This window comes from Vigna unguiculata, chromosome 4 (assembly GCF_037176805.1).
Source record: "Vigna unguiculata cultivar grain cowpea cultivar isolate G323 ecotype 2 chromosome 4, ASM3717680v1, whole genome shotgun sequence".
Taxonomy (NCBI): domain Eukaryota; kingdom Viridiplantae; phylum Streptophyta; class Magnoliopsida; order Fabales; family Fabaceae; genus Vigna; species Vigna unguiculata.
Genome location: NC_140795.1, coordinates 48,774,721 through 48,918,899, shown reverse-complemented (window position 1 = coordinate 48,918,899; position 144,179 = coordinate 48,774,721). Strand labels below are relative to the sequence as shown.

At 31.1% G+C, this 144,179-nt stretch overlaps 12 protein-coding genes and 3 pseudogenes across 21 annotated transcripts; 7 read left to right on the top strand and 8 right to left on the bottom strand.

Annotated features, from left to right (window-relative positions):
• Positions 1 to 486: 486 nt before the first annotated feature.
• LOC146887365 (protein neprosin-like) lies at positions 487 to 2,508 on the bottom strand. The gene is made up of 7 exons (XM_085671779.1): positions 2,357 to 2,508; positions 2,165 to 2,251; positions 1,875 to 2,063; positions 1,597 to 1,764; positions 1,450 to 1,503; positions 1,070 to 1,216; positions 487 to 888 (listed from the first exon to the last, which is right to left on the bottom strand). The coding sequence occupies exons 1-7, from the start codon at positions 2,504 to 2,506 to the stop codon at positions 523 to 525; spliced, it is 1,161 nt and encodes a 386-aa protein (XP_085527905.1). The 5' UTR covers positions 2,507 to 2,508; the 3' UTR covers positions 487 to 522.
• A 7,872-nt stretch (positions 2,509 to 10,380) lies between these two features.
• LOC114181184 (alkane hydroxylase MAH1 pseudogene) lies at positions 10,381 to 12,240 on the top strand (annotated as a pseudogene).
• A 5,914-nt stretch (positions 12,241 to 18,154) lies between these two features.
• On the bottom strand, positions 18,155 to 20,031 carry LOC114180947 (alkane hydroxylase MAH1 pseudogene; annotated as a pseudogene).
• A 10,284-nt stretch (positions 20,032 to 30,315) lies between these two features.
• On the bottom strand, positions 30,316 to 32,128 carry LOC114180946 (alkane hydroxylase MAH1 pseudogene; annotated as a pseudogene).
• A 4,504-nt stretch (positions 32,129 to 36,632) lies between these two features.
• LOC114182164 (ARM repeat superfamily protein) lies at positions 36,633 to 38,749 on the top strand. Its single transcript, XM_028068954.2, has 2 exons — positions 36,633 to 37,375; positions 37,840 to 38,749. The coding sequence occupies exons 1-2, from the start codon at positions 37,161 to 37,163 to the stop codon at positions 38,612 to 38,614; spliced, it is 990 nt and encodes a 329-aa protein (XP_027924755.1). The 5' UTR covers positions 36,633 to 37,160; the 3' UTR covers positions 38,615 to 38,749.
• A 751-nt stretch (positions 38,750 to 39,500) lies between these two features.
• LOC114182163 (Sucrase/ferredoxin-like family protein) lies at positions 39,501 to 43,375 on the bottom strand. Its single transcript, XM_028068953.2, has 5 exons — positions 43,028 to 43,375; positions 42,815 to 42,900; positions 41,287 to 41,595; positions 40,563 to 40,646; positions 39,501 to 40,038 (listed from the first exon to the last, which is right to left on the bottom strand). The coding sequence occupies exons 1-5, from the start codon at positions 43,334 to 43,336 to the stop codon at positions 39,717 to 39,719; spliced, it is 1,110 nt and encodes a 369-aa protein (XP_027924754.2). The 5' UTR covers positions 43,337 to 43,375; the 3' UTR covers positions 39,501 to 39,716.
• A 614-nt stretch (positions 43,376 to 43,989) lies between these two features.
• On the bottom strand, positions 43,990 to 47,998 carry LOC114182161 (protein kinase PVPK-1). Of its 2 annotated transcripts, none has more exons than XM_028068951.2 (3): positions 47,790 to 47,998; positions 46,053 to 47,179; positions 43,990 to 45,053 (listed from the first exon to the last, which is right to left on the bottom strand). In XM_028068951.2, the coding sequence occupies exons 2-3, from the start codon at positions 47,075 to 47,077 to the stop codon at positions 44,213 to 44,215; spliced, it is 1,866 nt and encodes a 621-aa protein (XP_027924752.1). In that variant the 5' UTR covers positions 47,078 to 47,179; positions 47,790 to 47,998; the 3' UTR covers positions 43,990 to 44,212. The 2 variants fall into 2 exon arrangements, with proteins under 2 accessions (XP_027924752.1, XP_027924753.1); XM_028068952.2 differs by having other exon boundaries at positions 46,053 to 47,086.
• Positions 47,999 to 55,010: 7,012 nt separating this feature from the next.
• LOC146887364 (RNA-binding (RRM/RBD/RNP motifs) family protein) lies at positions 55,011 to 58,836 on the bottom strand. Of its 2 annotated transcripts, XM_085672690.1 has the most exons (6): positions 58,586 to 58,836; positions 58,332 to 58,372; positions 58,022 to 58,185; positions 57,798 to 57,897; positions 57,102 to 57,271; positions 55,011 to 55,796 (listed from the first exon to the last, which is right to left on the bottom strand). In XM_085672690.1, the coding sequence occupies exons 1-6, from the start codon at positions 58,708 to 58,710 to the stop codon at positions 55,275 to 55,277; spliced, it is 1,122 nt and encodes a 373-aa protein (XP_085528816.1). In that variant the 5' UTR covers positions 58,711 to 58,836; the 3' UTR covers positions 55,011 to 55,274. The 2 variants fall into 2 exon arrangements, with proteins under 2 accessions (XP_085528816.1, XP_085528817.1); XM_085672691.1 differs by lacking the exon at positions 58,332 to 58,372 and having other exon boundaries at positions 58,586 to 58,802.
• A 6,647-nt stretch (positions 58,837 to 65,483) lies between these two features.
• On the bottom strand, positions 65,484 to 94,739 carry EMB3012 (embryo defective 3012). 5 transcript variants are annotated; one of them, XR_014994597.1, is made up of 37 exons: positions 94,354 to 94,739; positions 92,730 to 92,995; positions 92,138 to 92,304; positions 91,833 to 92,049; positions 89,759 to 90,105; positions 86,927 to 87,109; positions 86,585 to 86,714; positions 86,349 to 86,497; positions 84,520 to 84,631; positions 83,851 to 84,434; positions 83,634 to 83,757; positions 83,280 to 83,554; positions 81,821 to 81,928; positions 81,564 to 81,626; positions 80,985 to 81,176; positions 80,148 to 80,207; positions 79,825 to 79,893; positions 79,436 to 79,582; positions 79,214 to 79,333; positions 78,565 to 78,684; positions 76,164 to 76,319; positions 76,017 to 76,079; positions 75,084 to 75,211; positions 74,280 to 74,691; positions 72,642 to 72,744; positions 72,438 to 72,550; positions 71,583 to 71,654; positions 68,848 to 68,923; positions 68,464 to 68,571; positions 68,221 to 68,362; positions 68,068 to 68,151; positions 67,767 to 67,980; positions 67,463 to 67,529; positions 67,248 to 67,390; positions 67,123 to 67,159; positions 66,795 to 66,855; positions 66,180 to 66,197 (listed from the first exon to the last, which is right to left on the bottom strand). XR_014994597.1 is itself a non-coding variant. In XM_028068275.2 (36 exons), exons 1-36 carry the CDS (start codon positions 94,524 to 94,526, stop codon positions 65,836 to 65,838), a joined length of 5,859 nt encoding a protein of 1,952 aa, XP_027924076.2. In that variant the 5' UTR covers positions 94,527 to 94,737; the 3' UTR covers positions 65,484 to 65,835. The 5 variants fall into 5 exon arrangements, 2 of the variants coding, with proteins under 2 accessions (XP_027924076.2, XP_027924074.2); XR_014994599.1 differs by having other exon boundaries at positions 67,248 to 67,387; XM_028068275.2 differs by lacking the exon at positions 67,248 to 67,390 and having other exon boundaries at positions 65,484 to 66,197; positions 67,123 to 67,214; positions 94,354 to 94,737.
• Positions 94,740 to 96,720: 1,981 nt separating this feature from the next.
• LOC114182055 (GPI transamidase component family protein / Gaa1-like family protein) lies at positions 96,721 to 103,714 on the top strand. 4 transcript variants are annotated; one of them, XM_028068800.2, is made up of 9 exons: positions 96,721 to 96,735; positions 96,832 to 96,978; positions 97,355 to 97,428; positions 100,393 to 100,499; positions 100,774 to 100,865; positions 101,066 to 101,165; positions 101,258 to 102,116; positions 102,206 to 102,339; positions 102,808 to 103,714. In XM_028068800.2, the coding sequence occupies exons 4-9, from the start codon at positions 100,408 to 100,410 to the stop codon at positions 103,655 to 103,657; spliced, it is 2,127 nt and encodes a 708-aa protein (XP_027924601.1). In that variant the 5' UTR covers positions 96,721 to 96,735; positions 96,832 to 96,978; positions 97,355 to 97,428; positions 100,393 to 100,407; the 3' UTR covers positions 103,658 to 103,714. The 4 variants fall into 4 exon arrangements, with proteins under 4 accessions (XP_027924601.1, XP_027924599.1, XP_027924600.1 ...); XM_028068798.2 differs by having other exon boundaries at positions 97,352 to 97,428; XM_028068799.2 differs by lacking the exon at positions 96,721 to 96,735 and having other exon boundaries at positions 96,784 to 96,978.
• Positions 103,715 to 105,052: 1,338 nt separating this feature from the next.
• On the top strand, positions 105,053 to 110,730 carry LOC114182541 (Core-2/I-branching beta-1,6-N-acetylglucosaminyltransferase family protein). The gene is made up of 11 exons (XM_028069432.2): positions 105,053 to 105,804; positions 106,812 to 106,925; positions 107,401 to 107,501; positions 107,707 to 107,778; positions 108,061 to 108,142; positions 108,221 to 108,301; positions 108,482 to 108,520; positions 108,748 to 108,813; positions 109,492 to 109,641; positions 110,237 to 110,365; positions 110,473 to 110,730. The coding sequence occupies exons 1-11, from the start codon at positions 105,568 to 105,570 to the stop codon at positions 110,494 to 110,496; spliced, it is 1,095 nt and encodes a 364-aa protein (XP_027925233.1). The 5' UTR covers positions 105,053 to 105,567; the 3' UTR covers positions 110,497 to 110,730.
• A 5,342-nt stretch (positions 110,731 to 116,072) lies between these two features.
• Positions 116,073 to 119,529, top strand: LOC114182427 (Raffinose synthase family protein). Its single transcript, XM_028069295.2, has 5 exons — positions 116,073 to 116,637; positions 116,801 to 117,538; positions 117,899 to 118,076; positions 118,209 to 118,576; positions 118,787 to 119,529. Exons 1-5 carry the CDS (start codon positions 116,188 to 116,190, stop codon positions 119,345 to 119,347), a joined length of 2,295 nt encoding a protein of 764 aa, XP_027925096.1. The 5' UTR covers positions 116,073 to 116,187; the 3' UTR covers positions 119,348 to 119,529.
• A 1,014-nt stretch (positions 119,530 to 120,543) lies between these two features.
• Positions 120,544 to 122,971, bottom strand: LOC114182534 (methyl-CpG-binding domain-containing protein 7-like). Its single transcript, XM_028069424.2, has 6 exons — positions 122,741 to 122,971; positions 121,902 to 122,039; positions 121,405 to 121,467; positions 121,182 to 121,319; positions 120,878 to 121,103; positions 120,544 to 120,806 (listed from the first exon to the last, which is right to left on the bottom strand). Exons 1-5 carry the CDS (start codon positions 122,891 to 122,893, stop codon positions 120,879 to 120,881), a joined length of 717 nt encoding a protein of 238 aa, XP_027925225.1. The 5' UTR covers positions 122,894 to 122,971; the 3' UTR covers positions 120,544 to 120,806; position 120,878.
• A 2,126-nt stretch (positions 122,972 to 125,097) lies between these two features.
• LOC114181995 (basic salivary proline-rich-like protein (DUF1421)) lies at positions 125,098 to 129,464 on the top strand. Its single transcript, XM_028068731.2, has 3 exons — positions 125,098 to 125,560; positions 126,926 to 127,204; positions 128,097 to 129,464. Exons 1-3 carry the CDS (start codon positions 125,246 to 125,248, stop codon positions 129,216 to 129,218), a joined length of 1,716 nt encoding a protein of 571 aa, XP_027924532.2. The 5' UTR covers positions 125,098 to 125,245; the 3' UTR covers positions 129,219 to 129,464.
• Positions 129,465 to 132,665: 3,201 nt separating this feature from the next.
• On the top strand, positions 132,666 to 141,274 carry LOC114181887 (zinc finger (CCCH-type) family protein / RNA recognition motif (RRM)-containing protein). The gene is made up of 5 exons (XM_028068528.2): positions 132,666 to 132,835; positions 134,043 to 134,933; positions 136,918 to 138,087; positions 138,420 to 138,755; positions 140,473 to 141,274. The coding sequence occupies exons 2-5, from the start codon at positions 134,148 to 134,150 to the stop codon at positions 140,917 to 140,919; spliced, it is 2,739 nt and encodes a 912-aa protein (XP_027924329.1). The 5' UTR covers positions 132,666 to 132,835; positions 134,043 to 134,147; the 3' UTR covers positions 140,920 to 141,274.
• Positions 141,275 to 144,179: the final 2,905 nt, after the last annotated feature.

The window sequence follows — 144,179 nt, the reverse complement described above, 5'->3', positions numbered from 1 at the left end:
GTGGAAGCAATTTCAACACCTAAATTATTAAAGAAGAAAAGTTTTCTTTGGACTGCGCAGGATGCATTTGATATGTTAAAGTTTGCTATTAATTAATGCAAAAACAGTTAGCATATGCAAGGGAAATGTATGCCATAAGTGAAGCATTAACCAAATGTATTGATATATAATACAATATAATACTCGATCACATTGCTCCATGGAATTAAAATAAATAAATGTTAAAATTTAAGGAAAATAAAATTATAAATTTGTTATGATTGCAAAGTATTGAAATTATTAATGTGTAACTGAAAATATAATTGAAAAAAACTAATGAAATGTAAAATTGATTGAATTAAAATAACTACATTTAAACAACAAAATTTGTATAATCTTTTAATTAAGTTTTCCGACTTATCTTAGGAATAAATTAAAGATGAAAAATAATTGTTAAATTTATCGGCACCAAAGAAAATATTATCAAAGTAATACATTAATGATAGCTATGTTTATTTCATATAAAGTTTAATTGAAACTAAATTAATTGCCACAATTACCACCGGGTCCTCCAAACAGGAGCATGTAATCAAAGTAGTTTTTTGGAGATCTAACATCATAACAATTGGGTTTGTCAATAAAGGAATGAGTTTCATCTGGTTGAATTTCATGAATTTTTCTTGATGAATCTTTAATCAACACTGCTTTGAAGTAACAAGCATGAGTAGCATTATTATCATTAGGAAAATATCCAGACCCCATTTGAGGACTATGAGTATTAACACGAGTTCTTGTTCTTCCACCCCACCCTACTTGATCAGCTGAGCTCATGTTCGAGAATAATTTTGCTGGAAAATATCCAATAAAATTATTTTCTACACCTAACCACCAATTTTTGGTCTTTGGATCCTGAAAACATACACACTTTTATGAAATATGTATATCATGCCTAGTTTTTATCATGTCTATCATACAATATTAATATTTTTATCATTATATTTGCTTAAATTAAAATATATAATTATCCCATACGAGTGAAATTTAGCTCTATCTTTTTACTACAGTGAACATTTTATAAAATGATTATGACCTGAGAAATAGAAAGGGAAGACGCCAAAATTCGTCCTCCATAAAAAGATGTGTTGGTTATGCGTACACCAAGATAATGGTCTTTGCTAGTTTGAAAAAAACCTGCACATCGAATATTGTAGCATCCTGTCTTCTTGTAGTTATCTGACTGTCAAGTTTTAACGCCACATCAAATTTTCAATAATGATATTAATATGATAAATTAATTAATTAAAACTTATTTAAGATCACACAATGACTTAATTATATCCTTATACATGAAATCTGAAAGAGAAAAAAAAAATATCCTTCACTCGTACCAAAGACTTGTTAGGGAGTGCATCCTATCTTTCATTTCTACAAACAAAGTAATCATAAAGAAAATGTAATGATATGCCTTACCGTCCACGAGGAATAAAGATGGGTTCCATAATCACCATATAGTGTTGGAATCACCTGATAGTAGTGTATTGGATTAATTAGAATATTTTCCATCACACACACACACACACACACATTTTGATGTAATTAAATATTTTTGCAACTTACATGCCATCCTAAGGAGATTTTGTTAGTTGATTTAATTGGTCCATTTTGAACCCATAAATGAGACATAGAGATTTGAAACTTTGCATCAAGTCGTGGATTATAAACACTATTTGTTCCTTTGACTCCATAATAAGGACCAAAATGTGGTTTAGGAGAAACTTCTGCAAGCTAAAAAATTCAATATATACAAATAAATAGTGAGATTGAAAAAAATAGATGGAATACAATTTATAAAAGTGAAGTACAACATTTTAAACAATTTTTATAAAAGATCTTACATGAACACCAGGAAGGTCTTGAACCAATATATGATTGTTTAACATTGATTTGTCTCGAATAAGGTCATCTTTTGTTGTTCTGAGTATAGGAACAGTCCCCTTTGGACATTTATCCTTACTCAATCCAAACATGGATCTAGTTCTTAAATTTTTTTGACCTTTAATCATGTTATGTAAGTTGGGTTTTCTCTAAAATTAAAAAAACAAACAAAGAAACAAATATCAAAGCATGGAAAACATTATAAAAGAGTGATGGAAATTAATCCTAAATAAAGGATTTGGTTATATACCTGCAACTTATGGTCCTTTAGTAAAGGATGATCAAATGATGGTTGTTTGTAAATGTCAATGCAATCAACAATGTCTCCAAACTCCATCTATCAAATCCAAAATAAAACACATAGAAATAAAATAATTAAACCATGTAGTGTGATATCAACTAAAGATAGTGTATGATAAAACATAACAAAGTTGAGACATACATGAATACTCTTTGTAGGAGGTTTATTAACAAGCTCAAGTTGTCTCTCCAAATCCAAATCTTCCTTTAGTGTAGTTTGAATTCCGTCAACTTTAAGACTAACATGACTACTCAACAAATACACTACAAAAGATAATATATGGATCATCATTTTCTCAAATACTATTCCATACAATTTCTCTCACAATATATATATATATATATATATATATATATATATATATATATAAAATTAAAATATCATATAATAAATCTCTCTCACACACAACACAACACACATATATTTATTGTATAGTAATTATTGTACGTTACTTATTATATGATAATTAATGCACAACATTTAAATCAAACATATAATAACAACTTATTAGAATATCAACTTTTTTTTTCTTTAAAAAAAAATATATATTTCCAATTTAATTATCAAAGTCCAATTAAATCAAACCTATAATAATATTAATTTCAATAATTATAATTAAGAATCGATAAAAATATAATTAATAAGTATCAAAGTACAAACATTTTTATTTATAACAAAATAATTAAATTGAAAAATCAATTTTTTTTAGTTAAGTTGGTAACAAACAAAATAATTAAATTGAAAAACATATTGGAATTCACTTATCTAAAATATTAGGGGTCAGGCAAAATTAACTTAACTACACTTAACTGCTCTATGTTAAACTAAAAATAATTAAACTATTATCTTTGCGAGGATGGCTTGGGAGATGTTAGTCATTTTCATCTTTATTGTAACATCATCAAAGTGTGCATTCAGTATAGAGTGTGCATCAAAGGTGTTAGGATTTCTGAAATACAAATGCTCATGTTGGGTAGAATAATTTTTCTAAGCACTTTAAAGTATTATTTTCTAAGCACTTTCAAATTATAAAAGTTAGATTATTATTGCATAGAACTATCATATACAATAAAATTAGTGCAGTTTAGTTCAAAAATACAGTTCAATTAAAAAATTGTGTTGTTCGGTTCAAAATTAGTGCAATTCAGTTCAAAAATAATACAGTTTGATTCAAAAATAGTATAATTCAATTAAAAAATAGTGAAGTTCAGTTCAAAAATAGTGCAATTTAGCTAAAAGATAGTGTACATTGATTAAAAAATGGTGCAATTTGGAAAATAGTTCAGTTTAATTCATATTGTAATGTAGTTTAGTTCAATACAATTCAGTTCAATTTTTTAGAATAAAAAAAGTCTAGTTCAGTTTGCCTGAACTAATTTGTAGTTTAGTTCAATTCAAGTGAACAATTTTTAGTTTACTGTAGTTTTTAACAATTTAATGCAGTTCAATTCATTTTGGTCAGCCCTAAAAATGATAAGTTGTGGTGATCGAAATACAACGAGACCATGAACCTAAAAATAATAATAAAAGTAGTGTTTGAAGTCATCTAGTCTTTTTCAAAAAAACTATGAAAAAACTATAAAGATAAAAACATAGTCTATGCAATCGGATTTGGGTTTAGGTGTTTATGGTTAGAAAGAAATTATAATTGTATACATTTCTAATTAGAGTACCAAATAAAATTCAATGAGATCAAAACATTTATTAAATTTGCAAAGTTAATGAAACAAAGTTGATAAAATTAAAAAATATTTTTAAAATATTACAAAAAGAAAACATATAATCAAATTTAAAAATATTTTAAACGTCTCTTTGCTCTCATTCTTTAAATTGTAACAAAATATCTATTTTTATACAATAATAAAAATTGTAATACGCCACTTGAATAAAATCACACAAGAAACAAAATTAAACTAATAATAATTAAAATTTAGCATAGATCTTTCATCTTTTAAACTTCGATATTTGTTGGATGGTAATAAAAATATTCATGACAATGACATTAAATTATTATATTATAGTAAATGAAATTTTTGTATACAATTGTAGTCATAGAATTACACTTGCGATAATGAATTAGAAAATTAAAAATTTATGCTAAAAACATCAAAATAATATTTAAAATGATAAACATAAACAACAAATTAGAAAGAAGTCAATGTGTGTATTAGAAAAAATTTGATACATCATTGTATGAAATTGCGCACATGAAAACAAATGCATAATTAAAAGTATGATAAAATAAAAAGTATCTTAAAAATATAAGAAAACTCTTCATCACGGCTTCTCGCGTGCAGTAATTGCTCTCATACTATACTTGCTCCTTTCATGAATAGTTGGGCTCTTCGCTTTCTTTATGACCAACTTCTCACTTTGGTCGACTTGTTCTTTGTTCTTTTTCTTTCAATAGCTCACTTGGTCTTAGCTGATTTTTGTCAATAGGCTGACCTCCATTGGAAAGATCAAACCATTTGGATGTATTGTTGCGCTCAATCACATTGATCTCCTCATCCATTTCAAGTTGTCACTTCTCATCTTGCATTACTAGTGCATCTTTGAGATCCTTCTTGACTTGCAATGTTTATTGCAATTTTGAAACATCTTGTTCAAGTTCCAAGTGTAACATCCTTACTTTTAATAAACTGTATTATTTACTTTATCCTAGGGAAGTTAAAAAAATCCGTACCCGCAGGTATCCGTGGATAAAACCTGCAATGGGTAGAAAATGGATATCTGCAGGTAACGGGAAATTTTATACCCGCATATTAACGGGGTGAATACGAGTATCGTAGTATCCATACTCATTGATACTCGTATCTGCTATACTTTAATTTAAATTAAAAAAATTTAAAAAATGATTAAAACATTAACACATTGATTTTGAATGAGTTATTTTTTATCAATTGGTTTTAAAAAATCTCCATTTATTTGTAGATTGTTCTTCAAAACTATTTAACTGGGTTATTTGCACTTTGTTTGAAATTTATAAATGTTATGCATTGTATTTTTATTTGAATTTATAGTTAAAATTTGTTGTTAAATATTAATTTTTTTTTGTAAATACCCGCGGATATCCGTGAATTTTTAAAAAATATGCGGTTACCCGCATAATAGATACCTGCATGAATATGAGTACGAGTATGAAATAGATATTTATCAAGCGGGTAGGGTACGGGGGAGCTAGTATCCGTACCCTACCCGCCATGTTGACATCCCTACTTTATCCTTACTTTAAATGTAAGAATTAGAAAATTGTACTTTTACTAATGTTTTGTACTATATATAGAGGCAGCTCAAGAGTTTGGGAGGTCTAAAGTAAATTTAAAAAATAAGGTATGTTATTTTAAATTTTTTCCAAGTTTTTTTATGCAAAATTATTTATTAGATTGTAATAATTATTTTCATTTAACATTTATTTTTCAATAGATAATATGTGTAATCCGTTTAATCTTTCTTGAAACATTGTTGATGTTAAATAATTTTTTATTATCTTTAGTTTTAAGAAACTTCTTTCAACTAAAGCAACTGGCAATGAAATTGTTAATGTTACTCTATAAGCTATATATGCATTTAGAGAATAATCTATTATTTTTATATAATTAAGAATTTCAATCAGTTTATCATTTTCCAAACCTATAATTTCCCTTAAGATATTTAATTTTGAAAATAAATCAAATTTATCAATATCCAACAAATGATCACATGTTAAAGATTTTTTAAGGTTTATGCATTTTTCTAATTCATTTTTCTTATCTATTTTTATAAATTTATTCATAGCTCCTTTTTGTGATACAATTAAAGCATCAATTCTTCTATTCTTTTAGATTTTTGAATAGTTTGGTTCAAATATTCTAATTGGCATATCTATATACTTTTATATGAAATAAAAAAATTATAATATATAAAATACTACTAAAGATAAATATATAAAACGAATGAATTAAAACAATAAAACCTAGTTTTGGTTGTAAAGAAAGTAAACTTGATAGTAGACTTGTAGTATCTTGAAGTCTCAAGTATCTTTCTCCTTGTCAAGTCTCAAGTATCTTTCTCCTTGTCAAGTCTCAACTTTTTCATAGAGTTTATTTTAATATTAATCATTAATAAAAATAATTCAAAAAAATTATTGTTCTTCTCAACTTGATAATAAATGGACAAGATATATACGCAAAAAATAAAAACTAAAACTCTCGAAATCTGTAAATCGAAAAGTATCGAAAAATAAAACTGGACAAAAGAAACACATTTCTAATTCTAATACAAATACAAAACTAAATAAAAATAACAGCAACACAAATAGAAACAAAAAGCATAATAACCGGTAATGAGGATGAAAAAATTGGTACATACAGACAATATGAGATTCAAGAAATGTAATTTGCCAAAATCCTCAAAAAGTGACTATTAGAAGAGAAGAAAGTAAAAAAAGATAAGAAATAATAGAAGAAAATAAAATACAGATTAATTATAAGAGAATAAATGTATCTAATAATTCTATTTTTCGTAAACAAATCATAATTTACCAAAAAAATATTTTAAATCATTAATTATCATTTTTAATACCAATAAAAATTAACAAACAATAATAAGAACTTAACTCAATTTTAATTTTATTCTGAAACATAAACTTATAATTAATTTATAGAGGTATATTAATAATAAAATACTTTTTTGAGGTTTTTTTTCTTAAACATAATTTTATAATTAATTTAATAGAGCTATATTAGTACTAAAAAAATTTTGAGTCTTTTTTTCTTAAACATAATTTTATAATTAATTTAATAGAGAAATATTAGTTGTAAAGAAATATTTTTGAGGCCTTCTTTTGCTCGAGGTCTAAAGCGAGTGCTTTGCTTGATCTTTGAGCCGACCCTAATTATATGTAAATATATAGTGTGACGGTTGAAAAATAAATCAAATAGTTTTAAAAAATATTATTACTAAGTAAAATGAAAAAGTAATAATAAAAGTAAATAATAAGAAAAAAACAAAAGTAATATTATATATATATATATATATATATATATATATAACTTAAATCTGTGTATACATTTTTTAAATATATATTATATTATATTAGTAGATAATGATATTATAATTTTATTTTATATATATATATATATATATATATATACATATATATATACACATATATATATATATACATATGTATATATATATACATATATATATATATATATACATATGTATATATATGTATATATATATATATATATGTATATATATATATATATATATATACTGTTGTCAAAATGAATAGAATGAATAAATAACATTAAAATAATTGACAGAGATCTGGTATGAATGTCATTGTTGTCAAGAAGCTGCAATGTTTCAATCTTGTCCAATCCTTTGAGCAAAAACATTGCCTTTCTCATCCTTGTCAACTTCCAACTGCCAATAATATTAATGTTCATCACAGTAGTCAAAATTATTAGAACAAAGATTTTGCAGCACCAAAAACAGCAGAATCAAGATTTCAAAGGGAATGTCAGATATTGTCTTTATACCTGACAGTCATGAGATCCCTTAGAAGTCACATTGCAGAACGAAGGAGGTTTCTACTGTATCATAGCTTCATATCCCATAACCTTACTAAAAATTTTTATATTATACAAGAACTTTTTTGCAAATTTATTAAAAAAATTACAAAAACTTTTTTTTTCTATTAATTTTTTAAGAATTTTAATTGACGGGTAAATTTTTCATGGATAATTGTTTCTTACAAAAATATAAAATTCGTAAGTATTTTCTACAAAATTTGTTGTAAAAAGTATTTTATACAAAATATTTTACAAAAAAATTAGTAGCAATTTTCTGCAATTTTTTTTTCATAACAAAATTTATAAATATTTTTTTAAAAGAAATTCAAAATAAAATTGATAGAAAATATAAATTTTTTTAGTAGTGAAAAAGAGAAAAATCTACATATATTTTTTGAATATTTGAGTAAAAAAATAAGATTAAGTTAGATTACACACTATGATAGGGGTATTTATAGGTTTTTGTGGATATGTTAGTGTCGAAAGATAATAACAAACATGATGAAATGTATAACAACAAGTATCGTAGCATGATTCTGTTTATCTTCTCATATATTCCAAATTTTTTTATTCAAGGATATTACTATTTCATGTGATGTCGTAATCGGATTCTAATAGTTATTCTAACTGCTTTGGATTTGATATAAATAATATATTTTGGACGGATAGTTTTCTTTATCAGCAATAAACAAAAAATATAACAGGATATTTGAAATGTCTTAACTCTTTCACAAAATACACAAACTTTATATAATTAGTTAATATTATGTTGTAACTTCGTAATAGTTCAGAAGACTAAAAATATTAATGAGTAGCAAATTGCATTGAGACGAGCACCACCATGAAAATTTGGATCGGATAGGTATAAAATTTTGTATGTGCACATATTATGACACTATTAAAATTTTTTATATTATATAAGATTTTTCTTGTAAATTTGTTAAAAAAAGTTGTAATAAAAAGACTTTTTTCTACTATTTTTTTTTAAAATCTTAATTAACAGGTAATTTCTTTGTGGATAATTATTTTTTACAAAATTATAAAATTCGTAATTATTTCCTACAAAATTTGTTGTGAAAAGTGTTTTATACATAATAACCGACGATTTTTGCGAAGGAACAGTCCGTCGGTAAATACCGACAGATCTCAAACATCCGTCGATAAATATTTACTGACAATGCATTTTCTGACGGATTTTTGACCGTCGGTAGTCCATCGATAATACTAGTTTACCGACGGATTTGTGTCGTTGCGGACGAATTTCTGTCGTTGGTAATACCAGTTTTTCTTATAGTATACAAAATATTTTGAAAAAAGTTGTCCGTAGTTTCCTGCAAATTTTTTATAACAAAATTTATAAATATTTCCTACAAAAAAATTCAAAATAATTGACATGAAATATGAGTTTTTTTAGTAGTGTGTTTAAAGTCCAAAAGTGTATATTAAAGTTTATGGTATTCCATGAATGCAGAAGAAAGAAAAACACAAGTTTTGGTATGACTATATGAGAAAAAGGAATAAAGAGATAGTACATAAGTACTCTATGCTACGATGTACCGATACTTCAATTTGGGTTACATATCTGTGTCTAATATTTTAGGATATTTTATCGATATTTATCAAAGAAGTATCTAATTTATGAAGTTATATTAGATTGTAAAAAAATATTTGAATAATGACAAATTTTAGTGACAAAAAACAAATAGTCACTATAGTGACCAATTTATAAATTAAACATCATTGACAACTAAAATAGTTCAAAAAATTATAATTGGTTTCTGAATTAGTAACTAAAATATTTTCTATCATCAAATACATTTCAAACACATTTCATTAAAGCAAAAATATGTCAAATCATAAAAATAATTATACTATCATCAAATACATTTGAAATATAAAAAAATTCAACGTAATTAAATTAAAAAAATTATATAATTTTATTTTTAAATTTAAAAGTCAAAATATATCAAAATTTTAAATAAAAATAAATTTGAATTTACTTTAAAATTGAATAAGTTAAAAGATACGTAGCCCATATAATAATACCTTCACATCAAACATCATGACTTATATATTTTGTTTTTTGTTTCGTGTGTATGTGTTTTTGTATATTTTTGGGGTCACGTCTTTCCGTACTAAAGCCAACTGTTCAATGTTACCTTTCGTGCTATTGACACGAACACGTAGCAAGATCCAACAGACATGTGATTAATTAGAACGGTCCTTTTTATTTTCGAAAATGATTTTTTAACTATTAAATTATAATATTTTTTTCTTATAATTTTATGTAATATATTTTAAGTAATTTTTTATTTTTTTATTTTTAATATTCTAAAATTATTTAAAAAATATTAATTTATTTTATAAAAAAAAAATTATCAAAAATTTAGTAATCAAAACGTTATAATCCATATAATTTTTTCCTTAAACCCAAAGTCGGTGTTTGGTTTTTAGTTAGATATATTATCTCATTTATTCATCTTCACGACTTAATTGTATTTTATAAAAAGAAATTAAACGAATCCACTTTTACATATTTAAGTTGAAATGTACCCAAAATAAAAAAAGCCGAACTTACGACGTGCATCTTTATCTACTTTGTCTCTTCAGAAATCATTCAAACAATTTCTTAAATAAGTGCCTAACCAGTCAACATCGTCAATTTCCAACCTCTTACGATGTTCATCATTTCTTCATATACCTCCCCAGAAAAATTAATGTCACAATAAACCAACATATCTAACATTTCCTTCTATTTGTAAGCGACAAAAGAGATAGATCCTCATCAACAACATAAGAAAAAAAAAAAAAAACAAAGGTTGTTGTTGAGAGTTGTTCATCAATTCACTATGGCACTATTTCTTCCCTATGCAGCTGCAACAATCGTAGCACTCTTCTTCATCACACTCTTCTTCCATCGAAGACTCTGTTGCAGACACCCCCTCTTCACAGATTACCCCCTCCTCGGCATGCTACCACAGCTACTCATCAACTTGAACCGTTGCCATGATTTCTTCACCGAGGTCTTGAAAAACCACGGCGGAACCGGCGAGTTCACCGGACCGTGGTTCACCAACATGAACTACTTGGTCACCGGCGACCCTCTCAACGTGCACCACGTCATGAGCAAGAGTTTCCATAACTACGTCAAGGGACCCGTGTTTCGTGAGATTTTTCAAGCCTTCGGAGACGGGATTTTCACCGCTGATTCAGAGACGTGGAAGTTCAACAGGGATCTTTTTCACTCTCTCTTCAGGCAGAAAAGCTTCGAGCTTTTTCTGGAGAAAACCATTCACAAGAAGGTTCAGAATAGCCTAGTTCCCGTGTTGGATCATGTAGAAGGGAGTGTGGTGGATCTTCAAGATGTCTTCAACCGCTTCACTTTCGACAACATATGTTCCATAGTTCTTGGCAAAGACCCGAATTGTCTTTCCCTTGATTTCCCCGAAGTTGAGATCGAGAAGGCTTTTAACCAAGCGGAAGAGTCCATTTTCCACAGACATGCAGTGCCGAGGTGTGTTTGGAAGCTGCAGAAATGGCTTCAGATTGGTCAAGAGAAGAAGATGAGAGAAGCATGCAACACACTTGACGAGTTCATATATTCATGCATCGCGTCCAAGAGAGAAGATCTAAGCAGGTACGAGGAAAATGAAACTGGAGAAAGTTTTCATGTTGACTTGTTAACAAGTTTGATGAGAGAAGGTAAGGAAGAACATGAAGATAAATTTCTAAGAGATGCTGTGTTCAATCTGTTTGTGGCTGGGAGAGATACCTTAACTTCAGCTCTCACCTGGTTCTTCTGGCTTGTTGCTACAAACCCTTTGGTGGAAGCCAAGATTCTTGAAGAGATTAATCAAAACTTTGGAAGTAATGAAGAAAATGCAGTTTTGAGTGCAGAGGAGGTGAAGAAACTGGTTTATCTGCATGGTGCTATATGTGAAACATTGAGGCTGTTTCCACCTATACCTTTCGAACGCAAGGAAGCACTTAAATCTGATGTACTTCCAAGTGGTCATTGTGTGAATCCCAGCACTGTTATATTGTTTTGTCTGTATTCAATGGGAAGATTTGAGGAGATATGGGGAGAAGATTGCATGGAGTTCAAGCCAGAGAGATGGATCTCACAGAAAGGGAGTAATGTTTATGTACCATCTTACAAATTCATTGCTTTCAATGCAGGACCTAGAACCTGCTTGGGAAAAGACTCGTCCTTTGTTCAACTGAAGATGGTGGTAACTGCAATTTTGCAGAAGTACCGTGTTGAAGTGGTGGAAGGTTTTGTTCCTAAGCCAACACTTTCGATCGTTCTTCTAATGAAGGATGGTTTAAAGGTTAAGTTAAGAAAGAGAGAAACTTAATCTGATTATAATTTCAGAAATTGTAAAAGATGTATAATAAACCTAACGATGGTGTATACGATGTCTTTGATTGATGAAATAAATGGGAAATAATTTGAATGCATTTGGCTTGTTGAATTGAGTTATGAAAGAGGGGATTATTCTTTTCCGGTTTATGTGTGTATTACAGAACTTTAAAACGAGGTTTAATTTATCCTATAATACTCATTTTATTTAAATGGGTTAGTTTGAAATTTGTTTTTAAAAATATATTAATTGAGTATTAATTTTTAAAAAATGTTTTAATTAGATTATTTTTAGAAAAAAATATTAATATAGTTAATAATATTGATATTTAAAATGATTTAAAAAATTAAGTATTGATATTTATATTAAAATTTAGTAATAAAAATTATAAATTAAATTAATGGTTTTAGTAATTTTTGTTTGAAAAAAACCTGATTAAGACACTTTTTTAAAATTACCACGTTTTTAAAAGTGGATATCAAACTGATGCATCTCAACTGATTCATCTCAACAAAATATACGTATCAACAAAATAAATCCGACTAATTAAATTTTAAATAAAACATGTAGATAATTTAAATCGGAAAATGACAAAAGTTAAATAAAAAAAGAAAAAAAAGTTATCACTGATTGCTCTTGTTTTCGAAAGGTATGTGTGTGGAAAAATGATAATGAGACAAAAACAATTTTGTCGGGAAGAGTATATGATAAGATTTACTGACTAATAAGGATTCTTTGTCGGAGAAGTATTGAAAAGTATAATATTATTTTCACTTCGATCACTGTAGTTTGAAATTAAACACAGTTATCATCCGCGATAAAAAGGAAAAAAAATTATGTTTCTTTTGTATTTATAGAAAAAAGAGTGAAAACAAATTAAAAAATATCGAATGAAAATAAAATTTAAAAAAATAGTTGTCAAAAAACTTTTTGTCATGATTAAAATTAGTTATAACTTCTTTTTCATAATCACAAGAAATAAAAATGGGAAAACATGTAAGTGAAATTTTCCGTCAAATAAAATTAGATTCATACTGGAAAGTGATATTTGAAACTCATTCATATCCAATATTAAGAAATTCAGTTAAATTTAAATTTGTTATTTTTATTTTTTATATGATCGTTTTTTCGTGAATAAAATTGAATTCACATAGGAAAATGTAATTTAGATAGATTTTTAAAGTTCACTCGAATCCGATTTAAATATAGTCATCTTAGAAAATTTTATTCAAATTAAGTTAAAATATGTTTGTATTTTATATTTTATATTTTTATATATGTAATTATTGTTGATATTCAGTAATAAAGTTTACAAAATCATGGTCCACAAAAAAATACTTATTAAAAGCATGCATATGTTTATTTGTACTAACAATTTAAATAAGTTTTTGTTTATTTAAAACTTTTTTTTAAGTACGGTTTGATATAAATGAAATCCAAAAATAATGTATTCACATTAACCTACAATCCCAATAATCCATATTCAATTAATCTAATGAATCAAATGCTAAGATATAGATTCTAAAATGTTAAATTTAGGTTAAGCTGGATTAATAAGGTACGTAGTATTCGAAGTCCATCTATTTAAAATTACATATTAATTAATAAAGGAACAAAGTATTTTGTAATAAGAAAACATACTCAAATATAGATATATAATAACAAATTATTTTAGATTTCCTAAAATCTATTACAAGATTAATGAGGGTTTTAGTGTTTTATCATGAAGACATAAATCAACCTCTTTTTTTTAGATTCAATGAGTTAGCGAGTTAGTTTCAGGCCCTACAATGATTATTGAAGAAATTTTAGCCTATATCATCGTTGGTTACGGTTCGTTTAATAAATACTATTTTAATTAAATTAAATACTATTTTATAAATTAAATACTATAAAATGGTTTGAATCATGATAATAGTTGAAAATTAATAGACACACTTTAAGCTCCAAGTCAACTATTTTTGAAATGCCAAGTCAATTTTTCTTTATAGGTTTATCATTAAAAAAGTTAAAATATATATATATATATATATATATATATATATATATATATATATATATATATATATATATATATATATATATATTTGATACATGTTGGTCATAACAAATATTTGCCGAATTTTATTCTCGATGTCCTTCAATCACTTTTCTCGCTCTTCCCTGACCGCATCCACAAAATTTTTGCGGAACCAATTTTAAAATAAGAAAATTGTGTTTAAAAATAATCAAATCAATACAAATCGTGACTCAAATGTAATTTTTTTTGTTTATTTTGTTTTTTATTATAGTTATGTTTTTAAAACATAAATTTTATCTATTTTTAGAAATGCAGACTAACCTGCTTGACTTTTTATGTTTTTTTATTGTTTTTTTTTTGTATTATTTTTTAAATTTGTATGTGTTTCCTTGAATTTCAAAAAGGTCTATTTAATTCAACCATTAAATTATTTGTATCGTGCTTTAAAGTATAGGTAAATAAATAGAATTTGTTTTTATTTTATGATATCTTTTCTTTCATCATTTTAAAAAAATAATTTATTCTTTTATTTTTTATCTATACATCTATTTATAAAAAAATTAAAGAATAAAAATATTTATTAAAATATAATAAAAAATATGGAGAGACATAATTATTAAAAAACAATTATGAAAATTAAGTCACGTATAAAGAAATAGTCATGAAAAAACATATAGTATATAGCATTTCTTTCTATATTAAAAAAATAATGAATATAAAAAAAAATTATGGGATAAAAAATACTATTTATTAAACTAACATTTCAATAATAAAACAAAATAGAGTTATCCTTTTATTTTCAGTAATGGAATAGGATACATGAGTAAGAAATAGATAAAAAATGAGTTTGTGTCTAATTTTCTATTTTTTCCGTAAATAAAAAATATGTAAGATCTCTTAACATAAAATATCATAACAAATTTGTTTATTTTTATTATATTTAATTTTATATTTTATTATTTATTAACATTAAATATTACACTTTATTAAAGAAATATATAATACATGAGAAATATAGTAAGAATAAGTTTATATCTAACTGTCGTCATCTATAAAGAATATGTTATATTTAGTTTTATTTTTATTATTTATTAATATTAAATATTATTCTTTATTAAAGAAATAAAAAATTTTAATTTACTTTTTACTAATATAATATACTAATACAATTTTAAGATTTTTAAAAAAATTTAGGGAAACCATGTCCTGTAGAGAACACTAAGATCCGCCTATCTTAATGTGATATCTCGTTACTATAAACCAGAGTATAAAGAGTTAAGATTTTTTTGTTTAAAGTTTTGCATTTATAATGATGAATAAAAGAAACTATGATTCTTGATTCTTGCCCATTCCATTCAAATAAGATGTAAAGGTATAAAATAAGATTGCAAGTGAATAAAAAAAGTTATCACATGTAGTTAAAATTTTAGGAAATTTTAACTTAATTGCTTAATTAAATGAAACATTATTAGCTCATCTAATAAAAAAAATACAGATATTTTACATAAAATTTTATCAAATGTTATCATTATTATTCAATATTAGAGATGTCAAAATAAGTTTTAATTCGTGAACTAATCTGATTTATCATGAGTTCGAGTTGAGTTGTGTCGATAAAAATTCGATTTAAGACAAGTATTGAACTATATTTTTAATTGAATTGAATTAAAATTATGAAAGTATGAAAAGGGGTAATATATTAAAATTATGAAAGTATGAAAAGGGGTAATATATACCCATACCCTATCGTTTTCAAACCCTATTTTCAAGGAACGTCTTGGTTTGTCAAATAGTGATGATGATGGGTTTGTGTATGTCCCCTAATCTTCTCCAATCTAAAAACTTTAAATTTAGGGTTTATTAGTGGCCCCATAATCTGTTATATCATTAATTAAAAATGTTATGGATGCCCATAAAAACCCTAATTCCTCACCGACATATAAGGTTACATTACCATCATACACAAGCAAAGGACTATGCTCTTTGAACAATCCCATGTGCTACAACTAGCACACCCCCACAAACTTTATAGTTTATATGAAAACTTTTTACAACTTAAAGTCAATTTATATAAATTTTCTCGGGTAGTTTATAAATTTTATAATTTTAATACAAGTATAAATTTCAATAAAACAAAATAAAGAGTATGAGTGTTATTTCATTAATAAAAAAATGAATATTGATTTTATTTTCAGAGTGTGAATGTATTTGATCAAACTTAATACAGTGTAATTTCCTCACAACTAAATCATTTAATAATTTCTTTAATTTCAAAACTTTTTAATTTTTAATATTTACAATTTTATTTAAGTTGTAGTGTTACTCTCTTAGAAAATGAAAGAGGTGCGGTCAAACACTGCTGTTTTTTCCCACTACCAGACGTCAAACAATGTTGTTTATTGACATTATTCAGCGCGAAAATTAACGTATGTTACCTTCCGACGTTGAATAATATCGGACCTCTAGTTCCCTGATGTTAAGTGACGTCTGTTTTAGTTTTCGACGTTATTTTAATGTCACCTAGTATGACGTCAGTGTTTGGACAGCCATCAAAAGATCTAAAATATCGGACATTAAAAATCTTTTTTATGTTAGTGGTGAGCGACTATTTCAAAAGGAGTGTAAATATTATTTAACATGACGCAAAAATAAATAAATTTCTTTATAAATTAATTAAGATGAAAAGATATAGAGAGAAGAAAATAAAAAATAAAAATAAAAAATAACAAACTTATAGAAAATAGTGAATAATTATATTTATTTACTCAAAATCTTTTGCAAAAGACAGGTTGGCAGTTGGAGAAAATGGCTGTTCATAAAGTGCCTAGTGCCTACCCATTCCTTCACAAACTTTCTTAGACCTACCATTCCTTTCTTATCAACACACTACAATATAAAGATAAGAACACAAGATAAATACGTAATTATAGAACAATTTTTTTCATATTTTATATATTACTTTACGTGATTTTTATAAGGTAATGATTTTTATTACGTGTAATAATATGTTAGTGAATAATAAATTAAAAAATTAAATGTATTGTTAATTTTTAATCGTATAAATTATGCCTTTTTCTTTACTTTTTGTTTCTATAACTTTTAAATGTTATGTTTCTTTGCCTGTCTCGTCACACTTTATAAAAATGTTAATGTAATTAACAGTGTCAACGTCTTTATATAATCACATCATTACAAACTTAAAAACAAAATTGATATATTTTTATCAGTTAAAAAATAAAAAAATTCAAAAAATAACATATTTCAATGGATGGAAAACAAAATTTAATAAGAAATGTAATTTCTAAAACAAAAAAAGAAGTTAAACAAAAAATTAAAATAAAATCAATATTTAAGTATTAATATATTTTTCATCCTCATTTCTATTTTCTCCTCTTTCAACAATGGTGGCTGGTTGTTTAAGATACTCTTTCTAGATACTCCTTCATAATTATTCTTAAAATCCTATGTTTTAAACATTGATTAAGATATTCCAAGTGCTATTTTATATTTAGTTTCAAAAAAAGTTGTTGATAATGGTTTGTGATTTTGTAGACATATATCTTGTTGAAACTTACATGGTGTGAGTTTGAGAAATGGAAGCATCAAAGAGAAATTTGAATTCTCTACCATATTTTTTTATATTATTTTTTTACAGTATTTTGATAATACACTAATTATTACTAATTTTAAAATTTTAAAATATATTAAAAAGATATTTAAAATACCAACCTAATATATTTTTAATACTAAAAAATAATACCAACAAAATCAATACAAAATTTAGACTCTATTAAGAGTATCGAAAAGAGAGACACACGAGTGCCAATTTTAAATGTACATGGGAGTTGAACGTGAGAACATAAAAGTTTTAGCTTGATTGATAATAAAACATTATTCTAAAGAAACGTTATCGGAATTGTTTCATTCATTCCTTGGAACCATACATAACATCATGAATATGATCAAATAAAAAATTATTTTTGAGACAATATTTTCTCACACCAGTAAACACATTTAACTGTAAAATTATTTAATACATAATTAAACATCCTTACATTTGTATCCAAAACAAGCACACTTTCACTGTATATATAACATACTTCTATACCATCAATCGACATGAACATGCACTAAAAAAATGGAAAACAAACAACCCGACAAGTTCATCAGAGATTTTTCTGCATCAAACTATTCTCTTTTCGTTATCCTAGCCTCCAAACCGTTCTTCATGAGAAGAACAATCGAATGTGTTGGAGTTGCAACATGACCCTCCACCACTTTGAAACAGTACTTGTTCAAAATAGCAGCAGCTACCATTTTCATCTGAACAAAGGCCAGGTCTTTTCCCAAACAGATTCTTGGTCCTGCATTGAAAGCAATGAATTTGTAAGCTGGTGCATAAGCAATTTCTCCTCTCTCAGATATCCACCTCTCAGGTTTGAACTCCAAACAATCTTTTCCCCATATCTCTTCACTCCTTCCCATTGCATACAGAGAAAACATTATCATTGTATCCGCATTCACTCCATGCCCACTTGGAAGAACATCAGCTTTCACTGCTTGCTTCCGTTCAATAGGAACCGGAGGGAAAAGTCTCAGAGCTTCACACAACGCACCATGCAGATAAACCAGCTTTTTCACTTCCTCCATGCCTAAAACTTCCCCCGATAGATATTGCTTCAGATCATCTTCTTGGTCATGATTTTGACGAACAACATGTTGCTCGTCAAAACCATGACCATAATGGACCGTGTCATAGTTTTTCTTTTCATTTCTCTTAAAATGATCTCTGATTTCTTCAAGAATCTTGGCTTCCACCAAAGGGTGTTTGGAAACAAGCCAAAAGAACCATGTAAGAGCTGAAGTCATGGTTTCTCTCCCCGCCACAAAGAAGTTAAACGCAGCATCTCTCAGAAACTTGTCATCATGAACACGTCCTCTCTCTTCTGTGATCAAAGCTGTTAGAAGATCAAATGGAGCTTCATTCGTTTCTTCTTCTGTGCACTTGCTTAACTCTTCTCGCTTGGACGCTATGCATGAATATATGAACTCATCAAACGTTCTGCATGCTTCTGTCATCTTCTTCTCCTGACCAATCTGGAGCCATTTTTGGAACTTCCAAACACTCCCCGGCACCACGTGTCTGTAGAATATCGATTCTTCAGACTCGTTGAAAGCCTTTTCGATTGCAACCTCGGGAAAGTCGAAGGAAAGACACTTAGGATCGTGTCCTACGATTGTGGAGCATATGTTGTCGAACGTGAACCGGTTGAAGATGTCTTGAAGATCCACCACTCTTTTTTCTTGTTGTGCATGATCCAGTATCGGGATCAGGGTTGTGTACACCTTCTTCTGAACGGTTTGATCAACAAACACCTCGAACCTTCTCTGTTTGATCAAGGAATGGAGAACGGTTCTGAAGTACTTCCATGTATCTGAATCCGCAGTGACAACGCCATCTCCGAAGGGTTCGAAAATCTCACGAAACTCGGGTCCCTTGATGTAGTTGTCGAATCGCTTGCACAGCATGTGCTGCACGTTGAGCGAGTCGCAAGTGATCAAATAGTTCATTTTGGTGAACCATGGCCCTTTGAACTCCCCAGTGCCGCCACGAAGCTTCAGAACCTCGGTGATGAAATCATGGATCCTCCACAGGTTGAAGATCACCGGTGGAAGCATGCCGAGGATGAAGTAATCTTTCAAAAGGGGGTGTGTGCAATGTTTTCTGCGATGGAACAGGTATAGGGAGCAGAGGAATGATGCTAATATGGGTGCGTAGAGAAGAAACATGGCCATAATCGAAAACTAGAAAGTGTTTGTGCATGCACGAATGAGAGAGATGGTTTGGTTTGGACTATGAGTGTGCGATATTGTGCTATATATAGAGACTCGAAAGTGAGACATGCTTGTCTTTTTTGTTCATCAATTAATGTTCATGTATTTGCTTTTGTCAAGGATACATTGCTCTTAGATGTTCCAAGTTGGCAAAAACAGTTGTGATGTTTAATGAATTTGTGTTAGTCAAAATTAATAATGGTGAGGGCCATGCCAGAGATAGAGCATGATCAAAGTCAAAACATGATGATAGGTTATACCTTTATATATGTTTTGCCGACTAATGTTTTGAATGTGGTACAGTTGCATGAACTCAAATTGTGAAGTTCTAGGTAGCTAGTTTCTTAGACAAAATGGAAAAAAAAAAAGTCTCTATAGTATATATTTCTCATATTTTAAACAGATACATTTTTCCAGATAAATTATTCCGCGTTAGAAATCCCAAATCATCTAGGAATAAGAACAATTTATGATATATAAATAAATATAAATATCATATTTTGTGAGATTGAGTTAGATTTAAAATTTATTTTTTAATATGATATCATAGTCAGATTTTAAGTCTATCTTAACTAGATTTGTTGTTTGTTAAGTCTACTGTTCTGTTTATATCGATTGTTATGGAACTGTCTATTAATGTCTAAGGTTTATAGAAATTTTCTAATAATCATGTTTGAAGATAGATGGAGTGATCGAGTTGACTATATTATCTTTGCATAATTAAATTGTTTGACATCTAACAAATTTTACATATACTTTGCATCTATTGTTTTACTCTTTAATCTCTCATTTTTTTTTCTTTACATATACACAAAGTTATAATATTTTTAATGATCAAAATACTTCTAAAAATAAAAATAGATTGTCAAAAAAATAATTTCCTTAAGGTAAACACAGTGATGGAATAATGAGGTGATGATCCTCTCTCTCTCACACTCGTACTCTTCCATAAATAGCCCATAAGAGAGTTAATTAGGTTCATAGATGATAGATAAGAATTTCTTTTCGGTGTTGAGACCATGCTCAGTAGGATTTTTTCTCACTTTCCAAGAAAATAAATACAGGAATAAATTGAAAAAAAATAATAATACATTGACTACTCCCAACAAAAAAAAAAAAAACATTTTGTTAAGTAGAGTAGTGGTGTCCATACAAATATCATGGATTGTGATAATGATCGAGGATGGTTTTTAGAATAAATTAATTAGGTTGATTATAGATAATGTTTTGTATAGCTTATCTTATTATGATATTACTTCATTTTTTTTAAATTACAGTATTAGAAAAGTCTCCATTAACAATTAATTTTAGTGACAAAAATTGTTAATCACTATGATAATCAATTTATATACCAATCTACAAAATAAAAAAATATTTGTTACTAAAATCGTCACTATTATAAAATATATATATATATATATATATATATTTGGTCTCTAAAATTATATAATTTATAAATTGGTCACTAAACATTAATTACTAAGATTTTTGTTATCAAAGAAATTGGTTTTTAAATTAGTTTCTAATTAATTAGTGACCAATTTAGTGACTAATTATAATTTGTTATTCATAATAGTGACTATTTTAGTAATCAACAATTTTATATTTTGTAAATCGGTAAATAAATTAATCATTATAGTGACTAACAATTTTTTATCACTAAAATTGATTATTATTTTAAAGTTTTTTTATAGTGTAGGGACTCAATTAAATAAAAATAATAATATTGGACTACATACTCTCGTAAAATTTTTTTGACAAATTTTAATAAAGATTTCTTTTTAACCTTCACAAATATTTCTCTTCTCTTTTTCAAATCATACCAAAACTTTTTTTATCCAATGAAATGCTATCACGTAAACATGGTTAAGAATTTGTCAAAAAAAAATTATCAAAAGATAATTTTTCTTCTCTCAAATTATTATTATTAGAATATTGTATTTTCTTCTATTAAATAAAAACATTTATTTGATCATAACTGTAAATTTTTCTTTTTCTCTCTTATCCATTTAGAATTTTCACGTTAAAGTATTGTGTATCCCTTTCTATCTTCTCAACTTTATATTCCTGGTGTGGATGACTAACTAATCCTTTTCTTATGACACTACATACAGGGAATAATGACAGCAAGATATTTATGTTTTTCTCATCAATATATATTTTATTATCGTAAAAGTTTTTGTTTTCAATATTTTTCAACTTGGAACAAATACTTGATCAGTTTCTGTTCGTATATATATAACAGGTTATTTTTTAGATTTTGCGTTTATATGTTATGTAAATAAAAGGTTTAATTAGTCGAATGATATCTATTTTCGTTCAGATGTGTCAATTTAGTACTCGTTTTTAAATATGTGTCAATTTAATCCTAATTTTTGAAAAATTGTCTTAATCAGGTTTTTTTCAGACAAAAATTACTGAAACTGTTAACTTAATTCATGACTTTTATTACTAAATTTTAATATAAATATAAATATTTAATTTTGTAAGTCATTTTAAATATTAATATCGTTAACGATGTTAATAATTTTTAGCGAAAAAAAACCTAATTAAGATATATTTTCAAAAATTTAAACTTAATTGACACATATTTAAAAATGGATACCAAACTGACACATCTAAAAAAAGTGGATATTATCAAATAAATCTAAATAGAAATAGATAGGATTGAAAATGTTTTGTTGATGAGAAAATATGAAAGAAAAAACTGTTATATTACTGGATGAGTACAGTATGCTCCGAGTGAAAAACGAGATACGTCACTTTCAAAAGATAAAGAAGAAAATGGTACATCAACTTTAATAGAAGATAACATTGTCGCCATGCGGGATTTATGAAAGTGGTCCTCAAGTATTATAAGCCATAAAATCTCCTTTACACTCTCACACGTTTTAATCATTAATTTTACCATATAACAATTATCATTTTAAGGCCTAAATATATTTTTGTATCATTATAATTTTACATTAATATATGTTATTTATTGCTGTAGAAACAATGATCTGTTGTTGTCAAAGGTCCCATAATCTCGAAATAAAGTTATAAGTGGAGTAGTTACAAATTTTATGATAAAAAAATATGTTTAGAGTTAATTTATTAGAAGTCAAATTTTTAATTATAAAATATTTTAGAGACTAATTTTTTTGTGAGTCAAAATTTAAGTAGCTAATGTTAGTGACCAATTTAAAGATCAATTCATAATAAAAACGATTTTAGTTACAAATTTAGAAACAAATTATAATTTTTTGAAACTATTTTGGTTACCAATAATTTTTAATGTATAAATTAGTCACTATAGTGACTACTTATTTTTAGTAAAATTTGTTTTTTTTTAAAATTCTTGTGTTGTAAATTGTATGAAGGTTTTGTAGTTTGAAATTTAATATATATATATATATATATATATATATATATATATATATGCATTATTTTTTAAAAAGTATTTTTAGTTTTTAAACTTAGACGTGAAATTAAAATTCATTCATATTTTTAGTACAGTTTGGTCCCAAATTTCAAAAAATAAATTGATATAGTTATTTTAAGATTTTAATTGTTTTTTTTTACATATCAATATTTGAGTTATAATGTATCAAATGATTTAAACAATTCAAATATCATCCTGAAAAACGTTTAACACAAAAAAAAACTAAAGTAAATTAGGAGGGCTATATTATTAATATGTAACAACATTGTAGGTACATAAAAAACAAAATAAATATAATTATTGTTTGAGTATGTAGAAAAACTTCTAATAATTTATATAATCATTTGAATTCGAATGGTCTTGTTGCATAGGGTCTTTTTCTTGTTGTTGGGACTGTGGGTCTTGGGTTGGACTGGGTTGTTATTGCTGAGTCTGAGTCTTGCGTTGAGTTGAGTTGTTACAGTTGAATTTGGGTTTCGGAAATGGTTTTGATGACAGTTGCATACAATCATCGTCATACATGCAACCACATCAACTTTTTAACAATGGTTCATAGAGGAATGTTGTCGTTTATTCAAAACTAGGTTTTTCACTATGACTCTTTTGGTAATCATTGTTGTTTTGCACATAATAAACTTTTAACGACAATTTTTTAGATAACTGTTGTTAAAAAATTTCCTTTAATTGCAAATTACCATCACTTCTACAATGACTTAATTTCTTGTGAAACATCGTTGGCTAGTGATGTGGAAAACTATTTTTACAATAATGTTACTAAAAAAATTGAATTAAGTATACATTCAAATGTTTTAAAATCTCTTTCATTAAATAAGTTTAAGAAAAAATCAATTTACAGAATGAAAGTCTAAGTATATATAGTTTTTGCTGAGATAGTATGAACTAAGAATATATGAAAAAGATTTTTTTGACAAAAAAAAACATCTAACAACACTTAGAGGGGTAAAATGTAATAAAAGAAAATGAACTTTTGTATTTGCACTCTCATAACCACTAAATGGTTTTAGAATGTCCTTATTAATATTCACAATCTCATCTTATTAATGACAAGATGGAGTGTCTGAGAATGCTCTTTTGTTTAACTTTGTGTAGTTTATAAAGGATCACAACCATCACAGTTACAGCAATTAACATAGACTTATCATATACCATGTGTTTCAACAATTAAAGCACTTAAATGGAAACACTCTACGCATGATAACTTTTTAAGTCTAGGGTTTTGAGTTTGAGTTTTGCAAATGAAACACAATAATGAAAATGAGTGCAGTCTCTCTGTTGAATTTTTTTGTACGGTCTTCTGTTGAATATTAAAAATATATTATTTTGGTAGTTTAAAAATAATTTTAATATATTTTAAAACTTTAAAATGGGTTAAATATGTTTTTGGTCCTTAACTTTTAGTGAATTTTGAAATTAGTCTATTTTGAAACTTTGCACCAATTTAGTCCTTCATTTTTATGTGGATTTAGTCTTTTTAATCAAATTGTGTTAGGTTTATTTGACGTTTCGTATGCATTTCAGGATTGTATTTGAGTTGTTTATACTATTTGACACATTTTTACAATGTTATCAAATACTATTATGAAATGCGTTTGAAATATCAAATAAACTTAACAAAATTTGATTAAAATGATTAAATCCACGTACTTTGAAAGGTGAAGGACTAAATTAATTCAAAGTTTCGAAATGAACTAATTCCAAAATTTACTGAAAGATCAGAAACCAAAAATATATTTAACGCTTTTAAAATTAATGATTATCGATGTATTTTGAACACATAACAAAAATTTAATATAAAAAATCAATACAGAATCTAAACTCGACAAAAAGTGCTTTTGTATTGAAAAAAGAGAAGAAATTAGCTGTCATATTTACCATTTCAGTGCACAGAATGTGATGCAAGTAGAAAAATGAGATGCATCAGCTTCAGTGAACTACATAATTAGCGTCATGTGCAATTTAAGAAAGTGGTCCTAATGAACTTCCGTAAGTGATTTGGCATGTTTTAACTATTAATTTTACCTAAAATCCACAATTCATATTTATTTTAATTGTATTTTTTGAAAAGAAAGTCTCTCTGGAAACCATTTTCTGTGTATCTAAGAATTCAAATTCTTGTCACAATACGAACTTTTCATATTTGTTCGGTGCAATATAATTTTAATCGAAGAAGGAAGAACTTGTCAAATATCATCAAATATAAAAGAATGAGATCATATATATATATATATATATATATATATTTATATATTTGAATAGATATTTTTATCATATAATTAATTCCTTAATCTTGACTCTATAAGAGTTCTTTTAATAAAAATATAAAACTTCTCTCAATAAGAAAAACTCTGAACAATTCTTATTTTGATATCTCCTTTCAATTTTCTATTAGGATTTTTCTCTTGTTTGTATTTTTTATTTATATTCAAGCATATTTCTTTTATGTAATATAACTCAGTTATCATATTTTCAATAAAATATTTCTATAAGTTTTCTCTAATTTTATCAAACTCGGTTCTCATATTCAATAAATAACTAGATTCTCATACTTTGAATAAAAGATTTTTCTCCAAACTTAGCTAGTGCTTGCGTATGCATGAAATTAGAGTGTTTAAAATGCAGATAGTTTGACATCTTTGTGTGTGATTTTGTGACTGTATATAGAGAACAGATAGAGTCGGGTGCAATTATGAAAATGTTATAAATATCCACCGTCGTGATAAAAATGCAGTGCATGCGTGGTATGATACGGATACAGACACGAAGATACGGCTAAATTGAAAAAATATAGGACACGTGACATGACGTGTAGATACATATTAAGTTTAAAACTGTCAATTAAAACATTGTCAACTAACATAAAAATGAATCTAATCTATTTATCTAATATCCAATATGCGAAAACTAGTGATAATATAAAATTTGTTCCTTATTTTAATTGTCAAAAAATCATATGAAAGATAAAAAAAAATATATTTCAAATTGGACATAGTGTGTCCTACAAGTATTGTAAGAGTGTCGGTGTCTGATGCGTATCGGATACGAGACACGTAATTTATGAAGCGTGTCAGAGTATCATAGGATATCATGAATCACCATTGGGGTGGCATAGCCTTACTCTTCCCAGGTTCTCCCTTAATTTATGAGGTGGATAATGATATTTTGACTAACTTTTTTTATTCTCTTTTAACCCATCACTCCATTCACTTTTTAGTTATCTATTTTAATTTTTTTAGTAATGTGTTGTGATGATTTGAATAATGGGTTAAAATAAAATAAAAAAAAGTGGATCAAAATATCATTATCTACGAATAAAATCAAAATTTTTGCTTAAAATCAAAGTTTTGCATGTAGCTCAATGAAAAAACTATTATATTATAACATAAAAAAATGATTCCACACAATGTTACTTGTCATCTTTTGCTGAAAAATAATGTTACTTGTCATTGATAAGTCATAATACATATACTACTAGATTTTTTTATTAATTTATTACATATATTTTAAGATAAAAGAACTTTAAATTATTTTATTTTAGTAAGAAAAACAATTTAAAAACTAATGATGCGTTATTTTCGACTTAGGCTCGATCTTAAAGGTTAACACTAAGAAATTAACATTCGTGGTTTTATATGTACATCCAAAGCAACGCTAAGACTATTCAACGTTAGCATCAACATCAATGTTTAATACTTATTTTTTATATAATAGTGATATAAATAAATATATATATATATATATATATATATATATATATATATATAATCTTTTCTTTTTGAGGAAATTTATTGTCTAGTTCTTATTAATGAATTAAAGGTTTTTTATAATTAATTAAAGAAATTATCTATAACTATATATAAAGAGAATTTTCTCTTTTGTGTCCACATTTCATAATTTCAACTTTACCTTTTATGATATAGTTATTTGTTAAATTTTTAAAAATTAACTGTTAGTTTTAAAAGTTTTTATAAAACTATTTATTTATCTTTTTTTTTCTCCTATTCATCAACAGTTATTTTTTCATATTTTCTCCGTACATTTCACTTTATTTTTTATAAATATAATTTTATTTTGTTTACTAACTTAATAACATTACAATATCATCAACTATTAATATAATATCATACATATTTAACAAATACATATACACATGCACGACAATGTATGTGTTTACGCTAGTTTTACATAATTTCGGTAGAAGTGAAATCATTTGACCATAAATTGTAACAAAGGAATAGCCAGAGACAATATGTTGCTGTGCCTCATCTCGTAACTTAAATGGAAAGTGTTTTTGGGTAACAAATATATGTTTAGCAGTTTTGTCTTTTGAGTACAAAATCAAGAGTTAACTGTGATATTAATGATAAAAAATGATAATTAGTGTGTCATGTTTTTGTTTTCATTTGGCAGTTAATAAGTATTAGAGACGAAAAGCTTTTATAAATTATATTCTTAATTATATGAATAAGACAACAGAGACAGTTTATTCCGAGAAAAGAAGTAGAGGATGGCCTGATGGATGTAAACACACATATAATCACTTATTAAATATGTTTACAAGACACAACAAACTACCACCATCGGATGAAAGGTCTCTTTTCAATGAAAAATTATATTATATAGACCAAATTTCGATAATTTTATCTTACGACATGAGTTGTCGTATTTTAAAGGGTTTTTCATGTTTTTATATTTCAAACCCAATTAAAATATGTTAACTAAAGTCGTAAAATAAAGTTATTAAAAAAAATAGAAAGTCATTTAAAAAATATTATATTTTAGATTGTAAGAAAAAGTTGTTAAGATTTAGTCGTTAAAAAATTATTTTTTTAAAATACTCTTTTATAAAAAGCAAGAAAAATTGTAGGAGGATAGCATTGCTCTTTGTTTTATCATACAAAAGGAAAAATTGTGTATAGAAGAAATACATAATGTATGTGGGTTTAAAGGTCAAGCATTTAATTGTGCTTCTTATGGCAAATGGTTTAAAGGTCAAGCATTTTAATTAACAAAAAAAGAGGAAACTTTTTTTATATAGAATAATTTCGTACTTGATTTCTAGAAGCTTTTTGCATGCACGTAATGTTTATAAGAGTATTTTGGAAAAGTATTTTTGAACCCAAATAGATAAATAAACCGAAAAAAGATGTGTTGACACCAATGTTTTGTTCTAACATCCTTTAATTACAGGAAATATTGAATTAAACTACTTAGTGAAAATATAAATTAAATTATTGAATACAAAAGTAATAAAATAGATTGGAAATAGAAGTGAAAAATTTATGGAGTGTCAATAAATCAGGATCTTATGTAAATATTATTCATGTAAAAACTGAATTTTCGTTTCGTTTTGTAAATCATAATGTCACCTTATATTGTGATTCAAGCACTTTAGGTATCATTAATTTTTTTTTATGTTAATTATTTTCAAAAAGTCACGTGAAAAGAAATGTCCTTTTGTTTATTTTAACCGTAAAAAATATTTCCAATATTCAAAAAATATTAAACCTGAAACATGTTTGCATGAAAAAAGTGAACGAAAACAAAAGTCAGTTAAAAAAAAAAGTGTCCATAGAAAGATTGAAAAAATTACAAATGCACTTGAACAAAATAAATTTTAAGGAAATAAATACAAGATAAGCTGAATAAAAGTTAAAGAAAAGTTGTCGAAAGTATATATACAGTGTTGTTGATTATATGTATTATAAAATTAAATATCATATATGTAGATTAGTAAAAATTATAATTAGACCACTTAATAATATATTCTCATTATAAACGAAAAATTATGCTTCCCCAAAATTAATATTGTACTAAAAAATATTCATAATTTTTATGGTTTTAAGATAAATACTTTTCAACAACTTCCTAATTATCTTGGAAACCAAGAAGAGCTTTCGTCTGAAGATTCCAATTATCATAGTTGATTATTTTTGTCAATTTGGGTAGATACACACTATTTGTAAGATTGATCGTCTCACTCAAACTTCTAAAACATTTTGACACTCAATCTTTGAAGCTAATTTTGTTGACAACAAAGTTTCTTCGTGAATAAGCTGATTTATCTTTGTTATCCTATTCATACAACAAACAATACAATTGATACTCACATTTGGCTTTTCATCCTCAAGCCTTACTAACTACTAATTAAAAGCAAAAACATGAAACAATAATTATTATTAACATTACAATTAACTCCTGACCTTTATGCCAAAAAATAGACAACACTACTAGACATATTTATTATCTAAGAACTACCGAAAAACATGCATATGACCGAAAAAGCACATTCAGGAATGTATATTTCATGTGCAACACGACGTTCAATTTGCTTTCAAAGAAGAAATTCATATAGTAACATTGTCAACGTGTGAAGTCGAGTATGTTGCAATATTATGTGTATGTCATGCAATATGACTTAGAAATCCTATAAGCAAATTGGAGCTAAAATAGGAAGAAGGGAGTGATTCAAGTGGATAAAAAGTCGGCCATTGAGTTAACAAAAAACCCGATCAACGATGAAAAGAGCAACCATATTGATATTCATATATTTCATCTGAGAACATGTGAAGGAAGGCAATGTGAAACTCATGTAGGTGAAAAGTAAAGAACACGGTACAAAGCCACTACCTATTGTATCATTCATTAAGGATAAGAAGTTAACTGGGACGAAGGATGGAAGATACATTTAATATTATAGAAATTTTTGAAAATAAACTTTAAGGTTCCCTCCTCGGGAATAAACTTAAAGGACAGTTCTTGGATAACAAATATGTTTAACAAGTTTTCTCTTTTGAGTGCAAAGGTAAAGATAATGAATGTGTCATTTTTTTGTTTTTAATTAGCACTTAAGTATTGGATATGAAAATTCAAAGTGAGTTCATAAATTGTATTGTTAATTATATAAATAAAAGACAATTCACACAGCGAAACTTTGTTGTTTGCACACATCCTTCAACACTATCACTCTATCATAGGGAACAGAAGTATAGGATAGGAAGTTCTAATGGCTTGTAAACACACATACAATGCCTTATTAAATATGTTTATAAGAGACAAAAAACTACCACTATCAAAGTGAGTTTTTGCATCAAAGGTCTCTTTTCATTATCCTAACCTTCAACCCATTCTTCATGGAAAGCCCAAATGAATGGCTTGGACTTGCAACATGACCTTCAGCCATTTGGAAACGATAACTCCACAACATAGAAGCTGCCACCATCTTCATTTGAAGCAAAGCCAAGTCCTTTCCCAAGCAACTTCTTGGTCCTGCATTAAAAGCAATGAATTTGTATGATGCTACTTTAACAATCTCTCCTTTCTCAGATATCCACCTCTCTGGCTTGAACTCCAAACAATCTTTTCCCCATGTCTCTTCACACCTCCCCATTGCATACAAAGAAAACATTATCATTGTATTGCCATTTACTCTATGCCCACTTGGAAGAATATCAACTTTAACTGCTTGCTTCCGTTCAATAGGAATCGGAGGGAAAAGTCTCAGAGCTTCACACAGAGCACCATGCAGATAAACCAGCTTCTTCACCTCCTCCATACCTAAAACTTCCCCAGATACAGATTGCTTCAGATCATCAAAACCATGACCATATTCATCATTTTTCTTTTCATTAGTCTTAAAATGATCTTTGATCTCTTCAAGAATCTTAGCTTCCACTAAAGGGTGTTTGATAACAAGCCAAAAGAACCAGGTAAGAGTCGAAGCCATGGATCCCCTCCCCGCTACAATAAAGTTAAATGCAAAATCCCTTATGAACTTATCATTATGCTCACATCCTCCCTCTTCTGTCATCCAAAGACTTAGCAAGTCCAATGGAACTTCCTTCATTTCTTCCTTTGTGCACTTCCTTAACTCTTTTCGCTTGGACGTTATGAATGAATATATGAACTCATCAATTGTTTTGGATGCTTCTGTCATCTTCTTCTCTTGACCAATTTGGAGCCACTTTTGGAGCTTCCATACAGAGTTTGGCACCGTGTGTCTATAGAATATCGACTTGTCAGACATTCTAAAAGCCTTCTCAACTGCAACTACGGGGAAGTCAATAGAAAGACACTTAGGATCGTGTCCTACAGTTGTTAAGCATATGTTATCGAAGGTGAATCGCAAGAAAACATCTTGAAGATTCACCATCCTCCCTAGTTGTTGTGCATGATCAAACATTGGAAGCAGGCTTGTGAGTATCTTCTTCTGAACGGTTTGATCAATAAATGCTTTGAATCTTGGTTGATTCATCAGAGAATGGAGAAGGGTTCTGATGTACTTCCATGTCTCATAATCGGCAGCGATAAACCCATCTCCGAATGGTTCGAAAATCTCACGAAAGTCATGTCCCTTGACATAGTTGTCGAAGTTCTTGCACAACATGTGTTGCACGTTGCGGGAGTCACAAGTGACAAAATAGTTCATGTTGGTGAACCATGGTCCTTTCAAGTCACCAGAGCCTCCATGTTTTATGAGCCCTTCAGTGAAAAAATCATGAAGGCGCCACAAGTTGAAGAGCACGGTTGGTAACATGCCAAGAATGGGGTAATCCCTCAAGAGGGGGTGTTTGCAACATCTTCTGCGGTGGAACATGTATAGGGAGCACAACACTGGTACTATTATGGCTGCATATAGAACCATGGCTACCATAGATTTGCAAAAGTGTTTGTTCTTAATTTTAGAATGAGATGGTTTTCACTTTTTATAATGTGTATGACCTACATTTTTGTTTGTTACACTTTCACTGTACAGAAAATGATTGAGAAACATTGTTTTGTTTTTGGAAAAAGGTTTTTGACACTATTTAAACATTTGATAATTTTTTATAGTCTTTACAAAAGTTAACTTTTATATTTTTAAAATAAAGAGAAAATAAATAACAGTGAAAGATAGTGTCAAATGGTAGTAAAAAAAAGAATAATGTCAAAATACCAATGTCTTTTATTTTTTTCTTCTTTCTATGATTTCTTAAGGAAAAAAAATAGCTCTAAAAATACTAGAAATAGCTTTTAAATATTCTCTTTATAAGGAAGGAAGATAATTTGTAGGAGGATATAACATTACTCTTTGTTTTATCATACAAAAGGAAAAATTGTGTATATAAGAAATAAATAATGTGTGTTGGTGGAAGGTCAGGCATTTAATTGCCCTTCTTATGACAAATGGATTAAAGGTTTGCATAATTAACAAAAGAACAAGAAATTGTTTATATATAGAATAATTTTATATTTAGAAGCTTTTTTGCGTGCACGTAATTAAAGTGTTTATTAGAGAACTTAAGGTAAGAAAATCACTGAGTTAGGGAGGAAGTAATATATCCTTTTATGTTGAATTAATGGCATACAATAGTGTGTTGTCGTTTTGGAAAAATATATTTCAAAACGTTAGTAGTTTATGCTTCTAAGTGTTTGTAGCTTAATTGTAATAATGGAAATGTTTAACATATTTTGAACACTTTAAATTGATTAATGAACTTATGTAACGGAAAAAGATGCGTTGATACCGATGTTTGTTCCTACATCCTTATAACAAAATATTGAATTAAATTATTGAATGCAAAAGTAATAAAATTGATTGCAATTTTTTAATAAAGTGTAACACTTTCTATACCGGTTATCACAAGAACTTCCATGATGAGTGAGATCGGTGATAATTTTGTAATAAAATACAAATTTATTATATTATTTTAAATTTAAAATATATGTCGATTCTTCACTATAACCAGTATAATATCTTTAATTTCCTTCTTCCGTTCTAGCCTTCTCATGTTACACTTCACACTCCCAACTCTCCTCCTCTATACACCCTTGTCTCCTCCTCGCCTCCTCAATGCACTACACCCTCATTCCTTTGGTGGGTGTCAGTGTTGCTCTCGCTCTGGCTTGGTCGCTTTCACTCTTTCTTTCTCTCAATGGATTGCTCTTGCTCTCATAGCTCTCTCATTTTTGGCAAGTCGATGTTTTTCTCTCATTTAGGATTTTCTTCATTCCTTTTATCTCTTTCTCTCTCTTAATCAATATTTTAGGTTTCCACTGTCATCCGTACCAACATGTCGGCGGTCAACTTTCAAATACTCTTTCAATGCCTTAACATTTATTGTAAACGTTGACGTTGTTAAGAAATACTATGCTTAGAAAAATAAATTAAAAAAGGAAAGTAGCTCGCTATGCTCAAAACCTTGTAAGGTAGCTTAGGTAAAAGTTAGACAACCTGGTAGGTTGAAAACTTGAAAAGAATGTGATAAGGATGACTCTAAGAGCACATCTAGTTATGTTTCTTATTCAGTTCAGGAGCAATGTCATGGATGTCAAAGAAGCAACCAATTGTTACTCTTTCAAGCAAAGAGGCAGAATTTGTGGCTACTGCTAGATGTGCATGTCAAGTCATATGGATGAAAAGGGTTTTGAGGTTTTTAATTAATTCTCATAGCAGCACTAGAATTATATGTGGTAATAGTTCAACTATTAAACTTTCAAAACTCCAGTTATGCATGGAAGAAGAAAACATATTAGAGTGTGCTTTCATTTCTTACCGGATCTTGTAAAAGACAAAGAAGTTAATAAATTTGAGGCTTTCCATAAACATAGGAAGAATATCGAAATGGTTGATCTTGGTAAAATAAATTTGGATAACGTCGGACCATTAATGCACCGACGTCAATTGACGTCTGCTAATTTTCTGACGTTATTTTGACGTCACCCAATACGACATCAATATTTGGACAGACGTCAAAGATCAGAAATATCAGACGTTAAAAGACTTTTTTGTGTTAGTATAACTGCATACTACAATCAATTTAAGAGAGAATGAAACAAACTTTATTATTTTTAAATATGTCAAATAGTAATTACCTGTGTTCAGAAACTTTTTCACAAGAAGGGACATTAAGTTTCCATAAGAAAATTTTGGTTTGACATCACTTTTATCTCTCACATCCAACACTAGATTTTAACAGTAAAATATTACATTAATATAATAAAATTAAATATAAATAAAATTTTATTATAAAATAATTTATTTAAAAGTGTAAGTTGGGAGTAAAGAAAATTACACTGTCAAAAATAACATTGCCCTTTACATTATAATACCAAATGAATATATGAATATTTATGAATTAGGTTGATATATAATATATAAATTTATATAACTTGTGGTTTTAGTATTATAAATAGATATGTAAATTTAATTATAGATAAAGAATTGTATTAAAAAGACATTTAAAATGTCTCAACGCATATAAGAAAGAAAAAACTAAGAAAAATAAGGAAAACATGTGTTTTTAATATAAATATCCATAAAGTTCTAATTTGTTTATCTGAACCTCATAATTCATCTATAACAATATATAAAGGGAATTTCCCTTTTTGTGTCCACATTTCAACATATCAATTTTACCCTTTAATTATAATAATTTATTAAATTTTTAAAAATTGACTGTTACTTTTACAAGCTTTTTATAAAATTGATTATCTTTGCTCCTTCTCTTCTACTTTATTTATCAATGGTTATTTTTTCATCTGTTCTGATATATTTCACTTTATTTTTAATAAATATAATTTTAGTTTATATATTAACTTAATAACATTATAATATTATCACTTACTAATATAATATCACGCATATTTAAAAAATACATACATCACGCATATTTAAAAAATACATACATCACACATATTTAAAAAATACATACACACAGGCACGATAGCGTCTTTTTACGCTAGTCCATTATAAAGAAGAATACAATGATCAATGTCTTAAGATATAATCACTTAAATTGCATATATAAGATAACTTTAATTTTTTGTGTTTTTCTTCATCAAAAGAAAAAAGTAAACTGAAAAATTGATAATATACTAGAATTCATTATTTATAATTACTAAATAGCTCTTACCTAAGCCATATTATTTTGAATGAAGAGTGGCGAGAAGATATTCTTTGAATGTGTTTTCTCGTTATACATGAATATATGTTTCTCTTATTTATTTGTGTCATTTTTTTATACTAATTCTAATTATTATATTTTTTACTTTTCTATTTATGTATATTAGTTTATGACTACTATTATTATCTTACGATAATTACTTCCTTCATTCTTTTTAAGCGTGGTTTAAGGTTCTTCTGAATAAATCGAGAAAATGTAATAAATTTTCTTATCTTTAATAAAATATTTTATTTTACTATTTCCATTTTCACATCACAATAAATGTATATATATATATATAATAATTAATATTAAGTGAAAAAAAATAAAGATATTAATGAAAAAAGTAAATGAAATTGCCTTAAATTTTGAAAATGATAATTTAATCAAAAAATCATTAAAATGTGACACTGAAAAGGAACACACGAAATAGTTTCTAAGGGAATTGACAAATTCAGAGAAGAAAAAAAAGAAATAAATAACAAATTTTGTCAAACATTTGTTTGTTTCTTTGATGGCTTACAAAAATATTAACATTACCTCTACTAAAATGTACTTTTATTTTTTATGTAATTTATGTCGCTTTGTGTAATAATAGGTTGAGATGCATTTTACTTTATAAGGTAAATATAAAATAGATACTTATGATTTCTTTTTGAATGCATGAAATCCTTTTAACTATTGTATATCCATAAAATAATTTCAAATCTTATAATTTCATATTTTGAAAATTCTATAAAATAAAAAGTATAAAAGTCTTCTAAAAAATCATTAAAAAAACAATTACATTGTAATAAAATATTTTAAAAACCACATACCTTCTTTTACGGGAAAAATTCTTTTGAAATCCGAATGCAATACATTCCATTAAATATTCTTAACAAATTACTCATTTAATGTTATTAAAATAGTTATTTTTCTGATCAATTATTTCTTATGTAATCTCATTGATTACTAGAATTAAAATGACTTTTCTAATTTAAAAAATATTCTCTCACATAATATTGTTAAACATAGATAATATGAAATTGCAGCAGAATCAAACAATAATTTATTTCCATTAGAAATATTCATCTTAAAATAGAAAAGTACGGATTCTAAGAACATGAATGCATGTAATCAAGCCTAATAATCAAATTTGATTATAAAAAACATTTTTTTAATGTTTTCTTAATAAAGTATGGTATCTTTTCATTTAATTGTTGTGATTCGAAAATCATTTTTTAATTTTTCCTTTTTTCTGTTTTGTACTTTGCTTCTGATGTTATCATTCTTTTTTCAGGTATTGGTGGCTTAGCAGCAACAATGGTCAAAAGGAGTTTGGTGCCATGATTGAAGAAAAGAATAAGAAGAAGCAATGTTGTGAATGTGATTCACAAGAGTTATTGATTTCACATAGTTTATGTTCTTTCCAGAGTCCTAGTCTCAGCTATAAGCAAACCTACCCCATTAAAGCAGAAGCACAAAATCAGCAGAAAATTGACCAAAAATATTGAACAAAACCAAAAGTTCACTGCGTTTGCTTCCATATAAGGAAAGTTAAAGATTCATTCTTAGGAATCAATGTTGTTTTTTATCAGTACCCAACAACAAAACACACACCAAGAGAAAAGAAAAATGCAAAAGCTGACCAAAAGAATTGTATGTTGCTTCTTGCTGAAACAACGGATTGGAATACCCTCAAAAGCTTAACATTGCCTCTTCAAGCAACCAATCTTGTTGCTACAATTACCACAGAGCATTGAGACACAGCAGAGGAAGAAACTGAACCAGGTATCTATCTGCAGAGAGCTCCAATGGAAAAAGAGATTTTGGAAAGTCTTTGGAATGGTGATGGAGAATCTCAAGTTCAAGCAGCTTTGGAACTCTGCAGATTAAGCAGAAAGCAGAGGCACAAGTTGGAAGAAAGTAGAGTCATGGTTCCTCTTATTTCCATGCTTCATTCTGAAAACTATGAAGCAGTAGAAGCTGCTCTCTGTGCTTTGCTCAGTCTTTCCTTTGGCTCTGAGAGGTTAGTTCATCGTTTCATTGTAAACTTCTCCCAGTTCTTCTTATAATATATCAGTAATTTTTAAGTAATGGGAAAAATTGGAATGGAGGGTGAGAAAGATCATGTATTCAACTCTTACAGATAAAAAAAATGGTTACTTTTTGAACTTTGATTTCTGTTATAACCCTGATGAAATTTTAAACACTCTGAGTTGAGAGTGTTCAAGAGGACAAAGGGTTACCAAGAATAATTTGTGTCCATTTTTATTGGAGTAAATAAAAAGTCTGAACTTTTTAGTTTTCTGGTAGTGGGGCTAAGGAATATGTTCTTGGTAACAAAGAAAACTTGCCATTGGTTAATGATAAACTGTGTCATCAAGTTTCTTTACCTAAAAGTAATGTATAAAACACAAATTCCTTGTGTTGTACGAATTCCTTCAAAAGTTTCCTTAATGGTACAGAAAACTTTTTCCAAAATTTTTACAGAAACAAGATTCGGATCATCAAATATGGAGCTTTGGCAGTTCTGGTGAGTCTCCTCCACTGTGATAGCCAGAGAGCAACACACTTGACTTTGGCAGCAATGCTAACTCTCTCTTCTTGCAAAGCAAACAAGGTAGCAATTGCTTCTTCTGGGGCTGTTCAGCTCTTGGTTGGGTTTGTAAACAATAGCAATTGCAGCATTCAGTCTCAGCTTGATGCTATTGCTACTCTGCAGAATCTTACAACCTGCAAAGAGATTGTTCCATTGATTGTGTCTTCTGGGGTTATGATGTCCTTGCTTGAACTGATCCACACCTCAGTAAAATCATCTCCATTGGTTGAGAAAGCAATTGGGTTGCTAGAAAACATTGTGTCTTCATCAGAGAGTGCATTGTGTGAGGCTGGTAGTACTATTGGAGCAATCAGGATACTGGTTGAGACTGTTGAAGATGGATCTTCAGTGAGCAAAGAGCATGCAGTGTGTGTACTTCTCCTTGTGTGCCAGAGCTGCAGAGAGAAGTATAGAGAGTTGATTTTGACAGAGGGAGTGATGCCAGGGTTGCTTCAGTTGAGTGTGGATGGAACATGGAGAGCCAAATCCATGGCTCGAGAACTTTTGTTGCTTCTGAGGGACTGCTCCAATTATAGCTCAAGATGTAAACAGATTGATCATGAGCTTGTAGAGAGGATAATGGATGAAATTGAAGCAGAAGGAGAGGAATTGGCAGATACTACTTTGAGATTGGTGGAGGAGATGATTGCAAAGCTTCACGCTTAATCTTTGCTTGCATCAGTTTTTTCTTTTTCTTCTTTCTAACTTATTGGCGTTAATTATGTTTTTGACAAGACTTCATTGCTGAAAAGATATTAGTAAACTAATGTAGAATTGACAGCATTGTTGTGTACATAAAATTGGTTCGGGTTTTCTGGTATGTTTTGCTTGGCTTCTAAGTTTACTTGTTCCGAATTACAAACCTTAGAAATTTGAATTCGATTAGTTTGGGATAAGATATGATTGTCTCTCACTTTGGAAAAAGTGAAACAAATAAACATGTATACGTGATCCCTAGAATCATGTGGGGTCTTCACTCTTGGGTCAAGACTTAAATCCCCCCAATGAACTAAAGAGGTGAGGGAGTGCTTTAAAGGTAGTGGTTTAAACTTTTAATGTAGGGGTACTGAGTTTTAATCAATATTATTAGTCACACTAGTTAGTAAGTAATGGTTTCGAATTAGAGTGTAAACCCTCTTATACTATTGCAACACTCTATTGCATATTTAAGGATGAAAGAGACAAAATCCAGGAGAACATTTGCCTAGGTAATTCACAATTCATTGCCACCAAGATGAAGATAACGCGAATAAAACTAGAGGATTATAGAAAAAAAAATGTGAGATGTTTAAATTATGTTACTTTTATACTTTAAAAACTATATTATCCTGGCGGCTTAGAAGATTAATTTACTTTGACGTAAACGAGTCTATTAGTGATAATGAACAAATAATTCCTTTTTTCAATTTTGATCCCGCTTGACAATGTTCTAGTTAATTCTTGATGAAAACAATCATTGAAATATTAGTGAATAACATCCATACACCAAAATATTATAACGTATATGATAAGCCAAGAGACATAATTTAAAAAAAAAAAAGACAAAATAAACTGACCTTAAGAAGCTAATTTACATTAAAAGAAGAATGTAATTGAAATTTACTGAACCAAAATTCTATAAATAGTTGTGAAATTGTAAATAATGAAGGGAGTGGAACAAAAATTTTGATGAAGCAAGTGCAAGAGTGTTTGATTTGGTGTAATGAAGATAAGAAAAACAATGAAGCAGAAAGTAGTAATTTAGTAGAGAAGGTGAAGTGTTGATGATTCAGGTTGACCTTCTGTAAAATTTGTAAGCTATAGCAACAGCTGCCAAAGCTCCAAGAATACCACTGACTGTAAGAATATCACGCTTCTCTAGTGAAGGCCAATTACAACTTAGAGTGCTCCCCTGCCTCTTATATGCCCCTGTCTCTTTCTTTTGCTCAACACTTGCACTTCGGCAGCAAGAAACACCATTAGAACCTTGACAGCATCCTCCCACATTTTCCTTCTTGCTCACACTGCCCTTTCCATTATCATCTCTATTACCAACTTTCTGCTCATCTGCTGCTACCTTCACTTCGGCAACACCTGCTCCCATTTGGCCCCTGAAACAATCATCCTCCGTTATAACCAAGTCTCGTGCTTAACATCAACAACCAAAGCTAATCAAGACTGTTTTAACATGAATATAGTACATCAAGACCGAGAGAGAAAATAACATCTCATAATTGAATTTTGGGGTTTATTTATTAATCATGATTTACCTGCCTGTGGACTTATTTATATGCGGGACTGGAAACGAGAGATTCAATTTATACTTGTGTTCAATTTGCGTAGAACAAACAAATTGGAGACTCGGTTTCATTAATAGCATACAACTATGATATATTTAACCTAATCACTGCATTAAATCAATCAGCCATGTATATCCATGTAATCAAATTAACACTGATAACTTGAAAATTCCACAATCCCTACTCCCTAGTCCAATAACCAATGGAAGGGTAGTTTATGAATCTTAAGAATATATTTTTATTTTATTTTATACTTGTCTTTAAAAACAATATGTCACTTATTCAATTACCAATTTCATAGAAGATAGATAGAGAATGAAACAAAAAGTACTAACCTCCAAAGTTTTTGGATGACCTCTCCTTTGGCAATTTGTCGGTCCAACAAGGCAGCCACGTCATCCGGAGTAACATAGCCGTACCTGAAATTCATAAAGCGCATCCATCAAACTTGCAACATTAAAAAGCATCCATTTGTCTATGTTTTTTCATAAACATGTTAATTTCAGCCAATTCTTTTTTATTTTTTTATCTGTAGTGTAATATAATAAAGAAGAAGATTTACAATAACTCTCCAGTTATATTAAACCAATTGAATTAGACTCGTCATATTCAACAAACTGAACTATACTTCCTTAACAATTTCAGTTGTCTAAAAAGTATACCTATATATTTTAAATAAAAAAATCTCTTGAAAATATATAACGATGATTTTAAATGATGAAAACAATTATCGTTTCCCGAACATTTACTTATAATAAGTTTATTCAAAAGACCTTTTTCCACTAAAATTAGAAAATATCATCTCCATTCTATATATTTACAGATACATTAAGTTAATGTGCAATAATTTATAGTAAGTACGAGAACTGGTAGGAGGATAAACTAAAGAGAATCTAGAGTACATTATTAAACTAAAATACTGTCATTTAATATCTCATTACGTATTATAAATCATTATCATTATTATTTTTATAGCAATATTGGTGGAAAAAATAAATTATTGGAACTTTAAAATAAAATTGATATATATGAAACATATAGAAGTGTGAAAAAACTGACCAATGACCCGTGATCTTTCCATCTGGTCCTGGGCAGAATATGATGACATTCCCAGCATACTTATGACCCCCAACATGAGAACAAGCCACAACAGATATCTGATCCTTCAATCCCCTCAGCTCAATTTCCTCGTTGAGCTTATCCATCAGAACTGGCCCACAAACACCGCACCGAACATCACGACTTGCATGAGCACACACAAAAATATGCGAACCGCTCAACACACTCTGCTCTCCACCACTGCTCCACTCTTTACCACTCACTATCACATCATCGAAAAACCCATCCACATTTGATTCCTCCAAACCCCTTTCAATCAAACAACAATAAAACTTTCTCAACTTAAAAAACTAGTATTAAAGATAAACACGTTTTGGTATGAGTATAATACTCCATATGCAAACAATAACTTTAAGCACCAAAATATTTACCTGCGCTATTCTTAAGAGATTGAAACTAGTTTCGCTTTATAATCCCTTGTTATATTTATTGTAAACTTAATACACTGTTTAGTTTCATAATTATTATTATTATTATTACCTAATGTGATGTCAAATAAATTTTTAGCTGTTTAGTTTTAGATTATAATAGATTATTCTAGATTCAGAAATAAATTTGAATTGAAACAATTATAGAAAAAAAAAATTATACTAAATAAAATATACCTAGTTTTATCATTGACTAGTTTTGAAAATAAAAAAGAAATTAGAACTAATTACATTTACTCTCCCTCACACTATGCAAAATATGAAAGTGTTTTGTTCAGTTTAACTTATTATATTTAAATGTGATTTTACTATAATATAAATATGCTGTAAAAATATACAAGTATAAATATAAATAACTATAATTATTATTTTATTTCGATATGAAGATATTCTATTTAAAACCAGAAAAAGTATGAATTTCTTTCAAAAGAATTTCAAGAAAAATAGATGCAATTTTGTCATAAATAAATTATTTAATTTTTAACCAGTATATTATTTTCAAATAAAAAATGGAGAATCATTGAACCAAAAACTTAAAGGAAGTAGATACTGTTTTATTAAAAACATGAGATTTTTTTAAAAAACTAAAAAGTGTATGATTATTCTTTCATTAAAAATAAAAAATAAATAACTATTTTAAAATTTAACGGGTTCTATATCATTTATTGTTTTAAATTAATTTCACAAAAAACACTTACTAAATCGATCTTACTGTGATAATATATTCTAATCTTTAGCCTAAACTTTCATAGGTGTATTATGAGAATAAAATTCCAATTGTAATGCAAAAATTATGAAATTACATCAAAGTTTTGTTCCAACTTTAATCTCCCTCGATAGAAATATCGTATATATTTTTAAAATTTCATTCAAAAATATCTTTATCAACCAATTTAGTAATGTTTTCCACTCTTAACCGGTGTTTATAATTGAACAAGTAAAACAGCCATTAACAATTTAAAAATAAAAGTTAAGAAAAACATAACGAATCACCAATTCAAAAGAAAAACGAAATCAAGCGGTGGTAGATTTTAGCATACTTGTATTTAATCATGTCCGGAAAAATCAACACGTCACCATCGGCGAAACCGGCCTCCTCACGCGCCTCGCACACCGTGATTTTCGTCTGCCGCACACGCAACAAACAATTTCAAAATCAAAATCCAAATCACAATCTCAAATAATTCACGATCCGATTCCGAATTGATCAAACTTCAAATCGATCGCAGCAAATTAAAAATCAGAAACCAAACCTTGACGGCGACGTCGTTTTTGCGAGCTTTCCAGACACTGGCGACGCGATTGGGAAGAGGATCGGCCTCGGAGGCCTCGATGCGAGGCGGCCAGACACTGTGGTTCTTGTAGCAGAGGAACACATGGCGGTCGTACGCGTCGACGGTGCCGGCAAGGTTCTCCTTGTACATCTCCGGGCGAGAGAAGCCGTGCTTGGCATCGTCGACGACGGCATCGGAAGAAGCCATAAGAGAGAAGCGTCGGTTACAGCGAGAGAAAATGGGAGCGTAACAGATTCTGGTTCCGAGTAATATATAAGCTAACGGCATGGGTGCGCAATGCGCATGCGGAACGTTCACTCTTAAAGACGTACGCAATGAAGAAAATGACTCAAAGCGTGCTTTCTTCAATCTGCACCACCCACGCGCTTAGCTTCAAAAAAGTCAAAATTTTATTTTTAAATTAATTTTTAAAAATTCCAAAATTATTTTTTTCAATTAACCCTTTAAAAAAAAAACTTTTTGCTGAAGGCGCGCGTGGGGGTGATGGATTTAGAAACTACAGAGGCCCGAGAATGGTAGTTAGATGAAGACCTAAATTTCACAATTTTAGCTCAACTTGCCAGTCAAAGTTAAAAACTTTCAGATTTCTTCATACATAATGATAAAACCCTGAATTTGACATTTCTATCATCAAAGTTTTTTCTTTTTAATCATCAAGAGAATTGAACAACGCTTTCAATTCAATAAACAACAATCATGCGTTTACTTGACCTATTCCTTTGTAGAACTAATTAATTCACAGCTGATGAAATCCAAAGAATAAAAAACTAAAATGATGACGCGTGTTCTTGTGGGAATGCGAGTTAACATGGCAAAATTCTATCGGCGTTTGATCAAAGTCTAAATTTTTAAAGCTTTATTAGTGAGTAGGCGTAATTGGGTAGCTATTATTCGATTCTGTTCACATATTGGTAAGTCAATTGACAAGAGAAGAGAAAGTTGTTACTGAATATAAGGCATTTTGAAAATTCTTACAACAGTTAAAAGTGCTGATCAACAACAATGTAGTTGAAAACATTGGATCATCCTTTTATGGAAAGGACAGAGAAACATGAAACACCAGAAATGAGAGATGGAAAATGGAAACTGGAAACTGGTCCAAAGAAGAAACAGAAACAGTGACGAGATGACATGACATGAGTATCAGAAGAAATCAATGTCTAAATAATTATTACCAGAAGGCTTCACACCAAGGTCCTTTTCCGTTTGAGGAAGATTCATAACCTGTTTTGGAACCTCTGGAGGATTTGCACAACGGATGAGTGCCCAGTTAACATTCTGAAAGAATGGATGCTGTTTGATCTCTGTGGCGCCGCGTCTATAAGCAAGACGATGCTGAGGCTCCTTCACAAGCAACCCTCTGATCAAATCCCTTGCAGCAAAGCTAACAGTTGGAGATTCTGGAAACCTTAGAGGCTGACCAATGACATTGAACAGAGTTGCACGGTTTGCAGAACCTTTGAATGGTGTTCTACCAAAGAGAAGCTCATAGAGGAATATCCCAAATGTCCACCAGTCCACAGCACTTCCATGCCCTTCACCTTTGATGATCTCTGGGGCCAAGTACTCGTGTGTTCCAACGAAGGACATTGATCTTGCATTTGTTGGCTCGGCAATTAGCTCAGGAAGAGGGGTCACCTGGTTGTGCATGTCGTTCTTTGGTTTGGACTTTTTGTCTTTCTTGGATTTTCCGGAGAAGAAGCGAGGTGTGAAGCACGACGGCGGCCGGATGCAGTCCGGCTGCATCACGCAGGTCGGCTCGATGCAGGAGGGCTGAACGCAGTATCCTGAGCTTTTGGTCTCCAAGGTGTTTGATGACTTCACTAGAGTTGGACTCACAGTGCACCTTAGAGAGAGATCAAAATCTGAAAGCATTATGTGACCATCTTCTCTCACCAACACATTCTCAGGTTTCAGGTCTCTGTAGATGATCCCTAGCATGTGCAAGTACTCCAAAGCAAGGAGAACTTCTGCCACATAAAACCTAAAATTCAAGAAAGTGAGTTGAACAAGTGACTGAACTATTCAGACAAACAAATCAAGATGCATCATACATCATTGTCAAAGTTCAAGCCTCCTAGGCATAACTAGAAGATAATATACCAGAAATCTTAATCTATCTGTCAGAAATTGGGTTAGAGTAACAAGGAGTTGTTTCCACCAAACAAGATATAAAAAAAAAGGTCAAATTGATACCAAAAACTGGTATTTTGAACAATATATGGCATAGATAAAACACTAGTTAAGAAAGTGTTGAGGGTGAAAGAGAAGCTATTCATAGCATTCACCAGGGTTGGGTAGAAAATGAGCAAAGAAATGGCTCTTTGTAAGATCACTGAGCATAACATTGATTATAGAAAGAATATAATTTCTATCTGCTGCTAATATAAACTTTTTTGCACTAGTCTAATCATGTATTGCCACTTTATTACAAGAGCTTCAAATGATCCCCTTTTAAGTTTTTCTAATGTAGTAACACGTGATTTGAAAGATAATGTAGGGACTCTCAGTGATTAAAAAAAAACAGTGGATTAAAATCAAACTCAAAGAGAATCAGAATGTCACAATGATGGAAAAAGAATAAGCAGAGAACTAAGGTATATTGACCAATCATTAAGGCAGAAAAAGAAAAGGTAGAGAATGTGCAAGTGGTATGTTTTACAATTAGAATCTGACATGGTCACACAGGGTAGAAAAGCCATGAAATTTTTCACACAATGCTGGGGGTTAGCAATTACAATCTGGTAGTTTTTCTTGTCATTTATAGAATGAAAACCTCAAACGGTGAAAGAAGAGAGTTTTCCTTCAAGACCAACACCAGTTTCACTCCTGGCTCATGATGAAATGAAATACTAGAGTTCATAAATCCAAGGAATATGTAACTAGCTAACATCAAGTGCACTTGATCCTAACTTGTTGTACATGTCTCTTCCTGTTATATATGATACAATTGCAAGAGTCAAATTGAAAAGGAATTGCTAACCTGACAGCATGCTCTGAAAAATACTTCCCTGGTTGTCTTTGCCTTAGTGCATGCAGGTCCCCACCGGGGCAAAACTCCATTACCAAGCAGGAAAATGTTTCTGTCTCAAAGTGTGTATACAATGTGGGTAGAAAAGGATGATCCAGGGACTGTAATATCTCTCTCTCTGTCTGAGCCCTCAGGAGCTTCTTGCGGTTCGCCAGCTCGGTCTTGTTCATGACCTTCATGGCAAAAGAAGTTCTTGTGCCACTCAGTTCCGCCAGATACACACTCCCTATGTCTCCACACCCCAGTTTCTTCAACAATCTGAAATGCCTCATTTCCAACACCCCATCTCTGATTCGAACAGCTTGAATAGCCTCCCATCTTATGTCATTTGCCTTGTGAGGCTTATACAAAACACTGCTCAAACTACTGGTGCTGCTCTCATCACTGGCATCACTGCCAGTACTTGCTCTACATATGCTTGTCTTTCTGCTCTCATTAAAATCACTGGAATTCGCCACTTCTTCACTTTCACATGACTTGTCAACACTGGCACACTCACTGAGTTCAGTGTTGGTGAAACTTCCTTTGGCTTCTGAATAGACAGTGGCTGCATAGAAACTGTTCTGAGGACTTGGGCAGAATGTAGCCACTGGCTGAGAGTGGCTCTTTGCATGATTATGATTATGATTATCAACCGTTCCTTTCCTCTCAGATTCTGACACTACTAACACACCATTTGACTCACAACCCTTGGAATCATCAAGTGGTGGCTTCTTGGTGGACAATTTTGCTGGCAACCCTTCTTTGTTCAAGTTATTGCCCTCTTCATGGGAATGCTTTTGATTAATTACATGGCTGTTTTGATGGTGGATGATCTTAGTTTGATGACCACCATCACAGGTTCTAGATGCTCTCAGGGGTGGCCGAGAAGGTAGGGGAGACCCAGATGAAAGAGGGTCATGATTTACCTGATTTACCTCAGAAACTGAATTCTGAATCTCTGGCAAGGAATCAACTCCATTAACAGGAGACTCCATGAAGGGTATCTGAACAGGCTTAAAAATCCAACTCAGCACACTGAATTACCAACATGTACTCATTCAAAGAGCTCTTAATAACAGAATCTCCTACAAAATTGTCTATGAAATGGACATTTAAGAAAAGAATCAGCAAATAACTATGATAAAGGACAAAGGACATCAATCAACATACATGACTCATGCAATGAAATTAGAAAAGAAAAACCTTCAGAGAATCTGCGAGAGACCCATTTCAGACGCAATGAATCAACAGAAAACCGTAGAATCAATTTAGAAAAAACCCCAAAGGAAAAAATAAACTTCAAAAATTCATACACCTTACTAGTAACCCAAAAGAAAGAATCAGAAACTGCAAACTTTTACATGACTCCTCATTAAGCCTCAAGAAAATTCAGTTCCTTTTGTTTCGAGTTTCCCAAAAACCCCACATGCTCCTTTTGTTTATTTTTGGCAACAAACAAGACCAAAACATGATGTAGGAAGGAACCTCATCAAAGTCACCAATAATGCATTAGACTAAAACACCCCAGGTTGAAAAGTTTGATTCTTTAGAAACCCCTTGAGCTTTCTTTGATTCTACTGCATACAGTGATAAAAAAAAACCCTCCCATAAAGAAAAAAAAAAAAAAACAAAGCTTGGGAAACAGTGATTAAAGTGATCACCGAAAACAAAACAAGAAAAAGACAGAGAGAGAAAGAGAAGGAAAACCTGATCAGGCAATGTGAATGAAGAGAAAAAGAGGTTTTTTTCATTCGTTCATGGAAGAACAAAGCATGTTGTTGAAGAAAGGGAAGAAGAAGAAGAAGAAGAAAATGAAACAGAGAGTGAAGTAACTTTGGGGAGTCTTTGAACACACCACTGACAATAGTGAAACACCCTGTGTCTCAGATCCGATCCAAAAGGAAGGAACTAAAAACAATTAACACTAACAATAACAAACAATTCTAAATAATTTCTATACACATTATTATTATAAAAGTTAATAAAGTATACAATACAAAGAAGTTCATATAATCCATATAATTTAATTACTATTTTTCTGGGTAACAATGTTGGTATAGTTCATGCTATTTTTATTTTTTTTATAAAATGGGAATGTGTGAATTATTCTAAAATAAAGGCATTCTTATCTTAATGTAGTTTCCCTCTAATAAAAGCCAAATTTTTCTTGTTTCTTGTTATTGCTTTTGCAAGAAAATTATGGTTTTTAAGAACACTTCATTTTCTTCCATGAACCATGATGCGTGAAGCACTCCTTACCACTTTTTTAAACAATAATGGTGTCACTTGTATACTTATAATATATATATATATATATATATATATATATATATATATATATATATATAATGTTTCTTATATTATTCATACTTATTTTAATTTTATTTCAACCAACAATGTCATTTGTATAGTTAATTTTCAATTCAGTTTTTAAATGTTTTATTTTTGTGTAATTTTTCAATGGTCATTTTAGGTTATTTTCTCTCTCTCTTTTTTTTTTTTGTTTCTGTGGTTGTAAATAATATATAACTTTGCTATTTGTGGTATGTGAATTATATATATGGTGTGAAATTAGAGTAAATTAACATAAACTTGTCTTTAAAGAAATTAAATAAAATATATTTATAATTAATTTCATTTATGGTATATAATGATCTATACTTTTAAACATGAATGGATTATTAAACTTAATGAAGTAGTGATTCAATTTAATTGTTCAATTATGAACTATGATCGAATCGATAATAATAATTTACAAAATAATACTAAAAAGATATAACATCATAACTTTCTAACACTAAAAAGTAAAATGAAACATTTTCACATCCAAAATATACATAAATTTTCACATTAAAATATGTCATAATATTTAAGCTTAAAAATAAATAAGTACAAGAATAAGGAACTTAGATCTATAATAAATATATATATATATATATATATATATATATATATATATATATATATATATATATATATATATATATATATATATACTACAACATAACATAAATGACATTTTATTACGAATAATTTATACTTATTTATAATCTAAATTAAATATATATTTTTATTGATCATTAAAGATTTGAAGACAAATCTTAAATATTTTAAAAATTCAAAAATACTCGTTAAACCCAATTTACAGAATTTATTTTACTATTCTTATTAATTTTGAAAGAAAAAATAGATTTTGAAGCCATTATTAAATAAACACTCATTTGACAATCTTATAGCCATTTTGAAATCATTTGGCTTTCATGAATTATTGGATTAATGTTTTAAGAAATAAATTTAGCTGATAGGTCTAACATTTCAAGAATTTTGATTATTAGTCAATTTATTAAAAATGAGAGTAAGAAATTTTTTATTTTTTTTACTCAAAAAAAAAAAAACTTGTTAAGATAAAACAATAACTTCAAAATAAAATTATGATCGAATAAATTCAATAGTCAATATATTTTTAAAATTGGATATGCATGGTATATACTATATACTTTAATCAAAGGTGTCCACTTTAGCTTTTTTGTTTAATGGACAAAGGTTAAAGATACTTGTATTAATTATTGAATATGGAAATTAGTATTAAAATATCTAAGTATACAAGCTTCATTTCCTTTGGAATCAAGTGTTTGATTTTTTGTGGTTAACATTATCTATTAGACTAAATCTTAATGTCAATTATGGAAATAAATTTATTATGAATATCAATTATTTGATACTAATAAATTTATAAAATCTAATTAATAACCAAAATTGGTTTAGAGAAGAAGAAAAAAGTTGAGAAGATGTGGTGGCACACACTAGTTGGCTAGTTTCTAAGTAATGATTATGACCACTTTCATGGTTTTCTCATATGATGACCCTCACTTACCCTTTAACCTCAAAATAATATCTTTCAAAACTCATTTATGAAATATATGCAAATCAAACCCTAATTAAGAGATACTCTCTTTTCTATTCAATTTATTTATTCATTTATTTATATCAACTACTCCTTCAATTCTTATCTATCATTTTTTTTTTTTAATTTAAAGATGACATTTTTTTTTAATTATACTCTTAAACTAATTAACACGAAAAGAGAAAACTTAATTATAGTAATATATATATATATATATATATATATATATATATATATATATATATATATATAATAATTGGTCTGTTTTAAATTTAACTAAAGCTAAATTGAATTGTTAAATAGCAATATTATTAAAATTTGAGTTAAATATGTTTTTGTCCCTTAACTTTTAGTAAATGTTAGAATTAGTCTATTTCGAAATTTTGGATAAATTTAGTATTTGATTTTTCGAAATACGTGAATTTAGTTCTTTTAGTCAAATTTTGGTAAGTTTATTTGATGTTTTGTACGCATTTCAGGATTGTATTTAAGTTGTTTATACTATTTGACACATTTTTGTTTAAATGTTAAGTCAAATACTATTATGAAACGTGCTTGAAATGTCAAATAAACTTAACAAAATTTGATTAAAAAGACTAAATTGACGCATTTTAAAAGATAAATGACTAAATTGGTCAAAATTTTCGAAAAATGGACTAATTCTAAAATTTACCAAAAATTAAAGGACCAAAATATATTTAACTTTTAAAATTTATATGTAATTTGGAAGAAGTAGTGACCAATAGAAGATTGACATCTGTAATAATTCATGTGGGACCAACATTATGGAATAGACAGTGTGGAACTTGTGGGACCGGGAATGAGGCAAACATGTTTGGAACAATCATTTTCAGATAACAGTGTAAGCAATCATATTCTTTATCAATCACTTTGATTCATCCACACAAGAAAAACTCACTATTCATTCATAGCATCATCTCATACTAGGATTCTGCATGACATGATCAGATGCAGAATGAGTATTTTCTCTTCAACAGGTTTTAGATACACTTTTTATCACTAATCAAAATTCTTAAAATTGTAATCTTTTGTGAGATTTGCATTTTAAAAAGTTGTAACTCTAAGAACAATTTATCTTAGCCAAGTTAAATGTTCTAAGAATTGGGTTTTAGAGTGTGGTTGAAATCACTATCTAATAAAAATCCAAACATTCAATATTTAGATTTATATATATATATATATATATATATATATATATATATATTAAATAAAAAAATAAATATATTTTTAATTTATAAACGTAAAATTCGTTTTTATTTTAAATTGATATATTTTATTTTTTTATACATGAAAAGTAATATATACTTTCGTAATTCAATAATATTGTTAAATAATATTTCAGATTAGTATTGAGGGTTAAATAAATTTTTGGTCCCTCAAGTTTTAGTAAAATTTGAAATTAGTCCCTTTTCAACACTACTTTCGACCAATTTAGTCCTTCATTTTTTAAAATATGTGAATTTAATCCTTTTAACCAAATTTTATTAAGTTTATACGTTTCAAGCGTATTTCATTATAGTATTTGAATTGTTTACATTGTTTGACATATTTTCGTTTTAATATTAACTCAAATATTATCATAAATGTGTTTAAAATGTCAAATAAACTTAACAAAATTTGATAAGAATGACTAAATTCACACATTTCTAGAGATGAATGACTAAATTTGTATAAAGTCTTGAAAAAAGACTAATTCCAAAATTTACTGAAACTTGAGGGAACAAAAACATATTTAACCATAATGTTTAATAAAACACTATTTTAATAAATTACTGAAATATCGGTATAAAACATTTTTTAATATTTAAAAAAAAAATTAAAATAATTGGACTAAACTATCTACATCTATTTTTTAAAATTTAAAATTTAAAGACTAAACTATATTAAAATTTAAGATATAGTCGAGTGATGCAATCTTATTTGTGGAAAGAAAGATTGGATTTGCTAATAATTATTGGAAACACAGAAGACAGCATTATGAATGAAACAGAGCTAATAGGTTTCACAGGCTGTTTATGTTGTCACAGAAGAGCACAACACAGCTTGCAACATATCTTATATCATATGTAGTTTTTGTTACTCTGCTTCTTCATATGATATGATAAGAATGTTTGGGATTATATGTGAAAAAAAGTTCTGTCCTCTTGCACGTGATTAACTCTGCACACTCAACATTGCACACTGTGGAGTGGAAAGCTACAACCTCTGTTTCATCACACGTCCATCACATAAGTCTCTGCTAAAAAATCACACCATCCACTGTGTATAAACAGACATAACAAGTTTCTATGGACTACCACCATTTTTGGTTGCATCATGTTGTTGATGTGATTTTTCAGGTTTAGCTTAGAGTTAAGAGTTACATTTTTCATTTTCATGTTTTTCTGACCAAATTGATGTCATTCTTATCTTCTAACGAGTTCCTAAACATGTACTGTTTCTGCTATCATCATGCAGAGTTGGATGTGGTTCTGATTTATACTCAAGATTTTGTTCCATATTAGATAGAAATATTAGATAAAAATAACATGATTAAACTCTGAAGAAGAAAAGCCTATCGCTGGAGTGCAATGAAGTTTGGATATGGAGACGGACACGGTTACGACATGGACATTATTATGGAGATATGGCTTAATTGAAAAATATAGAAGATGGGAGACGACATATATATACATATTATTTTCAAACTTTCAACTAATACATTGTTAACTAACATAGAAATGAATCTAATTTATTTATCTAATATAAAAAAAGTGAAAAATAGTGATTATATAATACTTTTTCTTTATTTTTATAATCATAATAAAAACTTATGTGATAAATTTACAAGTTTATGATTTTTTTAGAAAATCATTGAATTTGTGGTTATTAATATTGTGTTGGAGTCATGTCAAAATCATGTTAAACAAAAAAAAAATGTTTTTCAAATTGGACACTTTACTGATACGTGTCATACGAGTGTCGGTGTCCAATACGTGTCCGAGCTTCATAGTTGGAGTGACATGCTAATCACCATGCATATAAAAGCATCATTGTTTCGATTCCAATACATGGTAAAGGTCAATCATCCTTTGAAATATTGTCCGCCTTGGAATGTCGATGCTGTCAAAATATTTAAATTACCTTAAATCTCGACCTTTAAATGATGTGTGACTATTCAGTTTATCTTAAGACCTATAAATTTAATGTTTCGTGGTTTTGAGTTTTGAGTTATCCTGATTAACCAAACATCTTTCTGAAACTCCTCATCTCAGAGATGGACCCATTGGCCATCTCTTCATAATTTTGGCAATGGCAATGAGAAACAATAGATCCAAAGGAAGCAATATAAAAACCATGTTCATCAACTTATAAAACTGATATAAACTTTTCCTGTGTGTAATTTGAGCTCAAACATGTGCATTGTCTCCAATTATAAGCCTATTTGCCTCTTCTGTGATTGCATCTCTGATCACCCTTTTATGTGTTCTCATGTAGCCAAATAGTTTGCAACTGTGTTCAATTTTTGTCGTGTACTTGATGTCATGGTGTTCTCATCAACTTCCATCACATTATTTTCTTCCTATATTGTACCTTGTCACTTTTCTGAGATGCAAAAGCTGTTCCACTGAGCCAAAGCTTTTCTTTCTAAGGAAAGCCAAAGCATCAAAGAACTTTCCAATTCTATTCATACTCAAACCGTATATAAGAACTTAGATCTCATTTAAAGATCAAGTTTTGTGGATAAAAGAACTTGTCTAGAAGAAAATATTTCAATAACATTCAACTTGGTAAGTGAAAAGATATCCCTAATGATTTCTTGATGAGCATTGATGGAAGAAGAATTAGAGCATGAAAAGACATAACATAACCATGGGAAAGTGCAACACAAAGTATATGGGTGAAAAAGCAGCTAAGATCCTTTGCCATCATTTGTTTTCGGTCCAGCATGTTTATCACAAATGCAAAGAAGAATTTGAGATGTTTGTATGGTGGGACTGGAACACCAAAATAGTCTCACTTTTCTAAAAGCAATTCATTCATTCACTCTTGCCTAAATACGAATTGGAAAATATTGTTTGACTACTAAATTTTAACTACTTTCTCTTACAATATGATGTGACATCTTCTGAATGGTTTTAAAATATTGAGAATAAGAAAATGAAAAAATGGAGAACCACTCAAAATATGTCACCTAAAGTTATAAGAAAAAGTTGTCAAAATTTAGTAGTCAAAATATCATTGTCCATAAGAAAAATACAAGAGAATTATAATTTCTACAAAAAATTCACTAACCAAAGTAAATCTCTAACTTTTTTTCTTCTTTAAATGCTATTTTTGAGAGTGCAAAGCACAGTTTGGAAGTGTAGAGTCTAAAGGGATAAAGAAGTAATAAAGAAAGGATAGGTTCCTTCATATAATAAGTGTTTTAGATTGAAAAATGGAGACAATAGCTAAAAATAAAAGATAGAAGGACAAAATAGAAAGCGTTGTGGAGGCTCTTGTACTAAAAGATAGAGGGACCATATTAAATTAAATAAAGAGATAAAAAAGACATCAAAAGAATAAAAAAAAAAATATGGTACCACAGAAGATAAAAGGACAAAAGGCAAGAAACCAAAAACAAGTATAGCAATAAGCTATATTAATTTTTTTTATCATGATACTAGTATGAAACACCTACCTATTATGCTACGGTCGAAATTTTGATTCATTACTTATGATAAAATTCATTTATTTTTAATTACATTCCATCCAATGTTTTCCTTTTGTTAACAAAACCTTTTTGACAAATTAATAAATGAAATGACTTTAAATACATGATTAAGATAGAAGAAACAAAGCAAGGCATCTACTAAAATCTATATCTTAATAAAATATGAAAACCCAAATAGATTTGTAATGTTGAACAATAAAATCAACTAACAGAATGTGTTCAAGAGTGTGTACTTCCCAAAATTTTAATGCATAAAATAACAGAGACCAGCATGGTATAATCAAGCCGAAAACATAAAAAAATAAGATGGTACAAAGCAATAATAACATTGAGAATACAAGCATCTGCACAATTTGCAGCTTACATGAACAAGAAAAGACTTCAAAGGGGGATCAAATGAAAAATTTGTTTAGACTTCCAAGAAATGGGTGTGCTGATAAATGAAAGCATACTTGCCAATTCTCTTTTGAAAAGAAAACATGTAATCTAACTGATGAACCAAACACAAACTACAAACTTGCTTTGATGCTAGACATATTAGTCCTAGACTACAAATGCTTGGTGTCCAATCTTATCTTCCATAAGGATGGTATCGGCCAGCACCATAACCACCTCTACTGCTCCCATAGAAGGGACCTCCACTAGACCCTCCATATCCACCTCCTAGGCTGCCATCATAGCCACTTTGATAGGCACCGGCACCGGCACCACCAGAAGAACCACCACCACCACCACCATATGCCCCATAATTCTCACTAGGTCCACCATACCCACCAAGATCATACCCTCTACTAAAGCTTCCACCGTATCGACCGGCATAACTGAGGGAGGGATCTCCTCTGTATGGCCCCATCGCACCGGCATATCCTCCATAACCACCAAATTCACTTCCATAGGCACCATAAGCACCACCCCTGCCGCCAGCATAAGCTCCACCTGACCTATAACCACCCCCAACTCCAAAACTGCCACCAAATCCATCATAGGCATCTCCATATCCAGCACCACTGTATGAAGACCTTGAGTCGTTGTAGCGCTTGGATGATGGAGGTGCAGAGTTTGGTTTCTTCGGTTCAGCCTTCTTGATTTCCACCTACATAAGAAAAATGGCAAGGTTATTACTTTATTGATGAAAAAGACTCTAAATAGATAAAATGGTTCACTAAGGTTCTTGATCTGTTAAATGGAAATAATTATGTCTAATGTAAAAAAAAAACGTTTGTGATTAATCAAATAACCTCAGTTGTATTGTTGTACTAAAAACTCATTTTGTTCCTTGTTCTATTCCCTACTATGTTGGTACGGGATTAGTGTACAGATAGTAATAAAGGATAATATCAGTTCTATCATCAAGGTTGACATAAGGCTAATATACTACTCAAGGGAACACACTCTTGAAGATGGCCTCATGTATCAGTAAAACTATACATTAATCACCAAAAAATAGTAGATTTTTCTAATTAATACGCTTGAACTATCTTTCCATATAGTTTACTCTACTGCAGCTTTTGCTTACTATTCAAAGCAAAGTAAACCCATCCTGAAGAAGAATAACATAAGTTAACTAAGTTTATCTAAAAAACCAATACAAACCCTCTCGGACCTCAGGAGGCACTGGAAGAAATTGCCACACAAACGGATATTGCCTCGTATAAATTAGAACACAATTGCATGAATACAAACTAAAATGCACGCGAAAATATCTTAATTCCCAGAAATAAAAGCCCCGAGCCTAAATACCCCAACTACCCAAGGAATAACAGATCCCTTGCCCTTTCTTCTAACTGGTTCTTTCACTCCTCTCCTTTTCCTTTTCAATAAGCACTGTTTTCTTTCTAGAGTATTATTCCAAGGTATCGGCAAATAACTGATTTGGCCAACCGGTTGACCCATATTAATTTCCAATGTGGATTCTTGTTAGAATATTTATTTTAATACTCGAAGCAATAACTTTTACTAAACACAGATAAGTATGATGATATGGAACTATGGATCCGATAATTTGGGTTCAGAACAATGCAACCGGTACGTTGAACTTAATAAAAAGATGAGAAATCATTGCTACTTGATTATTTTCATTAAATTAACAGTTAAAGTTACTGATAACTCCTGAGTTACATTCTTTGAACGAATCAGAGCCATTAATGAGTCTCCACCTTGAAGCTTAAAACCTTTACAAGATATTTTTTGAAAAAGCAAATTCTAAAATATACATTTCACGGTGCAAACAAAATCAAGTTGCTAATATTTTACTATTTCAATCCCGTTCAATATAAACTTTCAGCCAAGAAATTTAAAAATTTTATACACTCAACCCTCAGGATCTGGATGTCAGTTAAACAAGTTAAGAGTAAAACAACGTAATGCATGTACTAGTTTTTAGTAAAAGATTCTTCACCTGAGCTCCAGCAAATTCAATTTTGTTCCCCATGGATAGAAGATCATCAACTGCTTCTTCAGAGTCAAATGTGATAAACCCAAAGCCACGAGATCTGTTGGTGGAGTGGTCCCGCATTATTTGGTGATCTTTTACTTCACCATAGCGAGTAAAGAAGTCTCTGAATTCGTCTGCACAAGTGCATCTTTGATTAAAAACAATACCACCAAATGAATTGTCGTTCACTGAAACTATTCAATGATTAAAGAGTTAATTTGAAAATAAAAAAAATGTTTTGATAAAAGTAAACTGTAACACGGATTTAAAGGGACAAAAGGGAATATGAAAATAGTCAATTTACTTACACACCATCAAACAAACAAAAGCACGTCATTCACATCAGGACAGATGTAAATTACATGTGGCCAAGTGATTCATAAGAAGAATTTCTAGGAGAAGAAAGCTTGAACATACAAGGTACAACACAACAAGGGAGTTCTGTCTGTCTATAATATCAGAGTAAACCTCTGCAGATCCTAAACAGTACTCTCAAATATAAAAACAGTATTTAATTCTAGGATCTGAAACTTAGATAATTTTTTATGCCCATACTGTCCTCAGTTCGGAGTTTGCTCTCTCAAGGTGTTGCAATGTGTCCCCCTTGTTGACACCTCAGTCAAGCAGCAAAGAATTTAGCTAACTAAAGAGGCAACCTACCTTCAGTCACATTTGAAGGAATTCCACCTACAAAAATTTTCTTTGTCCTAAAATCCTTAGAGCCAACAGCTCCCCTTGGTATCGTCCGCTTAATCTCAACCTATATATGATGATCCCAAAACCATAAGAGCCAGCAAAGTATCCATTCACTAATGACTATAATCAAAACAAAAAACAGGTAACATGACATCCTTAGCCAAGACATCATCAGATTCAAGTCATACTTGTTTTCCATTGATGACGTGAGGATCCTCAATGACTTTATCAACCACCGAGGGATCGGCGTACGTTATAAACCCGAATCCACGAGGTTGCCCAGTTTTCCTGTCCTTCATGATGACCGAATCCGTGATCTCACCATATTTCCCAAAGTGCTTGATGAATTGAGCTGCAACAAATTACACAACACATACGGGTAAGGTTATGAGAAATCAATGCTCAAAGCTACAAATCCACACAATTCAGAGAAAGGGTTGCCACACCCCAAAAGTAACAATTACGATAATCATAAACGAAGGCAAAGCAAGCACTAACCAATGGTCGTTTCTCTCGCTAAACCACCTATAAATATCTTTCTGCAAATTATGGGTCGAGTGCAATTAGAACCAAATCTAAGAACATTATTATCGTCTAATCTAAATACCAACAAATTGAAAACCCCTTTTCTAGGAAGTGCAGAAAAATTGGTTCTTTTCACGAGCTGCGTTTGCCCAATTGCTCCAATTTAAAAATTTTCCGAAAAAAAACCAAAATAAACTACAACAAATAAATGGAAAAGGGAATATTACCCGGGACTGGCACCGTCGCCGGTTAGGGGTTGGGAATTGTGGGTTTCTTCTCTGTGGGAGAAGGGTGTAACGACGTCGTTGGGGTCAGCGGCACCCACCACATGCTCATTACCGGGAGATTCCATAGCTTGCTAATTCAGAAGAGATTGCGAAAGCGAAAGCGAAAGAGGACGAGAAAAGAGAGAAGAGAAACCCTACCTAGATAGATATTGCTTCTCTTTGGTGTTTAAATTTTGTAAAACCCTTTATTGTTATTATTTTTTATTTTATATTTTTTTAATGTGAGAGAGTGAGTCGCTGATTCGAAAATAGAGAAGAAAAAAAAAATGCTTTTTTACTTCTGCACCCCCATCTCATTTCTAACATACCTCTTAATTTTTAAATAATTATTTTACCCTTTGTAAAAGTAACGTATGAATTATCTATTGTGAAAATGTTTTGCAACCAGTTTTTTCTACAAAAATTTAAAACATAAAATGCATTAATTAAGAGGATGCAATTAATAATCAAGGATGTAGAAGAAAAAAAATCCTATAAAAAGGGTTCGAATGGATTTCTTGTATGCGGGTTTTTCTTTTAAATCCATATACACCCTATGTACATAAGCAATGACTTATTAGCATTTGTTATTATTATTATTATTATTATTATAGATATTATAGATTAGTATTATTATTACTTAAACACACATAAATTATTACTAAATTAATATACAAATTTATTATAACAAAATGAAATGAATAACGAAATAAGAGAAAATAACTATTAATAAATCAAATAAAAATAACAATAATAATTGTTAGAACAGCTTTATAAAAAATAAAATATGTAAATATAACTATTAGTTTTTAAAAAATAAATAAATAATCATATTATAAAAAGTAAATTAGAAATAAATAATTATACACATAAAAGAGAATATATATATATATATATATATATATATATGAGATAATTTTTTTTATATATAATTATAAATTATGATTATTAGTACTATCATTATCATTATTGTTATTATTATTAGTGTTATTATTATTATTATTATTATTATTATTTTGTTATTATTATTATTATGTTTATTTTAATCATTATTATTGGTTGTATTAATGCTATTATTTTAATTAATAAGAGTTTTATTATATTTATTTTTATTATTAATATTACCATTACTTTTTACTTTATTATTATTAGTATTAATATTATTTGTATTAGTATTATTATTTCAATTAAAAATAGTATTAGTATTTTTACGAATAGTATTAGTATTTATTCTAATTTTTTTGTAAGGATTACAGGTCACATTTTCTTGCATCTTATATATATATATATATATATATATATATATATATATATATATATATATATATATATATATATATATATATTAGAATAATTTATGTTAAATTTTATATTTTTATAATTCCATATGGTCAATTCATTTTAAATATTAATTTAAGATTTATATTTACATTTATTTTAACAAATTTTAATATCAACCTTGTTTTGTACGAAATTCATGATGGTTAACAAATATTGATCTTAATGGGTTAAAATCATAACATCAGTTATATGAATTTATTTTAATTGTGAAGCTTTTGACTTGGTAGTGTCACACGACTCTTTAAAATAATCGCGACTTCACATTTGATCATTTATATATAATACGTAATATAAATTTTTTATTTCATATAAAAATAAAACTTTCTAATATACCTCTTGCTGTAGGTACTCGTGTTAAGTGAATAATTCTTTTGAATAAAAAATATTTATTTTTAAATTTAATCATGAAAAATCAGAATTAAAATATTAATTTATGAGTGTTTTTATCTTTTAACTTTTAAAATTATCTTTTTTTTGCCACTAAAATTTACTTCTTTTACTCTCGTACCAAAGAAAAAAATTACACAAACACTTAAAACTGAAAATTTAATAATATCCACGTTTATTTTGGATTCAAATAATTGGATTAGATTTTCAATCTAAATCCATTTTTTTAAAAAAGTAGATTGGATTTTTTAAAAATCCATATCCAAATATTTAGATCAAGTTTAATTTCAGATCTAAATATTTGGATCAAGTTCAAAATCCAAAATTCATTTTTCATAAAATAAATTCAAATTAAATTTTTTAAAACTTGTGTCCATAGGGCTAACACCATAGAATTTAACAGATTTTTTGCCGGGCCAATGAGGCCAAATTTCAGCATGGGATGAACTTGGATGACTTTCGAACGAATTTCGGACGGGGACGACGTGACCAAATTTGGGCCAAGGTCGACTTGACAAAATTTCAGCCGAGATCGACTTGACTGGATTCGACTAAATTTCGGTCAGGGCTGATTTTTCCTAATACGACCAAATTTCGACCAGGGCCGATTTTGCCTAATACGACCAAATTTTGGCCAGAGCCGACTTGGCCAAATATGGCCACATTTGGGCCAGAGCCTGATCAGTCAAATTTCGGTCAGGGTTGACTCCACTAAATTCGTCGGTCAGGACCGACTTAACTGAACTTTGCCAATTTTTTATCATAGCCGACTAAGTTGAATATAGTCAAATTTCGTTCAGGACTTACTTGACCAAATACGGCTAAATTTGGACTAGTGCCGACTCGACCAAATTTTGGTAATGACCAACTCAACTGAATTTGGCCAAATTTAGGTCGAGACCGACTCGCCTAAATATGACCAAATTTTGATCGCGATCGACTCTGCTGAATACGACCAAATAAAATGAATATTAAATGGATTGGATCATAGCAAAAATGGATTGGATCATGAAAATTAGATTTTTTGTCCATCCCTAGTTTAACTTTTTAGATCATCCTATGCTTTTTTCTATGCTTTTTTCTGTTCATTTAAGAGTTCAATAAATATAAATTATTGTTGTTATCCTCATAATTTTTATTTTTGTGTTAAATAAACATTAATTATTACTTTGACCCTCATACTTTTATTCTTTCAATTTTATATGTATTTTATCTTTTTTTATTAATACATTTTTTTACAAGAGTATAATTTAAATTTGTTAGTACAAATTTATGGATACATTAACAATTCTTTTATTAAACTTTAAAAATTTTCAATTAAATTGTAAGCTTTAAAGTTTATGAATATAAATGTCAAACTTTAGTGTTTACGGACGTCTCACGTCCCACGTCCCACCACGTCTCACGTCCCACCTCTTACGTCTCACGTCTCACGTCCTACGTCTCACGTCTCACATCTCACGTTCCACGTCTCATGTCTCTCGTCTCACATACCACGTCCCACGTCTCATGTCTCTCGTCTCACATACCACGTCCCACATGTCACGTCTCGCGTCCCATGTCCCATGTCTCACGTCTTACGTCTTACGTCTCACATCCCACATCCCACGTCCCACGTGTCACGTTCCACATCTCATGTCCCAAGTTTCATGTCTCACGTCTCACCGTTGCACGTCGTCTCATGTCTCACATCCCACGTCCGACGTCTCACGTCCCACGTCGTCTCACATCTCACGTCTCTCGTCTCTTGTCTCACGTCTCATGTACCACATCTCACGTCCCATGTCCCATGTTTTATGTCTCACGTCTCACGTCGTCTCACATCTCACGTTCCACGTCGTCTCATGTCCCATGTCCCACATCTTACGTGCAACGTCCTATGTCTCACGTCTCACGTCTTACGTCTCACGTCTCATGTCGTACATCTCACGTCCCACGTATCACTCCCACGTCTCACGTCTCATGTCGCACATCCCACATCCCACGTCCCACGTATCACTCCCACGTAGCTCGTCTCACGTCTCACCTCACACGTTTCACATTATTGCACTAAAATACTTGATTCTGTCATAAAATAATGGTGCTTTGGTTTACTGGTTGCAGTATAGCTAAGTTCTTCTTTGCTATTTATCCTTCTTCAAGTTTCTTGCTGATCGAAAGAAGAGAAACAACTTTATTTTACCGGAAATATGAAAGTTAACCTTATGCAATAACAATAAGTTGAAGCTTTTGTAGATGTTGGCAGACAATATTTTTTTTATTGGTTTTTTGTTCTGACATTCAATATGTGAAGAGATGTGTCACAAAATTCTAATTAAGGGTGGGCAAAAAAAACCATTTTTTATAATCCAATCTATTTTTTCTATGATCTAATCCATTTAATATTTATTTTATTAAAAATTCAATCCATTTAAAATCCATTTTATTGGATATGAATATCAATCTGATATATATTTTATATATTTTATGAATTGGATATCCATTCTCTAAATCTAGATTTTCAAAATGGATAACCCAAAATATCCAATCAAATATTTAGTAGTATTTGGCCGAATTTAGTAGTATTTGATTGAGTTGGCGTGACCCTATACAAAATTTGGCCGAATTTTATCAAGTCGTTCTCGATCGAAATTTGGCTCAGCTATTTCTGGACAAAATTTGAAAGTATTCGGTTGAGTTCACCCTGACCCAAATCTGACTGCATTGGCCTGAGTCGACCTAGACAAAATTTGACCGTATTCGACCGAGACAACCACGACCAAAATTTGGCTGTATTCAGCCTAGTTGGCTCCAGTCAAAATTTGGTCAAATTCAATCGAGTTGGCCTCGATTGAGATTTGGCCGAGTCGACCCTGACCCAAATTTGGTCGTATTTGGCTAAGACGGCCTAGGGTGAAATTTGACCGTATTCAAATGAGTCGGTCACGATCAAAATTTGGTCGTATTCAACTCAGTCAGCCATGACCGAAATTCGGCCGAATTCAGTCGAGTCGGCTCCGATCAAAATTCGGTCGTGTTGGCCTCGACCAAAATTTGACCGAGTTGGTCCTGTCCTGAATCTGGTTGTATTCGATAGAGTCGATCACAATCAAAATTTGGTCAAAGTTCAGTCAAGTCGGTTGTGATAAAAAAATGGCAAAGTTCAGTCAAGTCGGTCCCTACCGACGAATTTAGTGGAGTCAACCCTGACTGAAATTTGACGCCCAAATGTGGCCATATTTGGCTAAGTCGACTTTGGCCAAAATTTGGTTGTATTAGGCAAAATCAGCCCTAGTCGAAATTCAGTCGAATCCAGTCAAGTCGATCTCGATTGAAATTTTGTCGAGTCGACCTTAGCCCAAATTTGGTCACGTCTTCCCCGACCGAAATTCGTTTGAAAGTCATCCAGGTTCATTCCATGCTGAAATTTGACCTCGTTGGCCTCGACAAAAAATCTGCCAAATTTTATGGTGTCAGCTCTATCGAAAATCTAATCCACATCCATTTTGGATCCAAATAATGGATGTGGATCCAAATTTGTGTCCACATGGCTAACACCAAAGAATTTGACAAATTTGGCCGAATACTTCTAAATTTGTACAGGGTCACGCCAACTCAATCAAATACGACTAAGTTTGGACTAGTCCGTCTCAACCTTTAGCCTAACCTAAAAAAAAATATAAAGTGAAAATTTGGATTGAATATTTTGGATTCTTCATTTTGAAAATCTAGATTTCGAGAATGGATATCCAATCTATAAAATATATAAAATATATATTAGATTGATATTCAGATCCAATAAAATGGATTGAATTTTTAATAGAATGGATATTAAATAGATTGAATCATAGAAAAAATGAATTAGATCATAAAAATTGACTTTTTTGCCCATCCTTAGTCAATGACCACATTTATCAATAGAGAACAATTGTATGAAGAATTTATTTAAATATGTGACAAAAAGGTCCAGATAGATCTATAATACAATAAAAATCAGTAGTACAAAATCTACACATAGAAATAATTGATGAAATAAAGTAATATTATGATCGTAGATAATGTGAAATAGTTTGGAGAAATTTTGACTTTTATATACATCATACATGAGTAGTTGTTTAGATATTAATATTTCATCTACCATTTCAACAACCAATATTTTTTTAAAGGCAATAATAAAAGAAATTAAAATTGATTATAAACAAAATAAAAATAACTAATAATTCTTTTATAAACAAAATTATAATCTATGGAATTTAGCTCATTAAATATAATTTTCTATAACAATAAAAATCAATGGACACTAATAACAATTTAATTAAATTTTACTTTCAAACATAAATTTATAATTAATTTAATAAAAATATATTAGTACTAAAAAAAATTAAGACATCTTTTATCTTAAAACATAATTTATAAGATTTAATTAGTCAAATAATACTCACTTACATTCAAATGTGTTACTTTAGTACTAGCTTTTAAAAAAGTATAAATTGAATCCAAACTTTTGAAAAAATATCTCAATTAAGTCTCTTTCAGAAAAAAAAAAAATTATTAACGTCATTAACGATATTGATATTTAAAATGACCTAAAAAATCATGTATTGATATTTATATTAAAATTTAGTGGTAAAAGTCATAAATAAAGTTAATGGTGTTAATAATTTTTTTAAAAAAAACCTAATTGAGACATCTTTTCAAGAGTGGTGACTCAATTAACATTTTTATAAAAACAGGTACCAAACTGACACGTTCGAATGAAAATGGATATCATTCAACTAATTAAACTATTTTATAATTAATTTGAAATGATAAAGCGTGTATCAGCATTAACAAGTTATAACTTCCTTGACCTCGAAAAACAACTATCAATCTTAAGATTACACAAGAGCAACATCAAGCAACCAATTATACTAAAAACTTGTCTACGAATTATGTATGATACATTTAAAAATCATCCTAAAAAGATATTAAATATTAAAACACGACATACATTTCACTAAGTTATTTGTTACAATATTTCATCCACTCAATTCTATATTTTCAATCAAATATACTGCATACAATAAATTAAAGTGTTTTAAAATAAACAAAATATAAAATTAGAAAGTTAGAAATCTTTATTCCAATTCATAATTAATTATTAATATCCAAATAACAAAATGGCATTTTGAATCCATTCTACTTTTTTATATTTCAGTCCACCATTTCATTATCTACCACCGCTACAAATGCAATCCTATTTTACAAGCGACATTGCATTACCATCATTTAAAAAACTAGTTAGTTGGTGAAGCAATAAGGTAGAGCAATTACAAACATCGCTAAATGGTAATGAACTGCAGCACTAGCCTAAGAACGAGACAAATATGCAATGTGATCATCAAAGAATGATAACACATTCCTAAATTTGCACAGCTAGATGTAGATAACAAAATTCTCAGTTTTGGAAAACATACAACATTGGTCAGGTCAGGTCTTACCAGATGTGAGAGTAGTGGTGGAGTCTAAAACGTGTTCTGTGGATTAACCCTTCTTCTCCCTTCTCGCTTATAATATGGAGTTTCGTCGATGGTTCTCCTCACATAGTCTACAAATGGTTGAGGTGTTCGCGGAGACATTTCATTTACAGAAGACGCGTTGCTTCTATCTGGAGTTATGGGAGCTGCAATGCTTGTAGTTGTAGTAACCGAGGAACTTGTTTGGTGAGATCTCTCTGGTTTGTCCAAGAAACGTGTGAAGATAACGATTGATAAAATCAATAGCAGAAAACATCCTAGGATACTTCCCCAGAAGGCTTTATTTATGGCTATGCTGGATGGTGCTGTTTCCTCAGGTTCATGGTTCAAGTCTATTTCCACACTCTGGCCTGTAACAAAACAGGGAAAAGGAAGATTAAACTTAGGGATGAATATCCAACTTCATCATCAAGAGACCGTCACTTTAATTTCTAAAAGTAATTGAATTCAAATAAGACCGTGAGAGTGCAATCTATATCACCCACTTTAGTCAAAGATTCAAGATATAGTATGACTCTAAGGATAATATATTAACACGATTTCAAGGACTAAGGTGACATTAAGTAGTTAACTTTAGGGTAAAATAATAGCTTAGGGACTTATTTTAAATTTTCTTCCTTTTGCGACTAGTGACCGCGCTTTATGGTTTCAGAGACTAGACTAGTGAACTTTAACAGACTTGAAATTTGTTTGAATAAACTTCCCTACAAATACATGTATATGAAAATAAATCGAGTAAATGAAACAAAATTCTCCCATACGTTAATTTGAATAAGCTTGTTTCATTTAATATCTCCAAAGTTGATTTTAACTTCTGGGAGAATTTTGTTTCATTTTACTTATTTTCTTCTCTATAAATGTTTATAAAGAAGTTTATTCTTTTTTGAAAAAAAAAATTATAAATGCCGAAGGAAATTAAGTAATATTAAGCTTCACGAATATGTAACCATTAGCTGGGAGTGTGATGCGGATTTTGTCTCTGAATCTCTTTGCTTTCAGAAGTTGGACCTGGAGACATGGACAAGAAAAATAAATTCGAATGTATTTTAAATCCAAAATCAGCACATTTATTGCAGACCTAACAATGGGATTAGTTCTTTATAGCTCTTCAACTTTTCAGATGATACTTTAGCACCGGATTGCAATACGCATAAAAGAAATGCAAGGCTCAAGGTAAATGCATTTCACCTAACTAACTAGATATAAAAAAAAGGAATCACCTACTTATTTCAAATTTAGATTTGATCAGTGGTGAAATCAATTGAAAGTACTCACCTCATACCGTGCAAACCCACGAATGCCAATATCTTCTCTGTGGATAAGACTGATCATAATCAAATCTCGATGATGCCAGTGAATTTCAACATCTATAACAAAATGGCCAACGGGTTTAACCTTACATATTGTAGAAGACAGCAACAAATTTTTGTTTCAACTATGCTCTCAACAATTAGTGAAGATGACAACTAGGAACATCTCCACGGCATCCATCAGAATGATTTACCTCCTCACCAGACCACATTATTTTTATGAAGAGCAACTTCTGACAAAAGTATTGAGTGATCAAGCAACAAAATGATCATGCAAGAAAAAAAACGAAGATATGTCATCTTACCAGTATTTCCCAATATGGTAATGGCAGTTTTGTTTGAGCCTGGTGTCAGATTCAGCAGCAACGGATTCTGAGGGGGTGGGGGTAACATTAACATCGTAGATTAATTTTTTATTTCACAATCAGGTTGGGGTGAGGGATCCAATGTATTTGCAATTTGACATATCACAGGTATAAAGGTGAGCAAAATGGTCAAGAATCCAGATCAAGAAAATCACAGGCACTAAATTCATAAATCAAGCACTCTTGCCTAATTCTGAAATGTAATTTCTAGCAATAAAAAGAGGAAGAATCAAAGGATCCACACCTTGCTCATCTCCATTATAGAAAATCCGCCAATAAAAAGTGCAGAAGCAGATCCAGATATATGTTCATTTTCAAGAGAAGCAGAAATGGAAACTGATACATCTGGCCTCATGCCTTCGAACTTAGGTACTGAGTGCACCAAATGCTCTGGTGAGTAAGGAAAAAATAAGCAATATGAATTGCCAGAGTCCTGATCCAGCCATGGCTTCACGTACCTTCAGTGAATGAAGGTAGAAGATATATCTAAGAATGAATTGTTCACTTTAAAGAATCAAATGAAAGAAATGGTTAAAGGTCTTTACCCCACATATGGTGGATCTACTCTACAATTGAATAAAATTCTCTTGTTTTCTCCAGGTGCACCAAAGGATTCACTGTAAGAATTACTAACACAATCTATTCAGTCAGAAAAGCAGGTTGCTTTCTTTCAAACCAAGTTAAAGTCCATAACAAACCTGAATTTCACGGAGAAGTTGTAACCTTTCGAGGGGTATGGGACATTAGTTAACATCTCCTTTGGACCAAGCACAGAAATATAATCTCCTTTCAACACTGTAATTGTTGTTTGCAGTTTTGATCCTCCATAACGAAAAGATACTGCTCATAATAACATTCAATGAGGGAGTAATAATTGTTTATAAAGCAAAAACCCCACAATGACATTTAAAAAGTTTATTTTCAGTACTTAAATCTAGCACCTTGGGCTGAACCTTGCCCAATAGCTTTGGCCACCCCAGATAGCGTATCAACGGATACTACACTTCTATTTGTAGTAAACCACTGTCCAGAAACTGTATCACTCAAACCTGAAACTTAAAGGTAAAATGCATTATCACTCGGGAATAATTTGGTAAAAGGAAAAGATTAAATGCCCTGAACTCAAAACTCGGTCAAGCAATTGAAATAACTGTCTGCTCCAGTGCTGGGTTAACAAAGTAACTCTAAAAATCACGTTAGACAAAGGTAAAAATGGTTTCATTACATCTCTGACAAGTACAACTTTTTTAGAAAAGAAATTTTTTTCAAGAGATAAGACATTGATAGAAAAATAAATTAGTAGCAACCATCCAAAATGACCACACCTTTTATGCTTAGGTTAAGAGGACTTCCTATGTGAAGAACTGGATTTTGCGGATATATATGGGCACCCACTCTAATCTGCAAAAGGTGGAAAAATATAGACAGATTCAGACAGTGGAAGAGAACACAGAAAGTGAGGAAGCAAGTTGAATGAATTAAAGGAAGAATAGTGGGTGTGACAACTTGCGCAAGGACAATTCATTAGGTTACAATGAGAGATACATGGAAAAAAGCATATATCACTACACGTTGCAGGTGTTACAAAAGACAAAACACTAATCCTTATTTATACTTGTATTTTTAGACTTTTAATTCTAATTAAATAAGAAAACAAGTCTAGATGTAATAAGGAAACATAACTATTTTTTATTCTGTTTTTTTCCTTTTTCAGAATTACTAGTTAAAATAATTTGAAAAGCTGTTCACAAAAAATAAAAAGAAAAAGCAAGTTTGGTAACATGATTTTGAAAATACTCAGGAGATGGCGCAAAATTAATGCTGGCAAACAAAATATCAATGGATCATCATTGGTAGATGACATTCAAAATTCATACCTTATTCTAAATTGTTGTAGGAAACAAGTTATTTATAAACACGAACACTACACGACACCAGAAAAGACAGTAGCACAAACACTGGAACATGGCTAACGTCCAAATTACAGGACATAACACCACCATTGATATATATAATCATGACAAAAATCTCAATCAATTGGAAGTTAGGTATTATATGCACTATAAAAACAAATTTGTCACAGTTCCTTATATAACAGTCCTCCTAATAGAATTCTAAATAACTAGTTAAGGCTTATAGAAACAAACCCAAAAAATGAGATTTGCATTATTTATAATATAATTTGTTTTCCACTTTTTTTTATAAGGAATGTCTAGGAAGTGTTAACCAAGAACAGATGTTTCACTTTCTTTACAAATGCTCAAGCTACGTAAAAGAGGTGTCAAAGAACAACAAAATAGTTTTTCATCGTGACACAATTGAAGTGTGTCAGACATATGTGAAAGACATATCTGACATCTAACACGTCGTGCCCAAAAGTGTTGGACATAGCAAGCAACACGTTATTGTGTATAGGTGTAGGTCCTTCCTCGTTTATAAATGTCACTGTAAAAGCAATAAGTTGCTTTTCAAAAAGTATTAAACTTTCATTAAAAAACTTTCAAAGAATTCAAAATTAAAACAACCTATATCACAGAAGATTTTCTTAGAAATAAAAACTGTCTTTAAGAACAATAATGAAACAAACCCATAGAAATGATATCCAAAGATACTCTAAATTACTTTGAGATGGTCGAGATATTAATGGAGATTTTTCAATATTCTAACAAAAAGTTAAAATAAAAGTGACACTTCAATAAAAATGGGCCAGAAAGTATGGTATGTGTCAACTTTATTACTATAATATCAATCTCTGTCCCAGTAGTATCAATATGACACAGGAAAGATATTTGATAGAGACTTCTCTCCCTCTCCTGGTATTCAAGAAAGCCAGACTACCATTACTTTTCGTAACTCTTCACTGACCCTGCTAATCCTCCCTATCACTTTTTTATTACTGAATACAAGTAGGTTATTCTTTTGTATCATAAACAATAATAAACTTTACTTAAAAAGATAACAAAATAGCAACCAAAGTTTTTTTTTTTTTTCTTTCAAAAATTACATTATAGCAAATAAGGAACTTTATCACATAGAAGAACAAACTACAACATAAGGATCGGGTAACCTATTCAGATAGCAAACGCTACATGCACAGAAAAAGTTACAAAGTTTATCAATCAAACTTCTCACCAATTCCCATTTTATGGTGATTTCTGTTGTGTGTATGTGTGTGTGTGTGTGTGTGTGTGTGTGTGTGTGTGAGAGAGAGAGAGAGAGAGAGAGAGAGAGAGAGAGAGAGAGAAACAAGAGATCATAGGAAGAATTTCATGTATTTAGACCATAGCAAAAATATTTAATTTATAGGGGAGAATACATGATTACAAAATATTGAGAGCATAATTACAGGATACTCAGTTACTCTATTTTAAGCTAATAACATCAATATAGAATCAGTGTAATTCATATCCACCGTTTCTGTATTTACAAAGATCTAACAATTTCAATTAACGTATCACATGCATGGCTACAGTAGAAATGTATTAACTAACTTGATCGTGTTAGATGGTTATCACATGTAGTGAACATTAAGTTGAATCTAGGATTTTTTTTACTAGAACGAACCTGAACTATGAGAGGAAGTCTTATAGAAACTAGGTATCTTATTAAGAAGAAATAGTGAGAGGGTAAACCTCAATTACAAAGAAGCACAGCAGATCTGCGATGCTGCATAACTTCTAGAGCCCAAAGACAACAATTCTCTCACAATCAAGGTAATATGGTCTCTCAACCTCTTCTATTCACAGGAAACATGCATTGATTCTTCTAATTATGCCAACCCAGCTAACTATCTCACTAACTGATACTAACAAATGCTAAAAGATAGCCAATATTAACAGACATTTTTAACTAATGAGACAAAGACCTACTCAGTTCCGAAACGGTAAATCACATTGAACAAAATTATAAGCCACTTTAGGTGTATCAGGCATCAGAATGAAAGTATTATACTATTGTTAAAGTACAGGTACTAAATTTAGCATACAGCAGAGGAGATTAAGATAAGTGCATAGAACAGTATACAACTTTGTGCAGATTTTTTTGGAAAACTATTACTTACCAGCACATAATCTGATTTCTGCAGATCTTCACTAATTGATATACGCACAAGAACATTACCATGCCGAATTGCCTTCAACCATCAGCAGTCAGGACAAGAATTCTATTAATTTACTTAGCTGAGCCAAAAAATTTCACAGGTAGTAAACTGAATAAAAATACCAAACACTCAAAATCTGCAGACTCTGAACAAATAAAGCTTGTTTTAAAGCAATGCACTTATTGATAACTTCTCTTCTCTCTTTTGTACAGGTTAAATAGAAGAGAAAGAAATTGAAGGGGGGAGAGAGATGTAAATGAGAAAGGAGAAAATCTCCTAGTTTAACATGAGAGAAATAGGTGAGAAAAAAATAAAAGGATAGTGGAACCCACCACTTTCATTTTCTTATCTTGTGAGTGTAGAGGAAACAATGTTTTTGCATCTTTCCTAAATAGCCTTATATCTACTTATAACAATCTTTTTGATAGGAACATAATTGTCTATTTAATGTCATTTCATTTTTTTTCTCTTCATATTTTAATATTTCTATTGTAGCAAACAACCCTTAAAAATATACTCTTTCTAACTACTTACTTTCTATCTTCCTTTTCCTTTTCTTTCTCAGACCAAACAAAGCACTTAAGTTGAATCACAAGATGCATAAAGTTCACTAATTAACCTGATCATGATAACACAATGCAGGATTGACTTTGTTAGAGACCTAAGTCCTTCGGGACACTTTTCAAGATAAAAAGAAAAGTCATGGTTCCAAAAGTCTATGATTGTGGAAGCTGTATGATCTTTTGTAGCTTGTTGATCCAAATTATAAGTACAAGGGAATCAAAAAATTATTTTCAGTAAAAGTTATTAACAAACCTTGATATGGACATTGCCTTTTCCATCAGCTGTTTTGTTCACATAGAGAACATCAGGGTAGTTAGTTTCAGCATAAAAAGGCACAGCATTGTAGGCTTCGTGGAAAGGATTTCCTGTTGAACCGCAGTAAGAGACAATAAAAGATTACTAATTTTCAGTTCAAAAGTTCCTGTATTTGATTCACTATCAAGGAGGCATTGATACCTAGAGCATCATAAAAGTTTGTTGGAAGATCAAGTTCTGCACCAACAGCAAGGTTAATCACATTGAGGAGAACCTCCTTACTGGCTATTCTAATTTGAGTCACCTGATCATATTAAATAAATTTGTCATGTGGATAAAATTTCCAAACAATGCAAATAGCATGGTTAACAAAATAGGTACTAATTCTGCTGATAACGGACCAGTAACAACAATTTATGGATTAACCATTACGAATGGACCAGAAAAAAAATGATTAAAAAACCATTTATGGTCCACTAACAAAGTATTAAAAAACCATTTATGGTCCACTAACAAAGTATTAAAAAACATTCAATCCATCAATACTTGTTTAAAAATAGATGTCCAACCTATCTATTTAAGATTACTCTCTCCCACTATCTCTCTCTCCCTTTTTGAATACTTACGTACCTCTTTAAAATTCATTAAATATAAAACTTGGACTGTATTTGCTATATGCACTAAGGTCCACACACATATATAAACTAAACATGTATATATAAATACAATGGATATAGTTATATATGATTTCTCCATTAAGCATTTTCTGAATTAATCCAATCCATTAAACTTCACTACTGTAATTACGGGAGTAGACAGGTTGCAACCAACATCGATTCCACCCAACCTTGTTACCACCCAACCTTGTTACATTTTTGGGGATTGAGTTGAATTTTTTCTAGCGCACAAAATTAGAATCAGGGTTTAGTAATGAGTAGATGAACTTTAAACCTAATAAACTCAACCGAACCCAATTATGCAATAAGTGTGTAATAAAAATATTACTGGAGATAATTCATCTATCTGTGCAAAAGAAATAATTTATTGTTGTTTATATGAATACTGCTTTGAAGATACTGTGAATATATATTCCTAACCACACATGTTATAATGTTTTGATATTTGTTGCAAATAATATATTATTAGGATAAATATATTGTCAATATCTCTATGTCGATTAGGAAAAAATATCTTTAGAATCTTTTATTCATTTCAATATATTTTTATTTCCTTATTTTAAAGGATTTGATCATTATAAAGGGATGGTGAGAATGTATTTGGTGTGTGATGGGGCCCAATGAGCATCCAGCCCATGAAGTGAAGCACAATTCTTGATGAGAAAGTCTATATGTGAGAAAAAAGATTCGGCGTAATGAGGAGGTCTGATTAGAAGAGTGGTTAGTTAGAAGAGAGAGAGAAAGAAGAAATATTTTTCGGTTATTAGTATCAGGTGGAGAGAAGGAAGGAGTTTGCTTTTGTTGGTGGTTAAATAGAGAACCTTGTTGGTTACTCCAGAGGAGCCTAGCTCTGGGCAGTAGGACTGAGTATCTTGCTGTATTTTCTTCTTTTGTGATAAATCTCAGAGCTGTCTTATATTTCATTCACCTATTTTCTTTTATTACTTGTTTTGTGGTGTGGATCTGTAACAGCGTGATTGTTATCAATAAAATAATTCTTTATTTCCTTACATAGTTAGTTCAATTACATTTCAGTATATTTAAAACTGCTGTCATCATTCTGTTACAAGTATGATTCTAGCTTTATTAGAATTAGGAAACACTGATCATGAGTTCCAAAAAGTGCGCCCAAGTACACAGTAAGCAAAAGATTATTCCATACCTCAGAAACCTTGACACAAGAAGCAATCTCTGTTCTTCCTGTTGTACGATCTTTAGCTTGAATACAAGCAAGATTATTACTTTTGGTAGTTTTAATTCTGTCCCCGTCAATGAATATGGCATCTTTTTGAATAGCATCGTTTTTCTCCAAACTTCTCAATAAAGAATAGCTGATGATTCCCCTGCGATTCCGACTATCATATTGTGCATAGGATTCCGACAATGAAGGCAAACTGCTCGTCATTGTATAGTAGGGAGGAAGAATCCAGGTGATGGGGATTCCCAAAGCCAGTGGAAGATCAGGAACTACTGTTACTGACAAAGATGAACTGTAAAACATCGACTGTGCCCTTGACCCAGAAGTTGAAAGTTCACACGAGAAAGACACAGCAACATTGGTCTTGCCTGGTGATCTGAAAAACAAACATTCTGAACTGAATCACAGATTCCTCAACCCTATTTTTGAAATAGTTTATAATCATTTCTTCATTGAAATGTCAAACCCTGTGTAAACTTTTACATTGCAAGGAACTAATTTCAGTAACAAGAAAAAGACTACAAGAAAACCAATATGAGTATTAAAAAGACTCTGTACCAATGATATGCTAACTGGAAGCATACTAGACAATTATTTGGCTTCAGACATCTAATAATTAGATAAAAGACAAGTAAAAAAGATTTAGACATACAAATATGATACACTGGAAGGTGGAAGAAGTTATAGGATACCCAAAGACTAAAGAAAACTACTACTAAACATTGTTTATTATGTAATATTATTCTTAAATGTCAAATTGCTTCATACCTTCCATACAAGACATTAATAAAGCCAATGTTATTTTCATCAAAATAACTATTATCTTGACTTCCTGCTGAAGTAGTAAACTGGATTCTATCCCCGCGCAAGGTCTCTGCCATCTTGAAGCTCAATACCTATAGAAACAAAGACATAATTATTTAGCTTACCGCTGAGTGTTATTTACTTAAGATGACATTACTGACTGAAAAGATATGCAGTATAAGGGCAGACAAATTACTTCTCTTGGATTTACAGTTTTAAATCCCAGTGCTTATTTTAGTGGGAGGGCGATTTGGAAGGCTATGCTCTTGATTAGAGGTGAAAGCATACTGTACCCAACCCTTGACCCTAGTCAACACAACCTAAATAGACTTTTGTGGATTGAGTCAGGTTGAATTTTATTTGGTGTACCCAATTAGAATTGGATTGGGTGAATTCCAAACCACTTTATCTGTGAAAAAATGTGTAGGTAGTAAGAAATAAATAGGGAATTATTTTTCTTGACTTTAAAAAAAAAAAAATAATGGTATTTAAAGAGAAAACGAAATCCTAATTAAAGGAAATACATCTCCAGACATAAAGACTCTAAATCAGGAGTAAATCTACCAAGTAAACTCCTAATCTCAATCCCTTGATTTAACGGGTTTCTCACAAACAAATCTATATTTATTATTCAATCAATCCATATTTATTGTACAGTTATGTGCAATATATTAACCCATAGTTCTACAGTATCTTTACTATTTAGACCAAAACACTTTCCTTCAGATTCAATAGTTTCTTGCCATTTTTCTTAATAGTAATATGGTTGTTAGGCCATACAGAATTCATAATCCTAGGAGAGTAACTTCGGTATACGGTGTGTACTTGAGTTGCAGTATGTTGGTACTCCGTAATGCATTTTGAAAGGGAAAGATGAAGTTTAGGACATGGCCAAACCTTTTCATCTTCAATGATCCACTGGTAATTTTTACATAGCTCATAGAAAGAAAACAGAGTACCCTGATAAAACAAAAAAGGTAGTCAATATTAGAATTTGAAATACAATAATACCTAAATTAATGGAAACTTGATTTTAACTGTGACCTCGGGAAATAATGGATAAATTCGCAATTTGCGGCCAATCCCAAGTTGTTCACTCTGTGCATGCAACATGACAGTAGACGGAATTCCCACCCGTAAAATACTCCGCGCTTCACATACCACAGTGTTACGATTCACAAAGACACTAGCAGTAATTGTCTGACAATAATATCTTGGATTAGACAAATATCTTCCACCAACCATATATGATTAAATGTAAAAGGCATAACACAAACTGTCAAAGGAATAAATATATGTTTTATATCAAATAAAAATTGAAATGATTAGCATGTGCATTCAAGAAAAAAACTATTCAAAGTAGAAAAAGTAGAGAGTAAATGTGAGGATCTCAAAACTAAAAGAAAATAATTTCTCTCTTATTCAGTCTCACATTATATACATTTGATATATGTACATACATTAATTGGATAATTTAAGAAACAAGCACAACCTATTCTGGGAAACAATTCTCCCGTGAGATTGTGGAATTTAGATGCTGGTAATAAAACAAAGATACAGCCAAAATACAAAATTAAAACCAATATGAAACTTCCAATAATATCTCGACAAAATAAAATATACTACACTAACAGTCATTCTTTTAGTTTGACTCATTTTGTCTTATGAACTACAGACCTTCATAAAAGAAATACTGATTCTTTTAAAATAAATTGATCAAAGAGGTAGTCAGGATCAAGCTTAGGTAAACTGAACAAATGTGTGATGGCCATGTTGAACTTGTACTGTTAATAAAGTGTTAAACAGGTAGTGCCAAGGTCAATCATACAATAAAAGATCATCGTCAGGTAAAAGATGACATGTTTATCTAATGAAGGTGAGTTCCAAAAATTGTTTAATACTAAACATCCCTGATTTGACCAAGAAACATGCATTGCCGGTGTTCAAAAAAGCACACCGTTGGCTGATTTCCACTAAAACACCATTGAAACAAGTCTATCCAATAAATCTTAGTATGTAAAGGACGGACCAATCAATAGTTTTTTACATTTGAGCAACCCCCTCTCGTGAAAGTCTATAAATTGTTAACAAAGCATAAGTTTAAGATTGTGCTGCTTAAAACTGCCTTTCCCTGATTAATTTTTAGGGTTAAATATGCTTTTGGCCCTTAATTTTTAGTGAAAATTGGAATTAGTCTCTTTTCGAAACTTTGACCCAATTTGGTCCCTCAACTTTAAAACTGCGTGAATTTAGTCTTTTTTTAACCAACTTTGTTAAGTTTATTTGACGTTTCAAACACATTTCATGATAGTTTCTTAGCTAACGTTGAAGCGAAAATGTGTCAAACTGTGTAAACAACTCAAATATTATCATGAAATGCGTTTAAAACATTAAATAAACTTAACAAAATTTGATTAAAAGAACTAAATCCAGACAGTTCTAAAGTTAGAGGACTAAACTGGATCAAAGTTTTGAAGAGGGACGAATTTCAATTTTCACCGAAAGTTGAGGAATCAAAAACATATTTAACCTTATTTTTATAAAATAGAGGGTAGAAAAACTTACTTTAAGTGCTTTAGTGTCTTTCTGCCTATTATTTTTTATTTTTTTGTAACTGGTATCAACTCTCTCATTTTCATTTTTAGTTGTATCCTTCATGGGACAGTAATTGTTTTCCTTTTTAGTATGGATTTGGTTTGGTCCTCCATGTATATACTTTTTCTTCCCTTTATATATTATTGTTGAATGTTAGGGTGTCGGTCTCGATGGGATACCAAGGTTCATAGTGATGCCTAGCATGTGGTCTTCAATAAAAGAAAAAAAAAACTTGTGTAGCATCAGCAAGTTGTCAATACTAGAAACATGGCCACAAACAAAACACAATTCAGCCAAAGTAAAAATATACCTTGTGTAGATGTATTAAAGCATATCGTTAAGGTAGTAAGTTTAAACCTAACTCAACCCTACAAAACCAATTCAGTAAGGTGAAATTTGTCTCCACTTATATACTACTTTTTGGTCTTATCTCTAACCAATTAAGGATCTCTAACATGAAGCATATTCATGAATGTCTACATTAGATAATATGGACTAATTGGGAATATTAGAATTTTATGATTCAAAATAAATTATGGAGATATGGATAAGATAAGAATGTCATATCTATCCAGATTTGTTGGATCAAGTTAAAGGGGACAAAACTGAATAAGATCATTTACTTTTTAGAAATATCTCTATGATTCTGTTTCCTTATCTGTGGGAGATTTGCTTCCGGTTAGGTGTGATTTAGTTTCCTCATTTATAGCAGATTTCACCTTCATAAATATATAAGTTGTTTCCTCTGTTAATGGTATCAATTCAATAAAAGAATATTTTTCTACAGATAACAAATTAGAACAAAAAATAGCTAAACAATAATAAGTCTGAACAGAATTTCACATCTTACAGTGTTCCCAACAGAACTTGCTGAGAGTCGACCAGAATATCTATCAATACTTGCAATTTTATCATTTTCAATTCCATACTCAACATGAACCCCGAGAGTTGGGCCTCCTTCCATTGTAAGCTATGCAGAGAACATAATCACATTATTTCATCATAAAACCAAGAAAATGGGAGAAAACAATGGTGTAAACTTCACGTCAGACCAATATTCAATGCACCAAAATGCAAAGATAAACAATGACAAAAAGAAAATGCTAAAACATGTAGACACATGAGCAAAAACCGAATTACTTCACTTGGCTTTTCCTGACTTACTCATGAACAAGGTACTGTAGGCTCCTTAAATGATTATAGACTAGATTCAAGTATGCAAATTTAGACAAATAAAAAACTGTAGGTGACTGAATCGAAAAACATAGATGCAATTAATTTAGTAAAAACACGAATCCTGAACCGAAAAATAAACTTGAGAATCTTGATATATAAGGAAATTGTGAGCAGTTATTTTCCAAAAAAAAAATGTCAACTTTGCCTTTCTAACTCAATAAAACACATTCCAAGAGAAGAATTTTTAGTATGTGTGTTTCTTTCAAAGTTCACATTCTTTCAAATTTAGCAATAAGAAACAACACCTGTACTTTGGAACATACCACATACGATGCACCAGGCAGTAGGAAAATATTGTCAGGGTGTATTCTTGGGGCTGCGTAAACTTCCACCTTAATAGCTTGACTTTGTACTACGTGTCCCAAATGTTGTACAGCACTGACCTGGTTTCAATAAATAACAAATTAGCTTGTAGATTTTTCATAAGTCTAAAGAATTTTGACTCAGATGAAGATCAAAATAAGAGAGGTTGACCATAGACTTACATAAAGGGTTGTAATTCCAAGATGTTTCCCTTTTATTTTAAAACTTGGTGCATTAACATGTCCACCAACAAGACTTGAGAAATCGTCAGTATCCACCAGGTCAATTATACTATCCTCAATGTGTACATGAAGATTCATGTAAACAAACTGTGTAACAGTTTCCAAATCAACAAATTGCCACTCAAAATAAAAATAAAAAAATAGGAAATAAAAAAACCCACTATGAATATCAAAAATGACCAAGAAAATGTAAAAGATAACAGTCTCAATGAGCATATTAAAGGCAGTAGTATAGTAATAACTATGTCAGAAGAGACCATATTAAAGCAGAACAAGCACAAGAAACTGGAGTGTGGCTCCTAAAACTAAATAGGGAAAACCATTCAAACCTGAGAAGCATCAAAACTATTTCCACCGGTACTACCAGCCAATAAGTCAATAGTTTGTAAACTTCCTTCCTGAAAAGATCAATAGCATATCATGAAGGAAAAATTATTCCATGGACATATATCCACTTACAAATTTAAAAATGACAAAGCAAGAGCATAAGATAACATGCCAGCTCATTATACACATGTTGAAGCAACTAGCAAAAACACCTTGGAATGTTTAGTGTGACATCTCACCAACTTGAGATAAATAAAAAGAACACAATATTATTTTAGCCATTTATAACCCAAAAAAAATCAATAACATTTTAGAATTGACATACCATCAGGCTAATCTCTTTTCCTGATATGATCTTGATCCACTCTATATCTGCAACTTGAACCTGAAATATTTAACTTTTATAAGCATTAACATAAAATGACATCAGCTAATCATCAGATGCCAAGACCAAGCTGTGATGCAGTACAACATACTAGGAAGCAAATTTGAAATCCTATTGACACTAGCAGCTGAAAACTTTTGCCCTTAATAAATTTCCCTCCCAAGATCATCAGCTTTAATGAATATTTAGTTAAAAGCTTGTTGGAAAAAATAAACATTGTTTCCAACTTTCATAAAATGCTTTAAAAAGCTATTATTTCCCCAAAAAAAACATCTTTCCCAAATATCCACTTACTCACAAAATGGAAGTCCGAGTTAGATATATGGGCATAAATATTATTTTTTTTCTCAGCCTAAGAGCAGATCCTTAGTCCATACACTAGAGTAAATGCAGCATTACAAAATCATAAACATGAGCCAATATGCAATTATAATGTTCTCCTAAGCTAAATAATAAGTATGAAAGAGAAATGATATTTTATATTTCTAGTAAGAAAGAAGGAAATGTGTTACACTATAACAAATTACAAGATTTGGTTTTCATTTTGTTCAAATGACAAAAAACACAAGTTTGTGGCTTACTACTAGTAAAATACAAAGTCATAATAAAGCAGAAAGAAAAGTGCATCGTCGCACATAAATAATTCAAACAGACAAGGGTCGATAGCAACACATTTCCAAAACCTATGATCGATAATAAAACAGATGCAGGGATATTAAACCAGGCATTGTCCTTAAAATTTCAAGCAATCCTGAATTGAGGGAAGACATAGCTTACAAGTGCAGAAGCTCTTTGTGGAGGATTTAGCCCAATATCATATATATTCAGATTAGCTGTCCCTAGCCCTTTAGGGGACAAAATCAATTGTAGGCATTCAAACCCAGATGGGGGTTGAATAACTTCTACAACTTGAGAATCATTTGTAACAGCTTCCAAGAAACAGCTCCCACCAACAATAGTCAGATTTACCTGCAGTCATATATGATAGGCAATCATTTATGTTTTTCTACAGGACAGAATATGTCGTTCAAAGGCCTAGGCTAAATTTCGTAAAGTTCCATATGTGTTTATGATACTATAAAAAATTGCAGTCAACGAGAACATAATCTGATAAAATGTTGCCCCAACAGGACTGGGTGCAACCAAAGCCTTCAGCAGAATATGAATGAAAACATATCGAGAAAATACTTCCTTAACCTAGGCTAAACACATAATCTATCTATCTTCTCATTAAAAGTAAAAGGCAAACCCAGTGTACAACCAATGCAAATTCAATGTGCAAACAGCTAAATAATTCTGGACCCCAAGCTGCAGTCACCAGATAAAAGATGTAGTTAAACAAATGGTGATTGTTACCTTTGCATCAGGATTGAAATATATCAATTTGAACTCTGGATCAACTCTAAGAGTAGAAACAAGCTGCATTGTAGCACCAATATAAAGATAAGACAACTTAAGACAGAGTAACAACAAAAATAAATATGGTACAAAATCCCATCATACAGAATAGAATGCAGGGAGAAGATGCAGTATCAGATACTAAGATTTTAATCATGGAAAGTAGAAAAAATCAGTTTCATATTGAAGAAAAATAATTTTAAAAAAATTATTACCTGTAAATGAATTGCATCTGTCAGAACATTTTCTGTTTCAGTAAACCCGTGAAATGTATCATCTCCCAAGATATCAGTAAAGTCAGTAACAGTAGCACGAACAGTGCACTAAGAAACACAGGATTTAAGATCACATTAGTCATCCACATATTAGAACAAGTATAAAAAGTTCATCACATGCATAAATGCTGTACAGAATGATATTACATCATCAAAGACCCTTTAAAACGTGTTTAAAGTATCACCCTGCATACAAAGCTATTTAATAGCATGACTTTAAGAATCATCCATGAAGTGGGTGAGACTGGGAAAAATTTGAGTTCGCTAAACCAAACTCATATTTCAGCATAGATTATCAGATTAATTTACACCAGTCAAGAAATATCACAAACTGGTAAGGTAATTATAGTATAAAATCCACTGCATAGATCCTTTGGGTCTTAGGTAAGAGACAAAGAATGACATTCTAGTACCTCTAATAAGTTACCTTACACAATAGCTAATTCAATTTTAAGACTGACCAAAGCATATGTTCCTAACAATACCTTGAGTAGAGAGCTAATTATAGAAGACTAGACAGATGGTAGAACTACATTACTACAGAAATAAAAGACTGGTTATCAGGAAGGGGACAAAAGCCGGAAGCAATCACCACAAGAGGTTGTTTATTTGTAAATCCGATCATTCATGGAGAAGAGTTATTAGACAAAACTAACAATGCTTTAGAAAGATGACTATGCTTACAATTCTAAAAGCTGGTATATGACAAATATCTGAATTTCAAAATCAGAAGCTTAAAGAAAAAGGTAAATTACATTCATCTCTCTTAAATTACAGATTTTTAAAAACATATTTCCTATCTTATCAACACTTCATCAAGAAAAAATTAGACAGTGGCTTGACTTGGACCCCATATGTGTCCACTCAAAATCAACTTGCACACATACTCACCAAAGGACTGAAGTGCATTAATTTTGAAAGAATTATACCCAAACTCGGAATGCAGAACACCTACTCCCCATCTTGAGAGGGAGTGTCAAAACCATGCTGCTCATTATATATTTTAGGATGTTTTTTATTTTGTCCCTGCTATAATTTTATTGTTTATTACAGGTATATATTGCCATTACTACTAGGATTATGTATTTAAAAACAATCCCATAATTACATAAATTTGTTTCCTTTGATTTAGCTCTCTATATTTTCTAAAATAATCAGCATGCTCACATATTTAATGGTCCAATGGCCTCATTATCGAAACATAGAAGAAAAATATTATTCTTTCTAAATCTGAGTAAACAAAAAAACACATATTTGAACTCAGACCATTATAAACTAGTTTTTGGGACAGCAAATTTTCACAAGCAAGTCTGATTGCAAAATTACCAGGCGCTGTCAAATGCAGCAATAAAGCCAAACAATAAAGAAAATGAAAAAATTAATAAGAATCTTTCAGTACCAGTCCTGATTCATTTTGCAAGGCCAGAAACATCTCCCAACTGTTAGACTTCACTATATCCAAAGCATAATCCCAGTAGGCCAGTCCCTCACAACTGCTAAGTTCCCACCACAAATTGAGAGAAGATGAATTTGCATAAGCCTCTCCCAAATCACTGATACCAACTGCAGATACACGAATAGTGCGTCCATTTGCCACAATAACAGGGGTATCATGAATTCTACCTGAACTACGTTCAGCTTGAGCTGCTGCTTTAATTATTCTGCGTTCATTCACTGAAAAACACAACTCACTTGAGGATAGAAATCTGAAGAATTTTGTTGTCAATGACTTTAACTCTGAAAAAATGTATACCTGGTTCATCAGCTATAACTACAATAGAAGAAGGAATGCTACACATCACAGACAACCAAACTTCAGCTACTGAAGGCAGAGGATGGTCATCCCCAACCAAATTTCCACGTTTAAAACGAAGTTTCTGAGTCATTTAAAACCAGAAAGGTTAATATTTTCCAACTTTTATGGCTTCTTAAGTCTAGGATACTTTCTACCAAGAAATAAATAAACTTACAAAGGTTCCCAGTCTTTGACATAAAACTCCATACAAATTCCTTAAGCTACCAGATACACGATGCACAAGAATTCCATCTTCAGCTAGAGCATTGGCTTCATCCAAAACTTCCACAGTTTCCACGAAATCCACACCTTTGTCCCATCGTTCAGGACCACCAACAAGTGCAATGTCTAAACTTGTGCCAGGTACAAGATATAACTCCTCTAAACCATGTGACTGCTTGTCATTTTCTGCTTGAGCCAAATCAAGCCAGTAACCACCAAATCGGTTTCCGTCACCTGCCTGGTGTAGAACAAGGGGTAGATATGCCACAATGCGTAAGGATGCTTTTAGTACAACAGGACTATGACTGTAGTGGTGATCTTCTTTGGAAAAAATGGCATGAATTACAGCTTGACCAGGATGAGAAGCAAAAACATATGTCCACGAACACGGAGAACCATCGACTGATGATTGGAGCTGAGTATTTGGCTCTTTCAAGTATAACAACTCCTGAGTTGCATTGACAATTACAAAAGACTCACTTCCAGATTTCCACTTTATCAATGAATTAAAGGCATCACATACATAGAAAAAGGAACCTGCAGATGATACAACAACATGAGAAAAAATTCATAGCAGAAAATTGCAAAAGAAACTTTACAATATCCTGAAATATTGCATCACCATTTGCTGCTTTCATTGTCACAGCAGCTTTGAGATATGATCCAACAACAGTTTCTACAGGAAAGTTGTGAAGCACAACCATAGAAGAAGGAATGGAGACTTCAACGAGGACCTATAGGAAAAATAAAATTACAAAAATAAAAAATAATGTATAAATTGTATAGAATTCCAAAGTAGATTGAAGAAAAAAATGTGAATACATTATGCATTGATAGAAAACAAACAAATAGCACAAAGACAATCCAACAGAAAACACCTCTTAGAATACTTTATGACAAAAAACATCACACTATCATTAAAAATTCTTAGATAACATGAGCCGAGAGAAAACAAGAGAATATAAACAATGAAAGAAATTGTTTTATTGATCTTAGAACAGTCTGAAATATGTACATGATAGCTATTTATAAGAGTCAGGTATCTAACAGAAACTTACAGCTGTACATAAAAGAAAGAAAACTATAGTAAAGCATACACTGCTGTACAAAATACAAGACTGACTTAAAACAAGTCAACTATGATCAACTATCAACTATAGGATGCTAACAAAAATTAATGTATCTTCACATTCTCCATTCACTTTCCTTTCTTTTAAAGAAAACCCTCACAAGGGGGTAGGCTCTTCATGAAAACACGAATATTTTAACACTATTCAATAAATGAAGGGAAGATCAGTTCACTAGGCTTCCACCGGTGTCCAGAAACCTCCTTAATTTTAGAGTCTCCACTGTGTTGAACACTATAGTGAGTAAAGTTTTCTGAGTATAGGACATATTTTAGGTTTGACCAATGGCAATGATGGCCTAGAAGGAAAACAATGGAATAAAGAAAGGTTGCTGTGTTGGAGCAATGCAGGCTGCGTAGGTACAATGGAAGAAAAAAAAAGAATGTGGTTTTGCGCAAGGGATTACACAAGCTTCCAAGGATTTAGAGTGCTAAAACCATGTCAGAAAATTTGTTTTTGATAATATTCATAGAAGAGCAACTGCTCTTAAATAAAATACATAGACATAATAACTGAAAATCCTAAATTATGAAGGATATAATCTATCCCTAAAAATTCAGGATGAATGATCTTGTACAGTAAAGAATATAAAATATATCGTCTGCCTATTAATCTTCCTAATCATGAAATGCAATTAAATCTCTTAATTATGTAATTAAATTTGTGCAAGGAAATATTAAGTGCAGCATAAATCAAGGGATTCTGGTAGGTGACGTTAGCAAGACCAAACATTTACAAATGATTAGATAATGGCTCAACAGCAAGTGGTCTATTGGGCTTACACATTAAGTAGAATAAGCTTTGACATCCCCCACGTTTATACTATCTATTTGTGTGGGAGATACAATATGAATCATAACTAATATCCAAATCAATATGATAAAAATAAAGAGATCCCCAATCGATAGGATATTATCTAAAAATTATACTAATATATAAAATAAGAATCAGAAATTAGTATTATCCTGTCAAGATCTTATTAAGATAGGAAAAGATAAAGAAACAAAATAAACTCAAATAAATCAACATTTAAACAGAAAGTAGGATAATCTTAATTGATGGTGCAAATCAAAGTGTAATGGGATAGAGTCACTAATAAAGTAGGGCAGTACAAGTGAAAATTTCAGTAAAGCACACACATGTCCAACTAATATGCTTATAGCACATACCACTTTCTACTCTTTAACCAAACAACATTCTTAAATTCCAATACCATAGCATATAACATAGGAACAGGATTGGGCTTAAGGAACCAAACATGATCAGATTTACTAGACATTTTGAATAAATAAATAAAAGTATATATTTTCCTTAACAACATTACCTCATCATAATTTAGTGAATCATATACAGATAACACTTTGATAGTAGCTTTACCAGGTTTTTTTGCCTGGACAATACCAAAAGCTGATACAGATACTGTGGACGAGTCTGAAGATAGCCATCTGAAGTCATTCACTGTTTTTGCACAACCTACATCACAAAAGGATCAATGAGTATAGGAACAAATATCAAGGACAAGCTTGCTACTTCAGATTGGAGAAGATGTTGGCTTCCAACCTCCTGTAGCCTTTAACTCCACCTCCTGATAAACACCCGGTGACCATGGCAATAAGATTATTCCACTATCATTGACCAAAGTGAACTTTACTTTATCACAAACCATGATTTCTTGCACAGCTTTGATAATCTGCAATATTTTAACTAATAAATGAGAACCTGCTCCTGAAAAAGTACTAGGACCTTCCTAAGCCAGGCAACAAATAGCCTCTATCAAACCCCAAAAAAAGAAGAACAAAATAACCACAAAGAACATATGGTGCAACAACTAAAAGACGAAAATAGTTGAGAAATGAACTGCAGAAAAATATGCTTATAAGGCTTCTATGCAACAGCAATCACCTCCTTTTTGTCATCAGCCCCACCAGGGTAGCTCAAAGAAGCTGTCAATTTTCCAAGTCCTGGTGAATAAGCCTCCAAGATTTTAGAATTCCGCCAGCCATGTTTAACAGCAATATCATTTGAAACCCAAAATGTTTTCCAGTATTGATCAGAATCGTTATCATAAACCTTAACATCATCATTCTGCATAGCAAAGATAAATGTTGAAATATTGATAGATAAAATCAAGATGAATTTGCAGACATAGAAAGGAAAATTTTCTTAGCACGATAGCAGAGTGCATCTTGTCAATTCTGTTATAAAGGATATTGTTGCTTATTCTTTCAGAATATATCAATGGCCTATCACTCTTCTGAAGCCAATTGAGTGCTAGATCTGGAATTTCATTTGGTCTGAAGATATTCATAAAAGAAGCTTGGTTACAGACAGTAAGGTGGAGTTGGACTTGTAGTCCAAAGGAGTAAGGGGGTATTGGTGTTATGAACATAAGAAAAATAAATAAAGATTCCCTAATAAAGTTGGCTTGTGAGTTCCAATTCAGTATTAGGATGTGGGCTGCTGCTATGAGAGAAAGGCTTATAATTGGTACAAATAGTATCATGGTACGGCACACTTCTTCTGTTTGGCCTGGCATAAAAGCTTGACTAAGCACTATTAAAGATTACACAAGATGGTTTTGGGGAATGGTTCTACTATCAATTTCTGGTTTGATGTGTAGAGTGTGATGAGGAATCTCTTACGCAACTTCTTAAAACTCCCAAAGATATTGGTTTCCTTTTGAAAGATAAAGTCAAAGACGCTTGGAATGGTCAGTGGAATATTTCTGATGAGGGTCTGCATAGAATTCCCATGCTCACGGTTAAACTTGATGACATGGCTTTGGCTGATTGCGAGGATGAACCAGTGTGGTCTATGGCTGAGGAGTTTCTTCATGACAAGGACCAAGTTAAATCTTATGCAAATTCTATATGGTGTAATTGTATCACTCCTGCTAGAAGCTTGGTCTTGTGGAAAGTTTTGCATCAGAGGATACCAGTGGAGGAAGTGGTTCAGCATGATGGTGTTCAGCTCAGTTTTGTCCATCAATTCTGCTTTGCAAACCAGGAAATTTTGGAACATTTTGTTTATACAATGTCCTATTGCTTTTAAGTTCTGGAATTAGCTGCAGAATAGTATGTAAAACACTTCTATGGATTTGGGACTATGGAGGAACTCGATATTGGGTGACACAAAGCCCAACAAACTTGGACTAGGATAGCCTCTGAATGGCTCTAATACCATGTTAAGTTTCAACTCAAAACCGCATTAAGTGAAGTGGCCAAACAAATATATAAGCCGCATGTAGTCCAAAACTTGAGGTATGCTATGTGGGACTTCCTAACACTCCCCCACCACATATGTCTTCTGAACCGGGTGAGCCTACTAGATAGGCGAGGCAGGCAATATGGGACTTCCCAATAGATATGTTCATATACATTCAAAGCATACACACATACACACACACACTATTCTTTAAAAACCATATTAAAATTCAAAATTTATTATAAGTATTGTCCAAATTGAACATACAAAACTCAAATGTATATAAAAATTATAGTTTTATGTGCACAAGTGGTGAGAGTGAGAATCCTTCAATCAACATATGTCATCATAACACTTTTTTTAATTAAAAATGGAATCCAAATATCAATTCCTGAAAATGATTTCATGGAATAAATCACAAAGATATTTTATTATCTTTAATGTTTGGAATAATATAAAAATAAAAATGATGATAGCTAAACATAAGACTAAAGAAAAAAATTACTACAAGAAAATATTATGATTGTTATATAAAATAGTGAGATGTTATATATGAGGCTATTTTAGGAAAAAGAAGTTGTGGGATCCTTGGGACATGACTTATTCCACATTAGGTGATAAATAAGTTGTGAACCCTCACCGATAAAGTCTTTATTGGATTCAGGTCTTATCCCAATGGATGAAAGGATTAGTCGTAATAGTAGTCCTACCAAAAAGAGCAATAGTATTTCAACATATATTAACCACTCTTTTATTTCTAATTTTCTTTTAATTCTTGGAACGGTACAGATCTGTATTTTAAATGTATCTAAACATATCTGCGTCAGGATATGTCCTCGACACATATAAGTTGACACATATAAGTTGGCCTGGCGAGGCCTTATGTGCGTAACGGTGCATCACAGGTTTGCAATATAAAGGATGCACCAATTGCATCATATTTTCTTGTTCCTCTTGTTTGATATGACACATTTGGCGGGAGAAGTTTAAAAGTTCCTAACATGAGATGAGCTTCTTGAGAGGGTTGGTAAAGTTTGGTTAGAATTCCAATTGACGATCTCTCAGTCAAATGAAACTCCTTCTAGGGATATGATACAACATTAGAGATGATGTTCTTTATTTGGCACTGGCCTGGTGTATAATCCTTTACCACAACCCTGGGCTGATAGGAAAAGGTTTTATTTCTATATCATGCATAATGCACAATAGCTACTTTCATTTGTGTCTGTCCTCTTCCGTACAGATCATTAGATCTCACAACTTTGGGATCATAAAACAGAAGCACAATACAATCAAGGAAAAGTTATGCCAATAGTAAAACAATTTATAGTATCCCTTTCCTTTTGTACAAGAATTTCCTTTTTAACTTTTCTCATTTTCTGAAAGAGAGAGGACACAATAGTAAAATTATTATATAGATAAGAGTCCCATCAGAAACATTAAAAAAATTGTCATTCAAAATCTAAGGAGCCAATGTAAATATGTTTTACCGTTGATGATAGCTTATGAAAGTAGAATCATGAAAACTACCTCTGTAATATAAATTTCTTGTGCATGATGATCCTGTGCAAAAACCTTTATCTGGATAAGATATTGATGGCCAGATACAACGTACCAACGGGTCATCAGAGGGTTAGATTTGACTCCTTCCACTGGATCACCAGAACTAGATAAAGGTGATATATACAAACATAGAGAAGATGGTAAGACCACATTCAATGAAGACACTTGTACATGGCCAGCAATCCTAGTATCTTCAACAATAACAGCTGTCATGCCCAAGTTCCATGCGTATGCTAACCCTGTTTTTGAGTCAACCTGAGCAACCGAAGCATTTGAGACAGACCATTGGTGATGCGGAGACGGTAAAGTCACCACTGCAAATGCCAAAGCAAAATATTGGTAAGAGTCTTGATAATATGCTGACCAACATCACAGCAGAAACAAAATATAAAAGTCATTAGATAACAAAACAGTTATCTTAACTTTCAAATAGGAGTAAACAATATCCAATTAATAATTCTTTTAACTATAACTAGCATCAATTGTTAGCTGAATCATCACTTTTTTGCTTGATATAAGAACAAAACGAAAATGCAACGATGAAAAATAAGGAACTCTACAAAAGAAAATGACAGCACCGAAGAAAATTGTATAGACAAACAAGCAAATGGGTCCCTATGCATATCTGAAAAAGGTCTCTTGCTCATTGCTCCATTAAAATACACCAAGCAACAGCCAAAAGAGTAAAATGTTTTAGCCCCTTATCCTTGTACACCAAGGAAATTATATTAAAAAACACTCAACAGCAGGTAGAAAAACAAGAACTCCAAATTAGAACTCTTAGAAAGTAGATTTAGACTCAATCTTACAAAACTAGCTTGTAAGATGATATTTATACTTCCTTATAAAACTAGCTTGTAAAATGATATTTATATTTTGTTATGAACTATAATTTAGTAATAGTTTTAGTCAATGCAAGATCCCCAACACATCTCCTCACACTGAGAATTAGACATCTCAATTCAAGTGTGGAACCAGATATTTCTGGATAGTCCAATAGTCCTAATAGTTGGAGGCATGATAGGCCCAACAAACCTCAATAAAAGAGGCTCTAAATACTATTTTAGAAAGTGGACTTTAAGTCTAGCTCAATTTTACAAAACTACCCGGTAACTTGAGGTTTGCATCAACTTATGTCTTACAAACAAGAACATATCCATTTCCCACCAAAGAGACCAAATTATGATAATATTTGAAACGAACAAAAACATAAATGAAATTTCTATAGTGTAAAAAGTCAAAAGGAAATTCCTCCTGGTTCTTTTCTTTTGTCGACATTTGTTGATATTGTCAAGGGAGAATGAAAAGTTTGATTTCCTCCTAATAATAAAAAACAAAAACAATAAAAAGATCCCATAAAATAAAACATAATCTAATATTTGCTTTACAGCTAATCAGAAAATGATTACTGAAAAGTTACCTAGACAAATATCCACTCAAAAAAAAAAGCAATTTTGAAACATCATTCTCTCCATTCTACTATCCAAACCTCTAAACCTAATAGAAAAAACAACTTCCAACTTATACATATAGTACTGATCCAAAACAATCTGAGAGATCCACCTTTCCACATAAAATCCAAATAATCTAATCTGTAGCTTTCAAGCTACCTAGAAAGGAAGGAACAGAATATTCTTTAATTTAAAAATCTTGTGGCCCAGAATACACATGTCAGAGAAATAGACCTTGTGAGACCTATACACCTTTGCTGTACTGTAATCTTTCAATGGTACTAAATAGAGTGAAATACAGTCCAAACAAAACATTAACACTAGAAATTTAGCCTTAGAAAATATGTTGGAGCATAATTTTAAGGAGGACTGAAAATTAGAAGATTTTGTTAAAAACAATAGAAACAAGGAGGGCAAAAATTCTCCCAAAAATAGAAAAATAAAGATTGCCCATCTATAGATGACACATTGCATAAGTAATCTTAACTGCTAATTCTGCAATTTGACAGCATAATCACTTAGATATCAGATTTACAATTTTAGACAACTTGCTCTTAGATTTGAATGAAAAGTAAACAACTTAAGAAAACCTTCAGGAACATTTCCCCGGATGACTTTAAGGGTGTAGGGAATGACTGCACCAACAAGTACAAGAACCGGTGAAGGAGGATCAAGGGACATAGCTTCAGCAACAGTAAGAACAATCTCATCTGCTAAATTCTTTAACTGTGGCTCAAGCAAACGCACTGACACAATCTCATGACCAATCTCAATTCCCTTTACTACAAAAAGATCTGAAAATACACCCTGCAAAACAGGACCAGGAAAACAAAAGTAGGATATAATACTAAATATGCATTATTATAATAACACAATAACACAGTAGCAGCCTTACATTTTCTTCAAGCTTTATTTGTATATCTAAGTCACCACATAATCCCCCACAATCACTAAGGGGAGAATCCTTTAGTGGAACATTAACAAGGTGATGAGGTAATCCATTGGCTTCAGGCATAAGGCTCCACATAAACTGTAAGCCAACTAATGAAGAAAATACATTTTCTGCAGCACAAGGGAAGTTCAATAAATATTTCCAATCTTATCAAGACCCAATTGAGGAGAAAAGGTGACAGGAAAATAAGAAAACTTTAAGCTGGAAATAATTATATATTGAATTATCTAGACAAATAAACAAATGCTGAATAGTTGAATGCCTTTCCTAAAAAGGCAGAAAAGAGTAATGGAGCTTCACAGCACCTATGATGTCAATCCTGTCATAGTGTAGTATGCCATCTTTGTTAATTAAAGCTCATTTTAAAATTTTCAAGAAAAAAAGATGGCAAAGAAAGCATATTTTCAAGCGAATGGTTCTGTAAAGGCAAGACATAAAGCACAGCAAATTGTAAAATCAATCACAATTGTGTCAGACTTTCATTATGTGTGAAAATCCCATGATAAGTACAAAACTAGCAAGATTTCACAGATACCTTCATTATCAAAGGCTCGAACACGTAGTGTGGCAAGCCCCTCTAAATCAAGTTTAATAGAATTATGAAATATCTGTATTCGTGATATGTTGTCAATAAAGACTTTGCAGCGAATCACAATCCCAGTTTTCAAATCCGCAGCATAAACAGCAGTTTCTTTCCGCCCACTGTAAGGGGAAATGGATCTTAATCTTGCACTAGTCGAGCACTTGCTGGTTGAATTATACTCAGGCTCAACAGACAGAATGTCATGATGATCCCATGACCTGAGTATGTACCACAAAAAACATCATAATCAACTCAATAACAAAGGATAACAACCAAAACCAATCAACAAACACCACTTGAGGAAACCAGGGAATCATTTTTTGAGAATAACAATTTCAAGGTCAATTTGTGTCATGTTTCAGAAAACCTTGTTTGATAAGAGTAATTTTCAAAAATTGTTTTCAAAAGTAATATCTCCTTAATTTCTCACATATCCTACTTTGTTTATATGTTCTAAAAATCAGCTTTAGAAGTTGCTTCATAAAATAGTTCTAAAAACTAAGATACAAAAACACCAAACACATCTTAAACTTTCCCAAACCTTCTTTTAACTAAATTTTCTTTTACCAAAAAGGTTAAATATGTTCTTGTCCACAAAATATTATTAAAGTTGTGTTTTGTCCCTAAACTAAATTATAAAATATTTCGTTTATATATTTATGAGAGTTATATAAAACATTCTCCCAACAAACGACATGTGGAGGTTATATTATAACTCTGTGGAACTCTATTTGTTAAGTAAAAAACACTCCTTATTTCGTTTGTTGGGAAATGATACTTTATATGATTTTCATAAAATACAGAACTAAATATTTTATAATTTCATTAAGGAAATAAACATAATTTTTTATAATAGTTTGGAAACAAAACATATCTAACCCTAATAAAAATAATTATCAAAATGCAACTGAACTTAAATTACTTGACCTAGTTGTGTTCCTCTATAATGATTCCATTTTCAAATAAACTTTCAGAGCAAGCATTTTTTATATAAAATAGAAGTATGATATGAAAACTAAAACCCAAAACAAATGCAGCCTAAACTCACTCATGTCTTTCTTTTGTAAACAAAGAAGAAAAGATTTCGGACAAATCTTAGATGTAGTTTCTTATATGCTTCAGATATTATTCTCTATTCAGAATTATAGTTTAATTCCAGTAGTATGCACAACAAATGTTATCATTGAAGGCCAGTTCAAGTTCCAATGTGAAACTTCAGTTCTCATTGTAAAACTACACAAGAAAGCACACAAGAAAATATGCCCGAGTTTTGTCAACAACGTTATTATCACAAAAAAACTTAGATACCATAGCTGCTGCAGGTTTACAAGGAGTTTTACCAGTCATGTTTTATGGAATCTTTCGCAAATTATCAAGGTGAAATCCAATTCTGATCCGAAAACAGCACTAACAACACTCAACACTCGTGCTACCACTGCATGCATTTTTTCCTTAATTTTATCATATGTAGAACTGAACTGAAATGACATGACCTAGTTCTTTCTTTCTTTTATCAATATACTTCAAAATTGCGAATATAAAATCGTAGTTAGTGTGATAGAAAACGGAAGAGGACCATTGGAAGCAACCGTCGCTTCCTTGGAGCCGGTAATCAACTGGATACGTCATTTTTGGCGGCAAGAGCAAGTTGACGTCAGCAATGTGGGGACCACTGGAAGCCGCGTGCGACGGCGACACCACCACCGTCACCGTTACCAGAAAACTCAGTAACAAGGCCACGATCGTCATTTGCGTGCGTCAGAACGATCATTCACAGAACTCAATCAGGAACTTAGCATTGCAGAGAGTTGAGGAAATAGTTGAATTTGATGCTGATTTGTTGAGGATTTCAAGGGTTTAGGGTTTTAAGAAGCGAAGAAGAAGAAGAATATGAGAAGAGTGAAGAAACAGTGGAACGTGGAAAGCAGTGTCAGTATTTTTTTTTTTCTTTGCCAAAAAAGAAACTAGAAAGTAAGTAACGTCTTTTAACACTAAAGTATAAAAATTAGAAAGGAGAGCGAAGTCTTTTAACGCATAAAGATGATTGAATATCAATAATATGTGTCCAAGCATTCTCATTGATTATTGTATTTTATTAAATTAATATATATATATATATATTGTACATTATCATAACGAAAAAATTAAAATGCTTGAGTACAATTTTTAAAAAATATATTTATATATTATCCTTGTAATAGACCATATATTTATGGGAAAAGAATGTAACAATTATATTCTAAGGGTATTTTCAGAAAACAAAAAGTATACTTTAAGTAATTTCTTTTATTGATGTTGTAAATTATTTCATTTTAATTTAGATTTAATAATTAACAATGTATTGTGAAGTGAACATTACGTTGTATCAACTTCTTTTATGATTTGTGTAAAGTATATATATTGATATACTTATTGCTTATTTTACATTTGCAATGTTTGAAATTGATTTTTTTTATCTATTATATTTTTACGTGTTTTATAAATAAATAAAATAGCACAACTGTTTTATTAAATAAAAAAGATACACTGTATTTTTTTATTCTGTAAAATAATTTTAAAAGACACTTAAAGGAATTGAGATAGTATTCTAAAAATTATATTTGGCATAATTTTCTATTACAGTAAAAAAAAAACAAAGGAAAAAAATACATTTATATTCTGTCATGTTTTCACATAACAATGAGAAAAAAAAAATAAAAACCACCAAATAAACACTATGGACAAATAGCATATGTCACCTATAGATATTTTTTCATAATTCAGGGGAACAAAAATCTGTTTTCTAGTTTTAATCCATAATTCATAATTGTTTTTTAAAATCAGATTTTCTATTTTGTTTATATGAATTTTAAAATCTGAAAAATTGAAATTTCACATATATAATAAATCTGGAAAATCCAAATTTCGAACTGAACCATGCTAGGATTCAAATTAATTTGAACCGAAATCACAGTCTCCTTTCCGATCCCAAAATTTGAAATGAACGAACCCTTAAGGATCCCAAAATTTCAGTATAACAAACCCTACATCCTCTTCGCTTTTCTCTTTATAATTGATCCAAAGTAGATGTAATTCCTACTCTCATGTATTTGTTTTAAATTACTAACATAATTTTAATTTAGTAACTATAAATATTGTATTTGTTATTCTCTTTCGTCTTAATTTTGTTTAATTTGAATAATCAATCTTTTCTACACAATTATTCTTTTTTTTTTCTCTCAATTATTCAACTTTTTAATATCGACCGAGCCAAAATACTTTATCTTGCCACAACTTCGATTTCATTTTGTTCAAAACAATATATGGTTGGTTGATGCAAAGAGTGGATGGATTATATAGAATATTTCTAACTCAATTATGATTCTGTAAGAAGAAAGGAAATAAATGAATGAACAAGGAAAAACCTCAAAAGTAAAAAAAAAAATTAAATATGTTTTTATTCTTTAATTTTAGTAAATTTTAGAATTAGTTTATTTCGAAACTTTAAATTAATTTAGTCTTTAATTCTTTTGGATTTAGTCATTTTAATCAAATTTTGTTAAATTTATTTGACATTTTAAACACATTTCATAATAGTATTTGACTTAACATTACAGCAAAAACAAAAATGTACGAAACAGTATAAACAACTCAAATAAAATCTTGAATTACTACAAAACATCAACTAAACATAACAAAATTTGATTAAAATGACTAAATTCACATATTTTAAAAGATAAATAACTAAATTAATCTAAAATTTCAAAATTAACTAATTCAAAAGTTCACATAAAATTAAGGAACCAAAATCAAATTTAAAAAAAAAAAATTATCCATGAACGGCGTTTCACAAAACTAATTTTTTTGTCATAACAAAATGACAATGATATCATGTATACAAGGTTTATATGACATTTTTAATTTGTTTAAAAAATTAATGCAAACTTTCTCGCATCCAATTTCGTTCTCTGTTAAAAATGTATTTGTAATCTCGTTATTCATTTTTTAAATAATTATTCTTAACTTCAATTTAATTCTCCTGAAACTAAATTTCTCTCAAATTTGTTACTGTAAGAAAGGGGCAGAAAGAGAAAGGAAATCAGAGATCGCAGAGGCTATCGAAGATTGGAAGAGAGAATGTGGAAATGCAAAAATCTGTGGGTGCGATAGGAGAACGCGGAACAGAGAATTGCAAGAGAGAACCAGTGAACAACTTTCCCAGGTGCGTTCTGCATAAATCGTGACCTAGAAACGAGTAATTCCAGTGTCGTTTTGTTTTTTGCTTTGTTAGTGTCCAACCGAGTTCGTTGGATCGACTCTGAACTCGTGATTCTACACGAGTTTGCTCGAGTTCGTTCGAGGCTACTATAAAACGATTCTACGTGCGAGTTAACTAGGTTCGAGGGTGTGAGAATGTAAACTCGTGTTGACTCGCGATCTTAAGGTTGCAGGCGTGATATTGCATGCGACATCTTAGTTGTAGAAATCAAATGATATTTTTTTTTATATTAATTTTCGTTAGCAATTTGTTTAGGAAAAGTATATTTATTAACAACTGTAAATAAATATTTATATTAATTTTCGCCCTCTCGCAGCAGCTTCCAGTTACGATTCCGTCCCCAATTTCGGTGCTGCATTCTCACGTCCTTGGAACTCCGATTCCAACTCCAAAGTAAGGTTTCTCAATTACTCTTTTGCTTTCAAACCCCCAAATTTTTTGTCTTTAACCTTTTTGCTCATCTGGGTATTCTGTGTTTTCAATCATCTCTGTTTGTTGTCTTGTGGGGTGTTTGTTAGGATTAGTTCTGGGTATTGGATTAATCAGGGTTTAAATTAGTTGTTACTGTTTTGTTTAGTATTAATCTGTGAGGTTGTACTTGTCATGCTGTGATTTGTGATTGCTGTTTCTTACCCTTTGAGTTTTATTTACTCTTTTCTGTAAATTGCCTTGGTTGTGTTATGTGATGATTAACTGGTATTATGTACACCTACTTCCAAACTTGTATTTGCTGGAGGAGGATTTGTGTAGCTTTTTTCACGGAGTTCTTTGCTGTGTGCCTATGATATGTTATACTGAATATTTGAATTGCTCTGTAGATTCTAACATTAGTGACTTTTTGTGTTTTTGATTGAAATTTGGGAGTGAAAGTGTATTCGATACATGGCTGTGTATAAGAACCGATGGAAAAGTAGGCATTGACTTAGTAGAAGAAAAAGGAAAGGTTTAACTAAAAGGATATGGAAGAAGGAATGATATAACACAATCACTGGGTTGTAACTTGTTTCTAAGGATAACATAACAATTACAATATAAAATTAGTTATAATAAAATAGGAGTTAGAAGATAACATATTACAGATGAATTGGGTCTATAAATTTGATACAGTATTCAATTTTTGAACAGAATAAATTTTGAATTGACGACGAATCAGTAAGTGAAAACTTGATATTACATACAACAACCACAGATTGTACCTAAGCAATCCAGCACTAGGATGTAGACGAGGAACCCGTCTTACACATCTCTTTAGTGAAGTAGAAATTAAAGAAGCTAAACTTGCAAAAAAAAACAAACACATTGAGGAACTAATTTCCTATAGATTGTAGGCACATTTTAGGCAGTAATAAATCTCCAAAGGGTATAAAACAGAGTCCCACTAGTTATGGTAAAAGAGCTGAGCATTCTTTTTTGCCACTGCTTGATATGTCCACAGTGGAATTTATGAAAGTAGAATAAGGGCTAAATTCTTCTCCATCACAAGAACCAAAGAACATGCCACTTGTTGGTTCCCATTTTTCATTCTCTATCGAATATCCACCTTCAAGGAACGGAAAACACGATCCGTCAAAGTCACAACTATCCTCTTCATTGTATATCTCAGAGGAAAATTCATCAAACACATTACTGTTATGCGGCATTTCTCTTGTGCTTGGCTCTGAATCGGCATAAATTTGGCCATCGTGCATTACTTCATCAGTATATGAAGTAGAGATGGATGGTTGACTGTGATCTGGGAATGTTACTGGTTCACCTACACAAGACATGGATTATATAAATAAAAGTGGACAAAGATCTATGTAACAATAAAGTTGTTCCATTACATATGTATACCTTGTGCAGTTGCCATATCCATGTGTTGCAGACATTGATTTGGAGTGTCGGACTGTCTTGCCTTTTTTAGACATGCGTCTAGGTTTAAACAGTTCAATTTAGTTTCATCAATCATTTTCAAATTGTTGACATTTTTGTAAGCATGCTGCTTCACTATTTCCACCAAATGCTGCCAAAGAAGAAGAAACCTGATCACTTTTGACCCACAGGTATCGTATGATATAATCACAACGACAAGACATGAATCATTATTTTAAAGAAACCAGAAGTTTTTCTTTAAGATCTATTCAAAAACCAATTTAAGAATATCTGGTGAATAATAATTTTCCCAATCAAATGTCACTCCCACGAGGATGTAGATGGAATTGAATAGCGAACCTATTTGCAGTTCTTGTTTGTGAGTAATAGCTGTAAAGCTTGTAATCACCCACCACACAGGTTTTAGCATGGTCAGTGATCGCTAACCATGACTTCTTTGGAATGTCAAGCATCTACCACGACAGAGGAAAATATTCAATGAATAATGTCTACCAATAACCTAAAAGATAAAATAAATAAACTTAAAGAATCACTATCTTTTATAAAAAAAATAAAGAATATAACAAAAATTCTATATTAATTCAAATTTATTTTCTTTTCAAAAATATTAAGTGAAAATATCTGTAAATATGGACTAATGTAAATAAAAAATATAATAAAAAAGTATAAGAAAAAAATGAGAAAGAAAATATTAAACAATAATTGAAAGATATAAGAACACTTATATATTAATTTAAGCAATAAGTTTTTCATAGAGACAATATTAATTTCTTATAAAAATCAGAACAGAAAAATTTTAAAAAATAATATATAAATTATTACTGTCACTGCAAAATATAGAAGTATGTTAGTATGATTAAAGGTGTAAGGTAAAAGAATATGAAAAAACATTTTACATTTTAAAGTATTACTCTGAAAAACCTAGTTAGAACTCTCCCCTGACGGTGATCTTCCTTCCATGGTCATCTTCTAACTGTTCATGGGTTAGTCTTCTCTGAGGTCTCTCAGGTTGATTTTCTCTCCCTTTTCTGTTCATCTCCGGATTTCATTTTCTCCCTTCTCACTATTCATCTTCTCTCAATTTCTTAGTGTCTTCTGCAGTTCTATTATCTTATGTCATCTTCTACGGTGTTCATTTTCTGTGTTTATTTTTTCCCCTGAACTTTCGTCTTTGTTGAGTTTCTTTTCCTATGTGTTTCTTTCTGATTTTTTCAGTTTTTGTTCCTTCATCATGAATGGTATGTAACGACGAATCACGAATCACACTATTCACATCTGATTAGGCGATTCATGTTACGATTCAGGTTACAAAATGATTGATCAAACAATATGTATCGCTGGGGGAGAATTTTGTAACAAATTGCAATTCGGATCGTACAATTATTACTATTCTAACTACACTGTCTAGTAGACTTTTTAGCCTGAACTGTATGTGCTTGGATTAGGCATGTTGGTTGACTGCTGTAATTGTGATTTCTGGATCAGAAACGGAGGGAAGACATGGGTGCCAATGAGAACAGTAGTGCAAAACCAAGAGTGCGCCCAATTGTACGCTTAGGGATCTTTCTCATCTCTCACAGCAACATTGTCAGGTACTACTGCTGCTGCTGCTAATACTACTAGTACTCCTATTATTACTATGGGGTTAACACTCTTAAGAATTCAATAATTGAATGTTCTCTTACTGGAAATCATATTGGGATGCATTTGAAATGATGCGGAGGTGCATTGATAACACTTTAAATTGTGCTTTTGATTTTTTAATCAGTGGTCTAAAGACACTGACAATGGTTAACATTATTATCATTGTTGTTGTTATTATTATGTTGAGTGATTTGAACTGAATTAAAACTTTCTTCTTTTCAGCTTGGTTTGTTTCCTGGCAGGGGTGGTGGCTCTTCTCCTTCTCCCTGTCCTTGCCAAGAATACCTACATTTCCGAGAATGCCCTTATGCCAGGTCATTTCCATTTTCAATTTTCTGCATAATCGTTTATTTTTCCATTTGTGCATCCTCAAGTGGAAATTTGCCCAGAAGCGCTAACTGACGTACTTATCTGTCTGCTCACATTGGAATGCTTGCAAACAGAGAACCAAACACACGACATACCTTTTAATCTTCTATTCACTAATTCTAATGTTTACCTGGTTCTTCTGCAGGTTCTGCAAACAACATGCTTTCTACTCACCATGTCTCAGATGCAAATAAATTCATCAAGGACTTAACTGATCTTGAGTTCACTTCTATGGCCTCACCTATGTAACTCTTTCCTTCGTGTTATCATAAGAGACTTTATACAACATTACAAGGAAAAAAAAAAGAAATAATTTATTTGTTGTGTTTTAATACAGTGAGAGTCAAAAGCTTATTGCTCGGTATATGTCAGCTTTGGATGCTGAAGTTACTTTCCACAAGTTTTACCCTCAATTCAGTCAGTTCCATCCACTGCACTTCTTTACCAGTCCTGATTCAGGTATAATCTCCAAAAATGGAACTTGTTCTTCGTTTGGAGTCAACACTATTGGAATTATTAGGGCACCACGTGGGGATGGAAAGGAAGCTATTGTCTTGGTGACACCTTATAATCCAAGCAAAGTTGGTTTGGGTGAGGCTGTGTCCTTGGGCATTGCTTACTCTGTGTTCTTGCTGCTTTCGCGTGTTACTTGGCTGGCAAAGGATATCATATGGCTTGTGGCTGATTCACAATATGGAGAATATTCTTCGGTGGCTGCTTGGCTAAGAGAATATCAGGCCCCTGTTTTCCACAAAGTTGATGTAGTTACTAGTGAAGCATGTAATGAGAGCAGCAGTTTTAATGAACTTGGACAGGGTCTTTATTTGGATGGAAAGTTAAGTGGTGATTTTAGACGTGCAGGAACTATGGCAGCAGCTCTTGTTATTAAAGTTGTTGACCAAGGTAACCAGTATGAAGACAGTCTTAATATTTATGCAGAAGCATCCAACGGCCAGATGCCAAACCTTGATCTTATCAATATAGTAAATTATATGGCAGTGCATAAACAAGGATTGCGGATAAAAGTGAAGAAGATGTGGTCTCTGATTGACTCCTGGTGGCTCAATACTTTGGGTGTTATATTTGAATCCTTGGGAAAAGTCGCTAGAAGCTTAAATCCTCAGTTGAAGTTTGGTATTCCTGCTTCTGACTATGTTGAAGGTGCTGCTACGCTGGCAAGTTCATTGTATTACCAGGTGTTTTATTTTTCCCTTTCTAAATGTGTGTTTTAATATTCCCTGTGACCATTTTATAATATTCTTTGTCCGAATATTATTCCTCTTAGGGTTTGGGTGTTCCCACCGGCCCTCATGGTGCCTTCCGTGATTATCAAGTTGATGCAATCACTCTGGAAATTTCACCAAAAGTTTCTCTTACTAAACTGAACAGGCGTAATGAATTCATGCTTCGTGGTGGAAGGTATGTGCCACTCATACGAGTTGCATTGTATAACTATTTTGAAAATCAACCATCGAATAAATGGTTGGCTATTGATGGAATTATTTTAAGTCTAACAAGTTTAAAATTTTAAATTATTTGCAATGTCCTGTTTATGTTGCCGCTTACAATAATGAAACTGTACAAAGTTCTGACCATCTTGTCCTTGTTTTCGAAACCAAAGAAAGAAAAGTTCTGGATAGTTATTTGAAGGCTCGGTTGAGTTTCTGTCATTAGATATAACATGATGTATTTTCACAAACTGTTAAATAAAGGCAGGGTAAGTTGAAGAAACTCCAAAAAAGTATTTTTCACAAATTGTTAAGCAGGGGGAAATTCTTGAATTCCTTAACGTGAAGAAAATTTAGTTGGGTATGTTATAAAGCACGCAATCAGAAGAGATCTATATCTTTGTCTAATCACCTTAACCAAAATGTTTTGTAATTGCAGGTTAATTGAAGGAGTCATACGCTCAATAAACAACCTTCTTGAGAAGTTTCACCAGTCGTTTTTTTTGTATCTCTTGACTTCTCCTGGTAAGTTTGTGTCGGTTGGAGTTTACATGATTCCATTTGCATTACTCGTCGCACCACTTCCGATAGTTGCAGCATATCTTCATGCCAATGGTAGTAATTCCACTCCCCAAAACCCATCATCCTCCTTAGAAGTTGATGGCAGCCACAAATCATGGGAATGGTTGAATTCCGCTAGGAAGGTTTTGGTCATTCATTTATGGGGTGTTTTTGTCTCCTTACTCCCATTTTTCCTACGTCAAGTACCCAATACCACCCTAACGATGAACTTTGTATTGTGGGGTTTTCTATCAATTTTTAGCTTGCTGATTTTATACTTGACACTGGATTGTCCAATTTTCAAAGCATCTGCATCTCAACTTGAGAAAAACAAGTGGACTAGCTTAAAGTCTGTAACCATATCAACAGCATTCATCGGTTTGTCTCTCATGTCCGTCATTAACTTCGCTACTGCAGAAATTGGGGCTTTACTTATTGTCCCAATTTGTCTATTGGCTAGACCATTGAAGCTTGATATTCAAGCTAGGAGCTGGAGAACCTTACTAAGGGCCTCATGTAATATTGTTTTAGGATTTGTTGTGTTTTCTCCGGTTTCATTTGTTTTACTTAAAGGTGCATTTGAAGATTTTTATGGTATTAATGTTGGTGACTATTGGAAGTGGGTGGAATCCCTTTGGGCTTGGAACAGTGCCACATACCTCTATATAGGTGTTGTTCATCTACCATGCTGGGCACTGTGTATTCACATTTTATTTCATCCATGCTGACATGTACTATTACTTAGCCAGACTAGCTATTCAATTGAGAATTTGAGAATTTTATTATCTTGGTTTTTGTGTTATCATCTCCAATGAACACCATTCTTCTCTGCAAGTAATTAGGAAAAGAGTTCAAAAACAGCTGCAAGAGCTCAAACAGCTAGAGCATATAGTTACTTGTAAACATCACACACATGAGAAGAGATGAGGCAATATAGGATAGTGATTCATCTACATTCGAACGACTCAAAATGATTCAGAATAAAAACAAATACCCTAATAACTCATCACTTCTAGGGTAGTGGATTTCTCAACAGGCAATTTCCTCTATTTTATGTAATTGATGATAAAAAAGTTTAATAAAAGTTAAATTTTAAAATGATTATTTTATAAATAGTGTAGTTAATTGTTAAATTTTATAAGAGTTATGGTATATATTACTAACTTTAATAATATGTTTTTATATAAATATGTATATTTTAAGTGTTAATATTTATAATTAGAGCAATTTATAATAGTCGATTAATTAACTTTAATAGGAAGTTGAAACAAATTACTCGCATGTCATTTTGACTTGAAATTAAAGAGGAAAATAAGCAAACAACGTTGAAAGGCGCTAAATCAAACATGAAATGATAACTTTTTATTAATAATAAGAAATAATAAACGAATAATAAAACTGAAAAAAAATAAAAAAAAATCAAACCTTTACTATTTAAACACAGAATAAAACATTTAACCCTTATAAACAAATTGGTGACACCCTGGAGATGTAAAAAAACAACAAATTGTGAAAACATGACTATAAGTGTTAGTTTGTTGTCACGTGCACATAAAATGTCTTAAATAGAAGTATTCATGACTATATTTTATGAATCACACTTCATCAAATTTGGTATCATTAGTTGGTTACAAACAACCTCCATTTGGTGTGGTGTAATTATCCATCTAACACCTACTCTCAACGTTTTTGACATTTTGTGAACACAACATAAAATATCACGAGTCAACTAATTTTAATTCAATTATTATGGTTATTAATATAAACCTTGAAAGCAGTTTATTCACAAAAAATAATTATAGTAGAATTAAAGTTTTAGATGTTGTTTTAAAATATCTTTAATTCATTTAAAGTAATGTAGTTTTAACACCACTTTAATGATTAAAGAAAATCTAATATTAAAACGGTTCTTCTTGAGTTGGTTTTGTTTGTGTTTTCTTACATTCTTCCATTGAAATAGTAACTAAGTTTCTTGCATTCTTTGATAACCAAAAAAAGAAACAGGACACTGAAAGGCTTCAACATTACAGAAAAAAGAGTTTTGGTTTTTGTGTGTTTTTTTATAGAACTCTCATATCCCAATCATAGTATTCTGTTATCCAGATTCACACGCAACTTGAAAAAGAAGTAGCACCTTTACAACACAAGAACAAGGAGACACTCTTCACTTTTTCAAACCCAAATTAATAATAACCACTAACCAACAAACTTTTCACTCTTAAGTCTTAACACACACTCCATTACTCTTTCTCTAAATCCTCTTCATTTCTCAGTTTCATTTCCAAGTAACAATTCTCTGGCGAGAGAATCTATAAGTTTTTTTTTTCTGTTCATAACCTCACAAGCAAAACAAAACACATTGCTTTTTTCTTTTTTTCTACCACTGTTAGTTGCTCTGTATTGATTTCTGGGTCAGTGTAGTTTTTTCCTCTTTTCACGAGCTTGGTCAAGTTCATTCTTTCTGGGTTTTGTGGTTATTGGGTTGCCATGGATCTGGTTGGATCTTCTGGCTTTGAGTCCTGCAAGATCCAAGTGATGGTCAAAGTTTCGTTTTTTAGGGTGTGATTCAGCTGCTGAAGAAGTTTGAAATGGTAGGTCAGTTTTAGCTGCTAAAAGGGGGGGCGAAGATAGATAGAATATGAAGCGTAAGGTGATTCAGCAGAGGTGGAAGAAGAAGCTTTTTGCTTCGATCTTTGTGGTGTTCTGTTTTGGGAGTTTCTTGTTTATGCAGACACGTTACAATCATGTTGTGGGGTTGGTTTCATTGCAACGCCATTTTGTTTCTGAGCCCGAGGTTCAGCGCCCCAAGATTGCGTTTCTCTTCATTGCACGGAACAGGCTACCTTTGGAAATGGTTTGGGATGCATTCTTTAGGGTACCTTCTTTTCTCTTTTAGTTGTTATTGACTTCTATATCATGGAAATAAATAAGGCAACTACTTTTATCAGTCATTATTATTTTATAGCTGACATGTTTGATATTTTTCAGATAGAGCAGCACAAATGAGTATAGTTATTAGATATCAATGTTAATACAGCTTTGAATCACAGAGTTTAGTTATTTTTATATTTCTCTTTATTTTTGTTTATGTCTTGGATTGAAACAAATTGCTATCAGTTAATATTTGTCATTCCATAATAAGTTAATCTCAAATTTTGGGAAAACAATAAGTTTTGCTTACATTTGGAACTTACAATTCTGGCCTTCTCCTTAAAGAAAAATATATAATGCTGAGGTTAAAAAAATCCTGATTAAATTGAATGAGTTTATATCTGTTTTTTCTTTCCATATACCATGCCCATAAAAGAGTATGTTGGTTTTTACTATAACTATTTAAAAAATAACACAAATGATGATTTTTTTTTATTTGTTGATAATGTACAGTGTAAAGAATTTAAATTCAAATCTTTGTGTGAAGGAGGTAGAGCCTTTAAGTGATAGGAGGTTTATAGGCTAAAGTGAGGTACACCAATATTGTGGTTAGTTTAGTGCTTAATGATTAAATAGAATCTGTGTTTATTTTGGTCCAATTTAGAGCTTGAGACACTTTGAATTGCTACCTGATTATCATTAGGAGATGCTTTATTCATGGTATATTGTTTGTGTTACTTGAATGCACTGTTAGTAAAACTAGTGCTGGTTATTTTTCCTTTCTGTTCATACCAGCATTTCAATATCAAATATCAGTGCTAGTTTGCATTTGAAGATGCTAATGGACCCTCCTGATTTATAAGTGTTCATAATGGATGTGAATTTCTTCATCTTCCATTTCTTGTTTTGAAATGCAATGGATGACCAACATTGTTTTCATTCCTTAAAGTGCTTTTTGTTCACTATTGAGGCGCTGTAATGCCTACTGAAACATTTGTTCCATTTCTTCAGGGAGGTGATAGCAAATTCTCAATTTTTGTTCACTGCAGACCAGGGTTTCTTCTCAACAAAGTAACAACTAAATCACCTTATTTTTTGAATCGACAAGTTAATAATAGTGTACAGGTTAGTCTTTTTTTTTTTTTTTCAACAGAATATTTTTGTTTATAAATCCACTTCCTGTGTGATCTGTTATGGGGTGTTCATATTGGTAAGGAATCTCACTTGACTTGGTGTAACTTACCCCCCGCTTATGCTGCAACAACAGTTCTTTTTGTGTTATGAAAATGCTTTTATTAGTTTGTGTAGCCAATTTTACCAAATTGTGAAATGTGAATTAGTTTATTCAATTTTACCAAATTGTATGTAATTTGTCAGAAAATAGTAGTTACAAAGTTGCAATCTCATTTTGTCTGAAAAATCTTAGGTATATCCTGTTTTAAGTTGTTTCTCTAATAGTAAACTTTGAACTATTGTTTTCAATTCTACTATGCTGTCTAAATTTGTCAGAAAATAGTGGTAAAAAGGTGCAATGCAATAGCATTTTGTTATGCATATCAGCTTCATGGTATTTATTTAGTTTATGTGGATCTATTTCCAGATTGAGTGGGGAGAAGCAAGCATGATAGAGGCCGAGCGCGTTTTACTAAGACACGCACTAAGCGATCCTTTAAATGAACGCTTTGTTTTCCTCTCAGATAGGTGAGGGTATAAATTTGTTAACAGCTATAAAGTTTTAGTCCTTATACTTTTGCATATCACTATAACTACTCAGCACTTGCTCACAATTTTGAAAGTATGATTTTCTTCAGTTTTCTTAATTATTTGATAGAATAAATGACATTGATGTTTCTCCATGCTTGAGCCTAGCACCTTACTATATTTCAGTTGATTGATTTCTTTGCAGCTGTATACCTTTATACAACTTCACTTACACTTATGACTACATCATGTCAGCATCAACTAGTTTTGTGGACAGGTGAGGATACACACTTGCCTTATGCATATTCTGCAGATTGGTCTGTAATGTTACCCTTTTTCTTTCTTTCAATTTGTATCATTCCATGACTTAAAACTGAAATCTCAATTTTCTTTTTAAATTATACCACTGAGTGAAGTTAGCGACACTATTGGTGTAAAAGTACAATTCCTCATACAACAAATTTTGAGAGGTTAAATTTGCTGAAATGGGAACTTTTTGTTAAACTTGGGAATTTATTTGCCAACAACTTAACTGTTTTTTGCATTAACATATGAACAGCTTTGCTGACACGAAAGAAGGCCGTTATAATCCAAAAATGGATCCTGTTATTCCTGTCTATAACTGGAGGAAAGGATCTCAGGTAAAGGTCTTGTGTAGCTCTTAGTTTGCTATAACTTAATTCTGAAAAGATATGTCTTATTTATATATTCTTCTGCAGTGGGCTGTTCTTACCAGAAAGCATGCCAAGGTTGTAGTGGAAGATGAAACTGTGTTTCCAATGTTTCAAAAATATTGCAAGGTAATGGGTGACAAGGTCAATTATAGTGTCTTTTATGATTGCTATTGCATACTTCTTTTGAAATGTTGGACTTACACATCAATAATGGATCTTCTTTTTAGTATTCAAGCCACTCTCCTTTCTTGTTCTTTCATGCTCACAACTTTATCTGTTTCTTTTTCATTTCTCTTAATAATGCAGAAAAAACCACTGCCAGAATTTTGGAGGGATCATTACATTGTAAGTTCTCTACATGACATTATGCATTTAAAAATTATTAGATGTTCCTTTTTCTTCTTCTTTTTACTATATTAGCTTCAATCAGTCTCCTTTTTTCTTTATTGAAATCATTTTCTTCTTATGGAGTAATTCCACATTTGATTGTGAACTGATATGTGATGTCAATTAGGTTCTAGTAAATTATATGAACTAACAACTAATTAATTATAATTTTTTCCTTCATGCAGCCTGCTGACACATCCAAGATCCATAATTGCATACCAGATGAACACTATGTTCAGACACTACTGGCTGTAAGGACCCTTTTCTTTTCCCACGTGCACTCTTTTTGTGTCTGTCTTGGAAACAAGAATTGTTATGATTCACTTAAAAATGACAGTATTTATCGAATTTGGATTCTCTGCTAGTTTTTTGTGCTGTTCTTCTGTTGTGCCTTCAAAATACATTGATGAACATTGATTTTGATGTTTTAAAATATATTAAAACGAATTTTGATATACCAATATCAATGTATTTTAAATGTTCAGCAGATGATAGTACCAAAAAACCAGCAGAGAATCTAAACTTGTATATATCCTATGTATTCCAGTGTCAATCACACTTTTAGTTGAACAACTTGCTATGGCATAAATTATTATGCTGAAAAACTGATGTTAAGAAAACACTAATTTTGTATACCTTTTTGGGTCCTGCATTTGTATGATTTGAGTGACAGAGAAACTGGTATGATGATTGTCTGCACTGTTTCTAGATGTTTCAAAAAGTGAATTAGTTACAAATTTACATTACTGCATTTATTTGAAGTTGAATAACAAGCATCACACTGAAAAACAGATGGTTAAAGAAATTGATGCTTGTGACTTCTAATTTAAACTATTACAAGGCTCTCTTTTTTTTCATTACAAGTATTTCAATGTGATCACAGTGTTAGTTCCGATTTACTTGAGTGTTTTTGCATTCCCAAAATGTAGCAAAAGGACCTTGAAGCCGAAATCACACGAAGATCATTGACACACACTGCTTGGGATATTTCCAACTCGAGGGATCATGAGCGCCGCGGATGGCATCCAGTGACTTACAAGTACTCAGATGCTACGCCTATGCTTCTAAAATTTATTAAGGTTTCATCTTTACTGCAAAATCTCCCTTTTGAATCTACTTCCATTCCATGATCATCACTTTCATGCATCTTGATTTTGCCTCCTTATCAGATACAAAATTCTCAGTGAAATTTGGATTCTTTGCTGGGTTCGGTTTCTATGTGTTGTTTTCAAAATATACTTATGACTATTGATTTTGAAATTTTAAAATATATTAAAAAGATTTTAAAAGTACCAACCTAGTGTATTTTTAATGCTCAGCAAACACTAAAAAACCAGTAGATAATCTGGATTGGGTAGGTAATGTTAGGAATTCAAGTGTGAGTCTAAGTCCCACATTGGATAAAAATATTGGATAAAAATAAGAAAGTAGAGCACTATATAAGGATAAAGACTCATAAATTCATTGCCTTAAGGTTTTGGGTTGAGAGTGGTGTCAATGTTTTATGTGGTTGGACTCAGATCTCATTGGTGTTTGTTTTTTCCGGTGAAACCTCCTCTGTAAACCTAACAGGTAACCATATTTGTCTCAGTTTGAGACAAACATATAAAGTGCATTTACACTACTTCCATGAAAGAAAATGTGTGCAAACAAAGTTTGATTATTTGTTTTCAGGACATAGATAATATTTACTACGAAACAGAATACCGAAGAGAATGGTGCAGCAGCAAGGGTAAAGCATCAACTTGCTTCCTTTTTGCAAGAAAATTTACTCGAACTGCTGCTTTAAGGCTTCTTGATTTGGTAAGTTCAAACATTTTTTAGGGTTTTTTCGAATTTCTTCTATGTAGGTTTTACAAGTCTAGCTTGTTAATTATTTTTCTGCTTCTTTTTTCTTTTTAATTTTACAGTCTGGTCTGGGAGAGTTCAATTAAGAGACCAAAGTGCTCATTGCAAGAGACTGATACAAGCCAAAAGTACACTTAGCAAAACAAATAAGAGGGAGAAAAAGAGTGAAGTAGAAGCAGTTGAAGAGGTTTTTTGCTACCATAATGTATATTTACAAATTTAAGAGTGCCTGTGTCCTTGTCAGAGACACACCAATTTTCTTTTTTATCTGTTTTATAATTTCATACTTTTAATTTTTAAATAAATGCATTAGTTCTGTATCTGCCTCCTTTTTTTTATTTATTTTTAACCAAATATTTTTATTTTCTATTTTTTAAGTGATGTACATGGACATATTGTACCACTGAATCAAATAATTTTAGTTTGTATTTGGTTCTCATTTGTTTTCGATATAACAAAATTTTATATACAACACTGTTTTCTCTTTTTCATTAAATAAAAGTAAACATGCAGAGTAATTTTTGAAGGGTGATAAAAAAAAAAAAAAAAAAACCTTCAAGGGGAACTTCGTTTTGTGCCCGTATATTTTTTGTTCACCTCCATAAATATGAAATTCTCATTTTATTCTAAGAAAATTACTTTTTGATTATGTAAGTTAAAATTTATTTTTTGAATCTGTAAGTTATTTTAACTTTCGAACTCGTTTGAGACATATGTGTACACACATGTTGTTGATTATTATTTTTTTATTTAATACTTTGACTAACAAAATAAATAATATAATTATGTTGTATTAATAGACTTGTCGAATTTATATATGATTATATTCGTCTAATATATATTGCTAAATTTGTTTAATCCATGTATAGACAAATTCATCTAATATATATTGTTAGATTTGTCTAATCCATATATGAAAAGATTTGTTTAATGTGTATTGTTAAACTTTTAATAACTTTATGGATAAACTACTCTAATATGTATTTTTAGACTCATCTAATTAATGTATAAAATGACTTGTTTAATATGGATAGACTCATCTAATTTGTGTGTAGATAGACTCGTCTAATGTGTATAGATAGACTTGACTAATGTGCGTTGCTAGACTCGTCTAATCAATGTGTGAATGAAGTCATATTTTGTGTACTGTCTAATCAATGTATCAAGTGACTGGTTTAATGTTTTTGTTATATATGTTTAATTAGTATATGGACAGACTTTTCTACTGTGTATCCTTAGATTTATATATTCAGTGTTTGGAAAAACTCATTTAATATGTATTGCAAGACTCGTCTAATCAGTGAATAGACAAAGTCGTCTATTGTGTATTAATAGACTCATCTAAACTATGTATTAATAGGCTCATATAATGCCTATTATTAAAATCGTTTAATTAGTTTATGAACATACTTGTTTAATATGTGTTATTAGACTTATATATTTAGTGTATGAACATATTCGTCTAATGTGTATTGTTAGACTCATGTACTCAATGTATAGACAAAGTTGTCTAATGTGTATTGCAAGACTCATCTAATCAGTTGATTGATAGACTTGTGTAATGTATATTAATATATTCGTCTAATCAATGTATAAAAAAACTTGTCTAATATATATTGTTACATGAGTTTAATCAGTGTATGACAAATTTATCTAATATATATAACAAAACTCGTTTAATTAGTATAATTATAGACTCGTCTAATGTGTGCTGCTATATTAATCTAATAAGCATATAGATAAGGTTGTCTAATGTGTTTTCTTATACTTATCTAATCAATGTAGGGAATGACACGTATAAGGTTTTTTGGTATACATATGAACAAACTCATTTAATATATATTACAAAACTTATCTAATCGATGTACCAAAATTTGGTATATTCCTTTTGTGCTCGTATATTTTTTTTCCTTCACTTCCATAAATATAAAAATTCTCATTTTATTATAAATATAAAAATTCTCAATTTATTATTGGATTATGACCTTTTGATTATGCAACTTAAAATTTATTTATAGTATAAAAAATTCTTGAATTATAATTTTGTAAGTTTTTTGAACTTTTAAACTAGTTTGAGACCTGTTTGTAGTAAACACAAGTTGGTTATTTATTTTATTTAATAATTTGATTAAAAAAATAAATAATATAATTGTTATTATACTTAAATTGTGTAGGATACAACACCAACTCGCTTAATATAGGGCTATGTAGGGTTTTAGGGTTTGAGATGTGTGCGGAAGAATGAATTGTGCCGTAAATTCTGTTAACTTTTGAATCGAGTAATTCAAAACTTATTTCGATTTCATATCATTACATGAAAAGAAAAATTATATATTTCACAATTTAAAAATTACTTTTTTATAAAAAAAATATATTTAATTGTATAATTCAAAATTCTTTTCAAGCTATATAACCCTAATAAAGTATTTTTTTAATTATACAAATCCAAAATATTCTATTTTTTAATCCATTTATGATATGACACATTTAACAAGGGACTGATGGTGGCAAAAGAAATGGTTTGGGCTTTTAACAACCTCTATGTGGTATACATAGAAATTATGGGGTGTAGAAGGAAATAGCCACCGCCAAGTTGTCAACAATCTACCAAAAGCAAAATGGTGGTAGCACCAAAAAATCTCGAGATTATTTCTTATTGCACCATCCTTTTTTCATGTCACATTCATAGAAAAATCATCATAGAGTTTTTCTGAATTGGTCACCATTTCTATCTATCTAAACTAAACCTTACCTTATTTTACAACAGAATATACTATATGTCATTTACCAAGATACCTTCAACTAGGATTAAAAATAAATTAAAAATAATTAAAAATAATAGTTAATCTAATTCATGCCACGTTTCACTTGGTAGAATATAAGAAAAAGGGAACACGCAATATAAGGCTTTAACTGCCAAATACTATATTGTAGCCTCTTTCAAGGACAATATTAAAGTCTTTTTTTCTTTTTAATGTTCACTTGAATAAAATTATTTTCTATATTTCATCTTCTGACATATTCTTCAATTTCTAATTAAATACTCTTTTAATGCTAAAACATCATTGTCTTCGGTTTATGCAACTTTTCCCACCGACACTCAAATATCCACAACTGTTTTATCCTATCCGAATATTGAAATGACATGTGTCCCAACTGTTCCTAACGTACCCCAACGGTCACCAACTAACCTCTCATTCTCATTGCCACGTACCCTTATGATCCTTCCTTATAAAAATCCACACTATATATCTTTTTCTATTCAAAATCAATATATTATTGAATTATGGTATTTTAATTCATCTTTTTAATCTATTTTTAATTCATATTTTAAATCATCATATCACATTATTAAAAATAATTAAAATAAATGATTTAATAGTAATAAAATAATTGATTAAAAGTAGGTCAAATAATATGAGTTAAAATATTATTATCCTATATTATTGTAAATTAGGGTGAAAACAGTGTCTCATATTCACATGAGATAATAATAATTTAACTCATTTTTGTACTCACTTTTAATCTACTATTTTAATAATCACTATATCATCATATCACATCATTTAAAAGAATCAAAATAAATGATTTATGGTGACTGAAGTAATGAGTTAAAAGTGAGTCAAAGAAAGTAGGTTAAAATATCATTATCTATTCACATGATATCATCCTTGATTTTCTGATAATACTCCATTAATTAAATTAATTTACATCATTTACGCATTCATGCATGAAAATTGCACAATTTAATTTTAGATGCATGTTTCAAGTGATTTACCTAATGAAAATTGCACAACTTAAGATTGATTGGTTTGACATGATTTTGAATACATAAATGCATTTTAAATTCTTATTATGATGAGGTATAAAAATAATCATTCGCATTTTATATTTGAACAAAACTTAGATACATTGATCTTGAATATCAATAATACTTATTTTATTCCTTTCAACAATATATAAATATATTTAATTTTAAGAGAGTTTTTTTAATATATATATATATATATATTAATATATTAATTATTAGAAAGAAAAATGTTATATATTAATTACTGACGACATTAAAAAATTGTAACTGTCCACGTGTCAAATATATTTTGCTATTTTATTTATATTGAAAGCAACAATTGCGTGTTGAATGTCGGTTTAGGTGGACCCATGTTGTGTACACGTGGCGTTTTGTCGGTACAAGTCTTTTCCACAAATTCTGCCAACAAGTTAGGGTCTCACAAAATTATGTAAAGAAAAAGAAAGGTCTAAAGACGTAAAAGAATATGAAAAGAAAAAAAAAATTGATAAAAAAAATTAGGACCCTACTTGGATCATATAATATTCTCTTTTTATATAATCTGAAATCATTTTTTTCATAACCTTGACTACTTTTTTACTGATAATATTAGTGTGAGCAGATGATTAAAATATTTCTTCTTAAATTCCAAAAAAAAAAGTTAGAAGAAATAATCCATAAAAATGGAAAATCATGTATTTTTGGGTTTTCTTATGTTTACCGGAAGTATTTTGTTAAGGACAATCAGCCACAAATTTATTTCACGTGCTTTTGTTTATTTGGATGTTCTTGATCTTACGATAATGATTTGATAATTGAGTTAATATTTTAAATTTTCAATTATTATTAATACATATAATATATCAATTAATAGAGAGATATTTGTTTTCTATTTGCACAATTATCTTTAAAATTGTAACAACGGTTTTTATTTATTAAAATAAATACTAACTTTTTGTATCTATAATAACTAATAAAAAGGGTATACCCTCATAGCTTTTTTTATTTGTATACATTTTAAAACAACTACACATAAAATTATGATAATTATTCTTATTTATTAAAATAAATGATAAATAATAATAACTTAATTGTTTTATAAGTAATTATAGCATTATATATGTATACATGTTCAAACAAATAAAAATAAGACAAGTGAAAAAAGATACACAATAGATAGTTCAATTTTTTTATGGACAAATATGAAGAAGGCAATTATATATACATGTTTTATTATGATTTTACTTTTTACGTTTTAGTTATTGTTTTTCATTGGAATAATAGTTATACAACAGAGTATTCAGTATGTTTTATCATCATAAAAAACGTAATATATATAATTATTGAAAGACAACCTCATTCCGGTAATAACTGCTTTGAAAAATCGTGATTAGAGATTTTCTATTTTCTCAATATTCTTTTAAATAATTTATTCAAGACCTATATTCCAACATTAAAAATGAATATAATTTCATCAAATTGCACAAAATTATATTTTAATCTCAAAATTATACGTAGTTGAAGTAGTTTTGGCATTGAAATCGTGTTTGGATATGTGATTTGGACTATTCCAACAACTCCTTATCTTTTTTTTTTGTATTTAATGTGATTTGCCACATACTCCAAACACCTCGACAAAATCAAACATTAAATTATACATATATTTAAACTCTAACTTAATTAACAAATATTTTCAAATCATGTTTTAACTTATTAAAATTACATCAAAAAAGAAAAATACTAATTAAATAAATTAAATAAACAAAAGAAAGAAAACTCACCAAAACCATGATTCTATTTCAAAACCAACCTTCATGTGGACCCCACCTTCATGTTCATGCCACCTCTATAAATATGTGTAAATGGTTCTTACAAACATCATCGAACCAAACCAAACCACATATCACAAATCAAACACATTTTTTTCTTCATTGTGTTTCTTCTTCTTCTTCTTCCATTCTTCCATTGTTAATTTCTCACTCTCACAATGACTCCAAGCTTGAACAAACCCTTAGCTTCTTCTTCCATCACAAAGCATGTTAATGGCTTCAACCCTTCACTCTTCACCCTCTCCAACTCTACCCTAAAAGTTAAGGGTCACACCATCCTCTCCCAAGTGCCTCAAAACATAACCCTCACACCATGTACCTACGACACTCACACCACAGGTTGTTTCCTCGGTTTCCACGCTCCCTCTCTCGATTCTCGCCACGTGGCACCCTTAGGGCAACTCAAAAACATCAACTTCTCCTCCATCTTCCGGTTCAAGGTCTGGTGGACCACTCTCTGGACCGGTTCCAACGGTCGCGACCTCGAAACCGAAACTCAGTTTCTCATGCTTCAGTCCGGTTCAGACCGCCCTTATGTTCTCTTTCTCCCCATCGTTGAAGGCCCATTCCGTGCCTCCCTCCAACCCGGTTCAGATGATAATATTTCGGTAAATATTTTACCTTCTACTTTAAATTTGCATCACAATTATGAATCATGAATAAATATATTATACTAGTAATTTTTTTATTTACTCTTGAATTGGTAAGGAAAAAGAAAACGTGTGAATTGTTGGAAATATTATAGTTTTTAATTAATTGGATTTTTGAAAGGTGTGCGTGGAGAGTGGGTCGAGGCACGTGACGGGGTCGACGTACGAGAGTGTGGTGTACGTGCATGCAGGGGATAACCCGTTCACGTTGGTGAAGGAAGCGACGCGCGTGGTGAGGGCGCACTTGGGGAGCTTCAATCTTCTGGAAGAGAAAACCGTTCCAGGAATCGTGGACAAGTTCGGTTGGTGCACGTGGGACGCGTTTTACCTGACGGTGCACCCTGACGGCGTCAAGAACGGCGTGAAGGGGCTGGTTGACGGCGGTTGTCCGCCGGGGTTTGTTCTGATCGACGACGGATGGCAGTGCATCAGCCACGACGCGGAGCCGGAGAAGGAGGGGATGAACCAGACGGTGGCCGGAGAACAGATGCCATGCAGGTTGATCAGTTACGAGGAGAATTACAAGTTCAGGGATTACCGGAACGGAGAAGGGTTGGGTGGGTTTGTGAGGGAGTTGAAGGAGGCGTTTGCGACGGTTGAGTATGTTTACGTGTGGCACGCGCTCTGTGGCTACTGGGGAGGACTCAGGCCCGGGGTGGCGGGGATGGCTGAGGCGGCGGTGGAGAAGCCGGTGCTGTCGGAGGGGTTGAAGTTGACGATGGAGGACCTCGCCGTGGATAAGATAGTGGAGAACGGAGTCGGCGTGGTGCCGCCGGAGACGGTGGCGGAAATGTACGAGGGGCTTCACGCGCATCTGGAGCGTGCGGGGATTGATGGGGTCAAAGTCGATGTCATCCATGTAAGTCCTTTTCTTCACTACACTCTTAAATTTCCTTCCAACCTTTCCTTTTTCGTTTTTTATTTTAAAAATATACATTTTTTAATGAAAAAATCTTAATTTTGGTGGAGTAAAAAAAAATAGAATAGCACTATAATTTATATGTCAGCACGAATTTCGGGTCGGTACGTTATTTCTTTTTAAATTGAAACTTTTACCCTTCGAGTTTTGCGTATGTTTTTTAAATTCAACAATTTTCTACTTAATGTTGAACCCTGTTTCTTGTAAAATGCAAATTACCTTTGTTTAAGCTTTTGCTTCCTATTTGTTTGTTATCTTTGTGTGGATTTTCACTTGTGATGCACTGAATTTGTAAAACAGTTGCTGGAAATGATATGTGAGAAATATGGAGGGCGAGTGGATATGGCAAAAGCATATTACAAAGCTCTAACAGCTTCAGTGAGAAAACATTTCAAAGGAAATGGTGTCATTGCCAGCATGGAGCATTGCAACGATTTCATGTTGCTGGGAACTGAAGCAATATCCCTTGGTCGTGTTGGTATGTATTCTTTCCTAAGAACACAACATAACAAAATTATGTGTATTCTTTTAGAAAGGAACCTTCTGGGGTTGGTTTTGCTTAGTTTAGTTTCTTTGATCTTATGTGTGTTCATGATTTGGATTGAATCAGGGGATGATTTCTGGTGCACTGACCCTTATGGTGATCCAAATGGTACTTATTGGCTACAAGGGTGTCACATGGTGCACTGTGCCTACAACAGCTTGTGGATGGGGAACTTCATTCAACCAGATTGGGACATGTTCCAATCTACTCACCCTTGTGCTGCTTTCCATGCAGCTTCAAGAGCCATATCTGGTGGCCCCATTTACATCAGTGACAAAGTTGGGAACCACAACTTTGAGTTGCTCAAGACCCTGGTCTTGCCCGATGGCTCCATCCTCAGGTGTCAGTACTATGCACTCCCAACCCGGGATTGTCTCTTCGCTGATCCTCTCCATGATGGCAAAACAATGCTCAAAATATGGAATCTGAACAAGGTTAAATACCCTCCTTAAATCTCATCATTCAATTCATCCTTTCCTTTCCAAAGTCTAATCTTATTCATTATTTGTTGAAAAAAATTAATCTACGATACAAGATACAGTATATTCAAAAGTATGTGTTTAGTAAGAACAGTGCAACGGTATCAATGAAGGATTCATCTTTCTGCAACTAATGATCTGATGCATTTTTTCCTTTTGATACAGTACACTGGAGTTCTTGGGGTGTTTAATTGCCAAGGAGGGGGCTGGTTCCGTGAGTCTAGGTCCAACAAATGTGCTGCTGAGTTTTCTCACAAGGTATCAACCAAGACCAATCCGAAAGACATTGAGTGGGATAGTGGAAGCAACCCAATTTCCATTGAAGGGGTGGAGCTTTTCGCCTTGTATTTCAGCCAAGCCAAGAAACTCATCCTCTCAGCACCTTCTGACAGTGAAGAGATTTCCTTGGAGCCATTCAATTTTGAGCTTATAACAGTTTCCCCTGTGACTGTCTTTTCTGGCAAGTCCGTGAAGTTTGCTCCTATCGGTTTGGTGAATATGCTGAACACCGGTGGAGCAGTCCAGTCCCTGTCTTTTGATGATGCTCAAAATTTGGTGGAAGTTGGAGTAAGAGGCACTGGGGAGATGAGGGTCTATGCTTCAGAGAGACCAAGCACTTGCAGAATTGATGGAAAAGAAGTTGATTTTGAATATGAAGGATCCATGGTCAAAATTGAAGTGCCATGGACTTCTTCAAGATTGTCCACTGTTCAGTTTGCATTCTGAGCTAGGGAGTGATTTTTTTTATTTTTTGAATTGTTGTTCACAGTAATCGATGTCAAGGGGCCTTTTATCCCTTGTTAGAATGTTTCATAACTTGCTTTTATAGTTTTTCCCCAATGCTTCTTATGGGAGCAATACATTGGTCTGATAATTTAATAAATATCTACTTCATTTTCTCTTGATCATACCTTTGTTTCTCCTTCATGCACTTTTGCGCTTTTATCTTCCAATAATCAACCATTTTCCACTGTTGAATAGGTATTAACTATAATCCAATCTTGTGCTTTGAGATTTGGAAGAGTTTGATCGTATCAGCAAACACTTTTAATGATGTGGTAGCTAGAAACACATGATTTAGTAGTTGTGTGAAAAACTTTTACACTATAATATGTTTAACTAATTGGATGGAGTTTTTATAATGCAGAATATATCCACTATAGCCTCTGCTGGTTTAGAAGTTAATTTCAGGAAACATTTGAAAAATATATATTGTTCACTTTGCATCAACTCAAATTTTCTTTTGGACTTTTGCCATATGAGAAGATTGTAGAAATTACAGGGCAAACATATATAAGAATCATATTGAACCAAAAATAGATTGAAGAAAAATATTGATTTCTTATCACGATTATAAAAATTAGAAATTGCTATTAAGTAAAACAAAAACAAGTGAAAATGAAATGATTTTAAGAAGAATGATAGTGAAAGAAAACACCAAAGCAAGGAAAATTACTTTGTGGTGACTTATACTACCATACAGGAAATATATATGTTATAAAGTCTCACTCCAATAAGTCACTCTCTCTCATCTTTTCAAATTATTTTTCCCAAATTCTAAAAGGAACTACTTTTTCTACCTTCTTTCTTTTATTCAAATATAGTAAAAGGGAAACTGAAAAGAAAATCTTGAAATATAATTGTATAAGCAAACTAATCATGAACTAAAATTCAATGAGAGAAAATATGTCTTCAACTATGTGTTCTTATCTTTCAATGTGTTCTTATATAAAGTCATGAATTTCAGATATTAGAATGAAAATTAGAGTGAATTGCCAAAGAAAAACACAGTATATAAACATATAACAAGACCATAATACAAGTTATGCATATGTACGTAACGTGGTACTGATAAAACAAGTTTCTTAGTGCAAAAGTTGTCAATGTCAACATGCATATAGGATAGACCAATAGACACAGTCTTAAGATTAAAATGAAATGAAGATTCAAAAACCTCAATCATAACCCAGTTTAGAAGTTGCTTCCATGTGTGATCCAAACATAACTTAAGATACAAACTACATCATTACACTTCTTAACATCTGTCTGCACATACTAAAATAGAACAATGTCTGCATAAATTTTAAGGCATATACTAAAATAGAATAATATCTGCATAAATTTTAAGGTGCACATAATTCCATTATCCATTCTCAACTAAGGAAGATCCTCATCTTCATCCAACCTGCAAAATCAAATGAAAATCAACTAGTGACTGAAAAACTTGAATTGAAGTATTAATTATATGGAACTTACCTTAGTTTCCCTTATCATAGATGGTTTGTACAAATGCTTCAGACCATCTTAGCCTTTCAGCTTCTGGCACAGCCAAACCATCAACAAAAGGGTTCCAAAAGCCATCTGCACCAGACAGAACCCAGCTCACTTTTTCTGGTGGTGGACCAGTTAGGTTATGCACCGGAGCTCTGTTACTCTTCTCAGAGTTGGGTTTTTTCTGATTATCCAGCTTCACATGTTTTTTCTGAAAACATTCAGCTATTTACATTAAAAGCATCATCAGTATTTTTAATGCTATAAAGTCTATAGTTTTGAAACTCACTGCAGGATATTGATTAGAGTGTTTGCAGGGCTTTGGAATGATTATTTCTTCTTGTGATAGTGAAGAAGAAGGTTTATGAGAACGGTTTCTAGAACTTCTTATACCACGAACAATTTTCACTTCTGGTTCCACTGCAAACTGAATAGAAAACATAGATAAGATTTTGATAAACCGTGTAGATATACGTTGTAATCAAAAGTTACTTGTTGGTTGGATTTTGCACCTTCGGTATTGCTGTACTTGGTTTTTCTTCCAATTGTTTTCCTTCTCCTGGCTCGGTATAATTCTGCAGAAAATATAACTTTGAATCAAAATAGAGAGTACTTTAAGCCACAACAACTCCTCAATTTCTTTGCAGTTGTATTAGGTACATTGTAGAACAAAACAGCACATAAAGTAGGTGCACATTTGACATAACTAATCCTTTTATGTTGCATCCTCAAATCAAGAAAAACAAAATCTGTTATTACAAGTTAAAATTTTCAAAGGAAAATTGTGAAAGAAAAGTAGTGTTACAGGAATTTCACCATAAAAATTAAAAACATTGGTTAGGGTGACACATCAGGCATAAGTATGAAAATGTTCAATAGTTTCAATGTTTCTCCTCTCCGAGGTTCTTTGTGGAGATTCAGAATGATTTCATCTTCTTACTAAATGTTACTCACATTTTGCACTATAAATACATAAAAGAAAGTTGCAACATATGAAATTAGAACTCACAGTATTTGTGTTTCCATCTTTTGATATAGTTGTCTCAGTGATATCATTGATATCATGATCTCCTGCTTCTTGTGCTAGATATTTCTGAACAGATGCCAATGATCGAAACTTCCTTCTGGTATGCGGTTCATAGTAATACTGATCAAATAAAAACATAAAAAAACATTAACAATCAAATCCTTGCATGAAAAGAAAAAATACCCATTTTCCAACATCAGATGTGCTAACCAAAGAAATGAAGAACACAACAGAGAAAGGAGCAAAATCCTTTCCTATGAATAGGTTTAACTTTGTCTACTAAAGACAATAACTTTCTTTTGTGAACTTTACATAACCCTTTTGAAATCCCCCAACAGATTTTTTCTTAACCTAAACTTGGAAATGCAAGTCTTGACCACATACTAAATCCTCATGGTTATTCATCAACTATATCACACCATGTTAATTAATCCTACAATCCCTGCAAGAATAACATTATTTGCACAAAATGGTAATGTTGAAAAGTTCAAATTTCAGATTCACCCAAGTCTAGAATCAAAAACTAATTTGTCATACTAATATCCATTCAAGGAACTAAATTTATCTTTATACGCATGATAAAGTGACCAAAACAGAACAATTATTTGCAGTGACAATGACAATGTAGAAAGAGAGAGAGAGTTCTGCATAATAAAAGAAACAGATCCAAAATTGTTTCCTAAACAGTGTCATCTTTAACTATGGTGCTTTGTGCAGATACAAATCCTAAGAGTAACCCTGAAGATGACAGTGATACATTATGCATGCATGCATGAATGAAAAAACAATACTTGATGATGGGTGAAAAAGAGAATATGTACCTTGTCAACATGATTAGGCTTAGAGGGTCGAGGTTTTTCCTCCATAATCCAACCTTCAGGAAGCTTGAAATTTGATGAACCACCGACATGCAGCTCCGATGAAAGGCCGAGTTCGCTTTGAACAGTGTTGAGGATGTCTTCTTCGCGAGACATAGTATGCTGTTGTTGTTTTGCAATGCAAACAAACAACTGTGTATTCTGGTCTGTGTCTGTTCACTCTCACCTTTTAACCAAACATAATGTGTCTTTAATTTTCAAAAATATCCACATTTTTTACCTCGGTAACACAAAGGTTTGCAATGCGCGTCTTGAATAGTAATTAACTCTCTTAGGTCAAGCCGAAGAGTATTGTTCAACAAGAAAATGTTAATGTTTTCTATTGAATAGTTTTAATGTTTTAGTTTTTTTTCTAAGGTTTGAAAGTTAATCATGATGTTCTGTCTTTGTGGTGTTTACAAATAAACTATATCATTAATTTATAATTTTGTATATTTTACACTTTATTTCTCATATTTGTTAAATTTATCACTCTTTTATAATACAATACATGTTTAAAAATTTGTTTCCTCTTCTAATGTCTCTGTGGATGTCATATACAACTCATATAGAGCAAAAGCTGATGGTATAGACAAAGAGGATAAAAAAAATAATAATGATATGATGAGAAAGAAAAACAAATATTTTATTACTATGTAATATATAGTACATAATCGCACACACTCCTAATGTAGTACATTTCTTTCACTCGATATGAACAAAATATTTTTATTTCTATTATTTTTAAATGCAAAATCTTAAGAATAATATATATAACATTTTATATTTTATATATATTACAATCATATTTATGACATTTTATATATAAATTAGACTAAATTGATAGGAGGATATGACGTTATTCGATATAAATAGTAATTTTCTTAAAAAACTGTAACTATATATTTCATAATCTTCCATCTCAGCATTTTACTTCGATTTAAAATGTTGATCACTTCTACAAAATTGATAGCAAACTAATATCTTATTTTCCTTTTGCCATATTTCTGTCAGTTTTTATAATTTGTCTTTATTACTTAATGGCCAATTTTATACATTTTTGTCCAATTTTAATGAAGTTGTTTATTATAATGTATCACCTTTAAATATTTTTCTTTTTTTATAATACAACTCATATTTAAAATATATTAACCTTTTAATTTAAATTTTTTTAAAAAAATCTATCTATTCAACTACTAAATGTTATAAATTTGTATATTAGTAAATTGATCAGATAATTTTTTTATATTAATCTTCGTTAGCAATTTGTTTAGGAAAAGTATATTTATTACCAACTGTAATATTTTTAATCACATTTTTATGTTATCTACACTTCTTAGAATAAGAATTTGATAAAAATATCATATTGAAAATAAATAAAAAATAAAAAAACTAATCCTTTTGTTACATAATCAAAAAACTAAACTTAAATATTTTAAAAATGATTTTTTTAATTCACCTGGAATCAAAGGAAAAGATAAAACAAAAACTAAGAAAGAAAAATCTTTATATTAATAAATCAAACCAAAAAAGAGAATTTTTTTTATATCAGTAAATTGATAAGATAAATTTATTTATTTATATTAACATTTGGTAACAATTTCCTTAGAAAAAATATATTTATTAACAATTGGGGTTAAATATGTTTTTTGTCCATCAAATCTCAGTAAATTTTTGGAATTAGTCTCTCTTTCAAACTTTATACCAATTTAGTCATTCATCTCATCTTTCGAAATCCGTGTATTTAGTGTTTCATAGGAAGTTTTGTTAAGTTTATTTGAGATTTTAAACACATTTTATTATAATATTTGAGTTAACATTAAAGCAAAAATGTATCAAACTGTGTAAACAATTTAAATACTATAATGAAATGCATTTGAAACATCAAAATTTGGTTTAAAATGACTAAATTCACGTATTTTAAAATATGTAAAACTAAATTGGTCAAACATTTTAAAGATGAACTAATTTCAAATTTCATTTAAACAATTTCAGGGACCAAAACATATTTAACCCTTAACCACTGTTATATTTTTTAATCACATTTTAAATTGTACACAGTAATAAAAATATTGATAAAAATATCATATTAAAATAAATAAATAAATAACTAATATTTTTATTGCATAATAAAAGAAAACTAACTACTTAAACATATTTAATGATGATTTTTTAATTCATCTGGATTCAAAAGAAAAAAAAGATAAAACAGAAACTAAGAAAAATAAATCTTTTAAGATTGAGATTGTATGAGGAAAAGAGTGAAAAGATTGAGAACAGAAATTAAGAAAGAAAAACAAATAAATTCTTATTTAAGAGTGAAACTGCAGAAGGGAAGAAGGATATTCTTGAAGAGGTTTTCAAGCTTTTGCTTATGCTAAGCACTCACACAACAGAGTCTCACACCTAACCAAACTACAATCGATTGTGTTGTGTTGTGTTTTTTGCGCCAGTTTCTGGTTTCCATCGATGAATACAACGCCGTTTATGGACAAGCAGATTATGGATCTCACTCATGGATCTTCCACTGCGCAGCAACACAGCAAGGACTTCATCGACCTCATGAAACATGAACCACCGCAGCAACATCATCATCATCGTGAAGAAGACGATGATGAAGAGGAAGAAGAAAAATCGCGTGGCAATGGGATCAACAAGGACGACATCGTTCCCAGTTACGATTTCCAGCCGATTCGCCCTCTCACAGCAGCTTCCAGTTATGATTCTGCCCCCAATTTCGGTGCTGCATTCTCACGCCCTTGGAACTCCGATTCCAACTCCAAAGTAAGGTTTCTCAATTACCCTTTTGCTTTCAAACCCCAAATTTTTTGTCTTTAACCTTTTTGCTCATCTGGGTATTATGTGTTTTGGATCATCTTTGTTTGTTGTCTTGTGGGGTGTTTGTTAAAATTCGTTCTGGGTATTTGATTAATCAGGGTTTAAATTAGTTGTTACTGTTTGGTTTAGTAATAATCTGTGAGGTTGTACTTGTCCTGCTGTGATGCTATTTCTGTTTCTTACCCTTTGAGTTTTATTAACTCTTTTCTGTAAATTGCCTCGGTTGTGTTATGCGATGACTTAACTGGTATCATGGACACGCACTTTCAAACTTGTATTTGTTAGAGGAGGATATGTGTAGTTTTTTTTTTTTTTTTTCACGTGGTCCTTCCTTTGCTGTGTGCTTATGATATGTTATGCTGAATATTTGAATTGCTCTATAGATTCTAGGATTAGTTGTGTTTTCGATACAATAAATACAATTTTTCCTAATGATGTTTTGTTACTAATGTTGACTTTGTATTGGCATACAATCGAGAAGAGTTTCATTATTGTTTGCTGCTTTTAAATTTAAAATTTTACATATTTGAATGTTTTCAAAATTTCCATTTTGGGTAGTGCTTAGAGAAAATGGAAGATTTGTTTTGTGAAATCTGGGGGTTCAGCATTGGAAGTTAGTCCAGGCCTTTTGTGGTTTCTATCAGAATGCCGCCTTCCAGCTTTGGTTTACCATAAAATTCCATGGACATGAATTCCATGCTTTCACATACTAAGGCGTTATTTTACATACTGGGTGGAAATTGACTAGGTTAGATCTTGGATACTTATTCTAAGTGAGGTTTATCCACATGAAATAAAGTCATTTGATCATTTGATGATTCTAATTAGCTGACTGTGCTAACGCCAATCCAAAATTGCATAGCATGTTGGTGTGGCTCAGAAAATTGGGCCTTCTGTTCATAAAAATGTTTTCTGTTTGTAAAATACTAATGCTGTTAAGATACTTGCTGTCTAGACTGGGTTCCAAATATTAGTTATCTATGTGTAAGTTGTTAAAGCCCAATATAGCACAGCATGATAGTGGCAGAGTGGCTGGCAGCTGCTATTTGAAGACTATGCATAGTATTTGAAGGTTAGCTGTGATAGTGTGGTTCACTGGTTTATTTATCATTTAATTCTCAAATTTGAGTTGTCCTCTCAGTTTAATAGTTTTAGTTGCCATTTTACTTTGTTGTTTTATCAAGATTTTGTGTATTTGAATTATAGGGTAGTGATTCATATGTGGTGTTGTGTAGGAGGAATAATAACTCCTTGTACTGTCATTATTATGGTTTTTATCTTCACAAATTTTATGTATCTTATTTTGTGCAGAATTACAGTTCTCTGGATTCATTGGAACCTGCAAAGGTGATTGTAGAAAAGGACCGAAGTGCTTCTGATGCTTCAATGTTGTCTGAGATTGATCGCACGATGAAGAAGCATATGGAAAATATGCTTAATGTACTGGAAGGTGTTAGTGCACGGCTATCACAACTAGAAACTAGAACCCACCATCTTGAAAATTCCGTGGATGATTTGAAGGTATCTGTTGGGAATAATCATGGTAGCACTGATGGAAAATTGAGGCAACTGGAGAATATTCTTCGAGAGGTGCTTTATCTTTCACCCTCCATCCCGTGTTCCCTGCTAGCCTTAATAATCAGTAACATTCTATTTATGCTGAATGAGTTCAAAGGTTGACATAAATATTTGTATCCTAATCCTATAAGCAAGTTTCATGTACAACTATTAAATTGATCTTGTCATGTTTTTATATTCACACCAGGTATCATGACGATCTGTCATTATAGTTGTAGGTCCTTATTTCGAGTTCTTTCTTTTCTGTCCCTAAATTTTCCTAGATAACTTGTATAGCAAAATCATTAACAAAAAAAAAATGTGGCTCATACACAAGAATCTCTTGTCTGCAGTTTGGAAAGTTAAATGTTCACAGGTTTTTCCTCTAAGTAATAGAACACCAGTTTACCAGTTAATATGGCAGGAACATAGGAGTTGATTAGGATTGCAATGTTGTATGTATAGTTTCACAGTTGTGGTATGTTTACTCCCAACGGTGATGCCATTCTTTTAGTAAGGTTGCTTTTTCCACACTTTATAGACACGCATGTTTTGATGATGTGACTTCACTTGACTTTGTGTTTTTGTTGTGAGTTTATATTGTGAAACTCTTGCTGTAAATCTTTACTTGTGCAGACCAACTTCAACATAGGAAAGTGAATGATATTGAAATGTTTGTGAATTTGGTCAGTTCTCCAATACTAAGCTTCCATGAGAGTTCTCTTACACGCATGATTGAATTTGATGTTTTAACATTTCTGCAATAGTGAAAAGTATCATTAAAAAGTAGTAAACTGAATTTGTTAGTTCATACTCAAAAGGAAAAGTAGAACAGATTTTTTGTATGAATGTTTCAAGGCAAAAGTTTATTTTCATACTACTACGGTTTTTCTTACCTGTTTTGTTTGATATATGAAACACACAGGTGCAATCAGGGGTCCTAACTATCAAGGATAAGCAAGATATAATGCAAGCTCAGCTGCAATTGGCAAAGCTACAAGTGTCCAACACGAATCAGAAATCAGAGGCTCAATCTAGCACAACTACTGATCCTGTGCAGCAAGCTGTTCCTGCTCCCGTGCAATCTCAACCTCAGATTCCTACCCCTGCTAATCTTCCTCAGTCCATTCCTGTTGTTCCTCCTCCTAATGCTCCTCCACAACAGGGTTTGCCACCACCCCCTCAACTTCAACTTCCAAACCAATTCCCTCCAAAACAAATCCAAGCTGCTCCTCAGAGAGATCCATATTTCCCACCACCTGTTCAGTCTCAGGAAACACCTAATCAGCAATACCAACTTCCTTTATCGCAGCCGCCGCATCCTCAGCCCGGTGCAGCTCCACATCAGCAATATCAACAGACCCCACATCCCCAATACCCTCAGCCACCACCTCATGTTCCTCAACAGCAGCCACCATCACATCCATCCATGAATCCATCTCAACTACAACAACCTCCACTAGGGCACCATGTTGAGGAACAACCACCTTATCCTCCTCAGACTTATCCTCCCAATGTCCGCCAGCCACCATCTCAGTCCCCCACCGGCCCTCCTCCTCCTCAACAGTTCTATGGGGCACCGTCCCACTCGTATGAACCGCCATCGGGCAGACCCAGTTCAGGTTCAGGCTATTCTTCCGGATATGGTTCTTTATCTGGCACTGGCCCTGCCGAGCAGTATCGTTATGGCGCACCACCTCAGTATGGTGGCAATCCTGCACTGAAACCACCACAACTGCCAACTGCTTCAGTGTCTCCTAGTGGTGGAAGCGGTTACCCTCAGCTCCCAACTGCTAGAATACTCCCACAAGCACTCCCTACTGCATCTGCAGTGAGTGGTAGCTCAGGTTCTGCTGGAACTGGTGGAAGGGTTTCCGTTGATGATGTGGTTGATAAAGTTGCTACTATGGGATTCCCCAGAGACCATGTGAGGGCCACAGTTCGGAAGCTGACAGAGAATGGTCAATCTGTGGACCTAAATGCAGTGCTGGATAAGCTCATGAATGATGGTGAAGTCCAACCCCCACGAAGTTGGTTTGGTCGGTAGCATAATAACACGATTGATTCATGTATAGGAGAACCAATTGCTGTGAAAGGTGGTTTATGAGGAGACTTGTTGTGTGGTTGGATTGTGCCAAAGTGGATGTTTTGACTCTTTTTTCTTTCTCTATTCTTGTTTCTTGGAAAGTTTAAACTTGTTTGTCTACTTTTCTGGCTCTGATTTATGACTATCTTCATCTTGCTTTGTATATCCGCAATAAATAGAAGTTGATTTCGATAATCATTTACAACAGTTCAAGTTCTGCCATATTACCGTTTAGAATAGCTCGTTTGATAGTTAATGTGATCATAAACTATTGTTTTACTATTGACATGATTGGTTTCATGTTGAGGGATTGTTCTAAGTATGGAATTGAGATTTTGCCCAACAATACTATGAACATTCAAACTTTAATGACAAGTTATATAATCCAATCTAAACTATTTGATACTTTTGGAAGTGAATGATGGCTGATTTTATGTTAAAACAATCTAGTAAGTATGTTTCACTGTTTTTAATTTTGAAAATAAGTAAAATTGCAATTATAATTAATTAATTAATTTTTTATAGTTACAAGTTTAAATTTATACAATCATTTTTTGTATTTATGAATTTATGAATTTTGAGTAAAATTACATATTCAAAAATAAACCAAAACTATTTTTGTTTTTATTTTTTAATTTTGAAAATAATCAAAGTTAAAACAAAAGAAAGTTAATTTCACCTGTAAATCAAGGGTGAATTGAAGGAAGTAACTTTCCAACAGAGAAACATGTTGATAATAATAAATAATTTATTTTTATTTTTATTATTGTTTTTCTTTATTGATAATAAGGTATTGTTTTTTGCATATTTCACTTAAATATTAAATTATCATTTGAGAGTTGAGTTATCAAGATTACAACTTTAAGGGTACAATATAAAGACTTCCACTTAAATATAATATTTTATCATCTCTTTACTACACTAAAGCCTCATAGCATAAGTTCATATGTAGACGTGGAATTTTAATGCATATTTTAACAGAATATTTTTTATTCATTAATAAATATTTGGATAAAAAAACTTAATGTATTTAATATTTTCCATTTGATGAAGTGAATTATTTATCATTTTTTTTCTTGTGAATTTACTTATTTAGTAACAAGATTAGTTTGCTTGTTTATTAAAATTATACTATGTTTTTTAAATAAGTATATCATACACAAAAAATGTAAAATATTTTTTTTGAAACAATTGAATTTTTGTTATAAAATGTTTGAATATGTGTATATGTGTATTCATTTATTGCTTTTATTAATTTTTTAATTATAATAACAAATGTCAATTTTTTTAAATATAATATAAACAAAACATTGTTTAAATATTTTCCTATCTAAACATTGTTGTTTAATGAAAAGTTTTAAAGTATTGTTGTTTAGTGGGAATCCTTTTAGTGGAATGAGGTAACAAAAAAAAAAACAGTTTTATAATTAATGAATCCTGATTTCATTATTAAAATGATTACCGGAATGAATTTCGTCTTTACATATTAAAAGTTATTTGAAATATGTATTTGATTTTGAAAAAAAAAAGGTGTGAAATATTAAAAGAAATGAGAGAGTCTTTTGATTTCCAAGGTTGAAAAAATTTCTTTTGATTGGGAGAATGTAATGCCCTATCAAACAATTTAAGAGTATTGGTAATTTTATTCAAAATATAACACTTTTAATATTAAAGGATTTTACTCATATAAGTGTTTTTAATATCTAAAATTATTCTTTATAAAATTACTATTTCCTTAAATCTAAACTCTTTAAACTTTTTGTTGGTATTTGATCTTAATGATATGCTTAGAAATTTAACAAGGGTTTTCGTTGTTTATCTAAAGGATCTAGTGTATTTTGGTGTTCTAGGAAATTTTTATTTGAGGAAATATCTATGGTTACGATAAGAAAAGCTAAGTTCATCTTAATTTAACTTGCAAGGTTGTTTTTTTACGTTGATTTGGTTAAAATTTGATTATTTGTTTGTCTTGTTGGAATATCCAAATGTGAGTGGTGAGTGAGATGTTGATAGCATGCATTGGTACGTATATTGTGATGGAACTCTCATAATGTCTATATAATTTATGGATCGTGACAATTGAACTAGTTTTGTTACGAGGACTATACATGATATGGTAAATTGGGAAAGTAAATCCTTATGCATGATTGTGTGAAATGTTATGAATTGGGGAAAATAACTTGTACTGTGAGTTTGGTATTGTCATGGAATATGATCCAATTGTGAATTGGAAACATTTTGTAGGTTGATTTTGGTAGCCATTGTTAATTTGTTGAGTTTGGTTTGATTCTTGAAAATTGGCATGATATTGGTCACTGAGAATGTCTATAACTGCTTCTGTTAAACTGGTGTTGGTTTCAATTTCAAGTTTTTTATGTTTGCATTATGCAGACTCGTTGGGTGAGTATCTTTACTCGTTGAGCAAACCCTATTTTATTGGACAAACTCCTATTCTCGTTGAACGAATGCCAAAAACAAATTTCTATGTCATGTATGTTAATTATTCTCTCAACAACCAAGTTTGTATCTTATATAAATTATGTAAGGACGAAGAGAGTAAAAAAGATTTATTTTCTGAAATTGTTATTACATATGAAAATGACTCACATTAAAATAAAGAAATATATGCTAAAAGTTTAGAGTAAAGTAGAACAAAAAGTAATTCTATTAATTATTTTTTACTTTTATTCATCTTTATATTTTTCTAATCTTTATCAAATCAATTAAATTTTAAGATTTTCACTTTTTTTTCTCTCAAATATTTCCAATATACTAAACAACTAAATAAAAACTTCTAATTGGAAACAATATATCTCACTTTTTCATCTTTTTATCTATTTATCAACAATTATTATCTATATTTCACTTTTTCATTGTTTATCTATTTATCAATAGTTATTATTTATATTTCACTTTTTCATCTTTTTTTTTTTATTTATCAACGGTTATTATCTCATCTTTTTTTATATATTTCACCTTATTTTTAATAAATATAATTTTATTTTATATATTAACTTAATAACATTATATTATTATCATCTACTAATATAATATTATTTATTAAAAAATGTGTACACACATGCGCGACAACACATATACGTGAGTAGTTATAATAATAATAAATTATTATTATTATTATTATATATAAACGATTTTAATTTTGTTCGATTTGTTTATATTATTAAATAATTGAAAATTATGTTGGACATGAACATTTAAAGAATTATTTAAAATTTTAGTTGTATGATTTTATTTTACATTGAAATTACATTTTAATTAATAATTAATAAACAAATAAAATATAATTTTCAATTTATATTGTTTTGATCTGACATACGAAAAAGGCATAGACGAAAGGGGAGAAATAATAAAATAAAATTCGATAATAAAAAATCATCTGATTAAGGTGTTGTGTTTGTTTCCTCTCTTGCAAAGTCTCCAAGGCAGAAGAGAGGCGCACGCACCAGGCTCTCACTCTAAGCTCCTCCGTCGTCCAATCGCCGCCGCCACCGCTGCTAACCGCAATCACCGTCAGGCTCCGTCGTGCGTGGTTCAATTCCACCACTTCTTCTTCTCAGGTTTTCTCTCTAATTTTGTGGATAAGACAATTGGTTATTCTTCGAATTGCTTTGCTCCTCTATCCTATCCTAATTGAAGGAATGAACGAAATAGCTACACGTGCGGGCGATTGCTTTCTCTTTAGGTTTAACTGAATTTTCGTGTTGTCAAAGGGATGCGTAATTTTGGTGATTTTCTCCGTCGCTACGTGTAGCACAATACACAAGTGCATAACCCCTCGTGTACACAGTGTAGTGGTTGTTTGTTATTATTCGATCATGTAAATTGGAGAAAGTTATTGCAACGTGTGTGTGTGTGTTGCGAATGAGAATGTTTGTTAGGGCAAACAGCACTGAGTGGATCTTTCGAATTAGGCAATCGTTTGGGGTTAATTAGAGACAAACAGAGACGCGTGCTCTTTAATTTTATTTTATTTTTTGTAATTTTATGGATTCCTAGGGCTTCTCCAGCAGGTTTTAGCTGCTGATGACTTTGGTGTGGGATATATCTTAGTATTTAGTTTAATGTGATGAAATTTTTTTATACTACATTGTTTATTATGATAATGTTGGTTATCTGGGGATCTGTTATCCCTTTTTATATGTTTGCACCTAATATGATTATATCCTGTTATACTGTGTGATTATTGCTGAATTGTCTTGCTCAGATGCTACATCTGTGGTGTTTTTAGTAGTCTATGGTGAACCTTTACACTTGGTTGTGTATCCTCAAAAGTTGGATGATTCTCTAACTATGTTGCGCCACAAAGAGTTTAGTTTTAAGTGATTACAAGAAATTACTATGGTTTTATTGTTTTACTCTGCTTCAGTGTTGCATAGTTCACATATTAGGGACTTGCTAAATTCTAAACTTATTGCTTAAGGTGCTTAGTAGGCATTTCTCACTCGCTACAGTTGGACAGATGATTGTAAATTTCGTATAGATATATTCTCTCATGCATTCTCTGAGTTCCTTGCTTGTTATCTTTTGATATTGTGGAATTATCACAATTTTCAGCAATTAGTTGCCAATTTGACCACTGACGTTTTCCTTGCAATTGGGTGTAATGATCCATGACTAGGAAACTTGTCATTAAAAGCTAACGTAACATGCATGTAATCTACTAGTGCCCAGTGCATTTGCTATGGTAATTTTGCTAGTCTTTTATTTGAGATTATGATACCAAATTATCTCACTTTGGATCTCCTATATTTTCTACTGATGTAGGTTCCTTTATATTTCTGGGGCTGTTTCTGACAACGTAAGCTGGCTTATACTTTCTAGTTGGTGTTTGGAAGAAGACACTGTAAATATTGTGTTATAAGTGAATTAATGGAGCTGAAAGTTTCGTCTCCAAAACCTGAGTCTGTTGCACCATCTGATTGTGTCAGTGATCCAGAGGAAAAGGAAGTGAGTGAAGATGATGATGATGATCGTAATCATAAGCATCGAAGGAGGGAAGCTCGCTCTCAATCTTTGGAGAGAGATGTTTCAGATCCTGTTATTAATAGGCCATTTAAAAAGCGTAACAAAAATTTTGGTAATCGGCATCCCTTCAGGGTAAATGAATCACAAGCCTTTGAAACACTGAAAAATTACAGCGATGCCACCTCAGATAAAGATATATACTTCAAGTTTGATAGAAGGCGCCCTGGCTTGACTTCAGTTCCTCGAACACCTTTGGAAATGAGTCAAAGATTACGTGGAAACCAATCTTTTCCTGGAGATCCTGGTGTTGGCAGGGGAAGAGGCAGGGAATCTGGTTTTTGGAATCAACGTGAATCTAGGTTTGGCTCAATGGATGTTGCTTCACAAATGGTTCCACAAGGGTCCATTCCGCCAGGCCTTTATGCTGGACGTGGGATACCCAATGTTTCAAATGCACAAAATGCATCATGGAATACATTTGGCTTAATTCCATCTGTGCCCAATGGTGGTCTAGATATGCTTCATCCAATGGGTTTACAAGGAACGCTCAGACCACCTATTAACTCTTCTTTGAATGTGAATATTTCTCGCCAACGGTGTAGAGATTTTGAGGAGCGCGGATTTTGCCTTAGAGGGGACATGTGTCCTATGGAACATGGTGTTAATCGGATTGTCATTGAAGATGTTCAGGTACCTTGTTTTTTCTTGTTATATTTCCTGTTCTGTAGCTAAGAATGATGAAGCTTAAATTTCAAATTGCATGATGATTTTCTCTACAAGGTAGAATAATGTTTTTATTTTCTTTCACTTTAATGGAAAATTGATTGGCTGTAGGTGGAATCAATTCAATATTATTGCACATAAATTATTTTTCAGATTTTCATGTGGGTGATTTAGTAGTAGAGGAATCAATTCAATAGTATTGCACGCCAATATGTTTCAGATTTTCATGTGGGTGATTTAATATTTGATCTGGCTGGTATGGTTTGGACAAAATTTGTCACTGAGTTGCGGTTGCATTTTCTTGGTTTGGGCTGTTGTAGAAATGTTTGACTATCTGATATCTTCAATTGCCTGTCTCAGTTTCCTAGAATCTTAATGCTAAGAACCCAAGCACATGGGAAATTGACCCTTAAAAGCCAACTATTAAGTTGGGAGATCCAAACACTTGAATACTCTACAAAGTATCTCATACTACTCAGTGTGGGAATTAGGCACCCCATAATATTCAATTCCCTATCATTATACTGCTCCTAAAAGTCAATGTCTCAACTCAATGACTTTCACTTTATGACACTTTTTTTACACGGTGGCACTTCACTCAGTTTCCTTGTTGGTTAGAACCCTCCATTGATTAAAACCCCTTATAGGTAGCCCTTTTAGAGACACCGGCAATTAACTCTAATACCAGTTAATAGGCACCTAAACATTTAGGGATCACCCAAAATATTAAGTTGGGAGAACCAAACACTTAATTGCTCCACAAAATATCTCATACTACTCATTGTGGGAATTAGGCACCCCATACTATTCAACTACCTATCATTGTACTGCTCCCAAAAGTCAATGTCTCAATGACTTTTACTTTATGACACTTTTTACACGGTGACACTTCACTCAATTTCCTTGTTGGTTAGAATCCTCCAGTGATTAAAACCCTTCATATTTCAGAGGCACCGGCAACTTACTCTGATACCAGTTAATAGGCACCTAAACACTTGGGGAACTCACCCATAAAGCTAATGGTGGTGCACCAAATATTTAAATACTTGAGCATCCCATGTTACTCGATGTGGAACTTAGGTAGTGTGAAATACACAAGTTCCTATCACTTAATCAAACTGTTTTATCAAAGAAAAAAAATGGTCGTTCCTTACTTATAGAGCAATTGGAAGCACAACATTGAAGTATGGCTTACATTATAATATATTAAATACATTTATCATAAAATGCAACACCAAACACTGAAAACATAAATGGGTCTTAGTTGAAGTAATTTGTGAATTGAGAAACTTATTGTTGAGAATCAGAATAATATATTTTGTTTATTATTATAGCCATGTAACCTCTAATTTAGAAGAAACAATATATCCTCTATTCATGTATAATAAATGTAGTGAGTCAATTTATATAAGCTAATATCTTGTATATACATGATTTATAGTCCAATGTCTATGTGTTTTATATTTTAACACTTACATTAAGGCAGCCAATGAGAAGAAGTTACAACATTTAAAAATTAGCTTTACAGATTTTGAAGTATGTTTTTCCTCAGTTCCTCTCACGTTATGTGTCATTCATTAAGTTTATATTGATAAAGGATAAAATCATGCAGGATTGATAGGGGGAAATTTTTAAAATAATGTCGGTTATGAAAATTTTCCCCCATGCTTTCTGTTTTGTGGCATTGCTTTTTGAAAATGTGATATTATATGAACACTCTCGAACTTGACATATTTGCATTTATTTTTGAATAGAATGTTTACATAAAACTATTGGGTTTTTTGTAACACATTTGCATTTCATAGAATTTTCAAATATCCAATATTAGTATTTATTTCACACATTGTATGAACTGACTGTGGGGTTGGATTAGATGTAGTGATGAATATTTTTCTTTATAAGGTTCGATTCATTGTTAAACTCACAGATTAATTTGTTGTTCATAATTCAGAGTCTTTCACAGTTTAACCTTCCTGTTTCGCTTCCAAGTGCACACTTAATTGGAGCTCCTGCTGGATCTGAATCTTTACATTCAGTAAATGCTTCTACCACTTCGATGAACAACAAATGTTTACCTGGAAAAGTTCCTAAGTCTGTAGTCAATGATGATGGTTTGACATTGGATGGTGCTTTTACTGGTCCTGCTGGTTGCACAAGTGGAGCTGATCTTTATGATCCTGATCAACCACTTTGGAATGATAGTGGTCTGGAGCCTTCAAATGCGCTCCTAAACCTTCAGTCATCTAAGAATGAGGAAACTGAGCCCATATTGAATGATGCTCCAGATGGTGATTGTCCAGTTGGAGCTGCCAGAACATCTATCAGTTCACAGGGTGCCAGTTCATCTGTCTGGGCCAGAATTGGTAGTTCAAAAAACAGATTTGACATGAAAGAAAAAACTAACGCTGCAATGGGTTCCTTTCATTATCCTGAGAATCAATTAAAGGAAGATAACGATGAATTAGTTGGTGCTCACAATGCTTCCTTTCAAGTAAAGCAAAATATAGCAGATGATGCAGAGCCAAAAGCATTGGACGTCTCTTTGAAAGCACAAACTGATAGTATGCGTACTATACGAAAGTCATCACAAAAGGCATTGCGTACTCTATTTGTAAATGGAATACCTCATAAAAGTAACAAGAGAGAGGCACTTCTAGCTCATTTTAAGAAGTTTGGGGAAGTTATTGACATTTATATTCCATTGAACAGTGAACGAGCTTTTGTGCAATTCTCCAAGAGGGAAGAGGCTGAAGCTGCTTTGAAGGCACCGGATGCTGTAATGGGTAATCGTTTTATCAAGCTATGGTGGGCTAATCGTGATAGCATTCGCAGTGACAGTACCAACACTGGGAATGGCATGATTGTAACTCCCCGTGGGCAAGCACCTGCTTTTGTTCCATCTCATCCTGTTGTCACTGATGCTTCAAAGACTACATATGAAGTATCATCACCTACTGATCAACCTAAGCCTGTCAACACTGATGGACTCAAGGTTCCACCGCCTTTGCAGAAGAAGCTTGTAAACCTGGAGAATCTAAAGGAAGAACTGCGCAAGAAGCAGGAAATGCTAGATCAGAAGCGCAATGAATTCAAGCGCCAGTTGAACAAATTTGAGAAACAAGTAAAACTTAAAGACCCTTAATTTAATTTTAGTTGATTATACATTGTTTTGGAGGCTAATAATGTTTTGCCTTTAAGAAGCTAAATATACCTTTAGTGGTGATTGGTTTAGACTTTAATGTCAAATAACAAGCAATATTGCCCTTTCCAAGTCTAAGCGAAGTATATCTGGTAGAACCTTATAAAATGTTTTTCATAGTTTAATACTCTACATAATTATGTTGGCAAAGAGCCGTAGAAGTTAGGCATATTCATCATTCTCCAGTACTTTCTGTTATCATCTTTCTTGTATTGACATCATTCCCTCCCTCATCATATGGGCTCTAATTACAGGCTTCTGGACTCAAGGGTGAATTGTCTAATGAGCAAGCTGCCAAGAGACTCAAATTAGGCACAGCGTCTGATGTTGCCAAACTGGCTTCTCCTCCTCAATCATCGGATGCTGAAGGTGGTATGACATCCCCACACACAGAGGCAGCAGCTGATAAGAATAAACAGCTGGTCAATACTGTATCCCAAAGTCCTAAAACAAGTACAACAGCAAGACTGCAAGAACCGACAGGCTTGAAGCACCCGATTCAATCATTAATCCCTCTAAATAGATACAAATTGGACAATCGTCCTGCTGCATTTCGTATCATCCCACCTTTGCCAGCTGGTCTAACTAATGTAAGTATTCTCAATGTCTTATGCAGTCAAGAGATAGGAGAATTTTTCAATGGATCGCCTTGTTTATGCAATTGTGTTTACTATAAGGTTCCCGTACATGCATTCATTTGAGAATAGTAAATATTGGTGTCACATACATGTTCACATTTATTGGATAAAGTTTACTTTGATAAAAAATCCCAACATGTGCCATCAGTGTTGTAGTCTCTGCTCTTTTGTTATCTTTCTGGACTCTGAAGTCAGACCCATTTTAGGATACTTCTTTTGTAATGAACCAAAACAAAATATAAATCTGAGTCTTCTTTTTATTCATGATATTAAGTTCCGACAAAAAGAGGTTTTTTCTAAAAGAGTTATTTTTTAGTTGAGATTAGTAATAGCTGACTTTCGTATTTAGTGTCAAATTAGTTCATACCCTGAAACATGATCCATTGGGATTCATTTTTTCAAACCACCTGTACTTTTTTTTTTTTCTTTTTCTGTGGAGGGTGGAGGGGAGAGAGGGGTAGTTGGGGATTGCAGTAGAGTTTTTAGATCATAATTATTATAAGAGAACAGAATTGAACGAATAAAGTTGGCATTTTTTAAGTGTCCTTTTTCCAAGTTATTTGCCATTTATTCCTTTCTTTTTCGTCTTTCTAAATTGAACAGAATTATAGCATGTGCCTTCTCTCTATGATGTAACTCTTGCGCTTTTTTTCATGCCAATTTACTTTCCACTCCTTAGTGTAGAGAAGTTTCCTACCATCATTGTGTGAAGGGGTAGAAAGAATGCAAAAAGTATACTGTAATGGAATAGAGTGTATAAAATGATCTCCTTTTGTAAAGATACTACTAGATTAGGAGTGCAGTACAAAATACGTCTATGCAATATGCCCATGTATTCTCAGTAACCTGAAGGAAAGTCTTAATTAACTCTTTACTCTCTCCATCAAGCTGAATCGTATATTTTAGTGATGTTGAGCTTGTTTCTAATAAATCACAGCATACCCCACTCGAAGCCTTAGTTAATAAATTGCAAGTTGGTCAATGGTCACTTGATTTTCTGTTTAGAGAAAATGCAACATGCTGTATACTCCCGACATATTGGATTTGATGAGATGAATATGGCAGCCTGGTTATCAAATCACAATCATGGAGGGACAGACTATCAAATCCATTCTCATCTTGATCTAACATCAATTGTATTTGTACTCACATAAGTTCGCAATTGGTCTGAACCATAGCATGATATTCTAATTCACTTGATGTTGCTAACACATTTTTGCTTCTTATTCTTCTATGACATTAAATTATCTCACAAAAAAAGCACAGTATCTTGGGAGTGGATTTTTAATCTGTAAGAGCCCCTACCAATTAGTTTTTGACCTTGCAAGTTGTCTTGATCGCTAATACAATATTAATTAGATAAGTTGAACCATTACGTTGCATGAAATATGCTTTGTTGGCTGGTCTCATCTTATCAAACCTAGAACCCCAAGTGAAGTATATCTTGTAGAATTGTTTTTCAGTAAGAAATCTTACATAAGATCATTTGTTATGTATCAGATGGAAATAAAATGATTTTTATGTTAATTTGTAGAAGTCTATGCATGGTTTATTTGAAGTTTATGCATTTATATGGTCACGTCTCAGATTTGTTAATGTACCATTGTTAAGTGATAGGTAGTCTTCTCATCATATTCCATTTTTTCTTAAATAAATTGCTGTCCTTTAGGTTGTAGCTTTGAAGGAGCACTTCTCACCTTATGGCGAACTTTCCTCCGTAGAGCTAGAAGACGGGCAAACAAATGATAGTAGCCAACAAGAGGCTCATATAACTTTCACTACTCGTTGGGCAGCTGAGAGGGCATTTAGTAATGGTAAATGTTGGAATGAACAGAATCTGAAATTCATGTGGTTGACACCTACTATTTCTAGTAATGCGACTGGTGGTAGAGAACGATCTCTATCTGCTTCCAAGGAGCCCTTAGATTCAGATGACCATTCTAAAGAAAAATCAGGAAACTCTGTGGACCAAGAAGGGATTGAATCAAATGGTGAGAATAAAAATTCTGAAACTAGAAATGGTTTGGAGCTTGTGGAAATGGAACCAAATGAAGATCCCCAGTCTACCACAGAAGTTTCTTCTCCCAAACAGTCACCCGAGGGGAGTGTCTGTTGAGGGTCTACTAATGGTCAGATTTGTACAGCAAGGTAAAATTTTAAATCTATCAAACTCTAATTTTCAGGGTCTTTTTTTTTTTTTTTTTTTTCTATTTTCAATTTCTGAAAATTTATTATTCCATGTTCCTTTTTAAGTGCTCAGAGACTTGTAAATTTCCTTCTTTTTGGCTGCCTCCTGTATTTGGTGGTATTAGTTGAATGGTGCATCATGTAGTTCACTTCTAGGATACAAGTTTTGAAGTTCAAAATTCTGTTAAAAGCCATTGAACGCTTACATAACAAATATTCGGAAACCCTTTTCCATTTATGTCTGTAGTTACAGTTGAAATATAATTGAAGCGGTTAGTCACTTAGTTTGATTGCATACCTTTAAATGTTGTTTGGTTCACTTCTTCCTATTATTTTAATTTCTATTATTTTAATTTGCTTCAATTGAGTAATACATAAATATTGATTATTAGTTAAAGACATTTAAACTGAGACATTTGACCAACAACTTACTGATCCCTCCAGAAAATCATTGTGCGAAGAATTTGGAAAAACCATTTCAGTTTTTTTTAAGAAAAATTATTGTTATTATTACTAATATTATTGCCCGTATGATCTGAATTTTGATACTTATAAATCAATTATTGGTTATATTATCCCAATTATTTGCGGGAGAAAAATGTTGAGCCATTTAATATTGAATGCTTTTACTTTTTCAGTCATTTTTAATTTGTAATTCTTTAATTCCATTAGGTCATGCCAACAAAAACTTAGAGGTCACTATTTTCATTCAATGGTGACCTAGTGATGATATATAAAAATTGAAGCAATGGTGTGATTTTTTTTTTAATTATCACAACTATTTTAGTTTTAAAAGGAATTAGATTAAAAATCTTGTATGATGTTGAAATAGTTGTGTATTTATTGCTGTGAAAGTAACAACCGTGCTGGAAAAGATGGTAAGAGAATAATGATAATAATAGTAGTGATGTTTGCATTGATGACAACAACGAAGACATTGTAAATGGTAGTACTAGGATGTTGATAAGTGGTAATAATAATCGATGGTGGTGATGCTTGAGGAAGTGGTGGTATTAGAAATAATGGTGGGTGTGGTTAGAAATCATAAATTGTACTTAGTAATGAGTACGGAGTAACTAAATACATGCTTGTTTGCAAGTATGGGTACTACAAAATACTTATATTTATATAATATATAAATAATAGAATATAATGGAATATTATGCACACATTATGTAAATAAGTATTTTTTTAATTTAAATTTTAAAATGATTACATTAGATGACTATGTTTGAAATATTTTTAGTTATGACTTGAAATATTATTTTAGGATACTTCTTGATATGATGTTTGAGTGAATTTTTGTTCAATTTCTACATTAAGAAAAAATTACGTTGACATTTATCTATGTATAGTATATATTTTATTTGAGCTGTAGTAATTAAAGGTTTTTTCTTATCTTTTGTGAATTTTTATGTATGTATCACAAGAGCTATAAAATGGATTATTCGACTCGGTTTGATTTACTAGGTTACTTACATGATGAATCAATCCAATCCTTCACTAATATGATTAAAAAATTCTAATAGTTTAGTCCATTACAAATAGATGGATTACACAGACTAAGTAACTTAATTTGAAAAGAAAATATAATTCTTAAGTTTAATTTTTTTTTCTTTCTATCTATTTTCTAATATAAAAATTAGATTTAAATTAATATATATATATATATATATATATAATACAAACACTAAATAAAATCTAAATAATCAATATTGCTATTTATATCTAAAAAAAATCATAAAATATTTTATATTTTTAGAATTACTATCTATAATATATTAAATTTGTATATCTATATAAAATTTAAAAACAAGGGGAACAAGTTAAAGTCTCAAATCCCTTTACAATTAGTGGGATAATCTAGTCTATTTATTGAATTGATGGGAACAAAATATAGTCAAACTGATTTATTTTATTTTATGAAAAATAAAAATATATTAAATTATATAAAATATTTATGTATAAATTTTTGTCATAAATTTTAGTATGTGTTATTGCACAATAAAATTTTAGCTACAACCTTGTGAAATTTTATTATAATTTAAATTTTGTTATTGGTTTGTTAAATATATATATATATATATATAAAAGGAAAGTGTGTAGTGAAAATATCATACAAACCAATATCAGCAAAAAATATGTATTATTTACATTACTGTTGAGGGTATTGAAATCAAGAAGCATCAAAGGGGATACTGAAGTAAATAGATTGAAAACAACAAAGGATTCAAGGACAAAAAAGAGAAAGGAATTATCATACAGAATATTTGAGACGGTCAATTTAGAGGTGGAAATTACAGGATGATTGAAAATTTCAAGGTCTATCAGAAAGGGAGAAGATACATGAAGGTCAGAGATAACGACAAGCGATGCAACATGAAACACTTTACATGTTTATAACAAATTATCTAATTTTAGTTTATTTTATTTTATTTTGGCTTAGTCCAAAAAGAGTGGAAAAACATAAAGAGTGTTTTTAAGTTCGAAAATGAGTGTTAAATTGTATATAGAACACAAACATTCTGAAAACACCACGAACAGGATAATTATAAATCCAGTGATGATAATTGTAACAATTTGGTCACTATTCTCGAAGATGTCTTTTATCAATTTATGTTTTCAGTTTCTCAAATACTTTGATTTTATTCATTTTCTTGTTCACCATTTCTATTCACATCATCTCATTTCCATCTAAGACACAAAAAATCCAATTATGAAAATAAATATATAAATTTTTAATTAATATTTATAATTAAGAGAATTGAACATATTTGTAAAATTAATCTATAATATAAACTATTTATACATCAATTTTGTATTAGTTGTAAAATCCTAAATTAAAACATTCTAATTTAGATTAAAAATAGTTACTTTTTAAGAATGCACGTTGCGATGATTTAACTAAAAAACTACATATTAAACACGTGTCTTGCCAAAATCTACCAAAAAAACTATCAACGAAGGCCTATATTATGATTATTTTATGACTTACGTAATAGTTAAAAATAGTAATCTATTAGACAATAGTCTAAACAAAACCTTTTAAACTACTATTTTAGTTGAAATATAATCTATTATTTGTCATTAATTTAAAAAAATGTCATCATTTTAATAAGAAATATGTTTGTTTAGATAACTGTAATTTATCGGCAAAATAATTTCATATATCTAAACTAATGAGTATTC

Bases quoted from the DNA above. Each gene is read 5' to 3' on its own strand.
- LOC146887365 (XM_085671779.1), bottom strand. From the start codon at position 2,506: ATGATGATCCATATATTATCTTTTGTAGTGTATTTGTTGAGTAGTCAT. The intron at 1,504-1,596 runs GTAAGTTGCAAA...CACTACTATCAG, and splicing joins AAATCTCCTTAGGATGGCAT to GTGATTCCAACACTATATGG. The intron at 1,217-1,449 runs GTAAGGCATATC...AAAACTTGACAG, and splicing joins ATCTTTATTCCTCGTGGACG to TCAGATAACTACAAGAAGAC.
- LOC114182164 (XM_028068954.2), top strand. From the start codon at position 37,161: ATGGAAAAAGAGATTTTGGAAAGTCTTTGGAATGGTGATGGAGAATCT. The intron at 37,376-37,839 runs GTTAGTTCATCG...AAATTTTTACAG, and splicing joins CTTTCCTTTGGCTCTGAGAG to AAACAAGATTCGGATCATCA.
- LOC114182163 (XM_028068953.2), bottom strand. From the start codon at position 43,336: ATGCCGTTAGCTTATATATTACTCGGAACCAGAATCTGTTACGCTCCC. The intron at 42,901-43,027 runs GTTTGGTTTCTG...CGTGTGCGGCAG, and splicing joins AAAACGACGTCGCCGTCAAG to ACGAAAATCACGGTGTGCGA. The intron at 41,596-42,814 runs GTATGCTAAAAT...TTTGATTGAAAG, and splicing joins CCGGACATGATTAAATACAA to GGGTTTGGAGGAATCAAATG.
- LOC114182161 (XM_028068951.2), bottom strand. From the start codon at position 47,077: ATGGAGTCTCCTGTTAATGGAGTTGATTCCTTGCCAGAGATTCAGAAT. The intron at 45,054-46,052 runs GTTAGCAATTCC...CTTGAATTTTAG, and splicing joins TTTTCAGAGCATGCTGTCAG to GTTTTATGTGGCAGAAGTTC.
- LOC146887364 (XM_085672690.1), bottom strand. From the start codon at position 58,710: ATGGAATCTCCCGGTAATGAGCATGTGGTGGGTGCCGCTGACCCCAAC. The intron at 58,373-58,585 runs GTAATATTCCCT...CATAATTTGCAG, and splicing joins GGCGACGGTGCCAGTCCCGG to AAAGATATTTATAGGTGGTT. The intron at 55,797-57,101 runs GTGAAGAATCTT...TTTCTTATGTAG, and splicing joins TTGAATTTGCTGGAGCTCAG to GTGGAAATCAAGAAGGCTGA.
- EMB3012 (XM_028068275.2), bottom strand. From the start codon at position 94,526: ATGACGATCGTGGCCTTGTTACTGAGTTTTCTGGTAACGGTGACGGTG. The intron at 84,632-86,348 runs GTAATGTTGTTA...TTTTTCCTATAG, and splicing joins ATTCACTAAATTATGATGAG to GTCCTCGTTGAAGTCTCCAT. The intron at 66,198-66,794 runs GTTACATATTCG...GTTTTGTTACAG, and splicing joins CATCACACTCCCAGCTAATG to GCCAGAGTGTGGAAATAGAC.
- LOC114182055 (XM_028068800.2), top strand. From the start codon at position 100,408: ATGGGTGCCAATGAGAACAGTAGTGCAAAACCAAGAGTGCGCCCAATT. The intron at 101,166-101,257 runs GTAACTCTTTCC...GTTTTAATACAG, and splicing joins ACTTCTATGGCCTCACCTAT to TGAGAGTCAAAAGCTTATTG. The intron at 102,340-102,807 runs GTATGTGCCACT...TTGTAATTGCAG, and splicing joins TTCATGCTTCGTGGTGGAAG to GTTAATTGAAGGAGTCATAC.
- LOC114182541 (XM_028069432.2), top strand. From the start codon at position 105,568: ATGAAGCGTAAGGTGATTCAGCAGAGGTGGAAGAAGAAGCTTTTTGCT. The intron at 108,521-108,747 runs GTAAGTTCTCTA...TCCTTCATGCAG, and splicing joins TTTGGAGGGATCATTACATT to CCTGCTGACACATCCAAGAT. The intron at 110,366-110,472 runs GTAAGTTCAAAC...TTAATTTTACAG, and splicing joins CTTTAAGGCTTCTTGATTTG to TCTGGTCTGGGAGAGTTCAA.
- LOC114182427 (XM_028069295.2), top strand. From the start codon at position 116,188: ATGACTCCAAGCTTGAACAAACCCTTAGCTTCTTCTTCCATCACAAAG. The intron at 116,638-116,800 runs GTAAATATTTTA...GATTTTTGAAAG, and splicing joins GTTCAGATGATAATATTTCG to GTGTGCGTGGAGAGTGGGTC. The intron at 118,577-118,786 runs GTTAAATACCCT...CTTTTGATACAG, and splicing joins AAATATGGAATCTGAACAAG to TACACTGGAGTTCTTGGGGT.
- LOC114182534 (XM_028069424.2), bottom strand. From the start codon at position 122,893: ATGTCTCGCGAAGAAGACATCCTCAACACTGTTCAAAGCGAACTCGGC. The intron at 122,040-122,740 runs GTACATATTCTC...TTATTTGATCAG, and splicing joins AGCCTAATCATGTTGACAAG to TATTACTATGAACCGCATAC. The intron at 121,468-121,901 runs GTGAGTTCTAAT...TATTTTCTGCAG, and splicing joins AAGATGGAAACACAAATACT to AATTATACCGAGCCAGGAGA.
- LOC114181995 (XM_028068731.2), top strand. From the start codon at position 125,246: ATGAATACAACGCCGTTTATGGACAAGCAGATTATGGATCTCACTCAT. The intron at 125,561-126,925 runs GTAAGGTTTCTC...TATTTTGTGCAG, and splicing joins ACTCCGATTCCAACTCCAAA to AATTACAGTTCTCTGGATTC. The intron at 127,205-128,096 runs GTGCTTTATCTT...TGAAACACACAG, and splicing joins TGGAGAATATTCTTCGAGAG to GTGCAATCAGGGGTCCTAAC.
- LOC114181887 (XM_028068528.2), top strand. From the start codon at position 134,148: ATGGAGCTGAAAGTTTCGTCTCCAAAACCTGAGTCTGTTGCACCATCT. The intron at 134,934-136,917 runs GTACCTTGTTTT...TTCATAATTCAG, and splicing joins TTGTCATTGAAGATGTTCAG to AGTCTTTCACAGTTTAACCT. The intron at 138,088-138,419 runs GTAAAACTTAAA...CTCTAATTACAG, and splicing joins TGAACAAATTTGAGAAACAA to GCTTCTGGACTCAAGGGTGA.